General features: G+C 40.7%; 4 protein-coding genes across 17 annotated transcripts; 2 read left to right on the plus strand and 2 right to left on the minus strand.

Moving 5' to 3' along the window:
• Positions 1–3,279: 3,279 nt before the first annotated feature.
• On the plus strand, positions 3,280–67,278 carry neb (nebulin). 14 transcript variants are annotated; one of them, XM_085375014.1, is made up of 142 exons: positions 3,280–3,371; positions 4,122–4,222; positions 4,525–4,617; positions 7,347–7,391; positions 8,078–8,185; positions 8,328–8,435; positions 8,553–8,657; positions 8,753–8,857; positions 9,010–9,114; positions 11,814–11,918; positions 12,567–12,671; positions 12,763–12,870; positions 13,322–13,438; positions 13,776–13,877; positions 13,962–14,069; positions 14,160–14,264; positions 14,382–14,480; positions 14,994–15,098; positions 15,205–15,312; positions 15,407–15,520; positions 15,617–15,814; positions 15,969–16,076; positions 16,189–16,287; positions 16,419–16,523; positions 16,695–16,802; positions 16,894–17,205; positions 17,322–17,528; positions 17,628–17,732; positions 17,829–17,936; positions 18,023–18,334; positions 18,465–18,671; positions 18,752–18,856; positions 18,980–19,087; positions 19,179–19,490; positions 19,613–19,819; positions 19,923–20,027; positions 20,189–20,296; positions 20,390–20,701; positions 20,794–21,000; positions 21,108–21,212; positions 21,311–21,418; positions 21,512–21,823; positions 21,904–22,110; positions 22,832–22,936; positions 23,069–23,176; positions 23,276–23,587; positions 23,725–23,928; positions 24,062–24,166; positions 24,262–24,369; positions 24,568–24,879; positions 24,996–25,199; positions 25,344–25,448; positions 25,647–25,754; positions 25,836–26,147; positions 26,252–26,455; positions 26,589–26,693; positions 26,789–26,896; positions 27,090–27,401; positions 27,497–27,700; positions 27,799–27,903; positions 28,217–28,324; positions 28,429–28,740; positions 28,834–29,037; positions 29,138–29,242; positions 29,562–29,669; positions 29,761–30,072; positions 30,175–30,378; positions 30,551–30,655; positions 30,791–30,898; positions 31,017–31,328; positions 31,539–31,742; positions 31,875–31,979; positions 32,094–32,201; positions 32,303–32,614; positions 32,908–33,012; positions 33,101–33,199; positions 33,329–33,430; positions 33,546–33,653; positions 33,753–34,064; positions 34,162–34,266; positions 34,371–34,475; positions 34,562–34,666; positions 34,791–34,898; positions 35,004–35,114; positions 36,693–36,890; positions 37,127–37,231; positions 37,336–37,440; positions 37,532–37,636; positions 37,745–37,852; positions 37,943–38,056; positions 38,230–38,427; positions 38,754–38,858; positions 38,983–39,087; positions 39,212–39,319; positions 39,440–39,547; positions 39,643–39,750; positions 39,877–39,981; positions 40,073–40,177; positions 40,271–40,369; positions 40,467–40,571; positions 40,705–40,809; positions 40,907–41,011; positions 41,217–41,321; positions 41,622–41,726; positions 41,835–41,939; positions 42,073–42,177; positions 42,295–42,399; positions 43,391–43,495; positions 44,625–44,726; positions 44,845–44,952; positions 45,049–45,153; positions 45,254–45,358; positions 45,450–45,554; positions 45,681–45,785; positions 45,898–46,008; positions 46,117–46,227; positions 46,366–46,467; positions 46,638–46,742; positions 47,272–47,361; positions 48,462–48,575; positions 48,871–48,975; positions 49,505–49,609; positions 50,297–50,401; positions 51,100–51,210; positions 51,909–52,019; positions 52,816–52,929; positions 53,614–53,718; positions 53,813–53,917; positions 57,757–57,861; positions 58,275–58,367; positions 59,255–59,347; positions 60,588–60,680; positions 61,568–61,660; positions 62,606–62,698; positions 63,001–63,093; positions 63,707–63,799; positions 64,280–64,387; positions 64,747–64,933; positions 65,096–65,188; positions 65,396–65,536; positions 65,631–65,740; positions 65,981–67,278. In XM_085375014.1, the coding sequence occupies exons 3-142, from the start codon at positions 4,546–4,548 to the stop codon at positions 66,152–66,154; spliced, it is 19,191 nt and encodes a 6,396-aa protein (XP_085231140.1). In that variant the 5' UTR covers positions 3,280–3,371; positions 4,122–4,222; positions 4,525–4,545; the 3' UTR covers positions 66,155–67,278. The 14 variants fall into 14 exon arrangements, with proteins under 14 accessions (XP_085231140.1, XP_085231127.1, XP_085231126.1 ...); XM_085375001.1 differs by lacking the exons at positions 43,391–43,495; positions 49,505–49,609; positions 51,100–51,210; ... (2 more) ...; positions 60,588–60,680; positions 61,568–61,660 and adding exons at positions 42,770–42,871; positions 62,185–62,277 and having other exon boundaries at positions 65,981–67,277; XM_085375000.1 differs by lacking the exons at positions 49,505–49,609; positions 51,100–51,210; positions 58,275–58,367; ... (1 more) ...; positions 60,588–60,680; positions 61,568–61,660 and adding an exon at positions 62,185–62,277 and having other exon boundaries at positions 65,981–67,277.
• A 522-nt stretch (positions 67,279–67,800) lies between these two features.
• On the minus strand, positions 67,801–87,270 carry tbc1d8 (TBC1 domain family member 8). Its single transcript, XM_085375015.1, has 20 exons — positions 86,960–87,270; positions 81,228–81,338; positions 80,953–81,071; positions 80,574–80,802; positions 80,115–80,355; positions 75,978–76,185; positions 74,583–74,780; positions 74,103–74,252; positions 73,765–73,915; positions 71,906–72,120; positions 71,660–71,777; positions 70,661–70,946; positions 70,380–70,509; positions 70,063–70,161; positions 69,863–69,931; positions 69,503–69,773; positions 69,330–69,395; positions 69,150–69,236; positions 68,949–69,058; positions 67,801–68,757 (listed from the first exon to the last, which is right to left on the minus strand). The coding sequence occupies exons 1-20, from the start codon at positions 87,084–87,086 to the stop codon at positions 68,365–68,367; spliced, it is 3,378 nt and encodes a 1,125-aa protein (XP_085231141.1). The 5' UTR covers positions 87,087–87,270; the 3' UTR covers positions 67,801–68,364.
• A 3,969-nt stretch (positions 87,271–91,239) lies between these two features.
• On the plus strand, positions 91,240–95,592 carry pdcl3 (phosducin-like 3). The gene is made up of 6 exons (XM_085374408.1): positions 91,240–91,297; positions 92,249–92,366; positions 92,515–92,605; positions 92,948–93,091; positions 93,961–94,169; positions 94,596–95,592. The coding sequence occupies exons 1-6, from the start codon at positions 91,292–91,294 to the stop codon at positions 94,739–94,741; spliced, it is 714 nt and encodes a 237-aa protein (XP_085230534.1). The 5' UTR covers positions 91,240–91,291; the 3' UTR covers positions 94,742–95,592.
• On the minus strand, positions 95,479–99,948 carry nms (neuromedin S). Its single transcript, XM_085374410.1, has 7 exons — positions 99,711–99,948; positions 98,060–98,106; positions 97,601–97,657; positions 96,890–96,916; positions 96,748–96,801; positions 96,240–96,314; positions 95,479–95,511 (listed from the first exon to the last, which is right to left on the minus strand). The coding sequence occupies exons 1-7, from the start codon at positions 99,946–99,948 to the stop codon at positions 95,479–95,481; spliced, it is 531 nt and encodes a 176-aa protein (XP_085230536.1).
• Positions 99,949–126,717: the final 26,769 nt, after the last annotated feature.

The raw sequence follows: 126,717 nt of genomic DNA on the forward strand, positions 1-126,717 counted from the left end.
CAATTCCCGCAGAAGTGTGTTTGAAAGCTGGTACATTTTACAGGTACTGGGTTGGATCACCTTAGGTCTTCAAAACTGTCTTAATTCTTTGTGGCATTGATTCAACAAGGTGCTGAAAAATTCCGCAGAGGTTTTGTCAATATTAACATCACAGCATCACACAGCTGCTGCAGATTTGTCAGCTGTGGATCCATGATGCAAATCTGCAGTTCCACCACATTCGAAGGAGCTCCGATGGACTGAGATCTGGTGAATGTGGAGGCCATTTGAGTACAGTGAGCATACTGCAATATTCAAGAAACCAATTTGAGATTATCTGAGTTTTGTGAAAAGACACATTATCCTGTGCGAAACATCAAGATGGACATGGTCAGCAGCAACACTCAGGTAGGGGGCCCAAAGTGTGTCAGCCTGAACTATCTATTTAAGGCAGGATGGAGACATGTTTTCATGTTCTTTAAACCAAATTCTAATACACCAGAAATTGAGGCTCATCGGACAATATTTTTCCATTCTTCTTTTGTCTTGCTTTGGTGAGCCTCTGCAAAATGTAGCCTCCCCTTCCTGTTCTTCGCTCACAGGAGCTCCACCCGATGTAGTCTTCTGCTGTTTTAGTCCAGCTGCTTGAAGGCACTGTGTGTTCAGAGATGCTCTTATGCATAATTTGATTATAAAGACTGGTAATTGAGGTACTACTACCTTTTTATCAGTTTGAAGCAGACTGAGCGTTACTCTTTAACGTCTGGCATTAGAGAGACATTTTTTCACAGAAAACTGCAGCTCACTACATATCTTCTCTGTTTTAGACCATTCTCTATGGACCCTGAATGGTTGTGTGGGAAAATCCCAGTAGATCACAGTTTCTGAAATACACAGATCAGCCTATCTGGCACCTTTCTTCTTAATTCTGATGCTCTCTTTGTATTTCAGCAGGTCGTTTCTACCATGTCTATATGTCTCAGTACTTGTTACTACCACGTGAACGGCTAATTAGACATTTGTGTTAATGAGCAGTTGAACAGGTGGTCAGTGAGTGTCTTCACAACAATGATGCTAATATTGACTGTTCAATCATCAAAAAAGAATAAAAATTTTATTATTAAATCAGTCCAGCTCTTGCTTACAAGAACCAACCAGCTTATTGCATGTGTCTTATAGAGCTAGAAAAAGTAGGGTATATATATCATCATTTATACATTTTGATAGGTTATTATTTGTGATATCACCTGCATCTTTTTGGCAAAGTCCCTCTATGACTGACCATCTAGTTTAATTTTAAGCTCTTACCTCACTGGGCTTCATACTTATCCTAGGTGCTGGTGGTTTATCATTGACCCTTGGCAGTGTTTGTGTTGTAGCTGTCTGTCTTGCAGCTGTTGTGTTCTGGTTTCACTGGTCATCAGTCGTTTTTGTCCAATGACTATGCATCACATAGCCACCTCCTTGGGTGTCTTTGGCACTGGGATGGCAGAATCATAATTATCTTCGATGCACCATAAAATCTGAAATTTAAATAGTGCACACGCTTCCAAAAGAAACTGCAACTATTAAAACAGTTGTTTGTTGTTAGATTTAGAAAATCAATAAGAAACTATATTTAATAACTATATTTTGTTTTTCATTCTTCTCAGGAGCAATATATTTCACTCTATGGGGACAAGCAAGAAATATCCAAAATTTTAAAAAAAGTAAAAAAAAATCAGAACTTGGAACTGAAATATAAGGCCTAGAATATTTTTATCTGTCCTCATCAGATCCTGTATATACCATGGGTAGATATCTCTTGGGGTAACTGGAAAAGTGAGCTCACTCAAGTTGTTGTTTTGTTTTAGTTGCAGTGATGTTGGCAATGAGGACCAAGCAGCAAGCATCCAGTTCATAAGAGAATGGAGGGTCACCACCACTTTCGAGAGAGGCACACTGAGCGAGAGAGGAGATATTCAGCTGCTGCTGTCCATCTCGTCCTCGGGTAGCACCCTGCTCCTGGTGCAGTGAGTGAGAGTAATGATATAAAATACCAGAGCGATAGAGGCACATCATCTGAACAGAAAATGCAGGGTACTTCTTGGTCTTCTATACATTTACAGTGAATTGCTGTGTTAATTATAGCTACCACTGGACCTCAGCTGTATGGTTGAGGTCCAGAAATAGTTCTTGATTTATTTATAATAGCAAAATGCTTTTTTCTTTTTTGTTGCATGTGGCTCACACGACACCTGAGTGTTCTGTTGTACCGGCCTGGAAATTCACTGTTAAAAAAAGTACCAGCTGCTTCACCTTTGAGGTGCTAAACTATATTACTCTGTTTTATAGAATGAAAAAGGAGGACATCTAGAGCTGCCCCTGTGATGGCAGAAATATTGATTTCTTCTCTTGGTGTTTTTAACTTAATAGAAAGCAGTGGGCAGCTGGTGAATTGGCCATTACAGCTTACAGTTTAAGCATTAATTCAAACTTCCAAACAAGGTTTAAAATGTATTTTCAGCAATAGGAATTGCAATATTTTGCACTTTTATGGTTGTTCATGTTTTGAAAATGTCTTCATTTGATGTGCACAAAAACATGTGACAGTGAGGAATACAATGAATTTAAAAATCCTAAAACTGTTTTCATGGCAGTAAAACAGGAAAGATGTATTTTAAAGGATTGCAATGCAAAAAAATCATTTAAAAATATATTATTTAGATGTTCTCAGTCATAATTTCAATACATTAATCAAGTCTTTCTTAGACATTTTAATTTCTAAGAGGCTTATTTCTGATTCAAGGGGCATTGGTGGTGTAGTAGCAACACCTTCGAGTAGCTATTCATTTTTAATTTGTACTTTTTGGAGGCATATGCTCATTTCTTGGTTTGTATCCTCAGCTTGATGTTGACTTGGTTCTTAACAGGATGTAGTCAGCTCAGGATCAGCTGATGGATGACCTCAACAGATCTGACACTGAGAACCATGCTCTGCTTTAAGCTAGCCTTCTCCTCGCCGGCTCACGCCTTGGTCATACATACTTCCATATCTTTTACAGAAAATTGCTGCTTGTCAACATTACGTCTGTCACAAAGCCATTCGCACTGGGTAGCACTGTCACAGTCTGGCTTTACTTTTGTGTTCCTGAGACCCCACTGCCAGTGCCCACTGCCTTCCTCATAACTGTACCGCTGATGCATTACCCTCAACAGGTGCTCTTTTCTGAAAGGATCAGATAGGTATATTTAGATTTTGAAACTCGAGAGCAGTTCTCTGTGATTGGCTGTGTCAGCCACATGATAACCTGGGTAGAAACCGCAGCTGTGTGCTGTCGCCCAGCGTTTCTCTGGAGGGAAGCTGGGGAGGCTTTGGTGGCTTGGGAGACCAATAAACTTTAACATAACCGGTAAGCAAAGGAAAGGATACAAAAAACAACAAATATCCATGTTGTCTGCACCCTGCATGGCTTTCCATCTGCTTGGAGATCCATATTTTCCATCCTTGGCTGCCATCTGGATCCAAGAATACCCTGCTGAGGAATAAGGAGTGTGAACAATCTTTTACACATTGAAGGAGTAACCAAACAATCCAGAACTACAAGACTCTCCAAGTCACTTGAGACAAGGCCATCTTTTGGATGTATCTGAAATTTCAGCAGGAGTCTGAATCTTTTTGTTTTCTTTCCATAGTCTCTGAAGCTTTCTGGCTTTTTCATCCTTCTACCTCTATGATTCTGGCGATTTCTTTAGTTCTTTTGCAGAGAAAATATAGATATATTAATACAAAGGGAGAGCATCCATGTACTAAAAAAGGTAGTTAGTATGCAATCCTATATTTAACCTGCAGCCTCAGAAGGTATTGCATCTCCATTTGCTAAACAGAGTCAGCCAATCAGGCTGTGGCATTAGCTTACATGTCAAATAGCTGGAGCGCTGTTGGACAGCTGTCGCCAACCTTCAGCCAGGAGGCACAGTCCTTTGAACTGTGTTGTAGCACATAAGGGAGGAAGGGTGGCAGTCACATATTCAAAAATCAGATGCCTATTAAAATTAGTCAGTGTCTCACCTATTACAGTAAACTCTGCAGATCTCCCTGTTTAATTATTCATTGAATAAGTTGTAAAGTGTTTTACACATTGTGTTATTGTTTTGTTTAGGAATTGGGCAAATCACAGAGTTGGACTGTCAGTTTGAGGCCCTGTTGGATGGAAAGTGAAGCTTCCTTACTGTCAGAGATTACTGCGAGACACCTTTGCTGGTATGGCAAGGACATTGTTTAAACGCCAATATGCTGCTGTTATAGTTTATATATATGTTTACATAAATATTACATATACAAAAAGAGGAGGGTTGAAATATCCCTGGTGTAGCCGTCCTATCTTCTCTAAGTCCCATTATATCCCATTTAAAATTTTTGATTTTATTTTGAAAGAACACGTAGAACATTTATGTTTCACTACACTGTGGTGTTTTTTTTTTAAATTTATATATATATGTATATATATATATTACTCCCTCAGAGTAACGCATACCTGAAAATGTGATCTGTGTTTTGTGTAGAATCTCTCAAATCGTCTCAAAATGACAGAAATTGTAGAGGAATATGAAGAATATGAGGAGGAGGAGGAGGAGGAGGAGGAGGTTGTGGAAAGGGTAAGTGGATCCCTTTTTAATTGCACATGTAACTAAATCCTAAAGTACTCTTGTTGCATTTTTTATATTTTGGCTTTTGATCTGGATAATAGAACTTCAGCTGTGATATCATTTAATACATTTAAGTGTGGGATCTCCAAGTCCAGTGGAAGGCCCTATGAATAGTTTGGTTAGTGACGATACCTCTTACAGTCAGCAGTTCATGGAGGGAGACATACATGACTGCTGGTATATCCTGTTTCAGATGGACTCCTTCTGATGGCCTGGATTGCCCTTAACAGTCAATTATGGAAAAATAGTTCTATTAATTATATAATGTTGCATTTTATTTGTGTCCTTTTGGCATTGCAAATACCTTTACTTGAGCCTTTGACATATGCCAGACAGCAACACATGTAAAGCAGATGTAATCGTACAAGTCTGACATGTAAAGTGACTTTTTTCCATAGATCCCAGCATTTGATTTCACTACACTGCTTGAGGAGGAATATATATTGCAATGATCTATTTGCACCTAAATCCCCATAGCGTCCCTCCTGTGTATGATAGACACGCAAAGATTGGATTACATGCAGTTTGGGGGTGTGCCAGTTTCTGGAAGTTACTATTTTCCCATGTGAAATATTTCTCCAGATTGAGTGCTCACATCCCCCATGATTTCATCACAGTTTTGCTGCTTTTAGAGTCCCTTTTGTCCCTTTACATTCTCTGTGACAGTGTCTGATGGAAGAGTGAAAGCAGAAGGCTAACATTTAATCCCATATTTCCTGGTGAACTAGGATTAAAGTTAGCCTGGTATTTGTTCAAACTTAATATTGCTGATATCTTATAGGGGAGTCTGAATGACTGCTCTTGGTTGTCAGAATATCCAAACCAAGCAAACATTTTTTAAAAAATCATTTAACTCCCATATAACATATCAACTGTTTCAAACAGATTTACTACCTTTTGTGAAGAGATGTAAATCGTTTGGGAGGTAGGAAAGATAATTACGCTCAAAATCAATACACTCTGATTTCACTAGAACTTTCATCTGTACTGCGGAGAAAAGATGCATTGTTTTCAATAAAATGTAAGATGGCTTCGTATTTAATTTACAGAATGGGGAGAAACATAGTGCTGTCCAGGTCAGACATAAAACATATGATTAGTTTAATACATAATACATAAACATTGAAAAACTCATTATTTAAGTTATTTCTTTTCAAATTTCTTACTTGTTTCTATGTCATAATAATAATAAACGCTAAAAAGGAAAAAAAAAATGACTTCAATTCTCAGGTCATTAAGGAGCAAAGTGTACAGTTCTCTATCTGGCATTCAGGCAAATTTAGAAATGGACTTCTGGAGCATGTTGGCAGAGAGTGGAGGAAGGAGGAAAGGGAGGGGAGAAAATTAGACGGGCCACTGTGCTGTAAATCAGCCCCTGATAGGCTGGAACAGGTTAATATCACAGTGCTAGAAATTCGCTTATGGGAGGTGGATGCGTGGAAGAATGTGGCCTGCAGACAAGGAGTGTTTTTGCATTGAACTGTAGGGATGCTTAGTTACAGTGGTTCATCTACACCTATGGTTCTCTCCTGTCTGAGAGATTCATATACTGAAGCCGCTTACGAATGTTGATAAAAACGATTGAGATGTTCTTTCTCAGCTCTGGCTTTTCTTTCATTTAACCTAAATTTTAAGGTCTCTTGTCTCTTAATGTTCAACCTTATGTTATGTAAACGCTCTTCATCCTAAGAAGAAGGAAGTTAGAAATTAGAAGTGCTATTCCTGGATGGGGATGTATGTGAGAGGCTGTCAGTGACTAAGTCGTCACTAGAAATTACATTTAAAAATTCACATTTGCATTTTTACAAAAAGTTAAAAGAAAACCCTCTAAATTCTAAATTAACTGAGGTGAGTGGGACTTTTCTTTTATTTAGTGTATTTATATGTAAGCCTCAGAAACTAAATACAGCACCCCCGCATTATATTAAGTTGAAGGTAGAACGCTCTTTGGTGAGATATTTCAAAATCCGAGCTAACAGAATAAAAACATCCTGTATAAATTGATTTTGTTAGAGCTAAATTGTGGGGCTTTTTTCTTGTTTTTTTCTTGTTTTGTTGTTTGGCTGAATCAGTGCTTTAAACCCATAAGACCTATGTGTGAACAGCCGTGGAGATTACAAAGCTGTCCAAACAGCTTGTGTACTGTTGTGTCCTGTAGCAACTGATAACAAAAGCATTTGTATATGAAATAACAAATAAGAATAGAACAGTTGTCATGTGAGTATGCAGTGTTTTTAGACTTGGTCAGACGATCAAAGATTCAGGCTGTTCGGGCTCACATAGAATATTAATGCTTCTTTATCCTCTGTTTAAAATAAGCTTAATTAGACAGCAGCCATACTATTTTCACCTTTGGAAATTTTGCCCCTCCTTTAGGTGACTCTATTTGAGTGGACCGGTGATAAGTAGGTTACACCAAAAATCCCCGATGACAACCACCTCTGTTTCTACTTATTAGCCTGCCTGGGGGCATTTGCTAGAACAGCTGCTAACACGATACAGTGTAGAGTGATTTCTTACTCGTAGTGCTGAAAGTGGCAGTGGCAGTAATTGATGAATGCCAGAGCTGTGGAAAAATCACCCTCAATCCAAACAAATATTTTGCTGTTTCTCCCATAATCTGTCCTGGAAATTTTGAAAAACCAGAGTGTTTCCTATATTTGTAATATGTTGAGCAGATTTCAACGACGACTGTCACTGAGCACAAGACTCAGTTCTTACAGGTAAAACACCTCCTCCCAGGCACAACGGTTCAAGCAGGGCAGGAGACCCTTGTCTCCCATGGCTTATGGTGCATCCCCCTTCTTTCCTGCATGTGTATATAGAGTATAGATAATGTGCTGTCTTGTTTGGCTTTGGCAGGTTTTTAGAGCTAAATAATAAGTTAAATATGTTAAGATTCAGCATTTTTACTAAGACAACACATGGCTTTTGTAATTTGGTTTCCTGCAGCTTTGCTGGCCAACAAATATAATATGGTAGTGTAACCTTTGTGGATATGTGCTGCTCAATGTTGTGTTGCATGCAAGTCATTTAAAATGTAGGTGTAAGTGCTTGCCTTGGGTTTGTCTTTCATTCATTTACATTTCAGCAGGCGTAACCTTAGTATACAAAATCTCCATTGTCCAAATAGAATAAATCATTGATGATTAAATAATTTCACTAACTCGAGGTGAGTAATTAGAGCAGTGGGAATCCTGCTTCATATTGAAAATATCAGATCATTGTCCAGTCGACACATTTGCATTGAAGTGTAATTAAATATCTAGAAGTTTGCTTTTTGAAAGTATCACCAGTCCTTTTGCTTTCCCTGTCGTTTTCCTTCCTGGCAATTCCCCCTACCGTAATCAATAAAACGAGATCCATGTGTTAGTTTGGTCTTTAATTGTATTCTTCTGTCCTCTCCCAGTCTGGCTTGCCCACCAGGAAAGTAAGGAAGAAGGTCAAGGTGGATACTTCCAAGTTCATGACTCCATACCTGGCCCATAGCCAGAAGATGCTGGAGCAGTTCAGCCACGTAAGAAACAAGTTTGAGTTTTTATTTGCATGTATATATACACATTTATTTGACTTTTTACTTGCTTTTACTTGTTGGTTGTTTTCCTGCTTTGTATGACATTAATTACTTACTTAAATTTTATGACCGTTGTCCCTGACAGAATAAGTATCGCCAGGCTTATGAAATGTCCAAAGGGACACCTCCTGCCATCGTTACTGATACGCCTGAAATGATTCGTATCAGGAAGGCCCAGGAGCAGCTTAGCGAGGTACTCTTTAAGATATGATGAATACACTATAAAACATAAAAATATGCCTCTGGTCTCAAATATGATTGGATCTTGCTTTACTGAGGAATAATTTGAAATAACACGCATTATCTTCAGGTTAAATACCGTATGGAGGGAAACAAAGCTCGGACAACCAGCTTGTACGACGGTGAAGCAAGAGAGATTGCCCACGTCAAGCATGTATCTGAGCTGATCAGCAAGGTAAGTTACCCAAATCTCCCAACATACAAAGAGAATGAATAAATATGACGTTAATGCTGATTGTATAACACAAATGCTGTTGTTATCTCTTATAGGTTCTGTACAGACAGAAGTGGGATGAGACCAAGGACAGGTACCTGCTGCCTCCTGATGCTCCTGAGCTGGTTCAGGCTGTGAAGAATGCTGCTAACTACAGCAAAGTAAGTCCAGTGTAGCATTCAAGGGCTGACTTTTAAGTCCAAAGTTTTAAAAAAAATTCCAAATTACATAATTGCATAATTTAACAATTCTATAATATCTGTTAAAATGTTTTATATTCACGTAGTAAGTGATAACGTTACACCTTGTTCAGAAACTTTATACCGAGGCCTGGGATGAAGATAAGACCATGTACTACCCCTACAGTGACAGTCCTGAGCTCCGTAGGGTGGCCAAGGCTCAGGAGGTCCTTAGTGATGTAAGTAAAATTTATTATCTATATCTGTCGTGTTATTCAGACTTTCAATGTGTGTTTGTGGTTATTATATCTGCAAAAAACAAAAACAAAAAAAACACTGTATTGAGCCAGCCTCTGCTTTAATGTGTCTGTTTTGATATGTCTTATAATATGATATATACTATATTATAAGTTGTTAATTCTTCAAATCTATACATTTTAACTATCTCTGCATCATTAAATTGCTTTTTGAAAGAACAAAAACATTTTATACAGACAAATAAAATTACGCAAATTATAACATAGAATTACACCACCTAGAGCTTTCTATTTTAGACAGTTACTAGTGTTATTTCTTGTAGTGTTACAAGACAATTGACAATTACCACACTGTTAATTACAAAACACGTATGGTGTGTGTAAAGATGTTGAAATGTTCCTCTCAGTGTCCACTTGTTTGTGCTGACTCGGATGTGTCATACATCACAGTTTAACTTACATTTAGGACAATTTACAATTAGAGCCCAACTGATATGAGATATACAGAAGAGGACTAGGGTCACTGGGGAAAAAAAGTGGGCACATCATTTTTTTTTTCTTTTCCAGAATTCTGAGGAAAATGTCAGAATTCTGAGATTAACCTCAGAATTCTGACTTTTTTTCTCAGAATTCTGAATATTTTCTCAGAATTTTGACTTTTTTCTTGGAATTCTAACTTTTTTCTCAGAATTTTTTTTTCTTAGAATTCTGACTTTTTTCTTAGAATTCTGACTTTTCTCTTAGAATTCTGAGATTAGTCAGAATTCTGATTTTTTTTCGCAGAATTCTGACTTTTTTCTCGGAATTCTGACTTTTTTCTTGGAATTCTGAGATTAAAGTCAGAATTCTGAGATTAGTCAGAATTCTGACTTTTTTCACAGAATTATTTTTTCTTAGAATTCTGACTTTTTTCTTAGAATTCTGAGATTAGTCAGAATTCTGTTTTTCCCCCTCAGAATTCTGACTTTTTTTCTCAGAATCTTGACTTTTTTTCTCAGAATTCTGACTTTTTTTCTTAGAATTCTGACTTTTTTCACAGAATCATTTTTTCTTAGAATTCTGACTTTTTTCTTAGAATTCTGAGATTAGTCAGAATTCTGTTTTTTTCCCCTCAGAATTCTGACTTTTTTCTCAGAATTTTGACTTTTTTTCTCAGAATTCTGACTTTTTTTCTTAGAATTCTGACTTTTTTCACAGAATTCTGAGATTAAAGTCAGCATTCTCACTTTTCTTCTTAGAATTCTGACTTTTTTCACAGAATTCTGAGTTTTTTCTCAGAATTCCAACTTTAATCTCAGAATTCTAGAAAAGAAGAAAAAAAGACATGCCCGCTCCCCCCCCCCCCCCCCCCCCCCTCTCTTAGAATTCTGACTTTAATCTCAGAATTCTGACTTTTCTCTTAGAATTCTGACTTTAATCTCAGAATTCTGAGTTTTTTCTCAGAATTCCAACTTTAATCTCAGAATTCTAGAAAAGAAGAAAAAAAGACATGCCCGCTCCCCCCCCCCCCCCCCCCCCCCCTCTTAGAATTCTGACTTTAATCTCAGAATTCTGACTTTTTTCTTAGAATTCTGAGATTAGTCAGAATTCTGTTTTTCCCCCTCAGAATTCTGACTTTTTTTCTCAGAATCTTGACTTTTTTTCTCAGAATTCTGACTTTTTTTCTTAGAATTCTGACTTTTTTCACAGAATCATTTTTTCTTAGAATTCTGACTTTTTTCTTAGAATTCTGAGATTAGTCAGAATTCTGTTTTTTTCCCCTCAGAATTCTGACTTTTTTCTCAGAATTTTGACTTTTTTTCTCAGAATTCTGACTTTTTTTCTTAGAATTCTGACTTTTTTCACAGAATTTTGACTTTTTTTCTCAGAATTCTGAGATTAAAGTCAGCATTCTCACTTTTCTTCTTAGAATTCTGACTTTTTTCACAGAATTCTGACTTTAATCTCAGAATTCTAGAAAAGAAGAAAAAAAGACATGCCCGCTCCCCCCCCCCCGGTTGCCCTAATCCTCTTCCGTACTAATCCTCTTCCGTACAGATAGGATCACAAAGTATCGATCTGATACTTTTTGACCTTATCCTCTATCAGTGACGATGATACTTGGTGATGACCAAGATTTAAGAATCGGCCAGTATTTTTTTCTTTCAGACACAGGAAAAAATTTTCTCCAACATTCGTTGTGTGTTGTTACATATGAGTTGTTATTAAGATAATATGTGACTGCAGTTTAAAGATAATAATATTTTAGTGCCATGACAAGTCGCGTAACAAAACCTTACGCTCTGCTCAGATCAGCTGGTTGGTGTGATTGTGCTGTTCCAAACACGTTGCTAACAAGGAAGTTGCAGAGCGCCCTCTGGTGATAAGATAGAAAAGACTCAAAACTCGTAATATCGTTGGAGGGTGTTTCCTCCATCTCTTAATGTTTTAATTTGATTATATCGGTAAATACCTAATATTGAAAATTATATATCGTGCATGGTGCTATATCAGGTCAAGCTCTTATTACAGCTGTTATCTGTACGTCTCCTTCCTCTTGGGTTCTGTGTTGTTAAACTTTTTTCCCGATGCATGGAAATTACCAGTCTATTTAGGTAGAGGCAAACTGTGCATGAAAGTCAGGTATTGATGTTGACGAACTGAGCGTCTTAGTAAATGTTAACTCCTGTTGTGATTGACAGGTTCACTATAAGAAGGGCCACCATGAGCGCAAGGCTAAGTATACTTCCTTGCCTGATCCTCCTGAATTGGAGCTGGCCAAGAGAGTGTCCCAACAGCGCAGTGATGTAAGTAACAATTTTAAATCAAACAAAAACCAATATCACTGAGGTAGATATACTGATGAATTTTTCTTGTCATTAAGCTATAAATATACATAGATCAGATATTTAAGTCCACAAACTCTTACTGAAAGCAATGTTCAGTGCTTTCAGTTAATAAGAGTAGAGGAGTATGCACTACAGACAGTGAGCAGTGATTGGGGCAGTGCAGTTTTAGTTTAGATCAAAATCCAAAATACCATAAATTCAATATGAGACCAGTACACAATTATTTAATCCATTGTATAGTCTATCCATCTATCTGTATAGTGCATCTGTTTTCGCTAGACTCATCAACTTTTCTAGGATTAACAGTGTTCATCCCCTAACTAGACATGGGAGTAATAAATATCTTTGCTTATTTTAGAGTCAGAAAACTGGGCCTTGCACAGTGTAAGCACTGAAGCAGGAGCCCCAGACACCAACCAACCCTGAGAAAGGGATCAGTCCACCTGCTCTCTGATATTAGTAGCAACACTAAGCTGGGTGGGAGAGGCTAACAATGACAGGAATTCCAATCATTCCTAATGTGTTTATATAAACATATGAGATTTATTCATTTGTCCTTTAATAAAAAAAAACCTTCTTATGTTAATTGCCATCTTTTCCTCACAGCTTAAGTACAAGGAAGATTACAATAAAAATGTAAAGGGTCAGTGGTGTGAGACTCCTTACTTCGACGTGGCGACTGCCAGGGTGGCAATGGAGAACCTCAGCGACGTAAGAATTCACTATTTAAAGGAAAGGATTTCAGATTTCTGCTTTTCTTTGTCCTTTTTCTGTACATAACTGTTGTGTGTTTTCCTTTCAGAGAAGATACACGCAACATTATGAGAATACAAAAGACCAAATTTATTTCATGCAAACAGAAACACCCACTTATGATGCAAACAAGAAGGCTCGTATTGCTGCTAGTGAGGTAAGCGCGAAAACACGCACAAACACAAAGGTAACACAGTATTTTTATAGGCCCGATCTCATGCGGAAGACACGACAGAGAGTTGACCCATGTCTCAGAGCAGTGTGTGAGTCAAGAGACTCAGTCCACTCTGACGCAGGGATACACTGTATTGTGCCCACACTGCATGACTGAGAGATCCACATTTGGTTTACTGTCACCATGCACATTACTTTACTAGCACGCAGGAATAAAATGCGAGTCTGTGTGACAAAGCTTTTCAGTTGCTCTGCACCTCATAGCCACCCACACGTTCACACACAGGGGAAACATGCATCGTTTTCAAGAAATGCGAAAGACACACTTCTTAGCTGGCCAAGCAACTGTGCCATCATTTTGAACCATGTGAACACACCTCATTATCACACTTTCCTCTCTTTTTTTACTCACAGTGATCTGTTTCTGTCTTTAGGTCCAATACAAGAAGGAGTATGAGAAGAAAAAAGCACAGTCTGACTACAACACGCTCCCCGCCACAGAGAATCCTCTATTGAGGCAGCTCAGATATGCTGGCACTATCCTCAGTGATGTAGGTGTTTAAAAAGCCCTGTGCAGAAAGTTTATTTTTCTTCTGTGACAAAAGATAGACCTTTTGCCTTTTCAGGAAAACTAAATTATAAAATCTTAGGCGGTTGTTTAATTATTGCTTAAATTACCGGGCCAATTGCCCTGTTATTGTTGGGATAGAGTCCAGCCCCTCCCCACGACCCTGAATTGGATAAGTGGAAGTGAAATACATAGTGTTTGCTTGTTGTTTGCAATTACTCTCCTGTAGTTTTTCCTGTACCACAAGTATGTATGTAGCTGCTCATATATTTTTTTTATCGTTGTTTGACTTTGTTTTGTTTTTGCCATTTCCTTTCCAGAAAGTATATAAGGCTAGCTATGAGAAATCCAGGGGTTTCAGCATCAACTACTGTGACACGCCCAAGTTTCAGATGGACTCAGTACTTAAGCAGTTCTCTGATGTAAGAGAGCTCGTTGAGTTAAAATTTCTTTGAATATGAACCACTTATGTTTCTCTTTTAACACACGTTTTGATTTTCTTTTAGGCACATTACAAAAATAAGTATGAAAATGAGGTGAAGGGCCACTACATTGGAAGCTATGAGGACCTTTATATGCTTCACTGCCAGAAAGTCGAGGAAATGAAAAATGAGGTTTGTGCATTAAAAAATTTGAGCATGTATTAATATATTCCTCATCAAGCCTTTCCTCATAACACAATATTTACTTTTTGTATTTCACAGCAACTATATAAATCTGATTATGAAGACATTAAAACTAGATGCTTCTTTCCTCAAACACTTACGCCTGAATACGAAGCTGGGAAGAAACTTCATCAATGCAACGATGTGAGTAGTCGCTGATTATAAAACTGTTCTTTGCAATAAAATGGATCCAGGTTCTTTTTGGATTTCTTATATGTATATGGACAATTATTATTTTTGTTTTGATCCTTTGGTTTTCAGAAAGTTTACCGGCAACATCCAGACACAGTGAAATTTACACAAGTGGTGGATTCACCAGTTCAAGTTCAAGCCGCCATCAACGCCAAACAGCTAAGTGACGTATGTACCTTTTTTGGACCACTTCCTCTTGGTGCTAATGTAGGAAAGTCTAGAATTTAAACTGGTACAGTAAAGCTAACAAACACGCACTGAACATTTAGGTGATACCTGCATATAATAGTAACATTAATGTGACTATTTTGTTTTCTCGGTGTCCATTTATGGCCTGGAATTCTTGCAATCACCAGCTTGTGTCAATCCAATTCTCCTAGATATGCAGATCACCTTTAAATTTGCTCAATCATCTATGAAGCCCAGCTGTCTTTCTATGGGCGCCATGGAAACTGGAGAGCCATTTCTCTGTAGTATAAATAGAAACAAGCATTCAGTTGGCCCAGAATAAACCCTGTGATCAGACAGGGGTTGGGGAGGTGGAGAAAGCAACTGTCACCATCTCTGAGCCCTGATAGCACACTACTGCCCTCCAGTGACAGAAAGTCAAATAACAGCTTATCAGAAAATATACCCTGAGCAGTACTGACACAATAATATTACCATTTTGTTCTTCTGCAGTTAAACTACAAGGCAAAGTACGAGGAAATAAAAATGAAGAACAGTCTACCCCCAGACTACCCCTTCTTCATTCAGTCCAGAGTTAACGCTTTTAACCTCAGTGATGTAAGTAACTGCGATATTTGCATATCTCTAAAATTTAACTCGTATCAGCTTTGATTTCTCATACTGTCGATTTCAATTTCCTGAATGGCACACTTTCTTCTTGCAGAACTGCTATAAGTATGATTGGGAGAAAACCAAAGCGAAAAAGTTTGAGATCAAAGGGGATACCATCTCAATCCTTGCTGCCCGTGCTCACACAAACGCCATCAGTGATGTAAGTATCCTACTTCAACAACTGCTTCAACAGATAAATTACCTGCAGTACCTGTTATGTATTCTAATCCATGATAAATTCTGTTCATTACTAGGTTAAATATAAAAAGGAGTATGAGAAGAACAAGGGAAAGATGGTTGGAGCCCTCAGTATTAACGACGATCCGAAGATGCTGCACTCTGTCCATCTGGCCAAAATCCAGAGTGATGTAAGTTATTAGTTGATGTCATATTTTTAATAAATATTAATTTATGGGGGTTAAAAAGAAGGGCAACTGAGTAATCTCTTGTTTATATCTTCACAGCGTGAATACAAAAAAGACTATGAAAAAGTAAAGACCAAGTATCATACACCACTGGATATGTTGTCAGTCACCTTGGCTAAGAAATCCCAGGCAATTTCCAGCATGGCTGGTTACAGGAGCATCAGCACCAACTATTTCCTTCCACCTGACAGCATCCTGCTGGATCTGGCCAAGAAAGCCAACGTTATCCAGAGTGATGTAAGTCCAAACAGACTTTAGAGACTCCAACTGCTCAGTTTTGCTAAAGTTCTGCTTTTTTCATCATAATATGAAAACATGTCCTGATGTGCTATTGTGGGCTTAAATATTCATCAACATTTGTTTTGGTTTTGTGTGTTTCTCTGCACCAAAGAATGAGTATAAGGCTGACTACAACAGCTACACCAAAGGTACTCCATGGGTCCCATATGGCTCATTGGAAGTGGAAAAGGCTAAGAAAGCTGCAGAGATCCTCAATGAGGTATGTGTGCAACATGGCTTCTTTACATCTGCTCTCATGGTAATAACAAAATGCATATTTCAGAGCTGATAGGTCATTAAAATAATAATATTTATTTACTCTTTTCCTTCAGAAAAAATACAGAACACACCCAGACAAGATCCCATTCACATCTATCGACGACCACCCCATCATGATGCAGGCCAAAGTCAACCAGCTTCAGAGGAGCGATGTGAGTCAAGTGTCACTGTTCATACTGGAGAACGAATTCCTTCTGCATTTTTCCAAGATCCCTTTTAGGAAGATTCTTGTTTGCTCTTACTTTCTTTTAATTTCTGCTCTGTTACATTTATTCTTTTATAGCTGTTCTACAAGCGAGGTCTAGAGGAGATCCATCAGAAGTACTCTCTGCCCCCGGATGTCCCAGAGTTCCTTCAGGCCAAGTGCAATGCCTACAACATCAGCAAGGTGACGAATGCACATAAAAAAAGCAAAATAAATAAAATATTTTTTCAACTCACTTTTAAAACTTATATAACTGTATATCGCCACAGTATGTGTGTGCATCTGTTCATGTTTGCGTAAAGCTATAATGGATACATGCCTTAAACATTGCTTATATGTTTTATGTGATTTCAGAATTACTACAAGTTTGCTTGGCAGGAGCTGATTGCTAAGGGTTATGACCTGAAGCCTGATGCCATCCCTATTGTTGCTGCCAAAGCTGCCAGACATGCTGCCAGTGATGTAAGTTTTCTGAAAGACCAAATTTGCTGCACTTTTTAAATAATTGTTACATATAAAAAACTAGAGAAGCTCCATGTGCTTTAACTCCTAGGTCCAGTACAAAAAGGCTTATGAGAAGGCGAGAGGCCACCATGTTGGCTTCCGCAGCCTCCAGGACGATCCTCTGCTGGTTCACTACATGGAGGTGGCCAGAATGCAGAGTGACAAGAACTACAAGAAGGACTACCACAAGGCCAAGCTGAAGTATCACACCCCAGTGGACATGCTCAGTGTGGTTCAGGCTAAACATGCTTCAGCAGTGCAGACCTACATTGGCTACAAGCAGCACCACCATAAATACTTTCTTCTCCCTGATGCTATGGGTCTGCAACTTGCTCGCACCATGAACTACAATTCCAGCGATGTATGTTATTAACAATGCTTGTGACTTAATAGCAATATAAACCGTATGGACTCTCTAAAAATGGTATTTGGTCTGACAATAGTTTCTTGTTTTCTGGGTTTTTTTCTATTTCTCAGCACAACTACAAGATGGATTATGAGACCTCGGTCAAGGGTATTGGCTGGGTTCCAATTGGTTCTCTGGAGGTTGAAAAAGCCAAAACGGCAGCAGCAGCTCTGAATGAGAAAAAGTACAGACAGCACCCTCAAACCATCAAGTTCACCAGTGCTACTGACTCCATGAGCATGGAGCTGGCTAAGACCAATGCTAAGATCATGAATGTGGTGAGAAGGACAAAACAAAATAATGACTTATGCTACATATCTAAAATTTAGTCCTTTTCAGAGAAGAAATAAATTCTTGCCTTCACTGTAATTACACAGAAAGAGTACAAAGCCAGCGGAGAGAAGTTCATGCACACTTACAATCTCCCTCCTGATGCCCCCCAATTTCTGCAAGCCAGATACAATGCTGCCAACATCAGCCAGGTTAGCTGCAGATTGATTTAAGCACATATGAAACATACAAAGAAATTTAATTGTGAATGTTTTTGTAACAATATCGCTGATTATCTTTTTGTTTAGAATTATTACACTTATTCTCACCGCCAAGATCTGCTCAAAGGACATCACATGAAAGAGGATTCCATTCCCATCGTAGCAGCCAAAACTTCAAGAAACATTGCCAGCAATGTAAGCTGGAATTATGCTTTTCATAATAATTTTTAAATGTTAATGCATTTAATAATATTACTTATATTGCATTTTATTTAATACAGTACAAGTATAAGCTGGCCTATGAGAAAGAAAAGGGCCACCACGTTGGCTTCCGCAGCCTCCAGGATGATCCTCTGCTGGTTCACTATATGCAAGTGGCAAAGATGCAGAGTGACAAGAACTACAAGAAGGACTACCACAAGGCCAAGCTGAAGTATCACACCCCAGTGGATATGCTCAGTGTGGCTCATGCCAAGCAGGCTTCTGCTGTTCAGACAATGGCTGGATACAAGAAGATCCCCCACAGCTTCTTGCTTCTTCCTGACAACATGCACCTGCGGCTGTGTCGCAACATGATGGAGATTCAGAGTGACGTGTGTATTCTTTTCATCTTATTATCTTTATATATTGGTCTCATCCTGGAACAACATATATAGCATTACATATATGTATATATTTGATTATGACCTTTGATTAATTTAGATTTTCTCTAAATACCCACAGAATGTCTACAAGTCAGATTACAACAGCTACTCTAAAGGTATAGGATGGGTCCCTATTGGTTCTCTGGATGTTGAAAAAGCCAAAACCGCTAAAGCTGCACTGGATGAAAGAAATTACCGCCAGCACCCCAGTAATTTCAAATATACAAGCAAGACCGATGCCATGAACATGACTCTGGCTATGGCCAACACTAAACAGATGGACATCGTAAGAATCCCTTTTCTTAACAGAAGATACTTATGTAGAGATTCTTTAAACATTCACTGTTGTTTCTTTTTTCTGACTAGACTACATACAAAGCTTCTGGAGAGAAGTTCATGCACACCTACCATCTGCCATCTGACTGCCCCGAGTTTCTCCAGGCTAAGTTTAATGCCCAGACTATTAGCGAGGTTAGAGCACAAATTATTTAACTGAATATGCAAGTTGAAGCAATAGCAATTTCCTGAGGTTCAAGGTGTATATGAGCATAGTTGTGCAAAAAGTTGTTGTAACACTTTGCTGTTTATTTGCAGAGTCATTACAGGCACAAGTGGGTGGAAGACATTGCCAAGGGATATGACATGAAGCCTGATGCTATTCCCATCCTGCATGCCAAGCACGGCAGGCATATTGCCAGCAATGTATGTAATAAATGCATGTAATAAATTTAACTAAATTTAACTGTAAAAAAGAAAGAATCAACACATCACTTTTTCTTTTTTTTTTCTTTAGGTCCAGTACAAAAAAGATTATGAGAAGGCGAGAGGTCACCATGTTGGCTTCCGCAGCCTCCAGGACGATCCTCTGCTGGTTCACTACATGGAGTTGGCAAAGATGCAGAGTGACAAGAACTACAAGAAGGACTACCACAAGGCCAAGCTGAAGTATCATACCCCAGTGGACATGCTCAGTGTGGCTCATGCCAAGCAGGCTTCTGCTGTTCAGACAATGGCTGGATACAAGAAGATCCCTCACAGCTACTTGCTTCTCCCTGACAACATGCACCTGCGGCTGTGTCGAACCATGAACCTCCAGTCAAGTGATGTAAGTAGCAAAGATAGTCATATGTATGCCATTTTAAAAAAATAATAAAAACCAGATTTGAACTACAAAAGATCATTTATCTTTACTTTGGAACTAATTTGCGTCATGACTTTTTTTTCCAGAATGATTACAAATCTGACTGGAATAACTTTGTCAAAGGCACTGGATGGGTCCCTATTGGCTCGCTTGCTGTTGAAACTGCCAAGGTTGGCGGTCAGATTCAGAGTGAAAATAAGTACCGCACTCATCCATCAAATTTCAAGTTTAGCAAACTGATGGACTCCATGGACTTGGCTTTGGCTAGTGCCAACAACCAGATCATGAACAAGGTGCAGTATTTTCAGATGTGTTGTATAGGGTCTCAAAATAGAGATAGTCTTGTTTGTGATAAAAATTGTGATTGACCCCTTTCGCTGATTTCTTGACCTACAGAAAGCATACACCGCAGCCTGGGAGAAGGACAAAGTGACCACCCATGTCATGCCAGACGCTCCTGAGATTCTGCTGGCGAAGGCTAATGCTCTGAACATGAGCAATGTAAGGCATTACAAATTATATTTATTATTATTTATTCAATTATTTATATGATTTAACATCTATATCTTATCTAACCATTATGCTGTAAGCCATGGCTATATAATATATGTATGATCCTTAACTGTAGCGTGACCTTTCTGTCATTGTATATGTTTTCACAGAAACTTTACAAAGCTGGTGTTGTGGAGATGGCTAATAAAGGCTACAACCTCAAAGCAGATGCTATCCCCATTCTGGCTGCCAAGGCTGGCACCACCATTGCCAGCAACGTAAGTAGACAATAAAGCAAATCTAGCAAGTTAAGGAGTTTATTTCCTACAGCCCATTACAGATGCTGACCAAGTGCACATTTATTGTTACAGTACAAGTACAAATTGGCTTATGAGAAGGCGAGAGGCCACCATGTTGGCTTCCGCAGCCTCCAGGATGATCCTCTGCTGGTTCACTACATGCAAGTGGCAAAGATGCAGAGTGACAAGAACTACAAGAAGGACTACCACAAGGCCAAGCTGAAGTATCACACCCCAGTGGACATGCTCAGTGTGGTCCATGCCAAGCAGGCTTCTGCTGCTCAGACTATGACTGGATACAGACACATTCAGCACACTAATGCTCTCCTGCCTGATGCCATAAACCTGGAACTTGCTCGTAACATGCAGTTTATTGCCAGTGATGTATGTATAACAATTTGAATAGATAACAATTTTACACAGTTACTGCCCTTATTGTGCATAGCTGTGAAAAAACAATTGTGTATTCCCCTCAGAACCAGTACAAGAGTGAGTATGAGCACTACATCAAAGGAATAGGATGGGTCCCTATTGGATCACTTTCAGTTGAGACTGCTAAAGTTGGCGGTCAAATTCTTAGTGAAAAGAAATACCGCACTCATCCATCCAACCTCAAGTACAGCAAGCTGATGGACTCCATGGACTTGACTCTGGCTACTGCCAACAATCAGATCATGAACAAGGTGAAATCTTTTAACTTTAATTGGAGAACAAAGCCACACAATATTGTCAAAAACATTGTTCAGAACTGACACTATTATTTGATTTTTCTAATGATTTTTTCTTGCAGAAAGCATACACTGCTGCATGGGAAAAGGACAAACTGACTGTTCATATTATGCCAGATGCTCCTGAGATTCTCCTTGCAAAGGCTAATGCCCTCAATATGAGCAATGTAAGGGGAATCCGTCAAATTAATAAACCTGCTGAGTCTTGTTATTTATTAGGCTGTTAATAATGCAAATCACTTACCTTAGTCATATGTAATTTCAGAAACTTTACAAAGCTGGTGTTGTGGAGATGGCTAATAAAGGCTACAACCTCAAAGCAGATGCTATCCCCATTCTGGCTGCCAAGGCTGGCACCACCATTGCCAGCAACGTAAGTAGAAAATAAAGTAAATGTAGCAAGTCAAGGGGTTTATTTCCTACAGCCCATCACACATGCTGACCAAGTGTGTATTTATTATTACAGTACAAGTACAAATTGGCTTATGAGAAGGCGAGAGGCCACCATGTTGGCTTCCGCAGCCTCCAGGACGATCCTCTGCTGGTTCACTACATGGAGTTGGCAAAGATGCAGAGTGACAAGAACTACAAGAAGGACTACCACAAGGCCAAGCTGAAGTATCACTCCCCAGTGGACATGCTCAGTGTGGTCCATGCCAAGCAGGCTTCTGCTGCTCAGACTATGACTGGATACAGACACATTCAGCACACTAATGCTCTCCTGCCTGATGCCATGAACCTGGAACTTGCTCGTAACATGCAGTTTATTGCCAGTGATGTATGTGTAAAAGTTTGAACAGATAACAATTTTACACAATTGCTACCACTGTGAAATAAACATTTGTGTATTCCCCGCAGAACCAGTACAAGAGTGAGTATGAGCACTACATCAAAGGAATAGGATGGGTCCCTATTGGATCGCTGGATGTTGAGAAAGTAAAATCAGCAGGGAAGGCCCTCAATGAGAAACTGTATCGTCAGCCTCCTACCAACTTCAAATTCACCAAAGATATGCACTCTATGGACTTGACACTGGCCACTACCAACAACCAGATTATGGATAAGGTACAGAAGAGAATCTGTCATGAACAGTGTTGGGGAGTAACCGAATACATGTACCGCCGTTACGTATTTAAAATACAAAATATGAGTAACTGTATTCTGTTACAGTTACCGTTTAAAAAGGTGGTATTCAGAATACAGTTACTTTGTTGAAATGAATGGATTACACGGCAGTCTTTTCCTGTTTCATAAGACTATGAACTCTATATTTCTGGTAATTCCACGCCGGTGGAAACCCAAACAAAACACGCATTAAGAGCCTCTAATGCCCGTGTCTCAATCTCGCGGCACATGTTACCATTTACTACGGTTCGGAGCCGCGGACCTGTTTTATATATGCGCGGAACAGTTTTCTATACAAGATCGCTGCAATAAGTGCAGCCTTACCTAATGTCCACCTACTGTTACTCATTTTATATCAAGATTTAAAAATCTAGTTGGTATTGGTATGGCGAGTAACCTTCAGTAATAGTAACACAGCAATAGTTCATTCATGTAGTTGTAAAAAGCATGATAATATATTAAGTAATCCAAAGTAATCAGAATACTTTACTCTCATTGAGTAACGTAACGGAATACGTTACAAAATACATTTTGGGGCATGTAATCTGTAATCTGTAGTTACATTTTAAAAGTAACCTTCCCAACACTGGTCATGAATATAACTGAAAAGTACTTTCTCTTTACTTTATGTGAAGCCGATAATTACATTTTGCTTCTTTAGCAATCCTACATCAAAGCCTGGGAAAAAGACAAGACTTCAATCCATGTCATGCCTGATGCAATGGACATTGTTCTGGCACGGGAAAACAGGAAGAACTACAGTGAGGTATCGTATAATATGCAGTTTCCTGTCTGTAATGATATGGATGACAGTTAGGGAAACAATTACACTAATACTATTAGCATGTCCATTTGAAGGTAGACATGGTTTCCTTGTTGACATTATTTTTTGCTATAGAAACTGTACAAGTTGGATCATGAACTATCCAAGAAGAAGGGCCATAATCTTCGTAGCGATGCCATTGCCGTCCAAGCTGCTAAAGCTTCCACTACAATTGCTAGTGATGTAAGTGTCAGTTTATATTCTCTTTGCTGTATTGCTTTATGTGAACATTTATTCTAATATGCTGTTTGGTGACTAAACGTCACACTATTGCTTTTTTAGTACAAGTACAAGACAGGATACCGTAAGCAAGTGGGTCACCACATCGGTGCTCGCAGCATCCAGGATGACCCTCTGCTCATGCTGGCTCTGAATTCAGCCAAGATTGCCAGTGATGCTCTGTACAAGAAGGACTTCAACAAGTCCAAGACCAAGTTCCACCTGCCAGTGGACATGATGGCCTTTGAACTGGCCAAGAAGAACCAGATTCAAGTCAACCATTTCAACTACATCACCCGACTGCACAACTGGACATGCCTGCCAGACTCCAATGATGTGGTCCAGGCCAGACATGCGTATAACATACAAAGTGATGTGAGTATATTTTAATAATTTATATTATGAAAATATTATTATATTGCAGGACTCGTGTTTTTTTACTATATATCGTTTTTGTTGTCCACCAGATTCAATCATTGCAAATCATTCTTGGTTTTTGTTTTTTCTTCCAGGCTGTGTACAAGGAGGATCTGAAGATGCTGCAGGGTATTGGTTGGGTGCCAGTAGGTTCATTAGATGTTGAGAAGGTGAAGAAAGCTGGTGAGATCCTGAGTGAGAGAAAGTATCGTCAGCAACCGAGCAACTACAAGTTTAAAATATCCACTGAAGACATGCCCATAGCACTGGCTAAGGCCAATGCTCAGGTTATGAATAAGGTATGAAATCCCATTTAAAACCTCCATCAGCCATACTGGATGTTGTATGTAAATTAAGTTATTGTAAAATTCACACAGAGGTCACAATGTAAGTACTTTTTGTCTTTTTTTTTTTTCATTTTTGTTACTGCAGAAAGCATACATTGAAGCCTGGGAGAACGAGAAGACAAAGATCCATCTCATGCCCGATGCTATGGATGTCCTTCTGGCCAAAGCAAACAACGTTAACTACAGTGTGGTATGTAGGCATTTGTGGTGTAGAAAGACTCACATCACTTATGAATTTTAAATGTATATAACTTCCATCTGTTGGATCATTGTGTTTCCTTACAGAAAAAGTACAAGCAGGCATATGAAGACTCCAAGAAGAAGGGCTATGATCTGCGCAATGATGCCATTTCCGTCATTGCGGCGAGAGCTTCCAGGGACATTGCCAGTGATGTGTGTCTTTAATCTGAATTATTTACATAAAAAAATATACTAATTGTATCATAATAATAGTGCAAATATATTAGTTTTGATATTGATTTATAGGGCTTATTAATGCATACATGAATTTTTTTAAATAATAAAACCCATTGTACAGCATGTATAAAACTGTTTAAAGGCAGTGATGATATTATTTTATTTTTCATCCAGTACAAGTACAAGACAGGATACCGTAAACAGGTCGGTCACCACATCGGTGCTCGCAGCATCCAGGACGACCCTCTGCTCATGCTGGCTCTGAACTCAGCCAAGATTGCCAGTGATGCTCTGTACAAGAAGGACTTCAACAAGTCCAAGACCAAGTTCCACCTGCCAGTGGACATGCTCAATCTGGAACTGGCCAAGAAATGCCAGATCCAAGTCAACGACTTCAACTACAGAACTCACCTGCACCAGTGGACGTGCCTGCCAGACTCCAATGATGTGGTCCAGGCCAGACATGCATATGACCTGCAGAGTGATGTGTGTATATATTTATAATTTATATATATATACAGTTTCTATATTCTATATTTCTACATATAGTTTTTTGTATATCTGCCAACTTTTGCCACAACACTTTCTTTCTTTTTTTCTAGGCTGTGTACAAGGAGGATCTGAAGATTTTGCAGGGTATTGGTTGGGTGCCAATAGGTTCATTAGATGTTGAGAAGGTGAAGAAAGCTGGTGAGATCCTGAGTGAGAGAAAGTATCGTCAGCACCCGAGCAAATATGGTTTTAAAATATCCACTGAAGACATGCCCATAGTACTGGCTAAGGCCAATGCTCAGGTTATGAACAAGGTAAAAATTCAATAACACTCAAAATGCAGCAAAGTATAACTAATACAGAATGACTCTGGTGAAGTACTAATGCTGACATGGTAAAGAAATGATTCTGTGCACAGCTTCATGGTTGATAGTGTTTACATTTTTCCATGATTACAGAAAGCATACATTGAAGCCTGGGAGAACGTGAAGACAAAGATCCATGTCATGCCCGATGCTATGGATGTCCTTCTGGCTAAAGCAAACAATGTTAACTACAGTGTGGTATGTAGGAAATTAAAACGTTTTACTGTTTAAGCAATTTAAACATTTGTTTTGAATAATTAATTCAGATCATTGAATTTATTGCATTAATATCTTGATAAGATGTCAAGGCAGGTATTTAAGTATTCATGATTCTGAACACTATTATTTTTTGTTTTTATTACATGTTTAAAATCTGTTTTTTGTGATCATGAACAGAAAAAGTACAAGCAGGCATATGAAGATTCCAAGAAGAAGGGCTACGATATGCGAAATGACGCCATATCCATCATTGCAGCCAGAGCTTCCAGGGACATTGCCAGTGATGTAAGCTCACTGGATCTGAACAATGATAAACTTTTATATTTAAATATCAGACCCCGCTAACTCCAATCATTATTTTCACAGTACAAGTACAAGACAGGATACCGTAAACAGGTCGGTCACCACATCGGTGCTCGCAGCATCCAGGACGACCCTCTGCTCATGCTGGCTCTGAACTCAGCCAAGATTGCCAGTGATGCTCTGTACAAGAAGGACTTCAACAAGTCCAAGACCAGGTTCCACCTGCCAGTGGACATGCTCAATCTGGAACTGGCCAAGAAATGCCAGATCCAAGTCAACGACTTCAACTACAGAACTCACCTGCACCAGTGGACGTGCCTGCCAGACTCCAATGATGTGGTCCAGGCCAGACATGCATATGACCTGCAGAGTGATGTGAGTCTTTGAATTTCAGTGGTGTAAAATAATCATGTTAATTAATAAATATATTTTCCAGTTTTAGAATATTTTTAATCATAATAAATCCTTTTTTCCTCAAGGCTGTGTACAAGGAGGATCTGAAGATTTTGCAGGGTATTGGTTGGGTGCCAATAGGTTCATTAGATGTTGAGAAGGTGAAGAAAGCTGGTGAGATCCTGAGTGAGAGAAAGTATCGTCAGCACCCGAGCAACTACAAGTTTAAAATATCCACTGAAGACATGCCCATAGTACTGGCTAAGGCCAATGCTCAGGTTATGAACAAGGTATGAAATCCCATTTGAAATCTACGTCAGCCATACTGGATGTTGTATTTAAATTAAGTTATTATAAAATGTATATATACATTTACAAGTAGTAATGTAAACAGTTGCTCATTATCTGTTTTTGTTACTGCAGAAAGCATACATTGAAGCTTGGGAGAACGAGAAGACAAAGATCCATCTCATGCCCGATGCTATGGATGTCCTTCTGGCCAAAGCAAACAACGTTAACTACAGTGTGGTATGTAGGCATTTGTGGTGTAGAAAGACTCACATCACTTATGAATTTTAAATGTATATAACTTCCATCTGTTGGATCATTGTGTTTCCTTACAGAAAAAGTACAAGCAGGCATATGAAGACTCCAAGAAGAAGGGCTATGATCTGCGCAATGATGCCATTTCCGTCATTGCGGCGAGAGCTTCCAGGGACATTGCCAGTGATGTGTGTCTTTAATCTGAATTATTTACATAAGAATAAATAATAGTGCGATATAGGTATAATAGATTTGATACGGCACTGTAAAGGGCTTGGTAATATGTAAATGTATAAGAAAATAATAATCAATAAAATTCATCATACACAATGTATAAAACTGTTCAAAGACATTGATGATAATATTTTATTTTTCATCCAGTACAAGTACAAGACAGGATACCGTAAGCAGGTCGGTCACCACATCGGTGCTCGCAGCATCCAGGACGACCCCCTCGTCATGCTGGCTCTGAACTCAGCCAAGATTGCCAGCGATGCTCTGTACAAGAAGGACTTCAACAAGTCCAAGACCAAGTTCCACCTGCCAGTGGACATGCTCAATCTGGAACTGGCCAAGAAATGCCAGATCCAAGTCAACGACTTCAACTACAGAACTCACCTGCACCAGTGGACGTGCCTGCCAGACTCCAATGATGTGGTCCAGGCCAGACATGCATATGACCTGCAGAGTGATGTAATAGTTGTTTTCATGATTCTTTTTATTGCTTTTTAATTCTGTGTTTGTGCTACTAAAAGTATATCACAAGGCTGTTCTGCCGTGTATGTCAGGCTGTCTACAAAGCTGACCTGAAGTGGCTCCAGGGCCTGGGTTGGGTCCCCATTGGCTCGCTTGATGTGGAGAAAGCTAAGAAGGCTGCAGAAGTTTTGAGTGAAACGAAGTACCGCCAGCATCCCAGCAAAGTTCCATTTACCAGCCCAGTAGATGCCATGAATCTTGTGCTGGCAAAGAATAACGCCCTAACCATGAACAAGGTAGAATTCTTCATTAAAGACTTTCAAAGCCATTTCTATCTGGTTATCACTTTTGTCAGAATCATTAATTAACGCTGCATTATTTGTGTTTTTTCCAGCGCCTCTACACTGAAGCATGGGAGAAGGACAAGACCACGCTGCACATTAAACCTGACACTCCTGAGATCGTCCTCTCACAACAAAATGCAATAACCATGAGCAAAGTTAGTATCATTTCAGAGCATGATTTATTATGTCAACAAGAATACTTTCAAAATATTTTCAATATTTATAATAATTTCAAAAAAATGGAAAATACCTGTTAGGAGTTAAGTGTACTCATTAAGACATTAAGCTTCATTCAGAATGCTTTGGCTTGAGTTACTAGCACACTGATATTCTTACAGTAGACTTGGCGAATATGATCCCTTAAGCAAACCTTATCACTTTATAATTAGGTGCCAAAACTAGAACATTGAAAGTTAAAGTAAAGGTTGAAGTTTAGTTAAAAAAATGTGCATATGTCTTATTTTGCAGAAACTATACAGACAAGGATATGAAGAAACTATCAAGAAAGGCTATTTCCTCCCTGTGGATGCAATCTCTGTAAAGGCTGCTAAGGCCTCCAGGGAAATCATCAGTGACGTAAGTGGTCATACTGTACCAAGTGTCTGTTTACTGACACTTTAACATAATTTAAGCATCGTTCTACTTGTAACATAAATTTTTTTTCGGCTAATTTTATCCAGTACAAGTACAAGACAGGATACCGTAAGCAAGTTGGTCACCACATCGGCGCTCGCAGCATCCACGACGACCCCCTTGTCATGCTGGCTCTGAACTCAGCCAAGATTGCCAGTGATGCTCTGTACAAGAAGGACTTCAACAAGTCCAAGACCAAGTTCCACCTGCCAGTGGACATGCTCAATCTGGAACTGGCCAAGAAATGCCAGATCCAAGTCAACGATTTCAACTACAGAACTCACCTGCACAACTGGACGTGCCTGCCAGACTCCAATGATGTGGTTCAGGCCAGAAAGGCCTACGATCTCCAGAGTGACGTAAGTCCTTTTGCGGGATACTCAGTGAACCATGCTGCTGATTTTGTCACTATTCTTGTGTTCTGATGTTCGAATTCATGTATACTTTTCTAGGCTGTATACAAAGCTGACTTGGATGAGGTTGTTGGTGTTGGATGGATCCCCATTGGATCACTGGACGTGCTGAAGGCCAAGAACGCTGCAAAAATCCTCAGCGACCGCCTCTATAAGCAGAGACCTGACACACTGAAATATAAGACAGACATGACCTCCATGCCTTTAGTCTTAGCCAAAACAAATGCTGATATCATGAACAAGGTAAAGTGTATTATGTTTGTAATTCCATTGATTTGCCTTCTGTTAAGTCCTCTTGTTTGCACTTTCTGTTTCATTCTGTCTTTTGTGTTTCCCACCACAGAGAACCTACGTTGCTGCTTGGGATGCTGAAAAGATTAAGGTCCATGTGCCCCCTGACACCCCTGAGCTGTTGCTTGCCAAAGCTAATGCTTACAACATCAGCCAGGTACTTTTTGTCTGCACAAATGATTAGGACAATAAAATCCAAGTAGATAAAATTGATTTTTTTAGGGGGTTTTTTTCTTCATGTGCAGATAAAAATATTCTCCTATGTCTCAATTTGTATTTTTGCATTTGAAATGATTCAATGATTATTATCAAATATAAATATGTGATTCTTGAAAAGTTTATAAAAAAAAAAACAAGAGTGGCATATTGAAGGGAATAGTAGTTTGTCCTCTGTGTACTTGCTAACATATGACTTGCTAAAATTAGCTTGAGAATTCCCAGATTAAATGTAACTATTTATTTTCTCTTTCCTTCAGAAAATATACAAGGAAGCCGTTGAGGATATTTTCAGAAAGGGCTATGACCTCAAGCCTGATGCTGTCTCTGTCGTTGCTGCCAAACATGGAAGAGAAATCATCAGCGATGTAGGTGACATTGTTTTTCCTTCTCTGTTATTGACTTTATTTGCTTAAATTTATTGTCTTAACTTTGATTTCCTTCCTGCTCGCCACACAGTATAAGTACAAGACGGGATACCGAAAACAGGTCGGTCACCACATTGGGGCTCTCAGTGTCCAGGACGACCCTCTAATCGTGTTGGCTTTGAATTCGGGCAAGATCGCCAGTGATGCTCTGTACAAGAAGGACTTCAACAAGTCCAAGACCAAGTTCCACCTGCCAGTGGACATGCTCAATCTGGAACTGGCCAAGAAATGCCAGATCCAAGTCAACGACTTCAACTACAGAACTCACCTGCACAACTGGACGTGCCTGCCAGACTCCAATGATGTGGTTCAGGCCAGAAAGGCTTATGACCTGCAGAGTGATGTGAGCACTTATCACTTTTTGCTGAATATTAGCTCCAGTCTCTGTCTTCTGTGGCTTATCTGTAGCTGTGACCTGTGGTTCTTCTTCTCCTTCGGCTTGCAGGCTGTGTATAAGGCTGACATGGAATGGATCAAGGGAATGGGATGGGTGCCAATTGGTTCAATTGATGTGGAGAAAGCCAAGAAAGCGGCAGAGATTCTGAGTGAGAGAAAGTATCGTCAGCATCCCAGCAACTTCAAGTTCACTGCTAATACAGCTGACATGCCATATGCCCTTGCTCAGGCCAATGCCCAGGTTATGGACAAGGTACAGATAGCACATCTTATCCATTATTGTTCTGTGGGAGCCAGGTCTTTAAAAGTAGTGCATCAAAAGTATATGAGGTTCTTGTTGTGTCACACCAATGACACTAACTTTTTATTTTGTAGGGCTTTGAGTCATTTTATGTATACTGAGTATATTAATCTGCTTTTTACAGAAAGCCTACATTGCTGCCTGGGAGAATGATAAGACCAACATTCATGTAATGCCTGACACCCCAGAGATCATCTTGGCCCAGCAGAATAAACTCAACACCAGTCTGGTAATACAGTCTCTTCTTGCATAGGTTTTACAACATGTTAGCATGGTACAAATGATTATGTTTTCATAGGTACTGCTCTTTGTATTACAGTGTATAGAACATGAGACCCTAAAAGCATTATTCTTTTATCTCCAGAAATTTTATCGTGAAGGCTATATGGAAATGATCAACAAAGGCTACTACCTTCCCAAGGATGCAATCTCTGTTATATCAGCCAAGGCTTCCAGAAACATCATCAGTGATGTAAGTTTATGTTTCCCACTTGCTCCAGTTTGTCTTTTTGTTGCTTCACCACAGTAAATGTAGGGTTATTTTTGAATTTATTTTGAAACTGATGCATTATTTCTATCCATATTTCCAGTACAAATACAAGGCTGGTTTCCGCAAGCAGTGTGGCCATCACATCGGTGCTCTCAGTGTGAAAGATGATCCACTAATTATGCTGGCCGCTAATGCAGGGAAGATTGCCAGCGACAATGTCTATAAGAAAGACTTTAACAAGACCAAGACCAAGTTCCACCTCCCAGTAGATATGCTCAATCTGGAACTGGCCAAGAAATGCCAGATCCAAGTCAACGACTTCAACTACAGAACTCACCTGCACAACTGGACGTGCCTGCCAGACTCCAATGATGTTGTGCAGGCTAGAAAAGTCTATGATTTGCAGAGTGATGTAAGTACATGCTATTGTTGTAGAAAGCACTTTTTGGATTTTAATCGATTGTTCAATTATTTTCAGAACATTTAAGCCTCTATCTGTCTCTAACTGATTAAATAGACCTTTTTACATCCATTTTGAGTCATCCCACAGTTTGTCAAATTCAAACCATACATGAACAAATTCTGTATTTAATTAGGTTCAAACTGATTTTTGTGTTTGTAGGCTGTGTACAAAGCTGATCTGGAGTGGCTCAGGGGATGCGGCTGGTCACCTCAGGACTGTATAGATGTCGTCAAAGTGAAGCATGCCCAGACTGTCCTCAATGAAAGGCTCTACCGCCAACACCCAAGTACGGTCAAGTTCACCAGTGTCGCTGACCTCCCAGCTATTGTCTTGTCCAAGCAAAATGCTGAAAACCTCAGTGATGTGAGTAACATCTTTCTGTAGTTTCTTGGATTTTTTTTTAAATTGTGAAACCCAAATATTTGATAAAAATATCTATTCAAGTGGATAAGATGAAGCAGTTAATGTTTTTTTTTTTTTTTTTATCTCTGACAGAGAAAATATAGGGAAGTCTGGGATAAAGACAAGCTCACCATTCATGTGCCACCCGACACCCCCACCTTTGAACTCGCCAAGGCCAACGCTGTTAATATCAGCAATGTACGTTTGTGTTTACTTTACCAGTGTTTACTTTTTAACTTGTCTGTGCAGACGCACAATTTTTGTTGATTTATTTGTTGATTTTTTAAAAACTTTATTTCTTGTTCTGTGCAGAAATTGTACACAAAGGCATGGGATGACCAGAAAGCAGGAGCCTACCATATCAAGGAGGATGCTATCTCTGTGCTAAAGGCTAAAGCTTCCAGAGATATTATCAGTGATGTAAGTTAAAAAAACAAAACAAAATTAACATTAAGAAATGATCTACTTGCTGACTACGTCTAGTCCTACTTGCATTAACCTTTAATTTCTGCTCCCTTTAGTACAAGTACAAGACGGGATACCGAAAACAGGTCGGTCACCACATTGGGGCTCTCAGTGTCCAGGACGACCCTCTAATCGTGCTGGCTCTGAACTCAGGCAAGATCGCCAGTGATGTTCTGTACAAGAAGGACTTCAACAAGTCCAAGACCAAGTTCCACCTGCCAGTGGACATGCTCAATCTGGAACTGGCCAAGAAATGCCAGATCCAAGTCAACGACTTCAACTACAGAACTCACCTGCACCAGTGGACGTGCCTGCCAGACTCCAATGATGTGGTTCAGGCCAGAAAGGCCTACGATCTCCAGAGTGATGTAAGTTTATAGTTGCACATGTGGGTAGTATTCTACCAATCAATAGTGTCAGTGTAGTCAGAAAGTAGAGAACAGATCATAAACATTTATTAAATGTAAATCCTTTTACTCGTTTTACTCATTCGGCAGCCAAATACACTTTTTACTGTTTTTACAGTGGATAAAATACATTACAGTTTTTCCTCTAATACTATTGTTTTCACTCTTCAGTCCAGTTCATCCAGTAACAATGTTTCAACTTTTGTCCTATAGTGTACAGTTGCATAAATTATCTGCCTGCTTTCTTTTCTCAGGCTGTTTACAAAGCTGATATGGAGTGGATACGTGGATGTGGATGGATACCACATGAGTCCGTAGAGGTGTTGAAGGTGAAGCATGCGCAGAAGATCCTGGCTGATGTAAGTTTGTACCTCACTAAGACTTAAAAACAAATAAAAAGTATGTGTATGCACACTGAATAGTTTCTTCCATTTCTTTCTTGTATAGAGAGGCTATCGGATCAAGTTGGATACACAGCAATTCATGGTTCCAGCTGACAGAATTGACTTAGTCCGTGCCAGGAATGCTGCTGAAGTCCTGAATGAGGTGGGGATGATTGCCTGTCATCAAAATGCTGCTTGGTTTTGACTTTTTGTTCTTAATGTGAACCGTGTGGCAAAATAGTGCTAGTGGCAAATTCCAGGTAGCTGAATTTTGATCTCCCACGTTGCTCAGGCTAAATATCGTGAGGCCTGGCACCAGGACAAGACCAAGTACTCATTGGTGGACACACCATCTCTTGCCACAGCCAGAGAAGTGGCGAAGAATGTTCACCCGGTAAGACTGATGGCATATATGATGCATTTTCTGCATATTTTAACTCAGCAAATTTCAGCCTTGTGCAGTTCCTGCTTTATTATTAGCAAAATAAGTGATACATTATCTTTTGTAGAAACTGTACACCAAAGAATGGGATAAGGTCAAAGCTACAGGATACTTCATGCCTCCAGATGCTGTACCAATCAAGCAGTGCATCCAGACAACTAAAGTGCAAAGCAAGGTAAGTAGTAGGATAAAATTTAATCAGGTTTGATTTAACTGACAACTTAATAATGTGGTAAAAATAAGTTCTTTCTTTTTTTTTTTGCCTGTCTTGTAGCATAAATACCTGGAGGGATACCGTAAGCAGGTCGGTCACCACATTGGTGCTCTCAGCGTCCAAGACGACCCTCTGCTCATGCTGGCTCTGAACTCAGCCAAGATCGCCAGCGATGCTCTGTACAAGAAGGACTTCAACAAGTCCAAGACCAAGTTCAACCTGCCAGTGGACATGCTGCAGTTTGAACTGGCTAAGAAATGCCAGATCCAAGTCAACGACGACAACTACAGAACTCGCCTGCACCAGTGGACGTGCATGCCAGACTCCAACGATGTTATCCAGGCTCGCAAAGCCTATGATCTGCAAAGCGATGTAAAGCACATTTGTAACTATTAATCATATTGACATAATAATCTGACAGAAACGTCTGTCTTGACTTCCTAACATGCATCTTGCTTTCGATCTCTAGCACGTCTATAAGTCAGATCTGGAATGGCTCCGAGGCTGTGGCTGGGTAGCAGCTGACTCTGTTGAACATGTGAAGGTCAAGAAGGCCCAGGAGATTCTCAATGATGTATGTTTACTGCATTACATGACATTCAGCCTCTTTTTCAGTTGGTTTTTTTAATCACATGTTGTGTCATTGTGTCTTGCCTCACTGCTCTGTTTTATTTACAGAGACTTTACAAGAAGACTGCCCAAGAAGGTTTTGGAAGATTCACCCTGGTTGTGGACCGGCCAGAGATAGTTTTGGCAAAGATTAATGCTGCCAACCTGAGTGATGTATGCAAAATCTAATATTTAAAATGACTCTCGATCGGAAAACCGGTGAGCAATGATCTGAAAAAAAGTTATTTTTTCTCTAATAGTTGAAGTACAAAGAGACTTTCAATGCAGAAAAGGGTCATTATATTGGCTCAGATGATACTCCTCAACTGGCCCATAGCAGGGAGGTGGCTAAGATCATCAGTGAGGTAACGTAAAAATAATAATCAAATCCTTTCTAGATTTCTAATTTATTTATTGTAAGTTCTGTGTTATATACATGTATTGTGCCAGGCTTTTCTTAAACTTTGCACATACCTTTTGTGGTTTTAGAAACTCTACAAATCAAACTGGGACGAGTCGAAGGCTTCAAGCTACCAGCTGAACCATGAATACATCCCACTGGTCATCTCCAAGAAGAGCAGGGACATTGCTAGTGATGTGAGTGTCTTATATTTCTTTAGAACTGTGATAAAATTAAATCTAATAACATGATATATTTTATTCTTGCACTACTGCAATTTTTATCATTCTAAACACCATTAGGTCAAGTACAAGGATACCCACGAAAAGGCCAAAGGTCACTACATGGCTGGAACCCTGGTGGACTTCCCTGAAGTGATGCGCTGTGGAGACCAGGAAAAGAACAAGGCACTGGTGAGATACTACAAAATATAGTACAGTATAAAAAACTACACCACTACACAATGCACTGAGAAATAAGAAACCATTAGTAACAACAGGCACTCAAAGAGGCAGCTCACTCTCTGGACAGTATTTACTGTTAAGGAAACAATGTTGTGTTTTGTATCTAATAATTTGGTTTTCTTTGTTGTTTTTAAATATACTATGAGAACTTTGTAGTGCAGTAAAATACAAATAAAGGGAGCATGACAGATGTTGATGTTTTGACTGTATAAACATTATGTAGGAACAATATGAAGTTATTATATAATACTATGATACTCATAGTACTATATAATACATATTATATCATTAAAAGATATAACACATTTTGGGGCCCACCTGCAAGAAAGGCAGATGTGAAATGTAAAAGTGAGGTCAGAGCTCAAATGTGACGTGATAACTGGATACAAATTTTAATGTAATATTCAGAATCCAGATACAACAGTATAATTTCCTAAATGTTGACAATACAAACAAAGGCAGCAGAATTTTTATGCAAAGTTTTAAAATAAAAGAGCTTCTACAAAAATACATGAAAACTTGATGATTTTTAAGTTGTTTTTTCTCTTGTTATTTCAATTATATTTGCATGTCTGAAATAAAATTCTATCTATCTATCTATCTATCTATCTATCTATCTATCTATCTATCTATCTATCTATCTATCTATCTATCTATCTATCTATCTATCTGTCTGTCTGTCTGTCTGTCTGTCTGTCTGTCTGTCTGTCTGTCTGTCTGTCTGTCTGTCTGTCTGTCTGTCAGTCAGTCAGTCAGTCAGTCAGTCAGTCAGTCACAAGTTGTGCTATATGTCTGAAACATAACCTCCTCAGCAGAGGTAATAAAACACATTAGACAGAAGGATAGCAGCAAGACTGAAAGGGAAGGTTTACAAGACAGCAGTGAGGCCTGCTGTGATGTAGGATTTGGAGAATGGTGACGCTGATGGATAGATGGAAAAAAAATGAGTATATTAGAAGAACAGCTCTAGTCGAGTAGTTTGGTGTCGAATTAGAGAGGCAAGGCTGAGATGGTTTGGCTACGTGCCGATAAGGGACAGTACATATGATGGAGCTGCCGAGCAGGAGGAAAAGAGGAAGACCTCAGAGGAGGTTCATGTTGTAGTGAGGGAGGACATGCAGTAAGTCGGTGTGACAGAGGAGGATACTGGGGACAAGGTAAGATGGAGTCAGATGATCCGCTGTGACGATACCTAAAGGGAGTAGCTGAAAGAAAAACATGGTGATTAATAAAATATGTTAGATGCCACTATATGTGTATTACAAGTATATAGAATCAATAAGTCTCAATGTATTAATTTTATTTTTGAGATCATAGACTGCATATAAGAATAGAGAAGGGGGCGGTTGTGTAAATTGGTAATTAATTATTATTGTTTCTAACTCATCCTAAGGTCAATAGATATGTATTCTGACCGTTTATTTGTTTATCAAAGTGTTTTAGTTTTTTAATATGTGTAAACTTTATTTCAAATTAATCTCTTTTGCATCGCTAATCAGTAAGTTTCTATCGTGTGTGTCTAAACAGAGGGTCTACCAGAAGGACTACAATCAAACCAAAACCAAAATCCACATCCCATCCGACATCATCGCTAACCAGGTAGCTAAGCGGTGCCAGGACATGCTGAGTGATGTTCTTTACCGCACCTACCTGCACCAGTGGACTTGCCACCCTGAACAGGAGGACGCCATCCGTGCCCGCAAGACCAACGAAATCCTCAGTGATGTAGGTCCTTCTTCTGTGCACGTCTGCCGCCTGGTTGTGCCTGATTGTTGTGCGAGATCCCGTACAAACTTGTATTACATGAAGTATTACATGAAGCATTATCTAGACATTATACAAAATCTTTTATCTTTGTATTTATATAAACGCCAGAAATGTTATTACACGTCCCACATTAATAGATGTTTCTATCTGCAAGCAAATATATAATGTTGTCCGGGTTTATTGTCATTTGATAGGTGTTCTATAAGGATGACCTGAACTGGATGAAGGGTATTGGTTGCTACGTTTGGGACACACCAGAGATTCTTCGTGCCAAGAAGTCCTATGACCTGCAAAGTGATGTGAGTAAAAACATGTGATTCCTGAATTGTGTGTGTGTTTATGGGGATTTGGATTTTTTCTATTTGTGTTTGATAATGTACTTATATAATATGCTCCCGTATAGCTTAAATACAGAGAGAACGCCAAGAAGGAGTTCAACAATTACTCCATTGTGACAGACACCCCGTCTTATGTGACTGCTGTCCTGGGCCACACCTGGGCCAGTGAGGTGAGTGAGCTGCACTTTTAAAAACTACAAAATTAGTGTTTCAGTTTTGAACTCATACTGAGTGGATTAATGAAACATTCATCACTGACAGCTCAACTACAGAGAGGCTTATCAAAAGGAGAGGCACATCTACACCACGGTTCTGGATACCCACGATTACGTCAGATGCCAAAACTTCAAATACATTTTCAGCAACGTAAGTGGAGATCCAGTAAAAATGTCTGTCCTCCTGTCACTGATAAGAAGTGATAGATATCTGTAAATGACATGTTTATGGTGACGTTCTGGCTTTTTCTATCAACAGAAAAACTACACTTCTACCTGGGACAAAATCAAAGCGAAGAGTTACCAGATTCCACATGACGCAAACGCCTTGCAGCACGCTAAACAGCAGAAGATTATTCTCAGCAATGTACGTTTCAATTTTTATTTCATATTATTGTTATGATGATGTTCAATTTCTGATCTTTACAAGGCAATATGAATCCTCTCTCCCGTTCAGGTGAAGTACAAGGAGGACTACGAGAAGTTCAAATCTCTCTACAGCCTGCCCAAGTCACTGGAGGACGATCCTGGAACTGCTCGTTGCGTCAAAGCTGGAAAACTCGTCCTAGATGTAAGCTCCATTTGTTTTGCCCTTACACCTTCCACATATTGACATTTCTCTTGATGAGCAATAGAGCGGCTGTGTTGTTTGATTAGCTCTATATTACAAAAACATGCATCCCTGTGTAGATTTTATTGTGCATATGACAACTGAAAGAACCATCTGTTTTTCCATCATTGCAGCGTCTGTACAAGGAGAACTATGAGAAAACCAAGGCCAAGAACCACATCCCCCCAGACATGTTGGATATCCTGTCTGCCCGTAGTACCCAGAATGCCGTCAGCGAGATCAACTACCGCAAGTATCTGCACCAGTGGATTTGCATGCCTGACATGCAGGTGTACGTGCAGGCACGCAAAGTCAATGAACAGCTCAGCGACGTAAGTAGCAGTCCTCAGCTTTGATATTCTGTGCTTGTTATTGCTTATTTTGTCAGCTCTATCATTCTCTGTGCTATGATCCTATATGTTTACATTTTATATTTTTTCTTATTTTATTTGTTTTTGTTTTTCATTTTTATGAGAATATTGAAAATCAGTTAAACCACACTGAGTTTTTTTCTATTCCTTTTTTGTTTATTTCTTAAAAAATATGAAAGGTCAGGATGTTTTGTTGCCTTATTGTATGTAAAAGAAATCAAATAGCTACATTCTTGAATCCTATGCACTGAAACTAATTTCAGCCACAACATTTTACCTCTCCCCAGATCTTCTACAAGGATGATCTGAACTGGCTCAAAGGTATTGGTTGCTATGCCTGGGACACGCCAGAGATCCTCCGTGTCAAGAACGCTGATAATCTTCAGAGTGAGGTTAGCCCAAGCAACACACTCATTCTCCATCCTCTTCATTGTTTTAAGTTTCTAACTTTAGTTCATCTCCTTTATAAGGATTTTGTCCTAACAAATGATTGCTATGCTTCATTTTTGATTCTAGAACAAGTACAGAGCCAAAGGCAAAGATGCTTTCAAAGAATATTCAGTGGTGACGGAGACTCCAGTGTACGAGACCGCCAAGCAGAACGCTCAGAACCTGAGTGACGTAAGGGATTTTATTGTCTTAGATTCATGCTAGCTCAGTAGTTTGTTAACACTCTCTTTGTACATTACAAACGAAAAGAAGTAAGATCGCAAATCTCATCTTTTTTTTCCATTTGTTTTCCCAGCTGCACTACCGCTATGATTACAACGCCAATATCAAGGGCACCAACACCGCTCCTGCTGTTACCATTGAAACAGAAAGAGCCCGTCTGGCCAACTACATCCAGAGTGATGTAAGATAACGTTCCTTCATATTCAGTGTGATTGTTTAACAATTATTATCATATATTGTATAGTATCAATATTTAAAATTTTTAACAACATCTCTCATCATGTGTGTTGACTTCTCTTAGAACTGGTACAAAGAAGCTAACAAGAGCTTCATGCCAACCGGTTATTCACTGCCTCATGACACCCCCCTCATCAAGCAGGTCAAGTTGAACACTGTTGTCTCCAGCAATGTAAGTCAAACACACGCTTGGGCAGATCAGAACTTTTTTATTTTTACGGTAATTTGATGTCTCTGAATGACACACTTTTGTTTTTATCCTTGCAGGTGAAATACAAGGAGGCCTATGAGATGGTGAAGGCTAAAGGCTACACTCTTCACCCAGAGGGTGTCAACTTTGTCACTGCAAGGAAGGCTAACAAGATCATCAATGAAGTAAGATGACACACAGCTGTTATACTTAAGCCAGACCCACTGTTGTAGATTAATGTTTCATTTCCTTGTGATGGATGTTAAATGCTGCATAAAACAGTGCTGTGCATGTGTTTCTTGCTCCTCCAGCGTCTGTATCGTGAGACTTACCACAAGCAAAAGGACAAGATCCACACAACCTATGACACTCCTGATATTAAACAAGTCAAGATGAACCAGGAGCACCTCAGTGACGTACGGGCACCCACAGATTACAACATTCATGTCCTTTTTTTAAAAAATTCATGCTGTAAGATGGACTTTTTTTGTTCCCTTCTTACCCTAGTTGTGCTACAAAGAGAAATACTACAACAGCAGAGGCCAGCTGATATCGTTGCCCATAACGCCTGAGCTCATGCACTACCACCACGTCAATGAGATCACCAGTGACGTATGTAAAGAATAAAATTAAAACAAAACCTCTACAAGGTGGAGTTTGAAGATGTTTTTTAAAATAATTTTTTAAATTGTTTTGTGTTTTTAGCTGAAATACAAAGAGGACCTGATGTGGCTGAGAGGCATTGGCTGCTTCTTGTATAACACCCCAGAGATGGTCCATGTCCGCGACGTCACCAAATTCAGGGTACGTCTTTTTGGATAGAATGGATTCCTATTTTTCCTTTCCAATGCATATTCAGGCATCTGCATCATTCATATAAACTATTTTTTCTCTCTTATAGGTGAGCTATCCAGTGGAGGCTAAGAAGAACCTTGCTAAATTCTCTGTGGTCCTGGACACGCCTGAGTATAAGCGTGTGACTGAGCTGAAGACGCACATGAGCAACGTGAGTTGGTTTCCTAAATGTGCTTCATCGTATTATAGCTTCATGTGATCTGCTTTCCAAACAAAAATGAGCTTGCAGTATATTCTAAAAAACAAAAGCCACACGTTTTGACATTCGCTCTGTTTCTTTCCAGCTGATCTACAAAGCTCAGAGCAAGGAGGACATGGCCAAAGTCACCACAACTGCAGACTCTGTGGACATTCAGAGAGTCAAGTGGGCCCAGCAGCTGGTTAACCAGGCAAGCTCAAATAAACAGCATGAATAACTGAATCTATTATATGTATGTGTGTGTCTTTCCTGATAATCTAATCAATATTTTTTCCCTTCTGCTACAGTACCAGTACGTAGATCTGGCTGCCAAACAAAGAGCTCATTTCACTCCAGAAATCAATACTCCAAATATGGGCCATGCTAGAAAAATGAAAGTGTTCTACAGTGATGTAAGTCTGATCCTTCGTTCTCATTTAATGCCGCTGTCACTGAAACCTCAACCTAAAATTGTTTGTATTTTATTTTGTTTACACTATTTACTGTAGCTGCTTTCTATATACTCTTATACTTTGCCAAAATAATTGAAATTACAGCAATTGCAGTCTCCTCTGAAGCCAATTTCTAAGGTGTTGTCTCAATCGTTTCTTCCCTTAGAACAAATACAAAGAACAGTATGAGAAGATGAAACACCGGTACACTGCCATTGCTGACACACCTCTCCTGATCCGTGCCAAGAAGTCCTACCTGCAGTCCAGTGATGTGAGTTTGCTCATTTAGGAAACTTGTGATTTAGTTTGAAACTGTTATGCATTCAGGAATTATAGGAGTCAGACTGTTTGTTAATAATTTTTCCACTGAAAACGGTCAAATTTAAGAGATTTCATTAACTAATAGTGAATTTTATCCCATGTCAAAATATAAATATTCTTTATCTGTTTATCTGATTTTACCCTTTTACCACAAATACTGTACAAGTCAGTGTGAAATTGTAGATGCTATAAATCACATTATGTGTGTTTGATGAATGTATATGACACGTTTTCTCCTTCGTTTCTTCAGCTGCGCTACAAAGAAACCTTTGAGCTTTCCAAGGGACACTACCACACAGTCAAGGATGCTCTGGACATCACTTACCATCGCAGGGTCACTGATGACATTAGCGAGGTCGGCAGTTGAAATGATCTGGCTCATTGTTAACTATAAATGTCTTTATAAATGTACATGTTTTGAGCTTTTGCATCTCCATCTACTGTTTTTTTCCTCTCTTATCAGGTTAAATACAGAGAGAAGTATATTAGCTCTCTGGGGACCTGGAAGTCCATCCCCGATCGTCCCGAACTCTTCTTCAGCAAGATTGTCAGCGGTAACGTTAGTGACGTGAGTACTCGTGACTTTATTCACCGTGTGGTAAAATGTTTACAGTTCATTAAAGAGTATTCAGTACAATGAGCACTGAGACACTACACAACATTTCAATTTAATTTAATCTCATTTTATGTGTTTTTTTTAGGTCAAGTATAAGGAGGACCTGGATTGGCTGAAGGGTATTGGCTGCTTTGTATGGGACACACCTGAGCTGGTGCAGGCTGAGAGGAACAAGACGCTCTACAGTGAGGTAAAGCATCAGTGACATTAAGCTTCATTTTTATTTATATGGCACCTGTTTATGATTTGCAGTATCGAGGTATAGTTTCTGTATTTTCTTAATAAAAGTTGTATTGTTTGTCTGCAGAGACTGTACAAAGCCTCCTTTGAGAAGAACAGAGGCAACTTCAAGTATACCAGCGACACTCCATTCTTCCAAGCCGTCAAGCAAGCCTCCGTTCTCATAAACGATGTGAGTCCCGTCATTCTTTAACCTCCAGCAATAAATAAAAATTGGATTTAGTTTGTTAACGCATTTGTAAATCAAATGAAACAGTTAACCACATTTCTATTTTTCTGTGCTTCTCTATTGGACTCTCAGCGTGGAGGTAAAAAAAAAACAGGAATTCACTGTAGTATTTTATAATTGCCTACACTGTTTATCACTGACTGTTTTTGTGTTTACCCTTAAAGTCAAGTGTTTAAAATGTTTCCCTTTGTTCTTTACATCAGTCAGTTTTTACCTTCCTTAAATTCTTAAAATGTTTCATCCACATGACGCGAGATGAAACATTTTGTTCTCTGGGGACTCCTTTTTAACTACCTTCTGACACTTTGAGCAGAGGGCTTACAGAGCAGACTATGAGAAGACCAAGGATAAGTTCACCATAACTACAGATGATCCTAGATATCAACTGGCCAGGGAGAACAGGAAGATGAGCCAGGTAAACGCCCTGGTCACGTTGTACCACCGGCCTGCCACCTCCGGTCTGGTCCCCGAAGAGCCCTGACACCGGTGCATGAGGTTGTCAGCAGGACTGCTGATGGTGGACATCGCATGGCATTTATAGAGCTCCCAACTCAAAAAAAATTCTTTCCCTTTTGTATCAGTTTCTTCATTTTGTCCCACACAGGTTGCTGTTGAACTGCCACTCAAACAGCAGCTGGAATGCTGAGTGTTATGCAGTGTTGTCCTTCATCTGCTCCATCAGAAATGACAGTTTAATCACTAGCACAGTAACAATTCAATCCACTGAGCCGATCGTCTCACACTCGCTGTAGATGATCATCCCTGTCACTCTGAGGGCACAGATAAGGACAGACAGCACCATCGTCACACTTGGATCCGGAGTTCTTCTCCAGTCCTCCCCCATGTTACTGCTGTTTTCCTTGTGTGTCCTCAACTATGGCATGCTGTGTGTGTGTGTGTGTGTGTGTGTGTATGTCATTGTGTATGTGGACAGAAAATGTATAAATCCAGAGCAAAGGATCTACTAAAGGGTGGCTGCAATGAGCTACTCCGCCCTGACATCCTCACAGCCCTTTACCAGACCACTATGGGCAGTAAGGTAAACAAAGAGAGAAGGGAAGCATGATAACTTTGATCTCTGTCCACAAACAGGCACAAAATAGACCATGTGTTATATATCATAAGACTCAAGTCATAGATGGAGGTGACTTTGTTCCTCCCTGCTGTTTGTGGACAAGGTCTTATCACATAAAATCCCCATCCTGCAGAAAATCTTTCCATCCAGTCATTCCATTTAAAAGTGGCTTTAACTCCCACATAGTCCATCCTTCTTCCATGCTCTAATCCCTCCATCGCTCATTTGCTTTTCTTCATGGGCAATTCATTACCGAAGCTTTAACACTGTTTGCCCAACTGCCTTTGAGCAATTTGGTATCTAAAGTCAGAAATGCAGTAAAATTTAGTACATTATAGCTTCTCCTGGAATTTGTTAGTTTTGACCAAAATAGCAATCACAGAGTCTTCTCTTATGTTAAACTATATATATATAAATCAAATATATATCTATATATATATCTATATATCTATATATCTATATATATATATATATATATATATATATATATATATATATATATATATATATATATATATATATACATACATACAACATCTTAAACCATGTGGGCACTGCAGACTTTCATGATGGTGGTAAGGCATTTAACTGTCTTTATTGTCACATGAATAATGCATCCCTCTGTGCACGTGCACGTCTCTCATCGAGCATGCCTATAAGCTTTTCCATTGCTTTGTTTCACTCAGTCGATGTTGCATATTGATTTAATTATAACTACATGCTAGCCAACTTGCTCCGATAGTGTTTAAAAGCTATCCAAGAAAAAAAAAGTAATTAATTTTTCCTTAAAATTAGCTATAATATGCTATAACGCTAGCGATGTTTTAAAATTAGCGCTATCATCTCAACTGACTCTTAAGAAGCTGAAATAGGACTTTTTTTAAAATCTGCAGGAGGTTGTATATGTATAGTGTCTGCAAGACTTTTTCGATGTTTTCTTGGACAGTTTTTCTACCACTTTAGAAGTTGCTTGTTATATTCATAAAGACAACAACAACAAAAAAATTCATAAAGACAAGCAAATTAATACAGCAGCAATTTCATTGCATGATGCTAACTTTCTTTTGTTTTCACATTATCCTTGTTCTATCAGTGGAAGTATAGAGAGCAGTATGAACGTGCCAAGGACAAGTTCACCTCTGTTCTGGAGACTCCTGAGTATGAGGCCCACAAACGCAGCAAGAAGATCAGTGATGTAAGTGTTGGGTTTGCAAGGTTTTTATTATTATGTTTAGATTTTTACAAGAACTTGTGAAGAAGCAGTGGGTTTTTTTGTGTTTAAATTTCACCTGTTACTATCTACATCTGCTTAGATCATCTACAAGATGGAGTATAACAAGACCAAGGCAAAGGCTTACACCTTACCTTATGACACTCCACACCAACAACACATGAAGAAGGTCAAGGAGATCACCAGCAATGTAAGTCTGCACTGCACTTTTAAAATATTCTTTCATACACTGGCACAGGAAACCAAAATACAAAATGTACTTTTGTATATTTTATGTGTCTTGCAGCTGAAGTACAAAGAGGTGTATGAAAAGAGCAAGGCCCACATCAACATTGACCCCGAAGCTCACGAGATCCGTGCCGCTAAGGAGGCCTACAAGAACATCACCAATGTGAGCATCTCGAGTGCCAGAATTTTCAAATGACATTTTTAAACCCAAATTTGTGCTAACATCCAGTTTTTGATTCTGTTTTATTTTGCTATATTTCTAGCTTGACTACAAGAAGAAGTATGAAGCAACCAAGAACCAGTGGATCTGGACAGCGGACAGGCCCGACTTTGTCAATGCTGCCAAGAACTCCTTGCAGCAGAGCGATGTGAGTTGGGACCTCTTATTTTAATGTGTGTCATTTTAGCAACATGCAGCACTGTTGCTCTCTTTTTTTCACCGCCATATTTTACCAACAGGTTGAGTACAAGTACGACAAAGAGATCATGAAGGGCTGCGTGATACCTGTGGTCGATGACAAGTTAACCTTACTGTGCATGAAGAATGCTGAAATGGCCAGTGAGGTAAGTTTCCCCATTCTTTATTAGAGACACCATATTTAGTTAAAACTACTAAAGGCCAGATAGTGATGCTTAAGAATGTGATGTTTAATGTCCTAAACTGCTTCTTTTTTCTTTTGCCCATCCCAGGTGAAATATAAACAGAAGTATGAGAAGGAAAAGGGACACTACATGCCTGTCCTGGACACTCCTCAAATTCTCCATGCCAAGGCTGTGCGTGTTCTGGCCTCAGAGGTAAGAACTGTTCAGCAAAAAATTAACTGTACTATAGGGTATATATAGTATACCCTTAGGTAAAACTTATGAGTTTTTAAATGTTTTTATTCTTTATTTTATTGTTCATCAGAGCAAATACAAGGAGGCCAGTAAGAAGGAAATGCAGTCCGGCTCATTCACCACCCTGTCCGACACTCGTGATACTGCCCACAGCAGGACAGTCAACAAACTTGTCAGCGGGGTATGACTGTCTTACTATTACATGCGTTTCACAAAATGAGCTCAGCCAGCGTGTAACCCTGGACTGTTTGTTTGCAGCTGGGCTTTATGTGCTGTTCTATCTTTTTAGAAAGTGTACAAAGAAAAGTTTGAGAAGGAAAAGGGCAAGTCCATATATAACCACATGATTGTGCCGCCTGATGTTCAGCATGCCATGGACGTGGCCAAAAATCAGAGCAATGTGAGTCATTTCCACAAATGGGCTAAAACAGTTGGGGTAGTTGGACTTGGGGGTAATTTTTTCAGCTTTTCATAGTTGTCTGTGGATGTGGAAGTCAGGTTTACTATATTGCATTTCCAATTTTGTCCAACTGGACAGGTGGCCTACAAGAAAGATGCCAAAGCCAGCCTGCACTACACTACTGTAGTCGACCGTCCTGACATAAAGAAGGCTACCCAGGCTGCTAAACTCATCAGTCAGGTAACCATGAAGTACACTGATACTGACTCACCAGCTCAGTACATGTAAATGTGTTTAAAGGCTCAACTCAAGACAAAAGAAGAGAAAAAAGGAGCATCCCTATAGTACCCATCCCTGTACTGTAGTTTCTACATGATCAACTGACTCTTGTCGGGTCTTGTGCCCATCAGATTGGCTACCGTGAGAAAGCACGTGAAGAGGCCAGCCGTGGAGGCTCTCTAGCCCACCGCCCAGATATCGCTTTGGCAACTGAGGTGTCCAAGCTGACAAGCCAGGTACACTAAATGAATTTGCTCACCTGTCTCATCCAGCCCTGGACAGTCGGGTTCCTTTGCCACTGGGTCGCAACGATTGTCATCTCATAGAAAAGGCTTCCCTTGTTTATTAATTTATTCATTTATTCATTCATTTAATTATTTATTTAGGTGGCAGCCAGTTGGAAAGATCAGCTGCCTGGATTTTAACTGTCAGATCAGCTTCCGCAAGCTAATATTAGCAGACTAGTAGTGCTGTGGTAGATGCTTAGCAGCAGTCGTGTTGGCCTAATGATACAACTAGCAGCTCTTCCACTGCGCTTCCTCTGCCATCCTGCATTATAATCCATGTTACTCCATGAAAGTAGATATAGATGTTTAACCATACCATTGTACATGTCCCACCACCATCCTTATACCTGTCCTCCTCTTCCTCCATCCTTCAATACTATAACTCTTCTTCTCAACCTTAATCTCTTTCCTCTTCTGTCTACTTCCATAACATCCTAGTCTGTGTGTTCTCATCCCTCCATCTCACTGCGCTTTGTAGGTGGAGGATAAGCCCTCCCTCCATGGAGCAGCTTCCTATGATACCCCCCTGATGCGCCACATTAAGAAAATGAGTGCGGTGACTAGTGATGTAAGGAGGTTTATGCCCTAAAACTGACGGACTGCTGCTGCTTGTCTGTCCTCTCTGTCTCTCTGTCCCCCTTCCTGCTGACCCACAGACTGGCTGAATACAGGGTTCACTGAGCCTTTAAGATAAACATCTGGAACTTTTGAGAAAATATTGATTCACAAATCAAATCTTACAAAGTTCCTATTTGATTTGCTCTTTCTTTTCTTTGCAGTGTCCACCCTCTGCTTTTTTTATATTTCCATTACAAGATGTGCCTCATTGCTAAGCATAGAGAACAGCGTTACTGCATTAGCTGCCAGGCGCTAATACTATGTGTTTATTTAAACTGTCTTTTCAGATTTTTCCCATTATTTCCCTTTAAGTCTCCATGTCTGTTTGTTTCTGAATGTGACAAAAGGCTTTTCTAAAAATGAACTTGAATTGTTCTTAAAAACATGTGTATGTCCAGTAGTTCACCGTGCTGTGCTCCATTTTCATCGCAATCCTAAGGGGTGGTGTAGGCCCTCCTAAAAGTTTGGAATACGGTTACAGTAGTGAAAAGTTAGCCACAATTCCTGTTAGATATACACATGTTTTTATAGCACACCTTTTCAAACGTGTTCCTGTGTTCTGCCTTCACTCTAAAGTGGTTTGACCTGTGGAGCCAAACCACACCTGACCTGCGTCCACAACCACACCGCCTTACCTTTTCCATATATATTTTATTATATATGAAGTTCATGTTTGTGTTTATGTGAATTACAGGATGCTTTATTTGCTTATGTTTACAGTACAAAGCATCTTGTCTGATCAGTTTGATCAACTTTAAAGTTAATAAATGCATCAGAATCAGTTTTACATTTGCAACCAATCTATTACACACTTTTCATTACTGCTCAACATATTTATGAAAGAAAAAACAAATTAAATACTTAAAATGTGGCGCAGAGCCTGTGCAAAGCTTTTATAAAACTATCTGCGAGGAATCTGAGTCACTAATCAAATCCAAAAACTGTTGTCCTTCAGTTGTTTTTTACTATGATGGAGACGTCGGCTGATGTTGGTTTCCTCTCAGTCAATACATAAACTAACTTGTACACATATCCTACGCTAATGAACAGGTGAAGTACAAGGAGAAGTTTGATAAGGAGATGAAAGGAAAGAAACCTCAATATGACCTGAAGGAAAGTAAGATTTACAAGACTCTCAAGGAAGCCAGTGTGCTGGCCAGTGAGGTGGGTGCTCGCGTATCTTATCATCACTTCACACCGTTTTTATCATAGGCCAAAAAAATCATTCATTTTTTCCACAGTTGTTATACTTTTGTATAGTTTGTCTGATTGGTTTATCTATGGGAGTAAAGCAATATCTGATTTTGGCATCCTGGTGTTGTTACTAGAACAGAGACAAACTAAATGTATCCTAGTAATTCTTTACATTTCTGTGAAATTCACCATTTCAAACAAATATCGCCCATTATATATTACCATAGTGTCTAATTAATGTGACTGCTGTCAATATAACACACAGGTGAAGTACAAGGGTGACCTGAAGAAGATCCACAAACCTGTGACCGACATGGCCGAGTCCCTGTCCATGAAGCACATCACGAGCACCAGCAAGCTGTCCAGCGACGTAAGCTACCTGTGTGACTATTAACCTTTAACCCTCTCACATTCCCAAACAGGAAGCTGCAGCGAGCGAGTTTGGTTTCGTTGCACAGTGTGCTGAACTCTGTTTCCATCACCTCACAGTAACAATCGGCAAAATGTAGCAAACTGCTGACCATCTCATGGATTTATGCACTAAGCTCCATCATAAAAGACATCCATCATTCTCTGACCTCATCTGGTAGTGATCTTTACCCATCTCACTTTTGACCTTTGACCCCAAATACTATCACCCTCTATAACCTCTACTTCTTAACCTTTTCAGTGACTTTTTTTCCTCCGTAGTTCAAACAAAACTAGTCTTTTATTAATGTTCACTTAACACCGACTTCCTCTTCCTGCCTTTTGTAGATTGACAATTATTTTAACATAACTTTAAAAACCCTTATGTTTAAATGCTATTATGTTTCTTTCTATCATAAACTATGAGGATTTTCTGCTAAGTAATGATTCGCTGTACTGAGCTGCCTTACTTTACTGGGAATCCCCCATAGTACTGCTACAAGAAGAAATTTGAGGAGAGTAAGGGTCACTACCACATGATTCCCGACACACCCGAACAGCTCCATCACAAGGAGGCTTCTGAACTTCAAAGTAACGTAAGTGGTTCATACTCCCGTGGGGCAACGAGCACTCGACACAGTAAAAAAAACACTATTGTGGGTTTCAACTGTGTCAGACAGTTTTCCTTCCCACTGTCGCCAAAGTGCTTGCTCACAGGTTGATTGTTGGGTTTGTTGTTGGGTTTTTCTCTGTATGTATATTTTTAGGGTCTACCTTACAGTATAAAGCGCCTTGAGGCGACTGTTGCTGTGATTTGGCGCTATATAAATAAAATTGAATTGAACTGAATTGATAATACTTTCTATGTTTATTATACTGTAACAATTTTAATGGGGTGTTTTAAAAATGCTGTTAAAATTGATATTTTAAAAAAATAAAAAATAAAATAAAAACAAAAAATACTCATTTTGTAATTGTTTATGATATAGCATATTTGGTATTATAGTTTTCTTTCCAGGGAGTCATTTCTCATATCAAGTCACTGTTAAATACCTTGATTGCATAATCAGTCGCAGTGAAGAGCCGTGCAAGCTTTTCTTTTCTGTTCTCATTTACATTAATTACAGTAATTTAACTTGTCTTGAATCTTACTGGATGGATACACCTTACAGCTTTTCTGTTTGATTTTCCCAGCGTACAGAAATGAATGGAAACCATGTGATATCCCCACAGTGTGTCTTTCCTTTGCAGACAGTTGAGTATGTTTGTGTGGGTCGTTACAGGTGAAATACAAGGAGAAGTATGAGAAGGAGAAGGGCAAACCTATGCTGGACTTTGAGACACCCACATATGTGACTGCTAAGGAGGCTCAGCACATGCAGAGTCAGGTAAATAAGCCTTCTGTTAACCTCTGCCAATGAAGTACGCACAGATGCAGTACGTTTTCCCATTGCAGACCTCTCTTAAAATCTTTAGTGCCTCCTTAAGCGCTATATTAACTTGTATTGTGTTGCCTCTTGTTGCTAGTTGGATGCAAAGCCATTGTTTATGTTATGCTTACAGAATGATTCTAAAGTATGGAAAAACATTTTACAATGCCTTTAGTAACTTTATTACACCAAAACTGCAATTCAGTAATTTTATAGTCACAAAATGTTTTAAATTGCAGAAAATTCACATCAGTAGCTCTTTACAGTCGTCCTATTGTAATACTGTGGCAGTGTAAAATGCGCTGAAAGGAAACTCACCCGGAAACTTCTGTATTGTTCACTTAATGCTATGACAGGTTATTTTCCTGTGAAGATGTCAAAGTAAAGTATGTGTTTGGCCTCTTTCCTGGAGCCTGCTTTATAGATTTTAATTACAATACGATATCCTAGTGTAGTTCCTTTTTCACAACAAACACCTCTTACACCTCCACACATGCACTCAGACACATTTACAGACATCAGATATACAGTTATGGGTGCTATCATGAGCAGAATGGTGCAAACAAGAATGAAGGGAGCTGCATTGTGAACCAGCACTGCTTGCATGTGGTTATCTGAGCTCTGTCTGTCCCTTGTGTTATCTCTGTGACCAATAGAAAGACTATAGGAAGGACTTTGAGGAGTACATGAGGGGAAAGAACCTCTCAGGCTTGGAGGTCACCCCTGCCATGATTCATGTCAGACACGCCACCAAAATAGCCAGTGAGGTAACTAAAGGACAACTTACATCTGATGGTGTCTCCTATTTACCTCACCCAAGCTTCATAATCGTACTAAGACAACATCACAATCGGTCTCTTTTTCTTTTCACCACTTTTTTTAGCCCTTCCCAGTTTGTCTTTTGCAGTATTATTAGTTTATTATTAACTTTTGCATGATTGTCTACAGAATAATAATGACCTACCCATCCTCCAGCCATCATGTGTCTTCCTAGCAGTAAAGTACTCAACTGATATTGAATAGATCTTCATTTTACAGTCCTTCACCAAGTAGTAGCTTACCACCAACTTTATGTGACAAGACTGCATGCATGTAATCATTTGTGTGAAACAACAGGGTGAAATGCTGATGTGAATTCCCATCTTGTTGATTTCCTTGTTGTTTTAATGAAGATTTTGTTTCTGCTCTTTCTGATTAAATGTGTTTCAACTTGTTTTTTCATTAGAATCCTGCCAAAATCACCAACGTCTCCAGTTTTCTCTGTAACAATATCACCGATTGTAATGATAATACATAAAAGCAGTGAATGTGTCTCTGCGTAACTTGGAAAGACTTGGTGACTTTGAGCTTTTTAAAGGCAAGCAGCAGAACTTGCCGACTGTATCGTTTGTCTGTCTGTGTGCTTTGGCCTGGCCTGCCTGTGTGCCCTTCTCTGCAGTCTCTCTGTTCTTCTTCCATCCTGTAGAAAGAGTACAGGAAGGATCTAGAGGAGGGGGTGAAGGGTAAAGGTCTAACTGTACTGGAGGAAACTCCGGAGCTTTTGAGAGCAAGAAATGCCACTCAAATCCTGTGTGAGGTACGACTGACCGAGAGGTGATGCCAACAACATCACGCTCTCATCCGAATGACTTCCAACAATCTCGCTCTTCATGAATCCTATCCCCTCTTAACTAAGCTTCACCATTGCACTAAAAGTGAGACTGTTGGGTTCACTCGTCCTCTTGTCCCTGCTTTCTTATGTCACTAATTTCCCATCATTGTATTTTGTGTTTCATGACCATAACCTAACCTTCATCTGCACCCTATTTAATTTTGCCATGATTTTCACTTGTACTCATATTTATTTGTGTTATGAATCCTACAAAAATCAGCCTCAGTTGTACCCAAAGCATATCTTCTCTTCTCTTGTTTTTCAAGTCAAACATGCAATGTTGAATTTTTATAGAATTTTAATGACTTTATCTTTTTTCATAAGTGATCCCGGTGCTTGCAGATCTCTTAATTGTTTTGTTGTTGTCGGTAGTGTTGTTTTTGAAAAGATATACTCTGAGTGCATTTGAGGTTGATTTGTAGATTGCAAGATAGATGTATGATGACTTAATGAACAAACTGAAGAAGTAGAAATAGTCTATTTTATGTCATGTCTCTAACTGCTGACTGCTGTTGTTTTATTTTCAGTTCTGTGTCAAGCTTCACACTCAGTCTTGTTACCACATCCGTTACGTAGATTCTGCTAACTTTCTCTATTCTCTGACCCCTCATGATTTCTGGTTTTGCAGCCCTCTTCAGTATGAATGAGTAGAAACCCCGTTTTGTGTTTTTTTTAGAGTAACATTATCATGAGTAAAAATTTTAACTTTTGGTGTTTACAGAGAGAGTACAAAAAGTCTCTGGAGCAGGAGATCAAGGGCAAGGGAATGCTGGCTTTGGCTACAGACACCCCAGACTTTATGAGAGCCAGGAATGCCACGGAGATCCTCAGTCAGGTCTGAATCTTAAATGTTTTTTGCATCGCTTTCTTGGAGCAGTGATTTCCAGAATGTGAGCTGCAGGCCCCTGATATGAAATGAAGGTATTATGAATTAATTATTTATGTAAAAGACAAAAAAAATCAGAGTGATTGCAGGTTAATTTGGACTGAAAAGATTCCAAGAGTAACAAAAGTCGAACATTTAGACTAGACAGAGTAAGACTGGGCTGATGAGAGGGCTATTTCTTCACACTAGGCTGAGGCTGATTAGGGAAGGGGAGACATGTGGGGAATGAGACACGGGTGAAAAAAGTCAGCACAATGACAACATTGGAAGTAAACTTACATAATGCACAAAGAAAAATCAAGCTTTGAGGAAAATGGGAACTAACTAAAAGACAAATGCTAAATATAGAGACAGCACACAGATACAAGGGAACAGTGAAGGAAGTAAACACAAATAACAAAGTCAAAGAAAGAACTTGAGTAAATACAAAATGACAGCTCAGGTCAATTTGTATTCACGAACATAAAAACAGGCATCAAAAACTCAGAAGACAAGAACTAGGCTAGAATGGTACAATAAATAAAACTAACGTTTGGTGAAACTATGAGCACACGTCCGGTGTTAAAAGGAATATCTGTTAATATTTTCCGCTGCATTTATGATCAGTGCTGACTGGCTGTTTTTCTTTTCCAGTCTAAGTACAAGCAGACCGCTGAGATGGACAGAGCCTGCTACACAACTGTCATCGATACCCCTGACATCATCCATGCTCAGCAGATGAAGAACATCGTCAGCCAGGTAGGTTACTGAACTGACCCAGCCACCACTCTCATCAGGATAAATCATTAGCATATATAAAAAAAAATCACAAATTGTATTATCATCCAAACAGAAAAAATACAAAGAGGAGGCTGAGAAGACCATGTCTCACTATGTACCAGTCCTGGATACTCCAGAGATGCAGCGAGTCCGCGAGAACCAAAAGAACTTCAGCACTGTAAGTAACACACGAGGAGTTACGCCGCGTCCGGACAGGTCAGCACGTCCTGACTGAGGTTCTTTCAGCATCTTGTGTCTCTATGTGCGTCTTTATAGCTGCTGTAAAATTATATTTCCAGTACTTTATATGTTTGCAGGGGCGCCACCAAGGGGGGGCCACAGGGGGCCACTAGCCACACTTCAAAATTTGCTGCCCCCCCACCGAATGCCCCCACCCAGCAAGATTGTCCAATGTTGGTAATAATTCTAATAAACATGGGCACAAAAGAGAGGAAGACACCATATATTTACTCATTTAATCCTGTTTAAAACAGATTATTATGGATTTCATAATATTATTTGGTTTTCACAGAGACCTAAGCTAGGCATAATTATTCTTTTCCTTCTATGTTATTTGCCATATTTTTCAAGTAACCTACAGTGGGGCAAAAAAGTATTTAGTCAGCCACCGATTGTGCAAGTTCCCCCACCTAAAATGATGACAGAGGTCAGTAATTTGCACCAGAGGTACACTTCAACTGTGAGAGACAGAATGTGAAAAAAAAAATAATCCATGAATCCACATGGTAGGATTTGTAAAGAATTTATTCGTAAATCAGGGTGGAAAATAAGTATTTGGTCAATAACAAAAATACAACTCAATACTTTGTAACATAACCTTTGTTGGCAATAACAGAGGTCAAACGTTTACTATAGGTCTTTACCTGGGGCCTGTTCTTCGTACCTCGCTAAGTGAGTTAGCTGGATGAGATTGTTGACGATTTCGCGTGATCCTGGATCGTTCGGTTCCCCGAAGCCCATCCGGGACTTGCTGTCATAGCAACAGAGCCGTAAGCGTAAACCTGCTGGGGAGCAGGTTTACTTTATGTAAACAGGATTAGATCGCGGCCACGCAGGTATGCCCGCGTCATTCATACGAAAGCAACAGCGATATTCCACCACTGTTTCACCATAAATAAATAACATCAATGTAACTAAAGACAATGCAGCACCTGATCCATTTATTGATTTCACACAGATAGATACAGGTCATTTCCTTAAAAAGGGAAATGTACTATTAACATTCTATTACATGTATGTGATTATTACAGATGTAATTCATATTTCAGAGTAGCAATTGCAAATTACTTTGTGTAATCAAGATGAGAGACCACGGCTATAAAAGCGAAGGTGGATTTGGGAAGCCTGTCGCAGCCATATCCTGTCCGTATACGCGAGCCACCCATTGCGGAAGGTGCAAGATTGATAAGGAGAGTTTTCAGAATTCAGCGTATATTGCGGGACAGACAGGATCCTTTAGCTCAGCGCGACAGTGTGCTCATAGAGAGATATCGATATTCCCGTGAGGGTATTATTTACATAACCAACTTGTTGACGAGGGGGTGCAGGACCACCACCTGTCTTTTTTTCCTCTGCCCTTTTCTTGGTTGCTGTTATAAACAAACAGATTATTTCAGGGTCTCTTTCCAAGAGACTAAAAGCAATATAAGTGATAAATATTACCATTCTGTAGAATATTCTTATATTTCACTTTTACCTGTTCCCATGTTCTAGTGGGTCCTGTTGTGGCTCTAATGTGAAAGGGGATATAATATAACATATTATAATATAATATAATGTAATATAATATTGGATAATATAGTGTGATATGATAAATCTACCCTACCGCCTACTGGTGTTGGCCAGAGGGGCCGATGGCGCAATATGGCAGCCTGGCTTCTGTCAGTCTGCCCCAGGGCAGCTGTGGCTACAACTGTAGCTGCCTCCACCAGTGTGTGAATGTGAGAGTGACTGAATAGTGGCATTGTAAAGCGCTTTGGGTGCCTTGAAAAGCGCTATATAAACCCACTCCATTATTATTGTTATTATTAAATTACTTACGAGTTTAATTTGTCAGCAACTTTCTGCCAGCCCTCTCTCCTTGCTTTTGCAGCCTTTGCAGTGTTCCCTTGCGTTCTGATTAAACTCTGAAACTCCTGAAATCCCTCACTCAAGAGTTCTTGCTCTGCTGCCGAAAAATACCGAGCCGAGCGCGCTCCGTCGACATTTTCACCGACCAATCAGAGGGTTGCCGATCAATGTTTCCACTATCGATGCGTAGCCCCTTTTACGACACCCAGTGATGTCACATTACTGCGTCCAGCTGTACTAATCGTCAACAGCAGGTGTGTTCGGGGAACCGGATTAGCGAGCTCACGGTTAGCGCGATGGTTTGGTCTTGGATGTTTCATTTGATCTTGGATGTAGTAAGCGACGTACGAAGAACAGGGCCCTGGTTTGCACACACAGTAGCTGGTATTTTGGCCCATTCCTCCATGCAGATCTTCTCGAGAGCAGTGATGTTTTGGGGCTGTCGCCGAGCAACACGGACTTTCAACTCCCGCCACAGATTTTCTATGGGGTTGAGGTCTGGAGACTGGCTAGGCCACTCCAGGACTTTCAAATGCTTCTTACGGAGCCACTCCTTTGTTGCCCGGGCGGTGTGTTTTGGATCATTGTCATGTTGGAAGACCCAGCCTCGTTTCATCTTCAAAGTTCTCACTGATGGAAGGAGGTTTTGGCTCAAAATCTCACGATACATGGCCCCATTCATTCTGTCCTTAACACGGATCAGTCGTCCTGTCCCCTTGGCAGAAAAACAGCCCCATAGCATGATGTTTCCACCCCCATGCTTCACAGTAGGTATGGTGTTCTTGGGATGCAACTCAGTATTCTTCTTCCTCCAAACACGACGAGTTGAGTTTATACCAAAAAGTTCTACTTTGGTTTCATCTGACCACATGACATTCTCCCAATCCTCTGCTGTATCATCCATGTGCTCTCTGGCAAACTTCAGACGGGCCTGGACATGCACTGGCTTCAGCAGCGGAACACGTCTGGCACTGCGGGATTTGATTCCCTGCCGTTGTAGTGTGTTACTGATGGTGACCTTTGTTACTTTGGTCCCAGCTCTCTGCAGGTCATTCACCAGGTCCCCCCGTGTGGTTCTGGGATCTTTGCTCACCGTTCTCATGATCATTTTGACCCCACGGGATGAGATCTTGCGTGGAGCCCCAGATCGAGGGAGATTATCAGTGGTCTTGTATGTCTTCCATTTTCTGATGATTGCTCCCACAGTTGATTTTTTCACACCAAGCTGCTTGCCTATTGTAGATTCACTCTTCCCAGTCTGGTGCAGGTCTACAATACTTTTCCTGGTGTCCTTCGAAAGCTCTTTGGTCTTGGCCATGGCGGAGTTTGGAGTCTGACTGTTTGAGGCTGTGGACAGGTGTCTTTTATACAGATGATGAGTTCAAACAGGTGCCATTCATACAGGTAACGAGTGGGGGACAGAAAAGCTTCTTACAGAAGACGTTACAGGTCTGTGAGAGCCAGAGATTTTCCTTGTTTGAGGTGACCAAATACTTATTTTCCACCCTGATTTACGAATAAATTCTTTACAAATCCTACCATGTGGATTCATGGATTATTTTTTTCACATTCTGTCTCTCACAGTTGAAGTGTACCTCTGGTGCAAATTACTGACCTCTGTCATCATTTTAAGTGGGGGAACTTGCACAATCGGTGGCTGACTAAATACTTTTTTGCCCCACTGTATATTTCACAACTGCATAATAAAACGGGAAATTCTGTTTTTGCTGTGCTACCCCATTTTTTTAGTTGTGGCCCCCACATGGCCACCCCTATGAAAAAATTCTGGAGGCGCCTCTGTTTGTATGTACTGTTTTAATGTTCTACTCCAGTTAGTTTTGTGCCTTAATCAGGGATATACGTGAAGACTTGACCTCTTTTTCATTGTGAAACATCTTAACTGCACTTTTGTTTTTCTCCTTGTAGCTTCAATACCAGGCTGACCTTAAAAACATAAAGGGCAAAGTGTCTACTGTAAAGGACACTCCTGAAATGCTGCGTGTTAAAGAGAATACAAAGAATTTCAGCTTGGTATCTACTCCGTAATATTTTTTCTTAACTTTTTCTAATATCACATTTTTTGGCGTTCCACATTTTTTAACAAACCTTGATATGCAGCCCTTCTTTATTTAGAGCAAATTATTTTATTTTTTTTAACTTTGCAAAACAAGCAGTTTTTAATTTGTGTAACTAACTCTTAACCCTTGGTTCTATACTTTAACCTTTACTTAAAACTCTTAGTGCAGACGTTGTGGTGTGAAACGCTTTGCTCAAAGTGTTGTAATCAGGCAAAATGCGTGTGCTTTATTTTTTAAATGTTTGTATAGATTTTGTCTCATTCTGTGTGCTTTTGTTGACGTGTGCTCCCAAAGGTGCAAGATAAGTAAATTAGCGCTCGGTGAGGCTAACCACTCGTTTATGCTTTGATTCCTCGTCCGTGTAAGATTAAGTACAAAGAGGATTTGGGAGGAGGAACAGCTTTGCCCGAGACCCCTGAGATGGAGAGGGTTAAACGCAACCAGCGCAACGTCAGCACGGTACTCAACAGAGTGACCCTGCCCTACCTCATTACTCCTCAGCCACTCCTCCCTCCATATTTCCTCCTCCTCTAGCATCAAAGAATAAAACCAGACCTGCCATCACATCTAATCTCTCCAAATAATAATTATATATTCAACTGTTTTTGTTTTTTGCAGAAACCTGTTTTTCATTCTAATTTTTTTTTGGAGCCCAGAAAGAATCCCTAGATGCTAAGAACTAGATGACCAAAAGTATGTGGAGACTTTATTGTGCCTTTGTTTGGGGCTGTTAGTTCACATTTGTTCATTTTACAGGACTTAACAGACTTGGGTACATGAAAAAAAGCCTTTTATATTTGGACCCTGACAGAACCCAGACCTCATCATGCAGGCTCAGCGTTTGAACTTATTAAGAGTCTTGTGGCTGATGTGGAGCAAATCCCTGCAAACACAACAGTAAATGCAACACATGAATGTCCATGCTTTTAAAATGCAGTCTCAACAAAACACGGTTGTATTATTTGTGTATCCACATACTTTTGGTGATATAGTGTAAACAGATGGTGTTTCCACTGTGAAATACTTTGAATCTTATCGTCCACAGGGGACTGTGAGGACTTAACAGACTCATAATTAATTTCATCTGAACCTTGAAGTGATAAACTAAACTAAGCATCACCCACATGCACCTGTGTCTGAAAACCGATATGATCAGTAACCTTTTCATTTCAGTTGTTCTGAAGTCAACACCTGAAATGTGTGCGTTCTTTGTTAAATGTTTGTATAGATGTTTGTCTCATTCTGTGTGCTTTTGTTGACGTGTGCTCCCAAAGGTGCAAGATAAGTAAATTAGCGCTCGGTGAGGCTAACCACTCGTTTATGCTTTGATTCCTCGTCCGTGTAAGATTAAGTACAAAGAGGATTTGGGAGGAGGAACAGCTTTGCCCGAGACCCCTGAGATGGAGAGGGTTAAACGCAACCAGCGCAACGTCAGCACGGTACTCAACAGAGTGACCTGCCCTACCTCATTACTCCTCATCCACTCCTCCCTCCATATTTCCTCCTCCTCTAGCATCAAAGAGTAAAACCAGACCTGCCATCACATCTAATCTCTCCAAATAATAATTATATAGTCAACTGTTTTTGTTTTTACAAAAACCTGTTTTTCATTCTAATTATTTAATTGTTTAGATTTATTAAAGAATCTTTTTGGAGCCCAGAAAGAATCCCTAGATGCTAAGAACTAGATGACCAAAAGTATGTGGAGACTTTATTGTGCCTTTGTTTGGAACTGTTAGTTCACATTTGTTCATTTTAGATCAGCGGTCCCCAACCCCCGGGCCTCGGACCGGTACCGGTCCGTGAGTCGTTTGGTACCAGGCCGCGAGAGTTGAGGCTCAGGTGTGAAATGTCTGGTTTTCAGGGTTTTTATCGGTTTTCAGCGTGATTTTGTTATCGTTTTTATCGTTAACTCAGTTTTCCTGGGTCTTTTCACGTGTGTTATGAATAAATCTTCTTTTTTTCGGTACCGGTGCTAGTTTTATTTTGTTGTATTTATCCGCGACACCTTAAAGGCCGGTCCATGAAAATATTGTCTGGCATAAACCGGTCCGTGGCGCAAAAAAGGTTGGGGACCGCTGTTTTAGAGGACTTAACAGACTTGGGTACATGAAAAAAAGCCTTTTATATTTGGACCCTGACAGAACCCAGACCTCATCATGCAGGCTCAGCGTTTGAACTTATTAAGAGTCTTGTGGCTGATGTGGAGCAAATCCCTGCAAACACAACAGTAAATGCAACACATGAATGTCCATGCTTTTAAAATGCAGTCTCAACAAAACACGGTTGTATTATTTGTGTATCCACATACTTTTGGTGATATAGTGTAAACAGATGGTGTTTCCACTGTGAAATACTTTGAATCTTATCGCCCACAGGGGACTGTGAGGACTTAACAGACTCATAATTAATTTCATCTGAACCTTGAAGTGATAAACTAAACTAAGCATCACCCACATGCACCTGCGTCTGAAAACCGATATGATCAGTAACCTTTTCATTTCAGTTGTTCTGAAGTCAACACCTGAAATGTGTGCGTTCTTTGTTAAATGTTTGTATAGATGTTTGTCTCATTCTGTGTGCTTTTGTTGACGTGTGCTCCCAAAGGTGCAAGATAAGTAAATTAGCGCTCGGTGAGGCTAACCACTCGTTTATGCTTTGATTCCTCGTCCGTGTAAGATTAAGTACAAAGAGGATTTGGGAGGAGGAACAGCTTTGCCCGAGACCCCTGAGATGGAGAGGGTTAAACGCAACCAGCGCAACGTCAGCACGGTACTCAACAGAGTGACCCTGCCCTACCTCATTACTCCTCAGCCACTCCTCCCTCCATATTTCCTCCTCCTCTAGCATCAAAGAATAAAACCAGACCTGCCATCACATCTAATCTCTCCAAATAATAATTATATATTCAACTGTTTTTGTTTTTTGCAGAAACCTGTTTTTCATTCTAATTTTTTTTTGGAGCCCAGAAAGAATCCCTAGATGCTAAGAACTAGATGACCAAAAGTATGTGGAGACTTTATTGTGCCTTTGTTTGGGGCTGTTAGTTCACATTTGTTCATTTTACAGGACTTAACAGACTTGGGTACATGAAAAAAAGCCTTTTATATTTGGACCCTGACAGAACCCAGACCTCATCATGCAGGCTCAGCGTTTGAACTTATTAAGAGTCTTGTGGCTGATGTGGAGCAAATCCCTGCAAACACAACAGTAAATGCAACACATGAATGTCCATGCTTTTAAAATGCAGTCTCAACAAAACACGGTTGTATTATTTGTGTATCCACATACTTTTGGTGATATAGTGTAAACAGATGGTGTTTCCACTGTGAAATACTTTGAATCTTATCGCCCACAGGGGACTGTGAGGACTTAACAGACTCATAATTAATTTCATCTGAACCTTGAAGTGATAAACTAAACTAAGCATCACCCACATGCACCTGCGTCTGAAAACCGATATGATCAGTAACCTTTTCATTTCAGTTGTTCTGAAGTCAACACCTGAAATGTGTGCGTTCTTTGTTAAATGTTTGTATAGATGTTTGTCTCATTCTGTGTGCTTTTGTTGACGTGTGCTCCCAAAGGTGCAAGATAAGTAAATTAGCGCTCGGTGAGGCTAACCACTCGTTTATGCTTTGATTCCTCGTCCGTGTAAGATTAAGTACAAAGAGGATTTGGGAGGAGGAACAGCTTTGCCCGAGACCCCTGAGATGGAGAGGGTTAAACGCAACCAGCGCAACGTCAGCACGGTACTCAACAGAGTGACCCTGCCCTACCTCATTACTCCTCAGCCACTCCTCCCTCCATATTTCCTCCTCCTCTAGCATCAAAGAATAAAACCAGACCTGCCATCACATCTAATCTCTTCAAATAATGATTTTACATTCAACTTTCTTTTTACAGATATCTGTCCTCGTGCTAATATTTCATTTTTATAACTCATTAGAGGACTTTTCTTGTTTCCACTGTAAAATAATTCACAGTTTATCATTCACAGGGGACTTTTAGAGCTTGCGTAATAACTCATTGTTAATTTCATGTGAACCCTGAAGTAATAAACTAAACTAAACATCACTCACGCTGAAAACAACCTGCATATTTTTACATTAGTCCCTTTAAATATACATAAATATGTCTGGAAATCAGTATCCTCTCATTTCAGGTGTTCATGTTGTTTTTATGAATAGCTGCCTGTGTATGTGTCTACAGTACAAACTGTGCTTTTGTTTGTCACCGTCTGATTTTGCACCTGTGTAACTTGTGCAATGGGCAGATACAGTACAAGGACTCTGTGGGTCAAGGCACAGCCATACCAGATCTGCCTGAGGTGAAGCGGGTCCGAGAAACCCAGAAGAATATCAGCCTGGTAGAGGAAAAAGACTGCAGTGACCCTAATATGACTTCCTTATAATAACTCCCCCCAAACGCCCTCTGATCTCATCTTACTTATCTAGAAAACTTTACCTTTCCTGTATTTAGCGCTGGTTTTCCCCTCCTACATCCTAACCATGTTCCATACGTCATTTCCTTTTACGAGACAAAAATACCCTCCCTTTTCCTTATTACTCCGCTTTGGAATTTTTCTGTCTTTTTTAATTTTTTGAAATTCCTTCCTTCCCTCCTAAATTGAAAACTAATCATCTTTTGAGTGTGTTACAACAATAATTGACTTTTTTGTGCTGTTTTATTCAAAGCATCAATACAAAGAAGGCGTGGGAGGAGGCACATCAATATCAGAGACGCCAGAAATGGAGAGAGTTAAACGCAATCAGCAAAATATTAGCACGGTACTCCACTGCAGTGAACCCCTAGTCTCCGATTTGCATCCGTTCATCCCTCCACCTCAAACAGTGCCATAACAATTCTCCTTAGCCTCCAGTAGATCTTCCCAGTAGTTGTTGTGTGTGTCTAACATAAACCTGCTTCTTTATTTTTTAGGGAACGATGTGTGTTTAATTTCATGTTCTGTCTCTGCTGTGATTTTTGGTGCCGCTTGTGGCTTTTTGTCTGCGTGTTTTTCTGTTATTGATCTGTTACTTACTTTTTTTTGTACTTTCTCTGCACGAATCCCCAAATTTTATTTGGTTAGATAAAATACAAGGACTCTCTGGGTCGAGGAACAGCTATACCGGATCTCCCTGAAGTGAAGCGAGTCAAAGAAACCCAGAAGCACATCAGCTCGGTAGTGGAACCGTACCACGTTTGCTCCTAACTGTGAACAGTAGAGTCCTATAATAATGCCTATCATACACTTCCCCCTTCCTCATCATCTCTTGCTCATCTCATCAAGCTCCATCCAGGGCCCAGACTGCCCATCCATCTAATTTACACCCTTGCCTTTTTCTCTTTATTATTTTAATCCTCAATCATCAGTCCCCTAAACTGAATAAAATCTTCCTTTTTGGTCTGTGAGTCTACTATCTTCTAACCTGCAGCTCATCTTTCTTCACATTAAGCTGCTGTGTGCTGCTCTTAATTTCCACTTCACAGCTAAATCTCCTGCTAAAGCATTAGGGATGTTTGTCTCCACGTACAGCAGAGATCCTGGCTGCTCAGCAGGAGCTACCAGGATGGATCACTCTATAGGACCAATTTCTCAGACGCTGCTTAAATATACCAAAATAATATACCAAAAAAATGCCACCAACTAAAGAAATGACCTCTCTGAGTTTAATCAATCTCAGATATTTCCAGAAAACTCCTCCTTGTCAATGAAAGCAGTCCTATAGGTGTGCGTGGTCTGTATGTTTGAGTTTCTGATTGGCCCCTCGGGGTGCTGTGCTTCTGCCCTGTAGGTGTTGTATAAAGACAGTTCAGCCAAGGGAACGCCTGTGGTGTTTACTCCAGAGATGGAGCGGGTGAAAAGGAACCAAGAAAACATTAGCTCGGTACCTTTCAGAACCTGTAGAACATGTTCTGCTGAAGAAATGTTCTACTCCTACCTCTTTTTAACCCTTCTCTAACTCTGATGTGTCCCCCTGGCTCTTGTTAATCGTATTAATTCACCTGACTGCACTCTCTCTCTTTTTTTTAAAATATGTTTAATACCTCCAGCTGTGGTGTGCCTGTGCACATCATCACTGCTAATCTCTCCTGCTGTTTTCCCACTTGATCTTATTCCTTTCGGTCTCCCACTGAAGATTGGAAAATAACTTTATTTCCTTTTAATAATTCGCCCACTTAATAAAAGTCTCCCTGCTAATTCATCCCAGTAGTGCCATAGCTCATCCCAGCAGCTGCCTGTGTCCTCTTGGCATTAAGTCTCTCTGACCACACCTCTTGTGCTGTGGATGCTAACAGCTATTGAATGATGGTTTGGGAGTGTGAAATATTTTAGATCCTTACTACTTTTGATCTGTCATTTCTAGGTTCTGTACTCTGACAGCTTCCGCAAGCAGGTCCAGGGCAAAGCCGCCTTTGTTCTGGACACACCTGAGATGAGGCGCGTCAGGGAGACTCAGCGTATCATTTCTGGGGTAAGTTTTTGTGCTTGTTTGATTAATTTCTGTTCTAAGTGGAAAAGTGCTTTCGTTGTTACTTGACTACTTGAAGAGTAAGGCTTCAGTACTCTTTGACACCTCATCATCTCAAAATGATTCAAAACAAGAATCTGGTCGCCAGTCTTAAACAATGTTGCTACACAAAGACAAACTAAAATTAGAATTGATTCAATAATGGAGAAATAATGGGTTTGGTATAGAGAAAAAAGACAGACAACACATTTTAGTATTTTAAGTAGTTAAAGTGGAGGCTGGCATCGATGCCAGTTTGGTTGGCTCGTGCAAAATGGGTCCATCCGCCCTGCAGCTTCACTTACTGTATTTGTGCACTTCAGGTGAGATACCACGAGGACTTTGAGAAGAGCAAGGGCAGCTTCACTCCCACCACCACTGATATTGTGACAGAGCGTGTGAAGAAGAACACGCAGGACTTCAGCGACATCAGCTACCGTGGCATCCAGAGGCGCGTGGTGGAGATGGAGAGGAGACGTGCCATAGAGCACGACCAGGAGACCATCACTGGTAACGACAACAGCAAGCACTAAGCTTTAGGAGTTGTTAGCTTGTTAGCAAAAAATAAATAAAACTGAAAGACAAAATACCTCAAAATTACATTCTGGAGAGACATACCTGAAGCAAAACTGTAATACGGACTGTTATCGGCTGATCTATTCATCTCCTCAGATCTGCGTGTGTGGCGCACAAACCCCGGCTCTGTGTTTGACTACGACCCCGCTGAGGACAACATCCAGTCCAGGAGTCTGCACATGATGTCAGGTGATTGAAATTCTAGAGGATCGATTCAGAGAGCCAAAGCTTTAGTTATGCTCCCGATGGATTTATTCAAAGTTATCATTAAATGTCAGGGAAGCTAAGTGACTGGCAAAGGATTATGTATTGCTTCTCGTGTGTGAAGCAGGTGTGTCACTGATAGTTAAATAAATAATACGCATTTGAAATAATGTCTTAATGCTGTTCTGACAGTACAAGCTCAGCGTCGCAGCAAGGAGCACTCCCGCTCCACCAGCGCTTTGAGCGGCGTGGCTGATGAGAAGTCTGAGGTGTCCCAGGATGCTGACCACCACATGTCCCTCTACAGCAATGGCTTCATGACCTCCTCTATTGGTAACCCTCATCAGACTAAACAGCAACAAATACACTTGAGAGTGAAGAATAATTTCCCCTCTACTTAATCTGTTTGTTATTTTAACATCTTCAGGCTACCAGCATGCTACTGTGAAGACCGTGGAGCTGCAGCAGAGGTCATCTTCAGTGGCCACCCAGCAGACCACAGTCTCTTCCATTCCCTCACACCCCTCTACTACCGGGGTTAGTAACATATATTTATATTGTACATACACTCCATTCGCTTTACATGGTTTAACTTTTCTCCTGTGGGGAGTGATGCTACAGGTGATGCTTGGTGTGGTCAGGTAAAGCAGGTTTGAAACGTTCAGTGGGATTATCATTATTTTAGTACATCAGTTACATTATTTTATGGCCTGAAGAAAAGAAGCTGAATTTAAAATTTCTGCTTGTTTGTCAAGTGTGTCCATCTCTTTCCTTCAGAAAACCGTGCGTGCCATGTATGACTACACCGCAGCCGACAGTGACGAGGTGTGCTTCAAGGACGGCGACGTCATCGTCAACGTGCAGTCCATCGACGAAGGCTGGATGTACGGTACTGTTCAGCGTACCGGCAAGACCGGCATGCTGCCAGCCAACTACGTTGAAGCAATCTAAAGACAGAGCCCGCCCACGGTCCCTCCGTAGTGGGCGCGATGCATCCACAGGGCAAACTCATCGGTCTTCCTGTGATCACAGCTGTGGCTTAGTGCAATGTGTAGCTTGTAGTGTCTGTACTTGTATTTTACTTGTATTGTGATTCTCGTGGAGTCTGTCATCATTAATATGCTGCTGCCCCTGCTCCCTGTGGATGTGATATTAGCTTCATGCCATGACCCATATAAATAGATCTGATTATACATAATGTGCCTACTACGAATGACAACGTGTTAGATTGTTTTAACTATTCTGTTCCTGTCCTGGAAAAGCGAGGCTAACACACAAACTGGCCCTTTGATTTTGTACATTTCAAACATTTCATTTACGTTATTTATCATTTTTTTGTCCAACGTATTTTCTCTGAAACACAACGGGCTCGAAAAGTTTCATGTAACCCTTTTAACGGAGAGTCCATGTAGAGAAAATATGAACGTTAGAAAGGAGTAAGTCACCATCTACCTCCTCCATGATGAAATCATGAGAAGCTCTCTGCGCCAAGCCTCAGTTTTCCCTCCTTTATAACGAAGGCTGGCCACTAGTAAAATGTGTGTTTTGTTTCTCCCGATTATTTAGGTCCTGGCTAAAGCACGTCCTCTACCTTCAATCAGTAGCTAATAAAGCACACCAAGTTCCTGCACCACTCTGCCTCCTCCTCTTCATTTCAGACTCTTTCATTAGATCACTGCTAAAAACTCTTTTCACTGCACCAGTCGAACGGTAGAAGTTCCCCGAGCCAAATACAAAACAGTCTAGACACGAGCCCTTCTCAATTATCGGTTCTTACATCCTTCATTCTTTTCCTCACTTCCTCCCCTTGCATTAATCCCTCCCCTCTGAGGAGGTGGCAGGCCGAAAAGACGGGGGAGGAAACGGGGAAATGACTAAATGAGACGTGTTTGCTTTGGAGCAGGAATTTTAGATTAAATATTTGTGTGGTTACAGCTTCATCATGTCCATTGTTTCCTTATTGCCTATTACAGCTGTGGTTTATTATCTCAGATGAGGATGTGTTAATAGCAGAGCTCATTTCATTTCACAGTTTGTTTGTGTTTTTTAAATCCTACACACTTCACCTTGGAGCTGAAAGCTTGATCATCAGTCTGTTGATCATATTAAAAACTCAAGATGTATGAATACAAAGCAATAGCTTCTTGGTTTGTATGTTCCAGCTGTGTCACGCGTCTTTCATACATCGAGGGTAAAAACGACTCGAGTCCTGGTCACAGGCAGGAGGACTGAGGAGCTGAGAAAAATGAGTAAAGATCAAAGAAAACTTGGATTTATTTTTATGGGCTGATAAACATTTTTGTAGTTATAAAAAATCCAGCACTATTGGGTGAAAGGCAAAGCACGGCAGTGAACCAATAATCTCCCAACACTGAAAACATTTTAAAAAAATAAATAAAAGTCTGAGGCTGAACAATGATGTGAATCCTGCTGCTGCCAGTCTAATTTTGCTTAATAAGAAGTGAAAACAGAAGTGATTTTCCTCCAACATTTTTATTTAAAATGTGTCATCTTTTTTCCTGCTTTCATTAAACGCTGATTTATTTTTCCAGTATTCTGAAAAAGCTTTCAAAAATATCTTTAATCAGAGAGCGTGTGTTCGAAAACATTTAATGTTAACGAAATAGAAGTAATAAAATTAGTCATTAAAAAAAAAACACTATCCGTACATATGCTAGATTTGTCCTTAATGCTGAATCATTGATCGCAAGGTTTACAGGTAAAACTTAAATAAGGCAGATTTCTGATGAGAAAGTGAGTGAGACGAAGCGTAGAGCGTTATCTTCACAGCCAGTAAACACTTTAAAACACAACAAAGTGGTGACAAATCATTGGACTGAAACACAGCTGAGCTGCAGGCATCCTTTTGGTGACACAAGAAGGTAATAAGTAAAGTTTCCCATGGCCCAGAATGGACTAAATGAAAAATCGTATGCCCGGATCCAGTGAGTCAACCACTGGAATTGGCCGGAACATTTTTCTTCTCAAAAATGTTCACAGAAAACATCTTTCTGTCCTCAGTCAGAGGTCAGAGCAGTTTGAGGGCTTAGAAAGAAACCCAGCAGTCGTGTTATCAGCACGACAAATATCACAGGTTACATTAAGGCTCTTCAGCATCACACGACACTGCTGCAGCTCGCAGCCTGCTGTTCACGTTCGAGTCAGCTGCTCGCTCGCTGCAGAGTGAGCAAACCCGCCCGCTGTTGATACTGACTCTCCTTGGCTTGTGTGATCTTGGCCGACAAATCCAGAGGCTTCTCGAAGAAGTTCACCAGCGCCTGCTCCGTGAGCAGTGAGGCCAGGATCTGAGCGTAGCTCACCGTCCACTCGTTGTCCGCTGTCGCCGAACTCCTGCTGCCTCTGCGGGCGTCGACCCCGCCCGCCGCCGTCAAGCCCTCCTGGCTGTTGGCCTCTGATCCGGCGATTTTACCGCGATGGCCGACCTCGCCGATCTGCAGCACGAGACTGGTGACTGTGGCGATAGCCTGGAAGAGCTCGTTCTCCTCCGGGTGGAACATGCTGTAGAGCGTTTTACAGAACTGGATGAACTCCGACTGCACAAGAAGGAACAAAGAGAGTTAATCAACAAACTTCTGCATGTTTGTCTGATTATTTAACGCAGAATACATATTTTTGTCTTGACTTTTTGTCAGAAATCTGACTTTTTTCATACATCTAAAAAAAACAAAAAAACAACAAAACTCTGAATTTACACAAGAAAGGTGAGAGCATGCGACTCCTATACCTGGTTCATGAGAGGCAGAGGCTTCTCCACATCTTTCTCCTTCTCTGTGGCCAGATCCTGGAGCATCTGCTTCAGCTGATCCTGGTAATCTGTCACTTCACTGTCATCACCTAAAACAACAAGAGAGAGAGTTCTTCAGCCTCACAAGTAAATCCCCCTGATAAGTGCAATAACGTGACGAGGGAGCGTGTTTGCACTGACGAGGGGGCAGATTAACATAGAGAGGTCTGTTTGTGGACAGCAGGGGGCTCTTCATAACCGAGGGGTCATCTTCAGTTTCTGTCAGAGCTGCAGATGCGAACAAACGCAAAAGGAATCAATAAATCGCCGACATGAGAGTAGAGCTCAATAACTCGTCATCGTATTCACATAATGAATAACCTGGAGGGATGTGAAGGCAGTAAAGCAGCCTTATTTTCTCATTCAGCTCCCCAAAGTACAGCGTGTCTGGAAAAAAAAACAGAAAAAACATGAGGAGACAGAGCAAAGTGAAACTTCTTTTTATTTCAGCTTTATGCATTTTCCATTTCCCCGCCTGTCCTCCCTCTACCTACCCAGCCAGCTGGCAAAGTCTCTAAAGGTGACCAGGTTGTCGCAGTCCTGGTCCAGGAGGGTGAAGGTGCGGTTGGCCAGCGTGTCGGTGTGCTGGTTGGAGACATCGGGCCACGGCACCAGCAGCCCGTACAGGCTTTTAAACTGAGGTCGGTCCAGCCGATACTGCCGTTCTATAAAGGAGCGATTCGAGTCACAGTAGTGCCACGCTGCTGCCTCTGCCGCCGCCGCCGCGCTGCTGTCCCCCCAGTACAGAGTGATGAAGTGCTCCGTCTGCAGGGAGGAGGAGGACAGAGGAAAACAAAATGATTTAAGGTCTCTTTCGCACATCAATTAGTCTGCCAGCAAGGAAGGAAAATAACCTTGAAGAGATCGTAGATGTCGGCCAAGTTCTCTGCAGGGATGGAAACATCTGGCGACACCAGTCTCAACTGTAAAGGCGCATAAAAAAAAGGGAGCATTGTAAACAGCTGAGAGCTGGGTATGTGTAATACTGTTGTGTCCTTCAAGCTTCTTTTGAGCAGCTTTAAAGATGTTTGAGATTCTGTGTCAGTCTTCTCACCGCATTTTCTTTGGTGGTGTCTTCGTGTGCCTGGAGCACCTGGATTCTGTGCCGACAGCGGAGCTGCTCAATCTGCCGCACTGTCAGGTCTCCGAATTTCTGAGGTCAGAGAGCACAGCATGAAAGATATCTCATGAACTGTGATGACTAAATGAGGATTATGAAGAAGGGTGAAAATGTAGTTGAATAAGCCAGAGGTGAAAAGCTCACTTATCTAACAAAAGGAAGCGAAAGAAAACAAGTAAAGGAGCTGGTGCACAATGTGCACAAACTAATTATTTAAGGCAAATATCAGGCAAAAAATGTGCATCTCTTACGATATAGGAGTCATTGATGAGGTCAGTGATGTTTGTGTGCCTCTTAGCGACACTGCAGCTAGTTTCCTCTGCAGCAGGCGAGGAGGACGGAAAACCGGGGCACTCTACATTTCCAACCTGGTCCAGAAAACTGGGAATCATAGGAAAGCCAACGAGGTGTTAAATTCCACCCGTGCACATACAATTATAAACCATACAATGCAGACAAAAGCACAAAGCATTCATGTCAATCAGTGGCACAATGCTTTGAGTTTTGCTTTACCAGCAAGCTGCAAACCTACCCTGTGAGAATCATAAGCGCCTGCCCGTCATCTGTGCTGGACGAAAGCTCCGCAGCATTGGCCTCCAGCACAGCCAGACCAAGCTGGAAGATGGCTTTGATTCCGTGGAAGAAGAAGCAGTCGACCACGCAGACGGCGCTGTGGAACGGCAGGACGCTCAGGAACAGGGTGAGGAACCAAGACAGGGACACAGAGGAGAGGGTGGAAAGGTCTGGAATCTGTTCAGCCAGCTCTGGCAGACGCTCCCTGATGAGCTCCTCGAACACAGACTGGTCCACCTGAGCGCCTGCAGGAGAGGGCGGTGGAGTCAGACAGTGTTGGGGCAAAGAACGGCCTTGGATGTAAGCCTGTCCAAATTTTTCTCCAAGTTAAATATATTCAAGACGTGTTATGATTCTCATAAGTCTGACCTGTTTGATGCCCATTTTTCCTTAATATATGGCTTTTTCATCATTCTGACCACAAGATGGCAGCATAAACATGCTATTCAGTCTGTGCTATTCTGCAGTTCCACAAAAGATTTTTATAGTAAGGCTTTACTTCTCTTTGCTAAATAGCTGCTGTGTTCTGTAAAGATAAGTAATGTTAATGTGGTTTCCGTGTTTTAACTAGAGGCAGGTTGTTGCCAGAATAAATATATCAATGGTTTTTGTGGGGATTTTTTGCCTCTTTTGAAACGTGGAAACTGTTTACTTTAATTTTTTTTTTAAGTAATGTTGTGAATCTATGCTTCTACAGAGTCTCAGACCACAATCACTGTTCTTTCAAAAATAAGTGACGCCCACAAACATGTGGACATTAAAAGGAAAAGGAAATTGCTACAAATGCAACACGCAGGGCAAAAATAAACACCTTTACAAACACAGGAAATAATGCCTATTCTGAAAGCCTGTCTCAGAAACGGTACATGCACCACAGTAACAGCAGCAACACAGTAACCACTTATGTGCTTTTTTTAAAAGCGTGGCTGCAAGCAAATAAAGCTTCTGGGCTCTTTACCTATGACCCTGCGATTGAAGTAGTCGGGCAGCATTCTTTCACACACGGCCACCAGCAGCCAGAAGGCATCTTCCTCTTTAGCATACAGCAGCAGCACCGATGCCAGGATGTTCATAGACTAGTGAGAGAGAAAGCAAAATTCACACATGCATCTTAAAGTCAGGATGAACACTTGAATCACATGAGTGGTTCTAGTATTACACTATAAGTGCCACCATTACAAAAATGACTAATACTGCTGCTTACCTGACAGTATCCGATCTTTGGGTTGCGGTGAGCATACGCAGTGAGGACGCGCCTGAGTGCAGCAATGCCCGTTGGGTTTTGGAAAGCGGGATGGTCTGGCAGTGAGCGGTGCAGGTCCCGTTCGATCTCCTCTGTGGCCAGGTTGTTATGGCCCATTGATTTCTGCACCAAGCTGGCGTAGTAGCCCTCATGGGACCCTAGGTCAGAGGATGCATCTGCACAAACCACACAGGAATTAGAGAACGGAGAATGACCTGCTACCCAGTTTTGTTCCCCAACGATATATATATATGCTATAAGAAAAATCCCAGGTTAAAATTATTCTGCACACCTGTGCCTTTTACCTTCGATTGGTTTCATTTTTAGTTATTCTTTGCGGCACACAGGAACTATGTTTGGATAAAAGGAAGTGAGAATGAGCAGAGGAACAGACCACACACCAAAATAAAATCTGACTGACTGAAAGAGTGCCATTGCCTGAGGAACAACAGATGCAGAGAAGAGGATGTGAAGCCCAGGTTGGGTTTAAACACAGACACACACACACCTGTAATTCCATACTTGTGGGGACCCTTACAGTGATTCATTGCCTGCTGGGGCCAGGACCACAGTGAGACTTAGATTTAATCTCAAAGTGTGTCTTCTTGTTTTGTGTGTGCTGGCCTACCACATCTGTGTTTTTACTCAGCAGATACATCAGTGTATCGCTCATAATTAACCACAGCGTTCTGCAGCGCCATGCAATACCCTCTGGTATGAGCCTAGTTGGGCAGGGGTTCATCCGAAAGCAAGATAATGACCCAAAACATGAGTCCAAGCTAGGCCAGAATTACCTCTGGTAAAAAGTACAAGATGATAAGCTTGAAAACATGGAGCAGACAGCACTTAAACCCCATCGAGCTGGTTTGGGATGAACTGGACACAAGAGGGGAAGCAAAGCAACCTACAAGTGCCGCACATCAATGAGAACATCTGCGACAGATATGAGAGGAACTTTCTGAACAATATTCCTGTTGTAGAAAGAACACCACGGCAGTTATATCTGCCAAAGGTGGCGACTTTGATGAGTCAAAAGTTTAGATTACATTTTGGTCAATAAATTAATTCCATGATTTCTTTTTTAACTCCAATTGCTTTTATTTCAGAGTACAATGACACATTAAACTGCATAATTTTCAATACAAAAATTGAAACATTGGGGTATGTATATGTATACACACCCCAATTTTCACATAGCATGTAGGAAATATGTTCCAGTTTTGCAGATGTGCCACAATTGCGTGCAGGCTAAAACAGCCTAATTAACTTCTGCTAATTTGACGTGTTGATGGGTATCAGAAGAGTGCATGGCCTCCTTGAACCAACACGATGCTTCACTTGTGCAGCACAGACCGTGTGCAGCGGTCTGTTATTAAGATATTTGAAATAGTTCTTATAGTGTTTTCCCTCCTCTAACATTGATGACAGTTTGAAGTCTTTTGTGGTAGTTATGGATGAGGTACTTTATTTTCTCAGATGATAAAGCTGTCCATACAAAATGCAAAATGCCTCTACTTCCTGTTCTCTTTACAGTAGCTCAGTGATATTGATGCTATCTGCGTGGTCCTATGCTATCAAGCCAAAACTTCCAGGGTATGTAAACTTTTGATCAGGGTCTTGTTTCTGTTGTCTTTATGATTTAAAAAGGGAAAACAGAGCTGTGCATAAATGATTTAACCCAACTACTGACCGTGAGTGAAAGTAACGTTTTTGTATTATCATTATTTCTGAAAAATGGACAAAACAAACAAAAAAGCATAACTTCTTCCAGGCTATGTAAACTTATTACCACAACTGTATACACATATATATTTATATACCTGAAAATATCATCCACAGCTCCCCTCGCAGTGACTCTGGTATCCCCATGGCCACAAGCTTTTGGATCTTCTCTGTGCGAAACATGTGGACGCCACGTCCGAACTCAGAGAAATGATCCTCCCACAGCCGCTCCTTCACCTGATTCGTGCTCTGACACAAATACACACATTTCCTGATCCTGACTTACTACATTCAGCTGATGGATATTGTTCTTTTCTAACTCTTAGGGAGAGACGAGCCTTTTAAATCAGATCTGAAGTGACTCTGAATTCATTCGATTGGTTATTTATATATCAAGTTACAGGTTTAGATGAACAGTGTCTCAGACTCCTCCCACCTTGTTGCCGTTGGTTCCTGGTTGATTTTGGTGGAAGGCCGTCATGAGAGCTTCACTGTTGACAGTGTTGCGCAGGACATGCTCCTCTATCTCTTCTTCATCAGAGTACCCAGTGTCATAATAGAAGGTGTAGTAAGGTGTTGGGGAGCTCTGTGGAAAATGTGAGGAACAAAAGAAACGTCAGTAATTACAAACAATATTTCTCTGACTGGATCCCTTTGAAATTAGAGCTGAACAGTGCTTGCAGTACTTCCCTTAGCCGTCATACAGGAAATGTTTCCAGTTCCACATATGGCATTTTAACTTTGATTAGAGAGAACATCATAAAGTGCTTCTAGCAACCGTTTGTCTTTATGATTTTGGTAACAACCCAGTGTACTGAACATTACTGACTAGTTCTTTCTGTTGTGTTGTTGCATTGTTTCATTTTCCATTATCCGTATAAATGGCAGGTCCCACCCAATTAAACATCCCACTCACCACGCTCCTCTTGCCCTCTTTCCTGCTGCGGAACATGGACCGTTTCCACTGCAGCGCTCGAAGTCTGGAGTTCATGTTCTCAACCAGCTCGTCTCTGTCGTTCAGCTCAATCAGCTGGAAGGCCTTTTTAGTCCGAATACTCACTATGACAGGGTTGGGCAGCGCGCTGGTGCTGTCTGCTTTCTCTATGGACAAAACCTGGTGACAAAAATGGCCAAAAGAAGTGGTAACGCATCATAACACACACACAGTTGTTCTTTGTGCAAAAACAGAGCAGGAATGCAGACTGGCTCCTGCTGCTCAAGCTGGAATCGAAAGAAGAGAAACATCTTCAAAAGTGGGAATCCAAGAGGCTGAAATTACTAACAACACTGCAGCCACGTACGAAGTATGCAGAATCAGGAGGAGCAGAGGGGTAGGTTAGGTTTGTGAAAGACAATGCTTCAATAGAAAACACAGGATTAGAAAGTATGAATGACTGAACAGATTGAACCACCGGCTAATTCTCATCCCAACCGGTCGCAGCAGATGGCCCCGCCCCTCCCTGAGCCTGGTTCTGCCGGAGGTTTCTTCCTGTTAAAAGGGAGTTTTTCCTTCCCACTGTCGCCAAAGTGCTTGCTCATAGGGGGTCATATGATTGTTGGGTTTTTCTCTGTATCTATGAAGCGCCTTGAGGCGACTTTTGTTGTGATTTGGCGCTATATAAATAAAATTGAATTGAATTGAATTGATACTCTCTTCCTTTCACAATGAACTGCAAAGACTTTATTACAAACTAGGATCTAAAAGACTGAATTCCCCCAAAATGCTTAAAGTTTGTCTTTTTCACCTTCATGTTTTTTTTACAGTTTGCAATCTGGCTGTTAATTTGTGTCAAAGAGACAAGTGCTACTAAAGCCACTTCCTTTACATTCCTGACAGAGCTAACAAAGTGTATACAGTGTGTTTTCATTTCCTTCTGCAGGGCGCCACGTGATCAACCACATGAAATCAGTCCACATGTTACCGGTTAACCACAGCAGACAGAATAAACAAAGACTCCCTGTGAAAGCTGTCTTATAGGGACAGCAAAGATGAAGCCAGACTTTTCATTAACAAGTGCATTTATGTTCAGGTAGTCACGACTAACTGTATCACATGACATGGGACCAAAGGTTTTTGGGCCTTCTGTCACCTCCTGTAGACACCTGCAGTCTTTTAATTAGCCACATGGCTGCATTTACAATGCATTTTAACCTGGATTGCTGTCCATTATGTTTATTGTTTTATGAGACACTTAAAGATTTAACTTGAACTTTTGTACTTTATGAGAGCCATCTGCAGGCCACAGTTATAAATGTCAGAGAGGGAAGTATGTAATAGCTCTAATAATGTGCTAAATGGCAAGTACTGTACCTCTGAGAGGGGTATGAGCAGGATGAGGTTGCCTTCCTCTCGGCTGGAGAAACACAGATAACTGTCGGTGGTGTAGAGAGTCCCGGCTGTGTGGCAGCGGGCGTGTGGTGTCCAAACTGAACAGGAGGCCACCTCATAGAGGTTTTCACTCCGTGGGAGTCGAAACAGAGCCAGAACATATTCCCTAATAGCCTGCTCCTCTAGGATCCTGGGAGGGGGAGATCGTTAGAGAAAGAGTCAGACAATGAGGCAGTTTGAGACAGGTGGGGGAGTGAAAGCAAAAGCAAATGACATTACAAAAACTTCAGTCAGTGAGGAAACGGGTCCAAAAGGACAAAAAATATTTACGTCTCATTCACTTTCACTAAAACTACACACAGGGACATATAAACAGTTCTTAGTCTGGCTGGGAAATCAAATCTTCACATTTCTGGCAAACAGATAAATCTCTACAGAATAAAGCTCTGGTCCTTAAAGCCCTTAAACTTGTATATTAACAGCTTCCAAAATACCAAAACCGTATCAGCTGTTTGAAATGGAGTACAGAAGCTGTGCCAGTGAACGGCAACAGCAACAGTGACGCTCAACACTGAACAAACGCGCTGCGCTCAATGATGCACGACTGTGTCAACGTCACATTAAACGAAGACAAAGAGGAGCTGTAGCACGGCCTTGCTATGTGCGTGATAATCGACTGCAGTGCAAGAATAGAACACTTAAGTGCAGTGCTGCTCGGCAGAGTTTATTGCAGAGCTTTCAATCCCACCCTATAATTTTCCAAGACAAGAGAAGCGCCCTTGTTTCCTCACCGTTTATCCTTTCCCAGTGCAAATGCTCTTCATGTTTTCTATTTAAGCTGCATTTACCAATGACAGACATGACAAATCACATCACTTAAGGCTCTGTAAATAAATATAACAGAACAGTTGAGGCCAGAATTTTAAATATACTCATCATGAATGTGGTTGTAATTTTAATGATTTCTTTGAACTGTTCTTTTTGCAGAGTGTAATGACTGGACAGGCCAGGAAACCCATTCCTGAAGCATCGAAATTAACGTTAGCCCACTGTGTCAGTTCAAAAACCAGTTTTGATGCATGTTAGGTATCACTGTCATACTTCAACACTAAACTGTGTCCAAGTTTCAACCGTCTAGCTGTTGAAGTTAAATAATTGGGAGGAAGTCCTCCTTCTGCATTATTCTATCCACCTTGTGCACAAGGACCACGGGTAGCAACAACAGCCCCAGTGAATGATGCTACCACCACCATGCTCCACATGTGGTGGCACAAACACATTTTCTGTGGCCAAATAGCTCAATCTTTGTCTCATTTGACCACAAAACTTTCCCCAGAATTCATTTGGCTTGTCCATGTGGGCAGCTGCAAGTTTCGGTCAAGCTTGAATAACTTGTCAATAGTGACTTCACCAATGAGAAATTAATAGGCTTCAGCCTTGTGAAGTTAAAAGACATTGTAGAACCTTCAGCGCCACGTATGTTAGAGGCTGTCTGTGTACTTTTGACCCTGTGTGGATTAAAGAAAATCCGAAATTCAAATTCGACTGTGCTCTTCCACGTTAAAGATGTTGGTGTGAAGCAGGTCTATCGAACATGTGTCTGTAGGAGACTCGTCTTACACTTCCACGCTTCAGTGACAAGCACCTCCATCTGGTCGGTAAAACAAACCGACCTCAGAGCTGCGGTGAGAGCGCTTGCGTTGTATTTCAGGGATGTCTGGTCACCCTTTCGCAAAAGCAAGAAATCTATTTTTGCTTTTTAACTCCTTTCGCAGAAACGTAGGCTTTCTTCTTGAAGATGCAAAACAGATTTGAAGTGAGTTTCTGCCTCCAACCTCTAAACTGCCAAGAGACAGGCTGGTTGTGCCCTGAGGAGATCAATTCAATTTTAAACACAGCTCTTTGTCCTCTATTTTGACCCAAATGTTTTTATTTCCCATCTGAAAAAGAAGACCCCTCAGCACGACTAAAATGCAACAGACAATAACTGTTCGTTGTCTGTATATATGCTATAACACAATCCTTTCACTTTACACTACATTTGTTTAAAGCGCGAGCATCATTTTTAACATTCTGCCCTGTTATTTGGATGTTTAGAGGCTTACTTCTCACATCCTGAGACATGTGCATTAGTCATGTGCATTAGGGGCGATCGTGGCTCAAGAGTTGGGAGTTCGCCTTGTAATCGGAAGGTTGCTGGTTCGAGCCCCAGCTTGGACAGTCTCGGCCGTTGTGTCCTTGGGCAAGACACTTCACCCGTTGCCTACTGGTGGTGGTCAGAGGGCCCGGTGGCGCCAGTGTCCGGCAGCCTCGCCTCTGTCAGTGCGCCCCAGGGTGGCTGTGGCGACAATGTAGCTGCCATCACCAGTGTGTGAATGTGTGTGTGAATGGGTGGATGACTGGATATGTAAAGCGCTTTGGAGTCCTTAGGGACTAATAAAGCGCTATATAAATACAGGCCATTTACCATTTTTACCATTCAAATGTGAAACACAGCACAGCGACTGGCGTGCAGATTTATGTGACCTCTCATAATATATATAGAAAGAGTCCAAATAGAATAGAAACTGAATTACTGCAGATGTTTTTATGAGTGGGCTATGAATGAGGAAGAGAGGATCCCAGCAAAGAAGTATGTTAATACTAACGTCCATGGGAAGTCCCATTTCTTTTTCTCTTTGTGAATTTGGCTGCCTTCATCTGCCACTTGTGATTTCAGTCTCATCACCACACGTTCAGTTCCTCTTTTGCTATTCATCATCCTGCCCGTTCTGGACCCTCTGTACTTTCAAGCTCTATTCCTTCCTCCTCTTCTTCTTCAAACACATGCATGGACACACACATATAAAGCAACTACTGTGATGTGGTGTGTTATCCAGTCGGGATAACACACCACATCACTTTTTTTTTTTTAGATAAAGCTTTGAACCTGACTTCCTGTAATGGTTTTGAGGTTTGTTTGGGTTTTGTTTCTTTCTTTCTTTTTTTAGAAAAATAAACAAAGTGTATGCCTGCATTACAAAAAAACACAACAACACAGATACACAAAAGAACACGGCACAACTTCTGTCGCCATGTTTGTTGTTGCTTTGGAAAGCTGCCCCCTGCCATGCACGCACACAAACACACACATGCACACACCCACCACAAAAACCGCTGCACCAGCAGTGCTACAGGAGTGGAGCTGTGTCACACTGTTCCTGTGATACTGAACTTGTGCTGTGAAACGGCAGCTCTGTGAGGCTGAGAACACAATGAAACCTAACGCCTAAGCAGACTTTTGTTTTTAATTCCATTATTTTTACCCAATAAAACCTACTTATTTCTTATTCTTCAGTAATACTGTTAATACTGCAGCATCCCGAGCAGGTGTGTCAGGGAGGCTGTGTTAGCTTAAATTTTCCGCTTGCTCCATCATACTGAGCAGATCTGCGTGGGCTCTGTGATGCTTTGAGCTCAGCAGCCTTCATGCTGGACTAGCAAAGCAGTGAGACTGTGAGTGAAGCGAGTAACCGAGTTCCTGACTCAGTGGGTTAGCACAGGCAGGAATCTACATAGTAATACTGCTGTGTGTAAAAAGGGAAGTAGTGAGTTTCAGGCTGACTCACCAAAGGCTTATGAGAGAAGCATAATTGCAATATTTGAATGACTCGTGCCTGAAAGGATCTACAACAGGGGTGGGCAATTCCAGGCCTCGAGGGCTGGTATCATGCAGATTTTAGATGTGTCCTTGATCCAACACAGCTGATTCAAATGGTTAAATGACCTCTTCAACATGTCCTGAAGTTCTCCAGAGGCTTGGTAACGAACTAATCGTGTAATTCAGGTGTGTTGACCCAGGGTGAGATCTAAAACCTGCAGGACAGCGGCCCTTGAGGCCTGGAGTTGCCCACCCCGATCTACAAGGACCTGACTAAAAAAGCAGTACAGCAACAGTGTTTACCACAGGTATTCAACATGAGTTCTTTGCTAACTTTTTGGGAGGATTAGAGTGAAGTGAGCAAAGGTTTGAACTTCTTTCTGTGGATAACTTTGTTTTATTCCTAATGTTGCTTAATCTCACATTAAGAAACTCACTGTCTGTTTGTATTGTTAGCACACACCTGAACCGGCACTGACCTTTTGGTGATGCGTGCGGGCTGCTGCAGCACTCGGTCCAGCTCTAGGCCTTTGCTGTCCAGCAGCCGCCTCAGGGCAATGTCAGCCAGCTGACCTATGACTCCGAATGCCTCGTCCAGGTTCAAGAACATGGAGAACTCCCTTTGCCGCTGCCGTGTGGTGACCCGAATTGCCTCCGGCATTAAAGCGGTGGAGACCCGCTCCAACCGTGTTACCTCTGCCCAGGGAATCACAAACTTGACTGAAGGGGGAAGGAAGAAGAGAATAAAATCCCACTGAGTGTATGAGCTTAGAGCCACCTCGCACTCACTATAGTTTACACAGCAAGCTTTTCTAATACTGTTAAAAGAGAATGTGAGTTTCTCCAAATGCCAAAGTCTGAGTACCGTTATTACCAATTTGATGAACAAGTGCAGTCTTTTAGATCGAAAATGAGAGCTCTCACTTTGGAGTACAGACCTTCCTTCCCCAGCAGGAAGGAGTAGAAGGCCATGTGGTTGATGCTGAGGTAGAGAAAGCCCTGCCGAGGCACCCGGCCCTTCCAGCAGCAGCAGGAGTAGTACGTCACCAGTTTCTCTGACGAGGGGAGGCCAAAGTGAACCTCAAACTTCCGGAGCGCCTCCCTGAACTTCCCCGGGTCATCCTCCTGGGCCGCCTGGCGTCCCTGAACCTCCTCGGCGATAAGGCCCTGCAGAAGACAAAAGCTGGAGTCATTACTTCAGCCTACTTTTAAATGGGCTCACAACCACATCATTTAAAAATCTTTGAGAAAATCACATCTTTCAATCTAAAACTCATCCTCTCTGAGTTTTTATGACTATGCCGGCAATTTACAGACCTTGACTTTTCCTTTGACGAAGCTGGCAACATCCTCCTTGTTCTCAAACACAGACAGAGAGTGAAGCAGGTTGTGGAGCAGCCAGTCCCAGTGCTTGTTCACCTCTTCTATGGCAGCTCCTGATGAAAGCAAAGAATGAGAGAATTTAACATCTCCGGCCGGTCAAATGAGTCAAGGTAAGGCAACCGAGTATGCAGGAATCTCCCAAGGCTGCAGATCACAACAGGCACACAGATGAAAACAAAACAAAAAAAAGGCATAAGGGTTCAGCTCACCACTGGCAATGATCCAGCTGACCTGGGAGCCGGGAACTTGGAGGAGGATGCGAAAGGGAGTGACCCTGGCAGTGGAGTCCAGAACATTGTCAAGCGCCCCCACCAGGAGCCCTGCAGAGATGGCAAAGCACAGACAATCAGTAATCAGTGGGAATTCTGCCGTGTGAAAAGTCATTTCCTGGTGAGTGTTAATATTTTGTTCTTATCTCTGAATTATTTAGCAAAAATACTGCAACCTGCTGCAGCCATAATGAACCCCAAAGTAGCCATCAGTGGACATAAGAAATAGCGAAAGAGCTCAAATACTGTCTGCAGCCTTTTAAACTCTCACAGCAGTGAAGCAGCAGGTGATGGACACATACACGCTGAGAAGATCTAACACATCTATTGCTTAAATAATCACTGAATATCACATAAACCTCAACTACAACAACCAGAAAAACACAATCTCACAAGTGTACTAATGCCACTCTTCAGTCTCCCTGTCAGCGGAGTGAGACGGGGTTGAAGAGCTCTCGAACAGACAGCAATATTTCACTTCTGCATGACAGAAGGAGAAACTGGAAACATCCAGAGAGGCTGTTTCCAACACCAAGAGGACAAGACTGGTGAGTTTTATACATCTCTGGTCTTTATCTCAGATTACACTCACTGCATATGGCAGGGACTTTTCAGTGTCCAATTTCAGGATACACAATAAGCCTAACTGACGGTTTTCCATCGCATGATTTCACTCCATCCACTTTCCTTTAATTTATATTTTTGTTTTATTTTAGAATTACAAAGGGTTTTATTTTTTTATTTCTTGATAATCATTAACATTGGTAATATTAATGATGAAAATGTAGCATTTTCATCTTTTTTGGCCAACTTCTGTCAGTTCAGTATTAGCACCAGAGCAATTAATGCCTTTTCCCATGGAGTCTTTCAAAAGCCATCAAATGACCTATATGTTTGCACAGCCTTTTAGTAATGTGCCTGCACTTGCTCTGCTTGTACAGCATGGTGTAGAAGTCTTGAGCCACCCCTCTTTCTTAAAAATGTTCTTCTTGAGCAATAGTTCTCAAAGCTTTCTAAAGGTCTTTTAAAGTTTTTCTTTGGATATTTGCTGCTTTTAACTTATTTTCAGTCCAGTCATTCTGCCTGACCCTTTTCAGGAGGGAAGTTGTTTTGTTTTGGGTTTTTTTTTGCTTGTTTCTTAATCCGTTTAATGCTGACCTTATGGATTAATCATTCAAATGCAAAAAGGGCATTTAACACAAAGGATGAACAAATGTTGTGTATACACGTGACAAACAACTTGGCAAAGAACCAACTTAAAGTTTGAAAGCATCAATCTGGAAAAAAACTGACTGCCAAGAGCTTCATTATCAGCATGACGATGATCCCGAACACACTGACAGTGCAGTGTGCAGAAAAACACACAATGGGCCTCCCCACAGTCTGGACCTCAACATTATTGAAGCAGAGAACTGAACAAAAGGCAGCCAACGTCTAAAGAAGAGCTTTGAAGACTACTTAAAGAAAATTCAAGAAAGTCTATCGAAGAGTTGCATGTGTACAAACTCTGTTTTTACCTTATATACTGTGTTCCCATGTGTTTCAATGATCACTCCACCCATTTCTCATTTTTCTAGAAAAATGAGGGACGGTTTAAAACATTTGCACATTACTGCATGCACTGCATATTTTTAAATTCTGGTACTGCTTTTAACTCCAATATTTTGTTGATTTTAATTCCGCTAGTATGCTTTAGATGAGTTATCATAAAGCCTATCATGTCTGCTGTCTATGAGAAGCACTACACGTGTTTGCCTATTATAAAATATGGCTCAGATGATGAGGAAACCGTAGTTGGTTCCAATGGAAACTTTTCAGGCAGCATGCAGATTAGCTTCCCTCAAAGGCATAATCACAATAAAGAGACAAATAGAGCAGCAAAAACTACCACTTAAGACACATCCAGCACAGCAGAGAGGTCGAAGCCAACCTTATTACGGTTTTGATGAGTCTCATTTAAAAACAGAGGGACTTCGAATGTAATCAGGCATGTAATATCCACCCATCTCTTCAGCAGACGACTGAAACAGTTGCTCAGTTCAGTTTTAATACCAAAATCCGGCAGGAAATCTGCATCTCCACAGTTGCAATCAACTCCACAGATGTTCTTGAAGCTAAAATTGAGCCCCGAACCCTCATAAATTTGAATGACTCCGTGCATTGCAGTCGTCAGGCAAATAGAAACAGACCAGGCACACATGGTTCCACGTCCTGCCTGAAGCTTTCATCGGGTCTCAATAGGGCTACTGTCATCAGGTTTTCATCTTCCTGAACCATAGCTAATCTGCATCATGCTCTCCAAATAACTACACTCTTGGTGCCACTTTTATTCTGTATTTCCTCTGTGCAAAAAGCACACACTGAGGCAGACAATATTCTGACTTGAAATCAAGAAGTCCATCAAACTTTGAAAGAGTAGAAAACAATAAAATCATTATGATAAATAAGAAAGTGATAGCTTAATCGCCATTATAAACATAGCAAATGACCTAAGAGAACTCCAGAGGTCTTAGAGAGTAGCTACACACATTCTTCAATTTGAAAATAGATAATGACAATGCAATAAAAATAAAGACTCACAGAACCTGGTTTGTATGAAAAACTGGGTTATAAGTTTGAATTGCTTCAGGAGCAGTACCACACCCATCATAAGAGTTTGAAACATAATAAAAAAAATAGGTTCCTTAAGGTTTCACATTTTCAACAACCCACACTAATGGCTATCAAACCCATTTAGAATACTATAACCAAAATAACACGTATGGAAATCGCACCTCTTGACCTCTGGATACAGGGACTAATGCAAAGTATTGATCGTGATAAGATACGCACAGAGCTGTGTAGCCACATCCTCTCTGCAGGCCTGCAGGCGCACTTAACCATAGTCAACTAAGGACAGTCGACATTAAAAATGACACTTTCAGCAACTAGGACCAAATGGATGCATTTCATTTGTAATAGGTCAACACAGCCATCAAATCCAATATGTCTGGCTCATAGTACCCCAAAGCCCCTTAGTCTAACTTTTCTCTAATACTTTTAAAAGGTTTATTAGAAGACAAAGTTTGGGACTTTTCCCCTTAAGGTACTTTCACGTTTTACAACCCAGCTTTGCTTTAATCTATTAAAGAATTTTTATCTTTCAAAGACGCCATTATCAGTGAGATCAGCCCACCCGAGCTGAGCACAGCCCTGCTTTTCAAAGCTATGACTGAAAAAGATGAGGGCAACCAGATCTCTATCTCTGTGTTTAGCAGTGTCTTCTCTGGTTTGGTACACACACGCAGACACAAAAACAAATCTGCATGAACAGAAAAGGAACTCGCATGCTTGCTTATAAGAGGTTCAGTATAGTTCAACAACTTCAGGCTTGTCAGCCTGTAAAACCTGCCATGAGGCCGCATGACTGTGCCAAAGAGAGTCATAAATCCACAAAGTATTTCAATGGACATGAGAAACATTCAGAAACGATGTTGTTTTTATGTTAATTGATTAATAATAATCAAATTCAGGCCGCACATCAGCTCATGAGCCCTTTAGAGCCCATATTGGTGAAACGCTCAGCAGATGAGGGGGTAGAAATATAAAGATAAGTCTTTTCCAGCAGACAGCTCTGACGATCAGCCAAATGTAAACCACATCTTAGCTTCAAACTTGACCTGCCTGAAGCTGCAAATCCGGCAGCCTGGCAACACAAAACTATCCATCTGTCACCACAAACCCAGACGGGGTTTACACTGGTGAAGCTTCCAGAAAATAAAACGGAGCCACGGTGAATCATTGCCTCTCTCTGCTAACGGTCACATTGTAGGGGAATACTGCTGTGGAGACATGATGACTGCAGGCGACCTTTAGGAGGCTCGCAGCAAAGCAAAACAGACGTCTGCTTTCACATCCACGACGCCGTGATCTCTGTCTGCTCTTGAATGCATCAAAATTAATAAACGGGACATCATTTTCTTGTGCTCAGGCTGGAGTGGTGAACTGAGGCTCGCTGATCGGATGAGGAAACACTAAAAACAACACGAGAGAGGCATTAGTTTGAAATAGAAACATGTGAACGGGCTGATCAGCTGCAGATGTTACCCAGCCCTTCTCAGAAATCCAGCTGGAAGAGTGTAGTCACCGGTGATAAGAGCAGAAGAGTGCGTTTGTACAGCTGAGTTCTGAGACCACATGCACAACTCGCCTTTCTATTTAATTAATAGGTGGAAACATGAAGCAAATCCAATCTGAGCCACTAAACAGACTCTGCCGCGTGGCTTTTTTTCTACAGTTCCTGAATTAGTTAATGGTAAACGACGTGAGAGCAGGACTTGACCCTTTGACCCTCTGTCTTCTCTCTATGGGAACAGCAGGAACAAACACAAAGTAAACTCCAGCCAGGAAGTCCCACTTATTCCGTTTTATGAGAAGAGCTCCACAAGCAAGAAGACAGATCGTAAAAAGGAGACAGTGGATGAGGCACATGCTCGCTTTAATGTAATTAACATCAACTAATGTAAAAAAAAAAAAGCGTCCAGTGCGCCTGCAAAGCCTGTTACACAGACGCAATACACACACAGAGGAAACCAGACGGAGGAGGCAGAAAACAGGCCAAGCTGCAGCCGCTGCAACAAGTGTGGGGTCAGAAATTTATAGAAAAATCACTAAAGAATAGAAAGGACAGCAGTGTCACAGCAGCACGATGCCACCTCTGTAACAGCTAACACAATAGGACCCTACAGCATAACAAAGCCTGTTTCCTACAGGAAATTACAGTGATAGGTCAGAGTTCAAATTCAGCTGGCTTTTGTTTGGGGAATTTTTCATAACAGGTTAGAACACAAGTCCAATAAAAAAAGAAATTTTAAAAACAGCCAACAATGCTCTTGTGATGTTTATGGTTATTGTCACCACAAGAATTCAAAGAATACTGCGCCAGGAATAGCAGGAAATGGGTTATCCAACTGTGATCTGTACAATACTGACAAACACTGAAACAAACGTGTGTTTTATGTTTTATAGCAAAGACATTTAGCAAATGCTCGGATAAAAAAAAAAAAATCACGTAAGAAAGAATCATACATCAGAATCAGTTTGTTTGTTTGCCCCAGTTTCTTTTCTGTCCTTTCACTGTTTGACAGGTTAAGTCTGATTCACAAGTTCGTGCACAAGACTCTCACAGATCGCAGTTCGTGCGATTTGTGAGAGTCTTGTGAGGCATTTGTCTTTGTCCGAATGTAACACAAGTGCTCTGTTTTAAATGGATGCGTTTGTGGTCTGGTGGTAAACATGAGTTAACCGCACGTTTCGTGGGTGTAGTTTAACGTCCCCTTCAGAGGATGCAGAGTTTGAGCAGGTGTGAGTTACAGGTATGCGGCTCGGGGGCATTTCTGATTGCTCGTGGCTGCTATAATCCAGGCATGTGCTGAACTTTGATTTAACAGATCTACGTGTACACTGATCTTTCTTTGTAGAGAACCGTCCTGAACACACCCCTTCTTTGGACACCCAGTTGTTTACCTGTGACCCCGCCTGTTGCCATTCTTTGTCCATGCTTGTACCTGTTTTATCTGCCACACACCCGTGCTTTTACCTGTCCCTCTCCCTGTGTGTGTGCCTGTGCTGGCAGCATGGCCTCCCCTTTGTTTGGTGTTGTTGCTCCAGTAGCTGACTGTTTTATTGTTTACCTGTGATCCTGCTGTTGGACTCGCCGTGGCCTCTCCTCCTCTGCAGCAGGAAGAAGTCGTTGCTCCTCTCGGTCACCCAGAGTTTCAGCACATTTTTGAGCAGAACTTCATCGGGGTTTAGCCACATTTCTTCTAACAGGGAGGGACCGGAGTGAGCCCTCTGCCGACTCGGTCTCTGCAACAGAGGGGAAGTATAAACTTTACCTGCCTGTTTTTCGGCTCGGGGGTGGCCCGATCGCTCCTACAGCGGCGGGTTTTCGGCTTTATCCATGGCCATCCTGCGCTCCTGACAGCTGCAGGTTTCGGACTTCCTCGCCCCGCGTCTGCTCCCACACACCAGACACACAGCAGCTGTACACACGACTCACAGATCGCCTATAAGAGACGATGACTCACTCGGTGGCTGAATCGACTTCCCGTAGCTTTACATACAGAGCGGAGCGGTTACGATTGAAAATGAAACAACATAAAAATATAACTCATGGACCACAGTGGTCTTTTTAGAGCAGGGGTGTCAAACAGAAGGCCCGTGGGCCAGAATGGGCCCGGGACAGACCCTAATCCGGCCCATTGGATGGCTTTGGAAGAAAGAAGGAGAGCATAGATATTTTTACTTTTAATTGTATTTTCACAGATTTTACAGCTTTTCCTACTCATAAAGACCCTCTCATGGTCATTCACACTACACAAGGTAAATAATTCATAGAAAAACAAATGACACAGAATGTCCAGCTTTTTTTCTACTATAGACATTTCTGTAGTTTTCTGTTTGTTTTTTTGAAAAAAACAAAAACAAAAACAAAGTTTAAAAAAGTAACAATAATAATAATTTCTGTGAATTAACAGAAACTTTTTTAGAAACTGTTTTATATTTACAGGAATTAGTTACCAGAACCTTTGGTGTAATTTTACACATTTATTTATTACAATTTAAGCCGAAAGAGCCAAACTGACAGATTTCTTTCATTTAGCTTCAAGAGCAGCATTTTTTTTTATCATGTAGAAAAACTGAGATGTACTGTTGAAACTGCACTACTTTTTTAAATTTTTCACTTCAGCTCAAACTGAGCTGTATGTGTGCCATGATGTAAAATGAGTGTGACATCCCTGCTTTAGAGTATTTGTTAATGTGCAGCTGTCGATGTGACGTTTGTGGAATAATTTTGAACTTAGCCACTATAGCCACAGCCAAAATGTTGCTTTAAAAAAAAGAAAAACCATTATTATGCAGAATATTCTCAGTCACATGTTTTCCTCTTCAAACTCACACGATCCAGTCAAAGAAACAATAAAAACAGTTTAACAGAATTAAACTCACCTCCCACCTTTATTTAGCCAGCTGTGCCATGTAACTTCAATATTTAATATAAAATAATGTCAAATTTCAACATTCAACAATTTCAACAGGAAAAACTTACTGTAATTTAAAAATAATAAATTAACCCGCTACAGTAGATTCTTATGAAAACAGTCTGCTTTGGATTTGATCTTTGGCTCTCCTGCAACTCTTTTAACCACATCTGCCAATTGTTGCATAAGTTTCCACATGAGAGAGGAAACTTAGATTTACTGAGATCAGCCGCAGCAGATTTTGAGCCAAAGAGCTAATAAATAAGTGAAAATGACTGTAACGTGTTCTGCAGAGTCTAACTTGTGAATGGTGGTCAGGTAAAAGCTGGAAAGTAGTTGTGGTTTGTTAGTAACTTACACAGCTATAACACTTGTACTTTGATTAATAAGTTTAAAAAAAAGCGCACAGTTTGTGAAAAACGGGGTCAGAGTGAGAGCTCTTCACTTTATTTTGTCCTGTTCCGCATTTCACCAACTTTCCCTTCCGCCAGTTCCGGTAGTGAGCCAGTGACCGTTCTGTGATTGGACCTTCGCGTGAAACAGCCCTCAGGTCTGTAAAAAAAGAGTTTCTGTGAAAAGTGACACACTGAAAGACTGTCAGTGGAGTGGAAAACAGCTTTTTATGTTATAGGACTTGTAATGTATCCTGTATCCTGTATAGGACCTGGATGATAAACACTGGAAATGTGTAATAAGGAACACATAGAGAGATAATATAGGATATATTATCCCGACAGATCCACCGGCAGGTGCACTTCACACCTGCTTCCATTAAAACCCACGCTCTCTGACACTCCCACAGTGTGGGTTGAAACTGAACCACGCAAAGTTTCGCTCCTGTTCTGTGTCACTGCAGACTGCGATTGCGCTTTGTACTTGTTTTATCAAACAATCTGCTGGATCCTTGGCTTAAGGTTAACTGTAGGTTGCCCGGGATGAACAAAACCTGTTGCAGCGGTGGGCGTTTGAATGAACAGTTTCACAACAGATCTAAATAACTCTAAACCTCTAAAATTAACAGAGTATATGACATAAAAATAACTCTTTTGTGGGCAGAATGTGCTTGAAGCGAACCACCCCCACAGCACAAACGACCTTTATGATAACTCGATTAAACACAGATTTTTTTTAAGGGGCCAATAAACCAACCCATTCATTTGAAAATAAAACGTCGGCTCCTTTATTCACAAGGGGTCGCTCGACATGTTTTGACTGGGGACTCTCTTTTTTTGTCCTTATACCGGAAGCCCTTCCTGAGGTAAGCCCAAAGGGGTTTCCTGTGATCAAACCTGGGGCCTTTTTTTTTCTAAGGCACATCTGTTAAACACCACACCTTCAATTTTTGGATATTTTAATGGTGCAACTTGACAGGCAATGTTGACATTAATGAAGCTCCCAAAATAAAATTATAAATAAAATGATAGCCTATAGGGTGAATCTGGGGCTTTGAGTAGTTCGCTTTCCGCCCTCCTTTAACAGTGACAGACCAGCAAAAAGAATATATCTATATTCATATATAGTCACATGTGATTATTTTTGAGCTCGGATGGATGGCAGTGGTGTAAAGCTGAGGAAGAAGGGGAAGAAGAAAAAGAGGAAGTTAAGTAAACAAAATGACCGCGGTCAAGCGGAAGGATCTCACTGTGTTACCAGTTTCATGCAAACATCTATGAAAATCTGTGAATAAAAAAATATGTACACCAGTACTTACTGTTATTGTGTGCATAACGTGGCACCTATCCGTATATGAATCGCTAATAACCTATTCACTAATTTTTTAGTAATGTGCTACAGGTCTACCTAAAAAATCAGTCAGACAACTACAGCTCATTCAGAACTCTGCTGCTCGAGTCCTCACTAAGACCAAAAAAGTGGACCACATCAGTCCAGCTCTGAGGTCTTTACACTGGCTGCCTGTCCGTCAGAGGATAGACTTTAAAGTTCTGATGCTGGTCTATAAAGCTCTGAATGGTTTAGGACCAAAATACATCAGTGACCTCCTGACCCAGTATGAACCTTCCAGATCCCTCAGGTCATCTGGATCTGGTCTTTTATCAGTTCCCAGAGTCAGAACCAGACACGGAGAAGCTGCATTCAGCTTTTATGCTCCTTATATCTGTAACAAACTCCCAGAAAGCCTCAGATCAGCTGAAACACTCAGTTTATTTAAATCCAGGTTGAAGACTCACCTATTCTCAGCTGCATTTGAATAAAGCACCAAATCCACACTTTTAAGCTTAAATTTCAAAACTTACATTTAACTACTGATTTTATCTGTTTTGATTTTATCTGTTTTGATTTTATCTGTTTTGATTTTATCTGTTTTGATTTTATATACTGTTTTGTTTGTTTGTTAATTAGTTTGTTTGTTTGCTTGTTTTAATCAATTTTAAATCATGCTTTTTATTTGTTTTTGTTTCTAATGTCTCTGTAAAGCACTTTGAATCACCTTGTTGTTGAATTGTGCTATACAAATAAACTTGCCCTGCCTTGCCTTGCCTACACTTGAGAGGCTTTGCGTTGTGTGCCCTTTTTACATCCCACAGTAAATATTGTACTCTTTGTGTGTGTGTGTGTGTGTGTGTGTGTGTGTGTGCGCGCGCGGCACCTGTTTGGATTCGCTCTCAGCAGCCACAAATGGAATGCTCCGCTCTCATTCCTTATATGGGCATATTGCGCCTCAACAGGAACTTGGTGTCTCTGTTATTATTGTCCTCCCCGTGAAGCGTTTTTTTCCCAGTCCTTCTAAAATCAGGAATTTTTGTTTTTATACCACAGTAAAAAAAAAATTAGTTCAGTAAATGTTTGAGACATTATATAGATAGTTACAGGGGGCTATTTTAATGCTGGGTATTTTTTGTGCGCATGTGAAACGATCACAGGTTTTTGTTTCCTGTCGGAATCGATTTGGCTGCGCTCCTTCTATTTCCGCGTCTGGGAGGGGAACAGTGGTGTGATTTCAGAGAACTCTTATCAGTCAAAATGCAGGTTGGTAAACCTTCTTTAGTTTGTTAAAAGTCACAGCGTACCGGCTGTGAATGAGAATACTTAATGTCATTTAAAGCCGTGTAACGTGACGACTTAATTTTCTAGATATTTAGCCAGCAGTGTCTCTGAGCACTCAATAGCTTTACACTTAGCTAGCAAGCTAGCCCTGTAACACTTCAAACCAGTTAAAAGGTCTCGGAATAGTCTTGGACCAGAGTTGAGACGATTACTGTCAAACTAAAAATAAACGTTGGCACACGAAGACTTTTATATGGTAGCAGATTTGCTAAAATATTTTGTGGAAACGATAAAAGAAAATGTAAAAACTTTTAACCACTGATAAATCCAGTGACCTGTAGTCTTTTAAAAATGTTTATAGTTTATTTGAGTTTAATAAGTGTTTATTAAAAGGGTAAATAACAAATAATGTTTTGATGTTAACTTTATAACGACCTGGAGCCTATACTACGAAGCGAGTTCAACATACCCAGGGCTGTGTTTCCGTTATCTGGATTCACTCATTCTAACATTGGCTATAAAGATAAGCAGTCACCCAAAGCTGGGTATCAGCTTGCTAAGTCACATCAAAGGGGATCTATTGACCAATCTAGTAGGGACGTTTCACGGATCATGAGGCTTTTCTTTCGCAGAAAATGATCCCAATGAGTGCCCATAAAATATGATCTGCAAACAAATCCACTCAGTTTGTGATCAAATAGGAGTATAGCAGAGCTCTTATACATTCACTTTAAGCAACTATAAAACACATCCAGACCCATAGAGTGCACATGCCTTATCTTAGTCCATAGCACTATCTTAGCTTATTTGTTAGATCAAGTTAACTCGTGGAAGTAATTTGTTTGCACAAAGACTGACCTTGGAAATGTCATGTTGTTTTTTCACATCACATGGAAACCCAGATTAAAAGAAACCTTTTTCTTTTCTCTTTAGGACCCAAATGAAGATACAGAGTGGAATGATATTCTGAGAAAGAAAGGAATTCTTCCTCCCAAGGAGACACCTAAGGAGGATGAAGAGGAGGAGCTGGCCCTCCAACAGCAGTCTGTTGGTAAGAGAGATCAGTCATTCTTTGTAGCTTAAACTGCAAAAGGCAAATTTTTATCCAACCTAACATAGTTTGCAAATACCAGTTAAATGCACATGAAATATTCAGATGTATTATTTGATATGTTAATGGGTTTTTTTTCTCTGATCAGTTAAAACATATGAGGACATGACGTTGGAAGAGCTAGAGGAAAATGAAGATGAGTTCAGTGAGGAAGATGAAGCAGCCATTGAGATGTATAGGTAAACAATACAACAACTGGAGCACAACTCAAGTAGAGTGGAACAAGAATAAATAATTTCAGCTTTATGCTGGTGGTTAGTTGCCTGTTTGTTTACACCTTCTGCTTGCACCCATTAGACCTCTTGATCTGTTATTTTTTTGGTGAGGTACTGTTAAATTATCTTGGGAAAAGCTGATTTTAACTAGAATGTGGTAGTTAAAAGTATACTTAGTATTTTCTGTTGGTCATGAAAAAGAAAACATTTTTGCTAGAGAAGAAAATCTCTGTCTTAAACTTTTATTGTGGATTGATAGTCATGTGAGTTTGTCGGGGTACTGATGTAGGCTGCGTCTCCTTGCAGACAGAAGCGTCTTGCCGAATGGAAAGCAACCCAGATGAAGAATGTGTTCGGTGAGGTGGCAGAAATCTCTGGACAGGACTACGTCAAAGAGGTCAACAAGGCTGGAGATGGCATCTGGGTGGTGCTGCACCTCTACAAGCAGGGGTAGGTCATCCAGTAAGCATGAATGAGGAAAATATCGAGTGAAGTTTTTCATTTCGTGTTTATAAGGGTATATTTACCATTAATCTCAGTTATTTTACATGCTTTTTCTTTGAATAGACTTAGCACTTCCAGGTTGCTGTTATCATTAAAATGTTTTAATTGAACAGTCGGATTATGTTTGTCCAGTTTTATATATTGCAGCAATTAAAATGCTATTGAACAAAATCTCAAACAAATCTACTCTCAAAGTTAGAGAGAATTTATTTTTGGTGATGTGAAAAGCTGTTCTAAGTCCAGAACACTTCATGGTTGGAGGTGATCCTGGTATTTTGAGCAGGTAAACTGCAAACCGTTGCTGTTTAAAATACAATGTCTTGTAATTCTTAAAATTAAATTCTTTGATTTGTTAAATTACCTCAAATTTATTTGATAATGTGTTATTTCCATTCTTTATATGCTTCTGCTTAGATATGAGTATTTTTTTTTTCTTTTCTTCATGCACTTGGTTGCTGTTTGAATATCTGTTTTTGTGTTTTGTAGTTTGGATAAAATAAGAAGGGATCAGTTAGCCAATGGCAATCTGGAGATTTTGTAATTAACTAACTGGCCAAATAATTAATGCCATTGGGCCATCGTTGTGGCTCACGTCCCCAGTACTGTGCCTAAATGTGATTCGTATTGGTATAACCATTCAGTACTGCTGATCTGATGCTGTCTATTTCATATTCCACACACATTCACTTGGGGCAGGAAACAATTACTGACATTAACATTAACTGACATTACATTAAAAATGAGCAACTGTTGTCACAAAGTTTACCACCAACAGGTCAGTCTGATGTTTTCTCTCCATTCATCTCCCTTACCAGCATCCCTCTGTGCACCCTCATCAACCAGCACCTGAGCACATTAGCCAGGAAGTTCCCTCAGACCAAGTTCCTCAAGTCCATCTCCACCACCTGCATCCCCAACTACCCCGACCGCAACCTGCCCACCATCTTTGTTTACTTTGAGGGCGAGATGAAGGCCCAGTTCATCGGTCCTCTGGTCTTTGGGGGCATGAACCTGAAAGTTGAAGGTAAGAGGCGACTTGCTGACAAAACCGAACATTTTTTAAGCACAAAACTAACTAACTGACTGTAGGCCTGACAGACCTATCTCTGAGTGGATACAATGATCGTTTTGTGTTGTTTTAAACTGGAAAATATCAGGAAGTAGGTACACAGGTGTTGGCATTTAATCTGAAATTTGTTTTGTCATGTTTTCATTTTTCAGCAGTTGCACTTTTAGTCAGGCAGTTTGGTTTTAATGATAGGTACTGTTAGAATTCTATTAAGTCACTAAAGCTCGTTTGAGAGTTATGAATTTATTTTCAGTACATCTCAGTGTATTGCATGTAACTTTGGACGCTGCAGTTTGTCAATCTGTTGAGCGATATTGCATCGGCTATACCTCATGTTATGCGATTGAAGTGTCTATAATTCATGTTGTGTGTCCCAATCAGAGCTGGAGTGGAGGTTATCAGAAACTGGAGCCGTGAAGACAGACCTGGAGGAAAACCCCAAGAAACAAATCGAAGACAAGTTAATGTCATCGATAAGAAGTTCACTTCCTACACGAAAAGACAGTGACTCAGAGGATGAGGATTAAAAAAAAGTAAACACCTGTAACTTCAACCACAAAAGCCGTGTGACAGCTACATGGAAAACACTGTGAAGACCTTAAAACCGAGCAGAGGGGGCGGCTTCTCCTTTGTCAGCATGTGCGTTGTGTGTTGTAACCATGTAGGTGGCGCTCTTATACTGGATCAGTCCTGTATTTGGACAGGCCACTGGGCTGCTGGAAAGTGTCAAACCTGCATTATGATCATCCTACAGTACATTTCAGCAGGGGAAACAACAACTGTTTTGTAATTTGAATAAACATTGAACTGTATCAACTACGTCCTCACAAAAGCATCACAGACGAGTTTTAACTTTTTTTAATACCGTTTCATGATAATTATGTCACAAAATGTACATGTACATTTAATTCTGGTAAATTAAATGTGAGTTCACCTCTTTGCCACAGCGATCAGTGACGGTTTTGTGTTGTTTTGTTTTAGATACTCATGTCTTGTGTAACAATCTGCCAAATTTGCTTGGTGACAGTTTCCGTCCAATGACACCAATTTTTTATTTATTTTTTTGCATTTGCAAGCAACAAGACACACGGCAGCTTTAGCAACACACTTCAGTTTTTTTCCAGCTGTACAATCAAATTGTTTCTGTTAACAAAAAAGTTACAGATGCTGTTGCGTGGTCCATCAGTTGATTTTGAGTGTGATGTCCGCAGGTGGATCTGCCAGCTGCTCTTCTTCTGATAGGTGTGTGTTTGTTTGTTTCCTTTTACAGCATCCCCTCTGGCAGACCTCGAATCTTCTGTTTAATTAGCAGGAGATGAAGAGAAAGAGTCAGTCACTACATTGAACCTGAGTAGTAATGCAATTAAAAGTGATACATGCTGGCTAATTCTTAATCACTGGTTCACTACTTCTTCACTACCTGAAAAGGTTAAGTCTTTATAGGCAGAAGAGAAATGAGTGGAAAGTATGGGGTGTGTGCGTGTGTGTGTTTTCGAGAATGTCTGCTGTATGTGCAGAGAAGAGATGAAAATGTTTCTGCTGTTTTTAGTCTTAATAATGGAAAAAATGCACATTTTCACTTTAGCGCCATAGTTTTAGCATTTATTATATCTCTGACGTGTATGGAGTCAATTTTAGAGGGGCTAAAGGACAGTTTGGGCAACTTTTTCATGTGTGCTGTGCCAAAAACATTTATTTCCCCAAATTTTAATCTAGTTTCTTAACTGTATTGTTTTGCCTACTTAGACATTTTTTAGTGAGATGAAATGAATTATGGGAGCAATAAACAGTTCCTGCTTGAGCAGCTCAAAACCCCTTCAGCTTGCAAACACTGATTAACGTGAATGGCTCACCAGCCAAAAACAGTTTACTACCTCCAATTGTTAAGTAGGAAGCTTTAAAAGTCCCTAAGCTTGAGAGATGACCTCAAATGTCTGCAGTTTTTCTATCCGCTTCATTCATAACCCTGCTCTGAAATCTCCAAGTAAAAAAATCAGTTAAAAGCATTCAGATCTGTGTTCTCACCAAAAGTACCACCTTCTTCTTTCTCCTCTGGGAAAGCTTTGGTGAAAGTCGCATGAGAGGGTGAACTGAATGAGACTGGAGGAAGAAAGGGAGAGAGCTTCATGAGGATCTGCTGAGTAGGCCAAAAGACCAGAATTTCGCTCCAGATTTCAGTATTTAAAGTCGCATTTGCCACCTGCTGTCATGCTGTATCAGCTCTGCGAGCGAGCCGACAGCATCCAAATGGCCAGCTCTGAAACTGAAACTTACTTAGGTTTGTTTGCCGTTTTCGGGGGTGAAAAAAAGAGTCTTTAGATTCGTTCACTTCAACAGGTTTTGAATAAAAATTCATAATCAACCTGAAAGCCTCAAAGCAGATGTTTTGTGTTCTCCTTTTCCACCCATGCTGCCAATTGAAATGACCAAAAGCAGTTTAAGCACTGCATTAAATTAAAGCAATAACTCTCGAAAATGACAAATAAATGGAAACATCAGACACTAAGTTTGATTGGTTTGCTCATTTGCTCACCTCTTTTTGTACAGCTCCAACAGAGTTGCGTGCTTTGGAGTAATGAAACAGGAACTGGGGGGGAGCAGAATCAGTGAGCTGGTGCTGAACAAACAGCAGAAATGATGGAAAAGTGTAAAGACAACTAGGGAAGAAAACCTACTCTTTTGAAGACATTCTGAACCTGCTCCTGTGGGGGAAGGAAAACAATTAGGCATTAATAACAGAATTAAAGTTCTCACACTCTATCCTGCCTCCATTGACTCTTGAATACAGTAAACAGGCAAAACAGCAATAATTCAGCAAAACGTAAGAGAGCACACAATGATTCCAGCTCTGTTACTTCCTTTGGGTATTGTGGTATCATGTCATGTTGTCTTCCTGTTGACTCGGTGGCTCACCTGCCCACTCCATAACTTCAAAAAGAGATAAACTTGGGTAGCAACCCAGACATAGTCATGTTTATCCTGCTAACCGTCAGGATAACCGTCTAAAACTGTCTTTTTTTAGAAGCACTTTTTTTTCATCTCGTCATTTCTCCTCTTTGTACTTCTGCCTCTGCTGTGATGTAATGTTTTTTATTTAAAGGACCTGCATTTGACACAGCTTGCTGAAGAGAATTGAAATTTGACATGTGACCATCTATTGAACTGGACTTTTATTTTTTAAGGATTAGTTTGTCAGCTGTGGTTTGAAGGTATGGTTTTTCACAAGTCAAGCATTAAAAGCAGTTTTTAAAGTCATATAGTTTGTGATCATACGTCGAAAACCCCTTTAAAGTGTTAGCATGAGGCCTATAGCATAGAATAGAATAGAATAGAATAGAATAGAATAGAATAGAAACCTTTAAAGTAGCTTTAAAATGTTTGCCTACCTCATTCTGGTCTCTCCGCAAGACACCACTCAAATCATCACTTCTGATCCCTCGCACCTGCAGACAAACAGTACACTTATTTACAGCTTGAAAGCTGGCAGTGAATGCAACATAATACCTTTGACCAGTGATTTTTCTATTCTTACTTCTTATTTTCCCATAAAACACAACATCAACACTGTTTGAAAGTAAAATAGAACATTTGTACTCAAACTTCTAAGTGTCTGTATATTTCTTGTCACAGAGTTGCTCAAAGCACCGAATGTGTGGCTGAGTGCAGATGACACTGTTCATCAAACTGGCAATAAGTAGTGCTAATTACACAAGAAATGTAGACCAGAATGAGTGGATCATCCACTAAGTTAGGAGGAAAATAACAACAGCAAAAACAAAAATTGTAGAGACTTTGAAAAATGCCTCAGTGATGGAGGGATGATTGTAAATGAAGAGTCTCACTACCTTTTGTAACACTATGCCGTCTTCCCACTGATCAAGAGGACTGGCATCTGGATAAAGATACACATAATGTTAATACTTATCGATCTTTTTATAGTAGGGCAGCATAATTCAATAAATGTAATATTGTAATTGGACTGATACCACGATGTCATGCATATGTAGTCCAAAATAATAATTTAGAAGTCCTGTATCATCATTTATTGTATTTTTATGTGTTCAAATTTCATATTATTAGTAAGCCTCTAATATGAGGAGGCTGCTGGTGTATGTTTGATGCAATACTACATATGACTGTGAGGCTCGGGCTGCTCATGAGTGACTGTTATCGAACGACATGCTGAAAACGTTCAAGCTTTCCTCAATAAGCATCTTTAAGCTGTCAAAGAAACATTTCAGAATAATAACATACAGGTTGGAGATAGTGTTATGAATTTCAGAGATCTCATTAAAAAACCTATTTGGACCGACATCCACTGGTTCTGTATCATTTCATTTACAATTTTCTCCATGTTAACATGTTGCTGTCTGCATAGATGTGCTTACGTCACTGTGCGTTTCAGAGTTAAAACAGAGCGCAACATTTTAATATGAGGTCAGGTAAATGCTTTCCATCCAGGTATCACACTCCTTCATTTAGAAGGGAAATTTATTTGATAAATCATTTTAATAGGGGATCGGTACTTGTAATAGAGTACGTTTTAGATTGATATAATTCTACTGGTACTAAATTTTAATAATAAATGCATTTTTTTCTCTTACAATGAGTCATTTATAAAAGATTTCCCCAGTCTGAGCAGAGCACCCAGACTGGAGTAAGACTGTACATATTGTACCAGTTTTTGCACTTGCACACATTATGACTTTTTTTAAAAAAGTGGGATAACCTTGAGCTAACATCACCTATAGGGGAATTTATGAAGAATTATTATTAATCAGAATCATACATTATGCCTATCACATCTTGGTGTATCACCAGTCACCATTCATTACATCACAATCCATTCACTACATACCAATTTTATACTTTTGTTTAAAATATCCAGTGAATAAGTCTTATTAATTAAAAAGACTGCGCAAGATACTGCATCTTTGAGTACAAAGCACATCAACCTATATTTATTAGCTCATTATGGATCTATACAGCACTGATAAATCATTCAGTGACAATGAATGATTGAGTTAGAACTTATTAACCATTTCAATGTTGGCTACGTTGTGTTACATTGTGGTGTTAGTCCCTCTTTAATTGCCTCTGAATCCACCTATGCATTGCTTTTTTTTTAAACATATACTGAGAGTTTAAGTGCAAGCTGAAATAGTCCTACAACTATGACTCAGATATTCCTTATTTCCTGAAACCAGTGATGAAGCCTATTTGTTATATAGTGAGCTGGAATTTTCCACTTCTTGCATCAGGATTAGTATACCATAAATAATTATTTTAAAAACTTACACTAAATGTACGACTGGCTTCATAACTTACAGGCGCATTCATAAAGATATAAAACCTTAAAAAATGCACTCAAAATTACACTTTGCTTATAAGCGATCACCACTGAAAACAACTTTTAGAGCATGATTAATTTTAGCTGCCAAAAACAACTCATGCACCTTGACAATGGTATCTGACTCAGTATCATGCTTCACCCACCTGTTGTGCTCCAACATCCAAAGCAAATGAATAAACACAGCAGAAAAAGTTGTTGCACAGCTGACAGAGTCATATCTCCACTTTCTTCTTCTTCTTTTTTCTCTCTGTGTTTGAGGAAGGTCTGCTTGACGTGGCTCTGCTCTCTGGTCTCGTCTCCTAACAGCTGTGAGTGTTCTGAATGCATTGCCCTCTGCCCGCAGCACTTTAAAAGCACGCAACTTTGCTGGCTGACATGCATCTCCTCAGGTGGCCAATCACAAACACACCAATCTGAGCATCAGCAAACCCGCTTGCGCAATCTCCAACGCACCTTGCACTCCCTCCATCTCTCTCTCCCTCTCTCTCTCTCGCTCCACTCACAGGGCGTAGAGTTGGAAAAATACAGAGCACTTGGAATGTTGAGCTCTGGGAGTATTGGGCTGTTTTGCTGCGTGGACTGACGTCAAGTTGATAACAAAGATATGACTGGTCTCCTTCAGGAAAAGGAAAGTGGATGGTGAATCTGATTAAGAAAAACAGCCAATAAACTGCATTAAATGTTAAAAAGATTACCAGCATTTAATGTGAACTCCTGCTGGGAAATCGTTATTAACGAATGATAACTGTATGAGGTACTCACATATCGCCTAATTAAGATACAGAAACAAATGGACACTCTCAGGTGATTCCAAAGATCTGCAGCTATAAATGAATATGAAGATTCATGCTCTCCTGTTCTGGTCTTGATGTAAATGTTACTGGGATGCGATTGGACGGTGATTAATTTTCATATGAGGAGATTTGTATGAGCTTGAGTAATATGGTATGTTTGCTTTAGTCAAAAAGTTCTGCTTTAAAACAACCTAAAACAGCATGTTGTTGTTTCTGCTGGGTTATCACATGCTGTAGTACGTTCTTACAGGACACATTATTTCTAAATGACTTGTGTTAAATCCTGGCAACCCTGGACTTGCAATATTCCTGTCACTTCAAAGATAATCTGGAAATGTCAGGGAATGAGTCTCTGCTTCGGGAAAACCAAGAATTGAGCTTTAACTTGTTTCAAACCCCTTTAGAAGCCTCAGCAGCTTCTAAAAGTTTCTGAACACAAGAGTTTCATCAACTAGGGAAGTCTAATTTTTCAGCTAAATCTTATTCTGAGAAAGTAAGACTGGCCTGGCATCTGTTAGACTGAAAACCCTATGAGAAGCTACAGGGCAAGTTAAAGCTTGCTAAAGCTTCCTGAAGTAAGCATTCATAGATAGATAGATAGACCTGAAGCCTGCATACGTTGTTGTTTTATTTAACAGATTAAGCAGCACACCTTGTGTCAGGTGGTGCTGTGACGTGGACACTGTATGTTATTCTTTCAGGGATTAACTGTTCTGATCGAGTAGACTGGAGGCAGAGCACTGCACTCATATTTCCCCTGACACTGACACCAGATTTTGTACCAAAACCTACTAATAAAGGTGAATCTGCATTGTTACACCCTGGAAACACTTAATTTTTTTCTTATTCATTGTTTTGGTTTTCCTATTTTTTTTTTCCAGCGATCAACTCACAGGTGATTAACACCCGATTCTGAACCTCTGCTGTGTTTTTTAACCTCTTTTTATTCATTGTTTTGGTTTTATGAAAAAAATCTGTCCCACAAGAAGCAGATAATCTGTTATCTGTGATAGACAGACTTTCGTTGTAGACAGGCAGAGAGGAATATATTAAACCAAAGGTTACAGACAAAAATGATCTAATATTTTTTGATAATCTATGATTATCTCTCACCCCAACCGGTCGCAGCAGATGGCCCCACCCTGTCCTCAGCCTGGTTCTGCTGGAGGTTTCTTCCTGTTAAAAGGGAGTTTTTTCTTCCCACTGTCACCAAAATGCTTGCTCATACGGGGTCATATGATTGTTGGGTTTTTCTCTGTATGTATTATTGTAGGGTCTACCTTACAATATAAAGCCCTTTGAGGTGACTGTTGCTGTAAATTGGCGCTGTATAAATAAAACTGAATTGTTTTTAATACCTTTTGCTTAAAAGTCTTCATAAGAAATCTGCATAAGAAAGACGGACACTTTTCAATGATACAAATACTAATTTCGTGCATTCATATTTTGCTGTTTTGCAATATGTTTTTATCTTTCTGTAGCTTTGCTTTTATTCTGTTTTGCATGACTGTGGGTACCAGTGCATTTACATAAACCCTGACTGAAAAGCTTAAACCTTAAACATAATTTAAGTGATTATCAAATGAAAAGTCTACTCAACCTGCTGATTGAGCCTCTTTGTCATGCAACAAAGGGAAGGGGGAAAAAGCAATAAACTCAAACATTGTTTACTCTTGAATCTTTCAAGTGTGCGTATATGAAGATCTGGTAATCAGGGGTCATCTTGTGTGATTGCCTTGTACAAAAACAAAGGAAATGGGAATGACTGAATCACAGAGAAACAGTTGATTTGTTTCTCATTTTGAAAAATAGACATGCTCCATTCCACGGCACTTACGCAAAAACCAAATGCTTGATTTAAAACATACAGCAATGACGGATCTGATGAGAAATAAATGGTTATTTTTTCATTTGTACTTTCAGTTTAGGTAACACGTATGTACGTACCAGTTTTACCTTTGCTATTCAAAGGAAACACAAAAAACTATGATACCAAGCTAATGAAGTTTTTGAGTAGCAAACAGTGATATAGCAATAAGAAAATTTGCAAAAATGATGACTTATGTAACTTTAACATTGCCTTTTACTACTTTTAAAATAAAATAAGGATACTGGGGTTTGACACGGTGACCGCCAAGGTGATTGCTCTCTGGTTCGGTACAGCTTTTATCTGTCACACACATCTTTGTGCTAACAGACAGGTGTTTCATTAAGTCTCGCTGAGGTGGCCATACTTTTCACCCTGTCAGAAAATAATGATCATCACATTTTTCAGTAATCTACGTTTGTGGGCTACAGTCAGAAGATAGTTCTTATTTTCTGTTTGGGGTTGGGTGGGTAGTGTTTTTCCCTAAATGGTAAATGGACTGGTTCTTATATAGTGCTTTTCTACTCTGTCTGAGCACTCAAAGCGCTTTATACAACTAATTCATTCACCCAATCACACCCATTCACTTCTAAGCTTAATTGCTAAGTATCTAACATTCATACACATCCACACTCTGATGGATGCATCGGAGAGCAACATGGGGTTAGGATCTTGCCCAAGGATATTTGGCATGCAGACTGGAGCAGCCTGGGATCGAACCACCGGTTGATCTGCTCTGCCACCTGAGCTACAGCCACCCCAAATGAGCAGTAGAGACTGATATATTAGATAAATCATATCTGTTAAAGCAGAGCTGTAGCTATAATGTAGCAGCTTAGGATGCAAAACCATATTTTTCAGTCTGTGGTCTCCTGTGCTTCCAGTTCTGATCCTTTCTCTTGTGCTTGTGCTCCATGGCTGGTCTATGGCTGCCCATCTGGCACACCTATCTGGCACACCTGGCTCCAATCACAGTATCACCAATCCTCCACCCTCTCTCAATGGCATCCCCTCTTACCAGTTGCTATAGAAACAGCCTCCTCATTTGTTGTTTTAAGTTTTCTGTAATGAATTCCCTCGTGATCTGTGGCGCTCCAACGTTGACTCTGTTCTGCATGTGCCAGTCAGATGCTCTCTTTGTTCAGTCTGCCATAATCTCTTTTTTTCTATATAGTTGTGGCCAGGTTCTGACATTACTGGAGTTTTTTTTTTTTTTATGTTAAGAAATATAGATTTTTGTCACATAATCTTATCGTCTCCATGTGCAGGCATGATTGCCGCCTAGAAATAGACCACGAGAAGGTTTGGGTTTTCTTTTTATATGATCCTGGGCATCTAATTGCATGATGCAGACAAATAGGAGGCATGTATTTTAATCATTCTGAAAATAAAGTTCAAAATGTTAACCTACAACAGGTGTGTGGAAGACAGGACTGTATATACACTTAATAATTACACAGCAAGACACGGAAAGGAGAAGAACTTGGCTGGAAGTAAATTAAATTTAAAAAATGGCAGAAGAGTGAGCACAAGAGGGCAAGAAGGATGTGCTGAAACAAGGCAGAAAGGGCACTAGAAGCGCAGGAGAGGATAATTAGTATAAAATTGATGTAGGAGCTAAACTCAAAAGGACAAAAAAATGATATCATACCAGAATAACAGAGGAACAGAAACAGAAATGTAACAAACATGAAAATTCAAACTTCAAGCATTAGAAATGTGTCAGTGCAGGAAAAGCAGACAGTGTGAAATGGTTCTACTGGTTCTTCTAGAAAAATATTCACTGAAGTCCCAAATATGCAGCTACTTAACTGTCTTCATCACTGGTTGTGTGGTATATGTCACACAGTGGAAATTTGTATTTATCTTGTATATTGTTTTTATTCTGATTTTTAGTGTTTATTTATGAGTGTTTTATTTGCATGGTTTTATTCTGTTTCTATTGCATGGTTTTTAGTGTTTTATGTGACATGGTTTTTATCCACTGTGGACTGGCTGCACATGGGACAAATTAGCTGATAGGGACCACCTGCTGAGGCAGGGGTGTGTCCAGAGGTGGCCTATCAGCTGTATAAAGACCTTTTAAAAACAGGCTAGCTGGGCACTGAAAGAGAGCGGCCCCAGACTGGAAGGTTAATGCGAGATGGCCAGTGTGATGTGGCGACCAAGTCCTGACCTCATGGAACGGCAACAGTAAGAGACAACGCGTGTGATTGGCAGCAGGGCAGAGGTTTACCTCTGCCTGCATTTGTGAGTAGGGTCTCTACTGTTGTTTACTGGGTGCAGCTGGATTGGGAGAGGGTCACCATGGCATGAGCCAGGGCCGCTTCTGGGACCATTGTTCTGGCCCCTATTTGTTATGTTGCAGGACACCGACGCAAGGGGAGCTGTGGCGGTGGTCGCATCATGGATTCGGGTGCAGAACGCAAGCCGGGCTGGGAAGTGATGGGCCAGCGGAAGGACAAGAAGATGGGTGGCTCTTTCTAGTCTGCTGAAGACGGGGCTGGCGTGGACTCTGCTCTAAAGGAGGAATTCCTGGCCTGCTGATGGACCCATAATGAACATGTGGCCTAATTATAGCAGGGGGGGTTTAGTGAATGTAGAAAATGGTAGTTTTATGGGTTTTAGAATTGTTTTTAGTAGAGAGCAAACATTTTATTATGTACATTTTAAGGGTGTTTTATTTGTGCTCCCTGGCCTAGTAATAAACTGTTTCTGATCAGACCTGCTCCCTCTCTGTGCCCGTGGTATCTGACTCGCTTTAGTGTCCGCCGCGCGTTACATTAATGTAACGCGCGGCGGACACTAAAGCGGTCGCGCCAGAATGTCACGCTAAAAAGAAAGATTCTTTAAAATACAAGGGGGAGCAAGCGAGTCAGATACCACGGGCACAGAGAGGGAGCAGGTCTGATCAGAAACAGTTTATTACTAGGCCAGGGAGCACAAATAAAACACCCTTAAAATGTACATAATAAAATGTTTGCTCTCTACTAAAAACAATTCTAAAACCCATAAAACTACCATTTTCTACATTCACTAAACCCCCCCTGCTATAATTAGGCCACATGTTCATTATGGGTCCATCAGCAGGCCAGGAATTCCTCCTTTAGAGCAGAGTCCACGCCAGCCCCGTCTTCAGCAGACTAGAAAGAGCCACCCATCTTCTTGTCCTTCCGCTGGCCCATCACTTCCCAGCCCGGCTTGCGTTCTGCACCCGAATCCATGATGCGACCACCGCCACAGCTCCCCTTGCGTCGGTGTCCTGCAACATAACAAATAGGGGCCAGAACAATGGTCCCAGAAGCGGCCCTGGCTCATGCCATGGTGACCCTCTCCCAATCCAGCTGCACCCAGTAAACAACAGTAGAGACCCTACTCACAAATGCAGGCAGAGGTAAACCTCTGCCCTGCTGCCAATCACACGCGTTGTCTCTTACTGTTGCCGTTCCATGAGGTCAGGACTTGGTCGCCATCTCGCATTAACCTTCCAGTCTGGGGCCTCTCTCTTTCAGTGCCCAGCTAGCCTGTTTTTAAAAGGTCTTTACACAGCTGATAGGCCACCTCTGGACACACCCCTGCCTCAGCAGGTGGTCCCTATCAGCTAATTTGTCCCATGTGCAGCCAGTCCACAGTGGATAAAAACCATGTCACATAAAACACTAAAAACCATGCAATAGAAACAGAATAAAACCATGCAAATAAAACACTCATAAATAAACACTAAAAATCAGAATAAAAACAATATACAAGATAAATACAAATTTCCACTGTGTGACATATACACAGGCCTTGTCCACCACAGGACATCTTCACTTCAAACCCTCAGCTACTGGATTCTTCTGTCTGTCCAGAAACCCTTTAAACTCAGTGCTTGTGGCCATATTGATTAAAGAAACTCGATGAGTTTGGTATCATGTTTCTATTTATCTGTTGCCAGTTTTATTTAGAATAGATCGTGTCCGAAAAAAAAAAAAAAATCAGTTTCCATGTTACAGGGGGTTGAGTTGTTTTTCCAAATGTGGACATGCTTGTCAGCGACACCGGACCCATTAAAATTAATGAATTCACGTTGCAGCATGAGGTCACAAATACGGATTGCTTCTTCCAGGAAGTCAAAATTAAAAATTTCACAGGATCTCTAAAGCTGTATCACTGCTTTCTTGTAAACAAATGAAACTCCAGTTCACCGTGACTGTTGCGCATTATTTGTATACTTGAAGCCTCAAAAGCATGTTTTTCCTCATAAACTATTCGATTATGTGAGATTATTGAAACTATTCTGTTTCTTCCACCCATCCATCCCCAGCAGCCTGCTGTCACTCTGTGTTCAGCCTTTGTTGTAACTGATCATCGGTGGAATAAGGTGAAACCAATTCAAGAATATGAATCTCACTGAATATGTTCTCATGTGTGAATCTTACAGTAAAGAGGAGGCCTCCAGAGTGCTGCTAGCTGCTACCAAAAGCTTCACAGTGTAATTCTGACAGCCACTATTTGCAAGATTAGAATATTTGAAACCTGAATCCAATGAATCAGGAGACATTATAGCTCATCATTTTCTTTCCATCTTTCAAACCTTTTATTGTTATCTTCACTACCCTGTAGAAAGCGAACCGTAAGTAACATGATCCACTGAATATTATTAAACAAGTGAGACAGATACTATTCAGCCTCTGAGGAATTCACGTCTGTATCACCACCTGATCTGATTTTCCACTCACTGAGGTGAGAATTAAATGCAGCTCTCTATCGTTCCACCCATTAACAAACATCAGAGCTGAATTTTCAGCACTAACACGAAGATTTCTGAACACTACCCGTCACATACATGACAGAAATATTTGTGTCACACTCTCATGGCAGTATGGCGCATGATGCTTCCCTGAACAAAAATTGCCCATTAGCATCCCAAACACTAGTGATGTAACTCCCCGTGGTCGTAGGTTGACGTTTGTGCCATGACGGTACAGCTGCTGCCTATGGGTGCACACGTCGGTGTGATCCAATGAAGAAGTGTCCTGCAGTCTCGAGGTTCCCAGTATAGCATTTAGGCTGATTGGTTTGTTGCAACAGCTGCTTCACTACTATGAATCTCTTGAGACGCTTTTATATTGGATAACCCAAGCTTGCTGCCTCTGTTTGTGTGTGTGCGCGTGTGGCTATGTGTTTGATTTGCTGCTACATCGCTACAACCTCCTAAAGGTTATGGGTGCTTGATTGCGTATGACTGCACAAAGACAGAGCACCCTTCTTGCGTTGTATCACTTGGAGACTAGAAAGAACAAAGCAGAATGGAGAGCAAAGCGTGAACCTCATCCACCCACCAGATGTCCGCTGACTTCTGCGCCAGTTTCACAGTGTGCTCTGTTTACACCCACTGGCTACTTTGTTAGTTACACTTTGCTACTGCCAGGTTTGACCTCCTTTGGCCTTCAGAACTACCAAAATTCTTTGTGATACAGATTCAATAAGTTGCTGGAAACATTCGACGGAGATTTTGGTCTTTATTGGCATGATAGCATCACACAGTTGGGCCATATCTAAACGTCGTGCTGTGTATGTTTCACTATTCAAGATAGGACGGATCCATGTGTTCATGTTGTTTATGTCAAAATCCGACCCTACCACCAGAATGTCACAGCAGAAATCTATCAGAACAATCTTATCCAATTATCTACTGTCCAATTTTGTGAACCCATATGAAGTTCATCGGGTTCCTGATGATAGCTGATGTGAGTGGCATCCAGTCTTCTGCTGCTGTACTGACCTTACTTTGGGTTTGATTCCATAAAAAGTGACAAAAACATTAGCATCCGTTGTGCGTGGGAAGAAAACCTCTTTTTACAGCGAAAAAACCCCCTAAACTTCCAAGCAAGCACCGAGTGCGCAACGACGTAATGGGAAATTCACAGAGAAACTCGCGGATTCTTCCACTGACCGCTACGGCACACCTGCACCAGGGTAAACCTCCGCCTACCCTACTCCTGCTTTACAGGTGAAAATAGAGCCAAAGGACCGCTAGTCTTTGACTTTATTTTCTGCTGTGTTTTACCTGCATCTATTTGAAAGAGTGAGTGTAAACACACCAAAAAAAATTTTATTTTATGTGCTGGAATGTGCAGAAAATAGGTTTAAATATTAAACTAATTTCTTCCAGTCAGAGAATGTTGCATATAATTAAATTTTTGCTTGATGCATAAAGTTAAAAGATTAAAACTAATAAAACAAGTTTTAAAAGGAGATTTTTCCATTTGATTACTTTTTGTATGATGGATTATGCAGAAAAAGTAGAATTGGGCTGACAGATCTATCGCTTTATCACCTATTCAGGTTGTAAATCGTGTTTTTAAAAAGTAACTAAGTAATTAATTACTTTTGAAAATAAGTAATCAGTAAAGTAACGGGATTACTTTTTTGGTCAAGTAATCAGTAATTAGTTACTGATTACTTTTTTCAAGTACCTTGACCAAGACTGTTTGTAACAACAGAATACAGAAGAGCATATCCTGAGTTTCAGTTACCTTTCCAGCAGCTTATGGATATTTTCTCTCCTTCGGGCCAACTTAAAAATGGTTATACAATATATATGAGATCCCAGCATAGCAGCATTTTCTGAAATACATGGACCAGCTCATCTGGCACCAACCTTGTTCAGTGTCACTTACATCACTCTTTTCCCCTCGTGAAGATCCTCAGTTTAAACATCAGCAGGCCGTCTTTTCACCATGTCTGGATGCCTAAATGGATTGGATTGGTTGCGTGTGATCAGCTGGTCACAAAAGTGAAACAGAATGGTTGCCAAATTGAGACTGAATTTGCCAACCGTTGTTGAGCTTCCCTTCTGCTTTTAGTTATCGATGAAGTGTAATTGCAAAGAAATAAAGATGTAGGCCTAAGAGGCTCCAAAGATCTTTTAAATTGTTTGTCTGCCTTTCAAACCAACCAGAACAACAGGAAGCTCCTCTCCAGAGTCAGCGTTTAACAGAAAAAAAGATTCTTGATATTCCATTGTTTTCTGTTGGGGTGTTTACCACACACTGGCATTAACGAGTGAGTCCACATCACACTGTTGTTAAGGCCCATCAATGCTCTTCTCCTTATTAACCCCATAACTCAGCTTGCCCCGCCAGCAGGCATTACCTTTAAAATGACCCACAGTGTCGTATCTCACATGGTCGATGCAGCGCAAGTGCTCCTCGGGGAACCTGAAAACACATACACTTTAAAGGGCATTGCTCAACACTTTTTCGTGACCTGTGATCAAATTATACATATATATATATTTTGCTCGAGGATGTGCACAGTAACATGATTTGATGCTTTAGAAAGGAGACAAAAGTTGCTATTGTTTCTATTATTCTTTTGATTTTAAGAGACTTCTTATCACAAGAGGTAAAAACATCATGAAGCTGGAAATGTTTGATGACACCTCAAGGGACATGGCAGAGCTACAGTAATTTTCTAAAAGTTATAAAATCCAAAATACTGAAAATATTTATTTTTCTTTGGCTAGCAGCATAAACTGGGACTCACAGTGTTAACTTTGACCTACTTGTCACTGTTAAATGGAGCTGTCATGAGAATCTAACAATGAAATATAAGCAATTGGTTTTAGTTTGTAAACTCTGTGGTTGAACACAGAAAACAAGAAAAAAGGAATTTAATAAACCGTAACCTCTACCATGGGTCTGGTCCTCTGTTATGCTCACATGGTTTGGCTCTACTTGTCCCCTTAAAAGGAGGGTAATTGCGTTTATCCTGTGATGAAACATTTTCATCGTGTCTGTAGTGGTCTCTTCTAGCGACACAGCCCCATCCATAGGGTGCGGCTGAAGGCTGGCTAAAGAGTTTGAAGAGAATGAAAATGATGCGAATCGTATGCACAGTCTGCAGTTCTCAACCCAGCTGCATGTGTAAGGGAGACTTGAGACTGACATGTTACTCTCAGTCCCAATCATCAAACTAATAAATAAAATAAATTAATTAATATTTTGGAAGAATGGTTTTACATCCCTCCATCCCTCTTTTGCACAGTTTTACTGACCTTTTGCTAACTTTAGCCTCAGCTGACTGGCGTGGTATCCAGAATGAGAATCTGCTGCTGAACCCCAAGTACAGGGTGGGCCATTTATATGGATACACCGTAATAACATGGAAATGGTTGGTGATATTAAAGTCCTGTTTGTGGCACATTAGTATATGTGAGGGGGCAAACTCCTCAAGATGGGTGGTGACCATGGTGGCCATTTAGAAGTCGGCCATCTTGGATACAACTTTTGTTTTTTTCAATAGGAAGAGGGCCATGTGACACATCAAACTTATTGGTAATGTCACAAGAAAAACAATGGTGTGCTTGGTTTCAACGTAACTTTATTCTTTCATGAGTTATTTAAAAGTTTCTCTTTGTTCACAGCCATTGACATGTCGAAGAGGTTAACACGTGAGGAGCGGATCTAAACTGTGTTGATATCTGGTGAACGCAGTAACCGGGTCATTGCAGCAGATTTCAATGCAAGACACCCTACGAGACCACCCATCTCCCATGCTACAGTCAGCAAACTGCTTGCTAAGTTTCGTTAAACTGGTTCAGTGTTGGATTTGCCAAAATGTGGACGCAAGAAAACTCACTAATGAAGAAACATCAGTGGCTGTCCTAGCTTCATTCAGCAAGAGTCCACAGCGTAGCACTCGCCGCATGTCACTGGAGAGTGGCATTAGTCGAACATCCCTTCGGCGGATATTAGCTACTCACAAATGGCTCCCTTACAAACTCCAGCTACTGCAGCATCTCAACGAGGATGACCCAGATCGGCCACAGAATTTGCAGAATGGGCAAAACAAAAATTGGGACAGGACCCTCAGTTCACGCAGAAGATTTTGTTCAGTGATGAGACAAACTTTTATGTGAATGGTGAAGTTAACAAACAAAACCACCGCTATTGGTCTGACACTAACCCACATTGGATGGATCCCTCCAAGACTGCTGGAACAACAAAAGAGATGGTTTGGTGTGGTATATGGGGTACAACGATAGTGGGTCCATTCTTCATCAATGGAAACCTCAAGGCCACTGGATATTTGAAATTGCTACAAGATGACGTGTTTCCCTCTTTATGCACTGAAGCTGGCACGTTCCCTGAGTTCTTCCAGCAAGATGGTGCACCACCACATTATGGGTGCCAGGTCTGAGCATTCCTAGATGAACAGTTTCCTGGAAAGTGGATTGGTCGTCGTGGGCCAGTTGAATGGCCCCCAAGGTCTCCTAATCTGACCCCCTTAGACTTTTATCTTTGGGGTCATCTGAAGGCAATAGTCTATGGTGTGAAGATACGAGATGTGCAGCACCTGAAACTACAGATACTGGATGCCTGTGCTGGCATTTCTCCTGTGGTGCTGCTATCAGTGTGTGAAGAGTGGGAGAAGAGGGTTGCATTGACAATCCAACACAATGGGCAGCACATTGAACACATTTTATAAGTGGTCAGAAACTTGTAAATAACTCATGACAGAATAAAGTTACGTTGAAACCAAGCACACCATTGTTTTTCTTGTGACATTACCAACAAGTTTGATGTGTCACATGGCCCTCTTCCTATTGAAGAAACAAAAGTTGTATCCAAGATGGCCGACTTCTAAATGGCCACCATGGTCACCACCCATCTTGAGGAGTTTGCCCCCTCACATATACTAATGTGCCACAAACAGGACTTTAATATCACCAACCATTCCCATGTTATTACGGTGTATCCATATAAATGGCCCACCCTGTATTTCAAATGTTGTTTGATGTGTTGTGCATTCTACATGCCTTGGTTGTAACAAGTGGTTGTTTGACCTACTGTTGTCCTCCTACAAGCTCAGGCTTTCTCTTTTTGAACCATTCTGTGGGAAAATCCCAGTAGATCAGCTGGTTTAAAATAGTCAGACCGGCCTAACAGGCACCATGCCACGGTAGGTACCTGTTCAACAAGTGGCTAAGCAGGTGTACCGAGCAAAGTGGGTGTATATAACTAATCAAAAAATGTAGGTCCTTTGGCTTTTTCGAAACCCTTTTTCTTGATCACATGACATTTTCCACTGAAGCCAGAGAAGGAAAGGAGGTATTTATAAGGCTGTGATTGTCAGGGATCCTGGGTCTGAGCGACCCAGGATCCCTGAGCAGTTATGAATTATATTATTATTATTATTGTATGTATATTTGGTGTTGCTGTCTTTCTCCCTGCTTGTGTGTGTGTGTGTGTATGTGTTTCTGCGGGCGCCTTCAGGCCTGGTGGGTGTGGCCCTGCTGACGGACTGGCCACGCCTGAAGCCACACACCTGCTGCTGATCAGGCCTCGTCGGGGGAGCTACTTAGGAGAGTCTTGGAGCTCCCACCGACCTGGGATCATTGCTTGAGACTTCTCGTTAGTCACCCCGTTGTGCTTGGTTAGTGTGTGTATGCCCACGGTTCTATGTGTCCTGACGGCTGCTTCTATTGTGTCCCCAGGAGAGGGGTGGAGTGCCAGACAGCAGCCAGCACGGGGGAGTGCTGAGACACGGGAGCGGAGAGCACAAACACTGGGAGAAGACACGACACGGGAGTCTGGGGAAAGCACGGGGATTTATTGTTGTTTAGTTTTATACACTGTAAATAAATGCACTGTTTACATACAGAGCGCCGCGCCTGGGTCCTCCTTCCCTACACCCCCACGGTCTGCCAGCCAGACCGTGACAGTGATACAAAGACATTACACTTGGCTATTTAATAGTACACTAGGCCCACCAAGGTCAAACTACAAAAATATGGCCTGCAAAGTGGAGGGTGAGTTTATATGAACTGTTATATCCTTTAATGTGTTAAAGGATTATTTCATTGACTGGCTTTGCATCTTTCTTATGAAGAAAATTACACAAACATTGGAGTTTGACGACATAAAGCAAAAGCAAGGCATTAACACCTGTATGTTTGGAGGTTCAGCTCTGTGGATTCAGCGCCCATTCAGCTTCACACACATTTACATTTACTTCAACACCACAGGGCAGCAATGTTTATTCTTTATTGCATGTGTGGTCCTAATTAAAACAAACCTAATTACCCTCCTTTACAAAGTGGCTGTGGCTGAACATCTGAATAAGTACTTGATCAAGTTACAGAACAGTACACAATTCACTGACCTAACTCACGGTCAATGTTCCCTCTAATTTTTCATGTGTCGGACCACTGTGAGCAACAGCAGACGTGTGCACCGTGGTCACATCTAATCCATGCAAGTTACATGGTTTACTAAAATGATCAACTACTACTTTTAATTAACTGCTTCAGTCCACTTACAATGAAAATGTAAAAAAATAATCTTGTTTATGACCTGTGTAGTATGTTAACACTATTGGAAGTAAAAATAACTTGAATTCCAATTTTGAAAACACAACTTTCTTTCGGGTTTTTTTTTTTTTTTGTTTTTTGTTTTTATAAAGCTCTGACTTGTATTATGAGTATGAGTCTTTGGTCTGGGAGAGAGTCCTGTAAGTCTCTCTCTGCAAAATACAGTATATAATGACCAATGTTGGGCAATTAATTATATAGTTACTTCTTCAAAAAAGTAACTGAGTTATGCAAACAACAAAGTTTTTTGCAGCTGTTTACCTAAAACTGCAGCCAACGTGGTTTTTTAAATAAATATTTTGAACTATTTACAGAACAATCAGATGTTCTGCATCAAATCTGATGCCACACAAATCATTTGTGCCACTCCAAAAAATAAATTCTGTCCACTATGTGATAAAGGAGAACAACAGCCTGATACCTGCAGGCCTGACAACAGGCGATGTATCACTCCTGTAACACCTGTAACATTCAGCAGTCGCCTCATTGTTCTGACACACACAACAAAACTATTGACTACACTACACACTAACTACACAAGATTTCCCCCCTTCCTAAACAACTAAATGCCATGTTGCCATATCATTTTTTGATTGGTCAACATGGTACATTTTTCTAGGGTGGTTTTTTTTGTTTTTGTTTTTGCTCACAGGCGGAGAGGGCTTTGAGCGCTTTCCTTATAAAACGCCGTTTCTACCGTTTCTTCCCGCAGTAAATATAAACAACGATAGTATTCGGGAAGAAAACCAAACATTGCAGATATTTTTATCATAACTCTGGTTTTACGAGGCCTATCAACACAATTTAAAAACTGGTATAAAGTCCACACTTTTTCCGTCAATTGTTCCGTCGGTCCTGCTCACATCTCCAATGGTTGTACACCCTGTAATTAGTGATGTGTCGGTCGCGAACGAAACGGCTCTTAGAGCGACGCGAGCCGTTGGTGTTTTATTTTCTCTCTCACACTTTTTTCCGCTTCACTCCGCACGCGAGCCTTGTGCTTTGCGCTGGGGGGGCGTAGTTACACTAGCAGTAGCACAGGAACAGAGCGGGAGGGAGAGAGAGAGAAAGAGAGCCAGGAAAAACAACGTCACATTAGAAAGGTATAGTAATCATCCACAACTATTTTCATTTGCGGATGATAAAGGATTCAGAAAGTTTATTCATGCAGGTCCATATGACAGAGAATGTGCATCTTCTTTTTGTTTTCATATTTTAATTTATAATTAATTGTGTTGTGATTTGCAGTGTTTTGTGTTGTTTCACTTTAAATTTGTTTAAAAGGAAAAAGCTGAAAATTTAAATAGTTAAAAGTTGAAAATGTAAATAGTTAGTTTTTGTATTATATGATTTATTTATTACATTTTATGTGGAGTGAATAAATAAAAGTATATTTACAGTGGCCCCTAGAGACAAAACACGTACAAACTCAAAAACACGTAGTCAAAGGAGCTTGCAAAGAAAAGCGTCTGGACTTCTTTAAGATGCTTGAAGACGTTTCACCTCTCATCCGAGAAGCTACTTCAGTTCTAAGGTCAAATGGTGGAGAGTCCCAGATATAAACCTAGTGGGAGTGACCCCCCACAGAGGGACAAAAGGACCCCCTGATGATCCTCTAATCGCCTGAGCCACCCAGTTTCCCACCTTGGCTCAGGCGATTAGAGGATCATCAGGGGGTCCTTTTGTCCCTCTGTGGGGGGAAACTCCCACTAGGTTTATATCTGGGACTCTCCACCATTTGACCTTAGAACTGAAGAAGCTTCTTGGATGAGAGGTGAAACGTCTTCAAGCATCTTAAAGAAGTCCAGACGCTTTTCTTTGCAAGCTCCTTTGACTACGATGACCTGACTGAGAACCTTCACAGTCAAAAACACGTACAAAACACAACAGAAGTGCTCCAGGATGCTAGGGGGCAGTGTTGAGCTTTTGTTACCTAGTGGCTACATAAGACCGGATTTGGTGTGTGGTAGTAACAGGTAAATTAACTTTTTTTTTTAATTATTTGAATATATGAGTGCTTGTGTATAAATACACAAACAATACACATATGCTTTCATGCTTTCAATTGTGTAATTTAAGTGATATAGGTAGCTGTTTTGGAAGTTCAGTTAACGCTAGAAATATGTTTTGGAGTTTGTACGTGTCTTGTCTCTAGGGGCCACCGTAAAAATTTATATATAAACATATATAAATAAAACCACATTTTTATTTACATTAGTAATTCCTTTTGTGCATAATTTTATATTGTTGTTAATAATAAATTAATTAGAGCAACAAAACAACCTGAAGAGCTGGTTGGGAGCCGAAAGAGCCGGCTCTTTTTAGTGAGCCGAGCCGAAAGGGCCGGTTCTCTAAAAAGAGCCCATCACTAGTTGTCATTAACGTGGCTTCACTGCACATCAGCCACGCCGCTTTGCAAGCTAAAACACCGGTGTCGGCATATAAGGACGTCAACGACGTTGATTAGCTGCGTACAGTGTTGGGAAGTGTTGTATGTTCACCAGTATGATAATGATGAAGCAGTAATCTCAGTTAACGTGGTTTTATTAACCAGCACAGCAGCAGAGAACTTACATGCTTGGATTCAATAACGGAATGGCGCCTATACCACTCAAAACATACACACACCTACACGGAGGTACGGCAAGCGGATTAGAACAAAATACCAAACTAACAGCAGGTTATCTACATCCCCCTTCTTTAGTACATCCCCAACCGGATATAAAGTTTAATGCATACTGAATAATAATAATCACAGCATAAAAGGTGACATACGCTGACCCTTAGGAACATTTAAATTTGCAACCAGATGGAAGAAATAAACATGACAAGAATATCATTTTGCTGTATAAAGTTAAATATGATTACTACTGAAAATCACCTCAAACAGAATTTAACTTGAAGCGTGGACATCAGTTACTGTTGGCTCAAACATCAAACCTGAAAATGTTCTGTGTTTTAACTAGTACCCAATTAATCCCTATATCTTGGATTTGGTTTGCACACACGACCAAAGCGTGTCCTGTAAACACCATCACTCTTGGAAGGTCTTGGAGAATGCAAAACATCAGAAGAGCTCTCAACATGAGTGCTGTCTTTAAACTGTTCTACATCATTGTTTTCACCCACAACCTGCAGTCCATCATAATGATGATCAGTGTCTTTCTGAACAGTAACAGGCTCAGACACAGGCAATATGTGTCTGCGATTTCTCCTGTAAGTGTTTCCATCTGACTGTACCAGGTAGGATCTAGGTTCTTTACAAAGTTCCTTCACCACACCTGTGCGGTCATAACCCTGTGGGGTCTGTAACCTCACTACTTGTCCTTCGTTGAGAGGTGGAAGTGGTCGGCTGGATCTGTCATAACAGACCTTCTGAGTCAGTCTCTTGTTGAGTAGTTGGGCTTTCACTCTGTCAGATTCAAGGTGTTGTGGTTTGAGCAGTTTTGTTGTGATTGGGAGCGTAGTTCGAGTCTGTCTGGATAGAAGTCGTTCTGCAGAGGAACCCAGGTTCACATCACGTGGAACATTCCTGAGGTTCAGCAGGTTGAGAAATACATCAGTGCCATCTCTGTGAGATTTCTCCATCAGCTGTTTGGCACTGCGCACTGCTCTCTCAGCAAGCCCATTGGATTGAGGATACTCTGGACTGCTGGTGACATGTTGAAAGTCCCACTGTGAAGCAAAGTCTTTGAAACGCTGGCTTGTAAACTGCCTGCCATTGTCTGAGATCAGAGTGTGTGGAGCACCATGAACTGAGAAGTGTCTTTTCATGTCAAATCCTTTAGCAGGTCAATCTCAAACCATCCTGAGTATGAGTCGACTACTACTAAATAGTGCTGACAGTGCCACTCAAAGATATCTGTAGCCACAGTTGACCAAGGAAGCTCTGGAACTTCATGCAGATGAAGGGGCTCTTTTTGTTGATGAGGTTTAGTGCTGTTACACACCGAGCAGGAAGTAACTGTTTGTTCAATATCTCTTGACATGAACGGCCAGAAGACGATCCCCCGTGCTCTCCGCTTGGTAGCTTCTACGCCGGGATGTCCTCTGTGCATGATGGTGATGTAGTCTCCTTGCAGTGATTTTGGGATCACGGCTTTGGAACCTTTAAGAATGATGCCATCATCCACAATCAGCTCATCCCTGAAAGGAAAATATGGATGAACTGCTGAGGGAAGGTTGTGGAGTCGTTGTGGCCAACCATGTTTGATGAACGAGCTGAGCGCTTGCAGTGTCTCATCCTCAGCTGTGTGTCCTTTAAGTTCCTCCAGGCGTGAAGAAGAGGTGCAGCTCACCGTCATGACATCAAAGTTGTCCTCTTCTTCAGGCTGCTGGAAAGTGGAGCTGTTGGGAGCATGAGACAGTGTGTCAGCCAGATACATGTGTTTTCCACATTTATATGTGAGGGTGATGTTGTATTTTTGGAGCCTTAACAGCATCCTCTGTAATCTGGCTGGTGCAGCGTGAATAGGTTTCTTTAGTATGGTGACCAGTGGCTGATGGTCTGTTTCTACGACCACAGGCTTGCCATAAATGGAGTCATGAAACTTTGTACATGCGAAAACAACAGCCAGCAGCTCCTTTTCTATCTGAGCATATCTGGTTTCAGTGTCTGTCAGAGTACGTGAAGCATATGCCACAGGTCGCCCTTCCTGTAAGCAAGCTGCACCAAGACCATACTGTGATGCATCGCACGTTAGTGTCACAGGTTTGCTGACATCATAATATGACAGAACAGGTGGATTAGACATGTGCTCTTTAAGTGCTTCGAACGCAGTCTGATGCTGTGTGTCCCACATCCACTCGCTGTCCTTGTGTGTGAGCTGTCGCAGAGGAGCTGACAGATGGCTGAAGTTTGGAATGAATTTTCCAAGATAATTGACCATCCCCAGGAACCTCTGCAGGGCTTGGACATCTGTTGGAACTGGCATCTCTCTGATTGTGGCTGTTTTGGAAGGGTCTGCTTTAAGCCCCTCGCTTGTGAAAATGTGTCCGACATAACTGACCTGATTCAGCCGGAATTTGCACTTTAATGGGTTTAGTCGCAGGTTTACTTCTCTGGCACGATCAAGGACTTTTCTCAGGTTGTCGTCATGTTCTTTCATGGTTCTTCCGCCGATGAGTATATCATCAACAATGATGGCACATGGATACCCAGCGAATATCTGCTCCATGGCTCTCTGAAACACCTCGCTGGCAGCGTTAAGACCAAAAGGCATTCTGAGGAACCTGAAACGACCAAAACAAGTGCTGAAGGTGGTTAGCATGGATGATTTTTGATCCAATGACACCTGCCAAAAAGAGTTCTTAGCATCCAAAACAGAGAACACAGTAGCATTTGACATTATTGCAGCCACTTCTTCTACTGTGCGCATGGGATGGTGTGGTCTTTTCAGAGCAGTGTTTAAATCTCAAGGATTTATGCATATCCCGATTTCATCTTTGCCCTTCTTGTTGGTGGCTACCATGGAAGACACCCAGTCTGTCGGCTCTGAGACGGGAGTAATGACGCCTAATTTCTCCATCCTGACCAGCTCTGCCTTGACCCTGTCTTTCATGGCCAAAGGGATGCGATGTGCTGGGCGAACAACTGGTTTCACATCTGGGTTCAGTGTCATGCGATAGGTGACTGGCAACCTCCCAAGCTCATCAGAAAATAAGTCGCTGTATTCTGTGATAAGCTGTTGTGACAGGTCATCTGCAGACATGCTCAATTGGTGGACGTCATTGCTGAATGATACAAGTCCCATTTCTCTGCATGCACATAGTCCAAGTATTGGCTGAACATCTTCATTAATAACAAAGAATGATAGCACATGTGGCTGCCCATGCAGAAAACACTGCAGCTTAATTACACCTGAGGTTTGAATCTTGCTGCCTCCAAATGCTACTAGGTTAACGGACTTGGGGTGTGCTTTCATTTCTTTATCTGCTCTTATAATGTTAACCGTTTTCTTGGGAAGCACATTACATTTAGCACCTGTGTCCACCTTCATTTCAACAGGAATCCCATTAATCTGCACGGTGACAAAAACTTCCTCTTTGTGTTCCACATGCACATCAGTCGCATGGATTGCATATTGCAGATTTACACCATCAACGTAGAATGTGTCATCTCCGCTCTCATCAGCTTGGTCTGGTTCCACATGATGAACTGACTTTCTGTGTCTTGCTACGTTTTGGGTAGGCTGAACAGCTCTGCACCGTTTCTTAAAATGATTCCACTTTTTGCATGCATGACACTGCTGCCCAAAAGCTGGACATTTGCTCTTTTTTGCAGCATGAGCGCCCCCACAGTTAGTACAGTTAGTGACATGCTGTGTTTCAGACCTGTCTCCTTGTATTTTCATTTTATCTCCTCTGTGCTTTCTTGTAAATGTGGGCTGGAGCACATCAACATTTGATGCAGATTGTTGAGGAAAAGCAAGTGTTTTATTATACTCTTCAGTCATTTCATGAATCTGGCAGACAGATATGGCTTTTGCTAGCGTTAAATCACTATCACGCAGTAGCACTTTCCTTAAATTGTCATTGTTGATGCCACAAACTAGTCTGCAGTGTTGGTCAAGTTACTTGAAAAAAGTAATCAGTAACTTATTACTGATTACTTCCCCAAAAAAGTAATCCCGTTACTTTACTAATTACTTATTTTCAAAAGTAATTAATTACTTAGTTACTTAGTTACTTTTTAAAAACACAATTTACAACCTGAATAGGTGATAAAGCGATAGATCCTTCAGCCCAATTCTACTTTTTCTACATAATCCATCATACAAAATGTAATCAAATGGAAAAATCTCTTTTTTTAACTTGTTTTATCAGTTTTAATCTTTTAACTTCATGCATCAAGCAAAAATTTAATTATATGCAACATTCTCTGAGGTGAATAAATTAGTTTAACATTTAAACCTATTTTCTGCACATTCCAGCACATAAAATAAAATATTTTTTGTGTTTACACTCACTCTTTCAAATAGATGCAAGTAAAACACAGCAGAACATAAATAAAGTCAAAGACTCAGTGGTCCTGTTGCTCTATTTTCACCTATTAAGCAGCACTGCGGTAGGCGGAGGTTTACCCTGGTGCAGGTGTGCCGCGGTCAGTTGAAGAATCCGCGACTTTCTCTGTGAGTTTCCCATTACGTCGTTGCGCACTTGGTGCTTGCTTGGAAGTTTAAGGGGGTTTTTTCGCTGTAAAAAGAAGTTTTCTTCCCACGCACGATGGACGCTAATGTTTTTGTCACTTTTTATGGAATCAAACTCAAGGTAAGGTCAGTACTTCCACGCTTTAAACGCTGCACGCTCATACTCTCTCCCACAATCGATATGTGATCCATTGTTGATCTGCACACAGCTGTTGTCACTAACAGCGCACTCGCTTACGTCACTGTCGTGAGACATTCTTGCAAAAAATCACGGTTTTAGTAACGCAGTGTTCCTACGGGAAAGTAACGGTAATCTAATTACCGTTTTTGCAATAGTAATCCCTTACTTTACTCGTTACTCGAAAAAAGTAATCAGATTACAGTAACGCGTTACAACTGCCCATCTCTGCTAGTCTGTCTCTTATTAGTTCTTCACTCAGATCACCAAATCTGCAGCTTTTTGCTTTAATCCGTAAATCACTTACATAGGATTCAACAGTCTCGCCAGTCCTCTGATTCCGCGTGTTGAACTTGTGTCTTTCCATCGTGACATTGGTTTGAGGGCTGCACATTTCTCTGAATTTCCTTTTGAGGCACTCAGGATCCTCCTTCGATTCTGCAGGAATGAGTACTCGTCCTCCATCGCCGGGCTCTCTCACTACTGGCGCGTAAACAAAAGACCGCTCCCGTTCTATAGCTTCGGGACCTGCTAAGTTGAGCAATATGTAGGCTTGTGTGCGCGCTGGCTTGTCAGAGTGTGCCCCAAAATGTATTCTGTAACGTATTCCGTTACGTTACTCGATGAGATTAACGTATTCTGAATACTTTGGATTACTTAACATATTATCATGCTGCTTACAACTACGTGAATGTACTATTGCTGTGATTTATTACTGTTACTGAAGGTCCGCGGCTCCGAACCGTAGTAAAGGGACCTCTGACTAACGGTGGGTTCTGTGTCGGCTCGTAGCCGAAAAATAGCTTTACTTTGTTGTCTGGGTCAACTTTGCTTGCTACAGACAGAGAGAGGCGTTGAAAGGCTGCTCCAACGGAACTTATTGTTTCGGAGGAAAACACGAACACAGCGTACAGTCGAGTCTTAATAGCTTACTTACAACTGGGCTCGTCAGGCACTCTTCTTGGCTGCAGTGGTTATTATTATATTTACATGCTCCCAGCTCCCGTTTCTGCTCGATGACAGCTCCGACTTTTCCTTTTTCTCCCTCCCTCGCTCACAGACACATAACGTGTATGGCAGTCCATTCTCCCTGCAGCACGGACTACACTGCCTATGATGCTACATTCTTTAGAGCTATACCTGTAGCATTCTGCCTATTAGCTTAGCACAACAACAACAACAAAAAGGCGCTCTCTAACCCAGGAAACACGCAGAGAGAGAGCGTCACCCTGTAACCATGGCAACCGTAACGCTGCCGCCTGGAACAACAGAACATAGCTGTCAAACAAAACCAAACAGTCCTGACCCGCCACAATATGAAACAGGGAAACAGTGTAATCCATTTATTTCAACAAAGTAACTGTATTCTAAATACCACCTTTTTAAACGGTAACTGTAACGGAATACAGTTACTCATATTTTGTATTTTAAATAGGAAAAGGTGGTACATGTATTCCATTACTCCCCAACACTGGCTGCGTATATATGATTGTGAAGCGCATCATTGGCTGAACTATGGAATAAGGTGGCATTGTTCTAATCCCATACGGGAGCAGCCAGTCACTTACTGACTCACACTGCAAAACAGAATTGTTAAAGTTTTAATTTTAATTTCAATTCAGGTTAGGTTTTTTTTTTTGTGCGCAACACAGATTTTCTGTGCGCAGAGGCCGTGCCAGCAGTGTGCAATTGCGCACACGCACAGCTTAGAGGGAACATTGCTCACGGTGCATTAAAGACACTGGTAAATCACTCTAATAGCCGAGCAGCACCTCTGACAGATGCCATCATTTAATACACAGTGACCAATGCAACTTAGTCAGCATGAGTCACAGGACACTAGGGCTGCCACGATTTGTCGACTAGTCACGATTACGTCGACTATCAAAATCGTCGACGACTGATTTAATAGTCGACGCGTCGTTTGAAGCTTTGTAAGATCACAAAAGACGCAGGAATAAGTGGCAGGATTTAAGAGTGTAATAACGGACTGAAACAGAAGATGGCAGCATTGCATGTACAAGGATGTCAGCTACCGTTAAACCCCGAAGAAGAAGAAGAAGAAGAAGAAGAAGCAGCTGTGTCCCAGAATTCATAGCGCGGCCCAGCGCAGTTTCCAACAATGGCGGCAGCTAGTTAGTTTTAATATTATTCTTATTATTCTTTCTGGGTCACAAAATAAACGTTTAACATATTTTCAGGCGAGAATGTAGCTGTGTAAACCTCAAATATCTGCTCAGTTTATCAGGACACCACATATTTTCAAAAGCGCTCCGACGTTTTCGGAGACATCTGTTACCCACTAGCTCGTTAGCGAGCCGGGGGCTAGGCTCACTAGCGCCGTGAGAACACCGGACTCCCCGCAAATCGTTTTCAAACCCACCGCCGTCTTTCGCTACTCAGGTTAAATATATATGAGTCACTTAGATAACTTAAAATGTTATTGTTTGGCTTTTTTTTTAGTATTTTATTTGTTCCTGAGTAAATCAGTTTGTCTGAGATTAAAGTTATAGTTTTTACACAGCTGAATAAACATCAAGCAGACAGCTGATTATCAGAAGTGTGAGATGCTCCAGAATATACTCCAGTGTCCTGTTATATTTTAGATAGCAAGGAGTTTATTAAGCTTCACCGAAACAATCTGCAAATTTCATTAAAATTTAATAAACTATCATCTTGTCTTTATTTTTAGTTAGCACATACCTTAAACACTTAAAGCTGTAAGCTAATGATAGTTATATAAGAGCAGATGCTGCTGGTGCAATAAGCTGTAGTTTTACGTCCAATGGATGATGATCTGATTAGTCGACTAATCACAAAAATAATCGGTGACTAGTCGACTATCAAAATGATCGTTTGTGGCAGCCCTACACGACACCCTCCACTGGTGAGACAGAGGCACATGTGGAAGAAGATGCAGCCCTACCTCACATACCAGCAGCAGCTGGATGAAAAAACTTAACAAAAAACTGAGACTTTCTGTGTGTGTGTTCATACAGTACCGCTACATATGTGGACTTTCATGAACTCACTGTTCATGAAAGTCTGATGAACAGGCTACCAAACTCTAGAACAAAAACAGATGATGAATGAAAAAAAAATTATGACAAATATTACACAGCTATGCAATGTTTACTATTTATTTTACTTTTAACAAGTGGTTAGCACCCCACATATAAACAACAAAAGAATATTTCACCTAAACACGCTCCATATTTCTCTACATATTCTCAATTTCACCCTCATGTTTGTTTATAATCCAGGTTTGGTGCCCTATATATCATGATGTTGTTCAGATTGTCATTGTTGGAGGCTGTGTTATGGTTTGAGGCTACATTTCAGTCAGTGGTATTGATGGAAATAATTCACCATGCAACACCACCATGTAACATCCCAGCAATCATTTTGGGGTAGGGGGCTGAAAGCATCTGATTGGCTTCGTCCCACAGTCCAAAGGCATGCTGTTAGTGGGGTTAGGTTACTTGGCGATTCGGATGTATGGAATGATCCCAAACACACTGCCAGTCATGGACTAGCTTCTGCAGATGATTGTATTGAAGAAGTGTGTGAACATCTTGATTCTGCTTGGGTAATATCCCAGCAACCATTTTGGGGTTAGGGGCTGAAGTTCAGTTTGACAGACTTAGCGATCACACAAATCTTCAACCTGCTGTGTGATTTGTACTTTCAATAAGCAGATCTTTGTTTAGCACATAAACACTATATTGGCCCAGCTGATGAAGCACTTTGCTTACAGCTTCAATAAAAAGCACTTTTGTTATAGAAGCTGAAACATACTCTGGAGGACAATTCAAAAGATAATGGAAGCTCCCTCACTCTGTGTGACACTGATCCTCATCTGTTTGATAGAAATAGAAGGATACTGTACATGAAATTGTGTAATAATGTGATCAAAGACTATTTATCAACGATAACTGATCAGCTGGTCTTTGATCAATGTGCATATTAATTGTAATGAAACTGACCTGACAGCCCATTCTTCATCAGTGGCGCTAGTTTCAGTCATTGTGAGAATGTACTGTTTATTAGGTTGGAGAAACCTGCAGTCAGCTGGAACCGAAGAAGTCACCTGAATGAGAGACAAAACGTTTCTCTGACTGAAAACTCTACATCCAGATGAACAGAATAAACTTTTTGGAATTTCCTTACCTGGATGATTGAGCATGCATCGTGATATGCTCAATTTTCTTATAGTTTTTGTTTTTTCAGAATCCTAAAGCATTCCAGTTTCAGTGTTTCAGCATGCATTTCCTTCTTTTCCAGATTTTTCCACATCCTGTGGCCCAGGTGCCACATAGCCTGTTAAACTCACTTTGATGACAGTCAGACGTGTTACCATTCTGGCAGAATTTTTAAAAAAATTAATGAAAGGAGAGTGGGAGCTCAGAAAGGAAGAGTTGATTGGCTACAGTGCAGTGGCATTAGCTGTGATGTGTCACCAGCCTGTACTGTCATGATTCAAAACTCTACGGTCCTTTCACACAATAGTTCTTGACTGGCTCTAGGCTGAATCTTACTAACTGTTCAATGCACCAACAAAGATGACAAATCTCTACTAGCGGCTCACCCTTCCCTGAAAAAAACTAAGGCCTTATCTGAACTGTAAAAGGCTGGTTTATTAAAATTTCTCTTAAAAATCTGACTGCAGGGAAATTTTGGGGAAAGCTAAGCACATAGGAGATAATTGCTTTATGATTCATTTCCACATTTTTGGTGTCTGTTGTTTTGTGTGTACTGAGTTTCCATGTGATGTAGTGTGCTTTGGATTAATAATTGATACACTCTCTCTTTAACCCAGGTCAAGCCTATCTTTTTAAACCCAATAATTTAAACCCAATTATAGATGCAATGGGTTATTTAAATCCATTGCAGCTATAACAGCTTCCACTCTTCTGGGCAGTTTTTCTACAAGATTTTGGAGTGTGTCTGGAGCACAGTCATGCCGGAGCAAAAAAGGCCTTCCTCAAAATGTTCCCATAAAGTTGTAAGCATGGAACTGTGGACCCTGGACAAATCCCAGAAAAACAAGCCCAAAAATCTCATCCATTAAAGCTTAAACATGACACTGTGCAGTCAAGCAGTCTTAAAGGAGTACATGGACACAGCTTATCTACCACATATGAAGGTGGAAGACCATTTAAGGATTTAAATACTAACAGTGCCTCTTTGTATTGGATTCTGTGATGCACAGGGAGCCAGTGCAAGGCTGCTAACACTGAAGTAACAAGATCCCGCTCTCACTAATGTGAAAGCCAAAGTCACCTCCTCAAAGGCATCTCCCTTTAATCATGCCCAATCATCCGGTGAAGTATTAGCTGTTTTTAACCAGGACAGTTACAGCCGAGAGCTTCAGACATTACATTACTGACGGAGTTCTGCTGGTACACACAGTCACAGCACAGTGACTCACAGCATCCTCATCAGGAACAGCACTTTCCCAGAATCAGTCATGTTGTCTGGTAAGAATCGACTGTGAGCAATTTCTGTCGATCAATAACAGACGGCACAATAAAAGTTTGAGTATTTTTATTGGTGCGAGAGCTTATTGGCAACTCAATGACTGTATCCACTACTCACTATTACAGTTCATCGTAGGAGCATAGAAAAACACTCATTACATCAGTAGTAGTAGTTTTTTCTTTTTGTTGTATGAGCAGAGTCAGAATTAGCATAACAGAAAACCTGTGCTATTTGTGAACGGGTTTTTATTATAAATATGTTATAATTGCAAAAGAAAATGAAATAATTTCATAATGTATTCATTTCCTTTCAGGGTTTGC

The sequence above is a fragment of the Diplotaxodon limnothrissa genome, linkage group LG16 (genome assembly GCF_057381915.1).
Source record: "Diplotaxodon limnothrissa isolate DT_005_m linkage group LG16, D_limnothrissa_male_GT1.1, whole genome shotgun sequence".
NCBI lineage: Eukaryota > Metazoa > Chordata > Actinopteri > Cichliformes > Cichlidae > Diplotaxodon > Diplotaxodon limnothrissa.

What these genes read in the sequence shown, in the direction of transcription:
- neb (XM_085375014.1), top strand. Translation starts at nt 4,546, where the DNA reads ATGACAGAAATTGTAGAGGAATATGAAGAATATGAGGAGGAGGAGGAG. An exon ending in CTCAGGAGGTCCTTAGTGAT is followed by an intron (nt 9,115 to 11,813) that starts GTAAGTAAAATT and finishes TGTGATTGACAG; the next exon opens with GTTCACTATAAGAAGGGCCA. An exon ending in TGCGTGTTCTGGCCTCAGAG is followed by an intron (nt 45,786 to 45,897) that starts GTAAGAACTGTT and finishes ATTGTTCATCAG; the next exon opens with AGCAAATACAAGGAGGCCAG.
- tbc1d8 (XM_085375015.1), bottom strand. Translation starts at nt 87,086, where the DNA reads ATGTGGCTAAACCCCGATGAAGTTCTGCTCAAAAATGTGCTGAAACTC. An exon ending in CAGCTGGATCATTGCCAGTG is followed by an intron (nt 81,072 to 81,227) that starts GTGAGCTGAACC and finishes TGCTTTCATCAG; the next exon opens with GAGCTGCCATAGAAGAGGTG. An exon ending in AAGAGGGCAAGAGGAGCGTG is followed by an intron (nt 74,253 to 74,582) that starts GTGAGTGGGATG and finishes CATTTTCCACAG; the next exon opens with AGCTCCCCAACACCTTACTA.
- pdcl3 (XM_085374408.1), top strand. An exon ending in CCTCCAACAGCAGTCTGTTG is followed by an intron (nt 92,367 to 92,514) that starts GTAAGAGAGATC and finishes TTCTCTGATCAG; the next exon opens with TTAAAACATATGAGGACATG. An exon ending in CTGCACCTCTACAAGCAGGG is followed by an intron (nt 93,092 to 93,960) that starts GTAGGTCATCCA and finishes CTCCCTTACCAG; the next exon opens with CATCCCTCTGTGCACCCTCA.
- nms (XM_085374410.1), bottom strand. Translation starts at nt 99,948, where the DNA reads ATGCATGTCAGCCAGCAAAGTTGCGTGCTTTTAAAGTGCTGCGGGCAG. An exon ending in TGGATGTTGGAGCACAACAG is followed by an intron (nt 98,107 to 99,710) that starts GTGGGTGAAGCA and finishes ATCTTTATCCAG; the next exon opens with ATGCCAGTCCTCTTGATCAG. An exon ending in ACGGCATAGTGTTACAAAAG is followed by an intron (nt 97,658 to 98,059) that starts GTAGTGAGACTC and finishes GTTTGTCTGCAG; the next exon opens with GTGCGAGGGATCAGAAGTGA.